The 144,179-nt window shown below is 41.1% G+C and overlaps 1 protein-coding gene and 1 long non-coding RNA gene across 2 annotated transcripts; both read left to right on the plus strand.

The window, feature by feature from the left end:
* Positions 1-26,932: 26,932 nt before the first annotated feature.
* Positions 26,933-91,023, plus strand: ajap1 (adherens junctions associated protein 1). Its single transcript, XM_074644650.1, has 6 exons — positions 26,933-27,412; positions 59,144-59,910; positions 83,645-83,732; positions 83,862-84,104; positions 87,330-87,463; positions 88,334-91,023. The coding sequence occupies exons 1-5, from the start codon at positions 27,384-27,386 to the stop codon at positions 87,400-87,402; spliced, it is 1,200 nt and encodes a 399-aa protein (XP_074500751.1). The 5' UTR covers positions 26,933-27,383; the 3' UTR covers positions 87,403-87,463; positions 88,334-91,023.
* A 15,255-nt stretch (positions 91,024-106,278) lies between these two features.
* Positions 106,279-111,366, plus strand: LOC141772095 (uncharacterized). The gene is made up of 3 exons (XR_012594850.1): positions 106,279-106,335; positions 106,579-106,741; positions 110,999-111,366. It is a non-coding gene; the product is annotated as an uncharacterized LOC141772095 (long non-coding RNA).
* The last annotated feature ends 32,813 nt before the right edge of the window (positions 111,367-144,179 follow it).

A 144,179-nucleotide genomic window follows, 5' to 3' on the forward strand; every position in this document is an offset into this window, starting at 1 on the left:
ACTAAGCAAGCAACAATTTCTCTTTTGGTAATCTTCTTAGATCGATCACCAACACACCAAGACAGAATAACACACCCGACTACTCCCTATATAAAACCATAGACTATAGAACATAAAAATAGACGTAGTCACGGTGATGTCACCCATTGGTTTGTGGACTGCCGTTTTGAAGCCTCGAGTTCGGCATTTTGGCCATCGCCATCTTGGTTTCTTGCAACCAGAAGTGACACAAGTGGGTGGAGCTAAGAACTTCCTAAATCAGGCATTTTTAAGCAACCAAAAACATTACAATTAACTTTCATGAACTGAAAAGGGAAAGGGTTAAAGTTGTTAGACAAAAACATGGACAACTCTCAGACTGGACAACGCCGTGGTAGCGACCTGTCAATCACAAGATAGCCATGCACTAAAGCATACCCTGCTTTATGGTCTATTTGACTCTAAATGGGACCATAATTTACTAAATGAACATCATGCTGTATTGAAGAAGACTTGAAACTAGCGATTGAGACCATAAACTCATGTTTACAATGTTTACTGAGGTAATAAATCAAGTGAGAAGTAGGATCTTTTTCTTATAGACGTCTATACAATCTGACTTCTTTTTGCAACCAGAGGAGTCGCCCCCTGCTGGCTGTTAGAAAGAATGCAAGTTTAAAGCACTTCAGCATTGGCTTCACTTTTCAGACCCCAGAGCTTCCCACTGTATAAAGGAGACAAACAGTTTATTGAGCAGCAAATTGAGATTTCAGACACACCATCACTGACAGGAGTCGCACAACGGTAATTTTCTCATAGTATAAAATGTGAGGCATTGCATTTTGGGATTGTTAGCAGAATGTAGTTTCTATGCCATGGACACTATTTTTTGTTGCATTGTGGGAATTTTTGAGGGCACTATATAGAGCAGAAATGTCCTACTCCGAATTCCGACACTCAAGGTAATGGTGAAGCGCTCACATTTTTCTTATGCAATTATTAATTTATCAGTGACCTTTTAGGTGCCCTCATTTCCAAATAAAGTGGTTTAAATAATCTGGTTTCCAGACTGCATTGTATTAATGTTGCTCTTCACATCTCAGCAATTACTTTGTCGAGTACAATATTATCATAATGATGCCCAAAACTACAAAAATTAAGGCTAAAGTTATACAATAATCTGGACACGTCCTTTAGTATTGCATACGTTTACTGTCCTCATTAATGTTGTGTAATTAAGTCATGACAATGACCTAGGTTATACAAATGTAAAGTCAGGTTTAAGCAGGTGTGCATACTATTAGTCAATAGAGCTGTATCAGAAACATATATAGTGTAATTTATTGCAGTAAATATTTTAGAAATACAGCCTCACACTGTACCAACACAGATGTGCATTGCATTCACTTAAGAAAAGAAATCGTCATCGCATAATTATGAGATCTGTATGAAATCAGCAATCAATTAAATTGCAAGATTAGGATGTCATGATTATGATATCTGTTGTGATTCATTGTTTTGGATTTATTCACGAGATGATAAAATAACATTAAGCTACGGAAAAAGATAAGGAAGCCAGAATTATGAGATAAGGTCCCTAATTTGATCTTGGTCCAGTTTGCAGAAGTTAGTGTGCTTCTATATGTGTATTTATGAGGTAACAGTATTGAGCCTAAAGTCAATACATCATTGACGCACAGAGTTATAAACAAGCACCTGTGGTGCTTTTTTGTTAATTGGGCCTTAAATCAAAGGCGTTACAGTGAATAAAGCTACATATCTAGAGGGTGGAGAAGTAGAATGATTCAACAGCCGACAATAAATAGACGCCATAAAAGTGGCAGAAAAGCGCGAGGCTCGAGCCAATTTGAATGATGGGAGCAACATGAGAACAGGGACTCTTGGAGCGAGCCGTGACAGTTCACACTTATTTTGCTTCAGAGTGTTGTATTTCAAGATAATTTCCACCTCTCTCCCTCCAGCTCATCAGCACATTTGCATATCCTATTGCAAAAGTTTGGCAGCCACTGACAGCCTTCTAATTCTGCTGTGAAACATCTCTGTCTGAATCAAATGTGTGTTTTCTTCATGCTGAGCGCTGGCACAGCGCGCAGTAAGTGGGAGACTCTTATATCACCAAATAACACTGCCATTGACTCATATGAAGAATGATCAATACCAGTCAAGCAATTCTGAAGATTAAAACAGAACAACACTGTATTGAGTACAGTGTCTTGTAGGAAGCCGGCAGCGTGCAGGTGGTCAATATGAGCTTGTCGTCATTAACAGAACAGATTAGAATAAAGAGGCTTCGTTTTCAGCTCTGACACACAAAAGATTGATCCAATAAATTCAGTACAATTATTAAAGGTGCAATTAGTAATATTTTACTGGCTCTTTGCACAAAATGGACATCATTTATCGGTGGCTTTTAATGCAAGTGCTGCCAGGGAAGAGTTTCTGATTACCTCAATTGCTGTTACGATTTCAATTTTTCCAAGGGGGCTGGCCTGGCCTGGCTTGGCTCTGTTTATTCTGGTCCACACTCTCAGGCCCTCTGAGCTATCCATCCTGTTGGTCTCAGGTGCACAAGCAGCTGGGTATTGCTTAAGCCTTTGAAAAATGGAGGGAGCTTCAGGCTCTTGTGATGTGGAGTGGGTTTTATAGTATATCGGCTGCACAGGTAACCAAACAATATAAGAAATCATTCACATAAGCTGGTTTGCTAAAGTTTCCTGTTGATATTGCAAACACCAGTTTGCCACAGAATTGTATTTACAAAGATTTTACAAACACCCAGTGGTACTCTTGTGTTTTATCCTGCTATGTATGTATGTATGTACAGAAATTGAAGATGAAACGTTCTACGCTAGCATTTTAACTTCAGCTTTGATTCCTAGCTCAAACAACGTGGCACCTCCTCACTTTGTACTCGGTGGAGTTGTGGATACTTGGCACTGCAAGCTCGTAATTTGTAGCCAAGGTGACAACTTAATTGAGAAACCTGGATAAATGAGTAGAGAGACCAAGAGGACACTGAGTGGTTTGATGACTATGAAAATGATGTGAATCATATGCTACAGTGGAGCCTTCGCAGTCATCTCTACACTTCCCGAGAGAGCTTAATGCACTGAAACTTAAAGGTTCCATATTTTAGAAAGGGAGATTTCCATGTCTGTCTTTGATTATAAAGCAGGTCTATTCAGTATGAATACTGTGAAAGTATCAAAACACTCAATCCACAGAGAAAAGCACACAGCTCGCATTCAGAAACTGTGCCTTTAAACAAGCTGACCGGACTTCTGTAACGTTGTGATGTCATAACGATAGAGTCACTGGTAGAAGTGCCGCTAAACTCTGTGCAGTTGACGCACACAGTGAGCTACAGTGACGCCGTGCAGACAGCAACATTTTTCGAGATGGGTTCTTAAAGAGACAGGCGCTAAAACGGAGTGTTTCAGACAGAGCGTGAATACAGGTACTGTATATTCAGACAGACAGTATGAGAAAAATAATGTGATTTTTGATCATTAAAGCATGTATATTTGTTTTAGTAGAAACCAAAAATACAAGTATGAACCTGAAAATGAGCATGATATTTCTACTTCAAATCCTATACAATGAAAAATATGAGATAGAAAATTACAAAGATAAAGATACGTGTACAATGTGTAACTATAATTATAATCTAAGGAGTTATTGTTGTAGACCATAATTGTGATTGATTGTCCCATAGAGGAACCATATCATTCACAGCAGGTGGCGTGTTTATCGTTGCTTTGTTTCAGAGTGAGTCCGCAGATTCACAACTCATTCATAAAGTACGTGTCTGTGCCGAGTCAGTTGACTCTAAATTTAGGTCCAATGCAGCCGTGTAATTTAAACAAATGGTACAAGGCGCCATCAATTGAGCATCATGGGAGCTTGAAAAGTCATGTATTTACTCCAATATTTCACTTTTCTACTGCACTCAATCAACCCGCTCCCAGCGCTGTGGGAGAACGAGTGAGTGAGGAAATTGAAGGCAAAGGCTGTTATATGTTAGAATCCCCACACCACACTTCCTGATTTATTTTGTTTGCTCTCCCTCGACTCTTTTCCCTCGCTTACCTCTCCTTTCCCGCTCACTCATTCTCCCTCTCTCAATGTCTTTCTCGCTCTCCCTTCACAATTATCTCTTATAGCCTGTGAGGTGATTAATGGGTTTCATTTGACGTCCTCTCCTACCCTTCGCCGAGCACCAACAAATAAAACCAGGGCCCAACACACAAATTGTCCCTCAGAAGAGCCGTAAAACTGGGGGAAATACGGGGGCTGCAAAGACAATGAAGCAGAGAGATCTGGCCTTTGGAAAGAAAAACATTTGCTGAGGAACGGCCTGGAACGATTTCCTCCGTAGCCTCTCTCCCCAGAGAAATCCCCCTACTGCTAATCTACAGTTATTGCTACTGCCGACGGCAGTCTCCAAATTAAAGAAGGGAGGGGGATAAAAAACACTTAGACCTTATCGTCCCTCCACTAGTCGATGTTATAAACACTTTTCTTTTTCTGAGTTACAGAGAGGCGTTATTTGTCTTGTCATTGGCTTAAAATTTCTGAATGAGAAAAAAGTAGCGTTTATTGACTCAGAGTCATAGACTAGATGGACGACACGTCTCCACTGCCTCCCACTGTACAAAAGTGAAACCATCTTGAGATTGTGATATCATTTGGAGCCAGAGTCTGCGCAGTAGTTATCGGGGGACTGGAGCCACGGTATCGAGGTCCCGCCCACACACTCACCCGAACCAATCAGCAGACAAGCTTGCTAGCCACCTAACTGCTATGTTAGCACCACGTTAGCTGTTTGGCTAGAAAGAGACAATAACAGCATAAAAATCTCTATAAATACATTTATAATCAAAGTGACACATGTTCTATAACACAGACAAAATAACACAGTTAAAGTTACATCTCCTCTCTTGTACATTTCCCAAGTCTCAACTCCATGACAACTTCACTCAAAGCAGCTGTCAATCATGACGTCTCATCCCCTTTTCTAGCATCAAATAACTCATTAAAACCAAACTTATCAGAAAAATTAACACTTGAACATACATCAGTGTGATAAGAACTTCTTGAAATGACAGAAACCATCTTTGGGAAAAATGTATTTGACGTGTACTTTGACTTTTAGTTTGGCCCATGTCCCATCCACTAACATGGAGGGGGGTGGATTAATGACCTATACTGCAGCCAGCCACCAGGGGGGGATCAAGATGTTTTGGCTTCACTTTTGAGGAGCTGTCATGTCATCCATCTAGTTTATGCTCAGAGTCAATTATTTTTTGGATCATTGGTAAATGGTTGCTGAAGGAGCATTTTAAAGCTTGGCCGCCACCTCGGCCAGTTACTGGGGCCATAAAAATCCAAATATGGGCAAAGAGAAGTTCTGAATTGTTGCGCACTTGAAGGTCAATTTGGGAAATACTTTCTGAGGCTGACTCCTGGCGCATGGACAAGACATGGATACAGTTTCCATTCAGAGACAACGCACCAGATGGTGCGAGCTTGACGGTAACGGAGGAGGATCAGCTCATCGAACTATCCACTGACAGTAGCCTTCATACAGAAACATGTTTGAAACTAGACCACTCATCCGGCTCTGGATCTCTTGCCAGAAAGACTTCCCACAATTGACAGCAAAAGCCTTTTGATGAGCCTTTTGCCTTTTGCAACAGCATCTCTTTGCAAAGGTGGATTTTCCTCCCTCACCTACCTGAAAAGTAAATACAGGTTAAGACTGCAGCCTGAGGCTGATATGGCCCTCGGCCTGACAACCTCCATCCGCCCTAAGACAGACAGGTTGTTGTGCCACTCACAGGATCACCAAGGTAGCCATCCACAGATACAGTTAAGCTTAAAGATTCACTGTGCCTAAATATATGAATCTATCAATAAGGATTATTTTAATAGCTTAATATCGTATGCACCATAAAAAGGTATGTTTATATATGGCACTTTAGGCCGCCCTACACGTTATTGTAGGTCTAGTCTAATGCAACTCAATTTTATACAATAATTGTAGTAGAGGGTCTCTGCTCCATTTGTCTTTCAGCTAAGGGGTCCTCCAGGCACTATCACTGGGTCAAATTTTAATTCGGCCAATACTTTGGTTTATAACTAAATACTTACAAACTGATGACTTTTCCATCAGCTGTACTTTGTGTTTAGTGCTAATTAACAAATGTTAGCGTGCTAACACACTAAACCAGTAGTTCTAGGTGGGGCACGGATGAACGGGTGGAAAATGTAATGCAGAATTAATGTAAACAAATCTGCAATAGCAATAGCGTTCATTCAGACAGACTGTAGGTTTACAGAATGGACAGATCTCTGATGGGGACAAAAAGAAAAACAGACGATGCTTCCGAGATGAACAAGATAACGTGCTCAGCTGACGGTAATCGAAAGAAAATATGACAAAGTAGCGCTGTACCCAATAGTCCAAAGCTTCATTCATATCGTAGACATTCAAATTATTATTATTAATAAATAATTACAGAAACATTACCTTCCACCTTCTCTTCCCCTCTCTCTTACAAACACACTTACACAATCCATATTTGTTGGTGTTTAGCCTTTCAAAACAACACTTTCACTGTGGTCAAAAACTGTTTACTCTCCCGCACGCAACGGGGCTATCCATAGCAGCAGTCTAACAGCACCATAAATTACATTTATATAACCACAATAACCCCAAAATATATTTTTCCCTTTTCTTACAGCCATATAGTTATGAATTATGGGTGACCTTCCTGATAAATTGTGCAGAATTCTGAGTCCAGAAATTTGGCAGGAAGTTTGCATGTGGCCACCTATGGACTTTATGACTTGTGGATTTGGACGGCCTCCGGTACTCTGGACATCACAGATGTGCACCCCTCAAGTCCATGAATCTGCAAGTGAAGGACAAGTCGGTACATTTTGAAGCCCCTGTGAATTTGGGGGTAGCAACAACCACCCCGGCTGACTTTGATGATATAACAAACCTACTCCGAAACATACTTCCATTCCATATGTACATCACATACAGCCATCGACCACACTTCATTTATAGTCACACTGAATAGAATTTTTTTTACAGCCATTCTTCTCCAACATATCAAACAGTGTTATTCCAAAGTTGTTCTATAGAAATGCAGGATCAGTGTGTAATGTAACTGATATAAATATCTGATCATAAAGTATTTCTTTCCCTGTACATTGTAAGACTGAGGTGGGCCTTTCATTCTTGCTCTAGGCCATTTTCAGCTGTCTTATCCATGAGGCATGGTGGGAAATGCCAGCCAATGACATTCAGCTCAGTAAAGGGTACATCAGTCCATCTGCTATGCAGTTCGCAGCTGCCTGACCACTTACCAAACCCTGTCTGGGCATCATTACCGTATGTTCAGCGTCCTTCCGACAACTGGACCCTATGTGAGACAAATGCAAAGGGAGCCCCGAGGTCATCCAGGAGTGGAAGCACCGGAGAGGGAAAGGACAAAACTAATGTTACTGTGTGCCTCGCCTCACTCACTGCTACCGCACTGCTGCGATGATGTAAGTGTCCTAGCACGCCATATCATCATCATCAGTACATACATACAGCATGACATTTAAACCATAACCAAAGGCTTTCATAATGTCTTTTTATCCCTGCACGGATGATCAAATGCCATTGTCATGCAAACGGGACACACGCAGCCTCCTTAAAGTTTGCAGATATTCAGTTGCCAATTAGCAAATGGTAAAATATAACCCACACACCCGGCCACAGCAAAGGTATTCAGCAGAAGTGGATCTCCAATCAGCAAAGTGCCTGGGTACACCACAGTGTTTTGCATTAACAAGGAAACCAAAGCAATGTGTAAGTAAGGGAAGGTATAAATCATTCAAATCACCTGTCTTGAAAGAAGGAATTTATCGCAGAGTGTGGAATGGGAAGGTGGTGGCGGCTACGGCGGCGTGGGGGTGTCTGAGTGAGCTTTACAAGCCTCTCAATAAACATATGAATAATTTTGGGAGAGTCGTTAGAAACCGCCCTCACTCTTGATCCTAAATCGATGCATTGAGGATAAATGAAATGCCACGGAGAGGGGAATGAGTTAGCGGAGAAAGAAGGGAGCTGAACTGAGGCAATATTACAAGGTGATTAAAACTGTGTCTCTGTGAATTGCTACACTGGGAGGCTGGCGAACAATGAGGAACAGGGGTGTTAAAGAAAAAGGCAGGAGGCTATCTTTTAGCCCTGATTTGTTGAGGAAGCTCTTATTTTTCCAGAATGTGCCAATTTCAGCTTTTACATTTTAGTATTTGTAAAGCGTCTGGTAAAAAAAAAATTGTTCTACATGCTGGTGGACTCATGCGTCAGCACAATCCTGACTCTAACTGGTTCCTTTGAACATAATACTCAAACTCTTTTTAGGCGTTTATCCAAATTTCCCAGCCCCTTAGTACACAAAGCTTAGTGATGTACGAAGTGAGTATTAATGCTAAACGGAGCCATACAAACAGGCCATATATATAGCTTCTATGCTTGCATACTGTATATGCTCCGGCTTAATCATAAGTTGCTATTAAGTGCTGTCATTGTTCTGTCAGGATTGTGACGCTCCATATTGAGAGGAAGTGTGTTTGGCTCCTGCTTTACACTGGATTAAACTAATCTGATTTGAGCCTGTGATGAATCTTATTGGATTTGTGCAGCAACGCCATAACCCGCTGAGGCAGGGGAGTACTAAAGAGGAAAATAGGTGTGGAGATGAGGGGCAAGACGAGATCAAAAAAATAACACAACCTTAAATGCCCCCCTGTTGAAACCCAGAATGACTGTATGTGCGTTAAATCTGCATTTACTCATGAGACAGAACCAGGGCATTGGGACAGAAAAAGGCAAATTATTATGTTCGTACAGAAAATTCCTTTGAATTGCAGATGAAAGCAAGTAAAACCTATTAGCTGCCTCATAATACGCTGGTGGCACACAAGCTCTTATCAAAACACACTATAATTCAGCCCCCGGCAGACAATAGTAGTGGTATGGTATGGCCGGATATGTTCCAGGGTTGATTGCTGCTTTTGCTTCAAGGGTCCTCTACCTTCCAAATGTCATATTTGCGTATAGCTTGAGACGAGAAAAGAAAAGTTCATAGCCAGAGTGTCTTTAATCCATTGGCTGGCATTTTTTTTCTTGCTCAGCAGCGGAGTGATTCACACAATCCCGGTAGTACAGCCTGAGGAGTAATACCATCAATTTGAACTGATTCAGTTTCAGTGACAAACCTCTCACACTGGGTAAACCCATTCCCTCTGATCACCTCACTGCTTAAGTGACCAGCAGTTGAGAGATTGTGGGTTTGTAGCACACAGAGTGTCCCAAAGTGGCATCATGACAACAAAATACGACAATACTTGATACCATGGAGGCTCCAATAGATGTCAAGAACTATGAAATGTTGTAATTTGATGTCAGTGAAATGAATTTGGTCCAAGTTGACTTTAATAACTGAAAATAGAAGTTCATTCTTGACCTCAGAAACAGCAGCTAAAACCTCCAAGCTATCAAGGATGGCTTAATACCCGAGCGGAAACAGCATCTTACGAACGCCTCATTTATAAGATAAACAATAAATTGTCTAGCTTGACATATCTTTGTGTCAAAAACATAAAGTCACAGTCTATTGGTTCTGACGGGTGGTATCTGTTCGGGTTAAAGGGGTGGGAGTAAATTACCAATATTGTCTGTGAATTATATTCACATTACTTATTTATTTTCATATTCTGCTATATTAACTCTTTTGTAAACCAGCCTTAAACACAAAGTATGTATTCTGTATCCATCCCATGTGGGTGAATTAACGTGGGGGCGAGACCACAGGGATAAAAGTAGGTGTTGGGAATCGTGTGTGTGAATTTAGTTTATTCATTCATTTATTTATATTCATGTATTTATATTTATTTATAAATTATTATTTGTTCAATTATTTATTTTTATTAACTCTATATTTTATTTTATTATCTTATATTATATTGTTATTTATTTATTTAGTTTTATTTTTCTATTTTATTATTATTACTATTTATAAAAAATTTCAATTTACAGCTGCTATCTGTTATTATACGTATATATTATTCTATTTGTAAATGGTTTAGGTTGTTGTCATTTTTCATAAGGAAACAATAAAAAAGAAAATATATATATTAAAAAAAAAAAAAAACAGCAGCTGACAAAGCAAACACCTCACAAGGTCAATTAAGTGGCTGTTCTGGAGCGTTCGATCATATCACATGATCCTTATCAGCGGTTCGATGAGAAGACCTTAAAATTAGTGCTTCAAAAGACATTTCCAGTTCCATGACAACTGGACAAACTTCTGACAGCTGATGAAGATCATATGATATGAAAGAAAGCTCTGGAACAGCTACTAAATGGACCTTGTGGTGAGATTGTTATCTCCAGTTTAGAACATTTTAACCTGGTTTAAGATATGTTTCGATTAATCAAAACGTCAGTGCTGGGTGAGCCAGTGGCTATCTAAGACCCACTTAGAGAAATAGGAGGCTGACATGTGATTGTCCTCCGCCTCCAACCAGCTATGATGCTGTTACAATGTGACTTGTTTGCCTACAAGTATGCCCAAGTACCTTTTTACATATAAATTGTTCCCTGTGCAGCTTTAAAGATCCATTTCTAAGATATGCAAAAACTTCTTAAAGCTTTAGTAGCTACAAATGTATTTTCTTTAATGTTGGTAATATCTCTCTATAGTCTGGAGTGCTTTCTGGAAGTTAAAGCCAGTCCTTTATCGGCTTTCCTCCCAGAATGCCAACTACTATGGTACTCTGTGGTCTGTCCACTCCTGCTCCCTCCCTCCCTCTCTATAGATATCTCATCTTAATAACAAAGCCAACCATGTGTGATATTGGCTGTGCTGGCTTTCCAATGGCCACGATCCATCCACTTGCACTCCAGCAGTATTTTTGCTTCACCAATAGTGAGGAAACTGTGGTTATTCTGGCTCAAATTTTCTTACAAGAGGACAGCATTTTTTCCCCAGGTCACAGAAGTGACTGGAAATAAATCAAATTGCCCCGTTGGTCATGCTGGTCATCGTCTCTGTCTCTCCAGATGGAGGTGAAGAGCTCGTCTTTCTGCCTCGCCAAATTCTCTAGAATAAAAATCAAGATGATTGTGGAACCTGCTGGACTTTATTAAAGAGGACCTATTGTGCTTATTAGCAGGTGAATATTTGTATTTTGTGTTTCTACTAAAACATGTTTACATGCTTTAATGTTCCAAAAATGCTTTATTTTTTCATATGGCTGTGCTGCAGCACCTCTTTTCACCCTCTGTTCAAGCTCCTGCCCCGCCCCTCTCGAAAAGCCCAGTCTATCCTGATTGGTCAGCTGGCCCACTGTTGTGATTGGGCAACCGAACCGAACTTTTCAGACTCTGCTTTTGCTCCGCTCTAACTAGCTTTGTTTGACGGGGTGCCAAACTAGCGGCTAGGCAGGTGTTATGCAATTATGTTACTTGGTGACATCACCATGTTACGGAAGAAAAGGCGGGACTTCAAGCGAGGTGTTTCAGGCAGTTCAGGAACAGTGTTTCTGTGGGGGAGAGTGACTCCCTTTGGCGTGGACTTTGGGCTTTGTAACTTTGCAGATCTTTTGGTAACACTTCATTTTACAGGTCCACACATTTCATGGTAATTAGGTGATAATTAGCAAGTAACCTATTTAAAATTTCTTTGGAATTACTGCCAAATTACCCCAATATTTACCTCAAAATTTTATCGAAAATTACTTCATTATAAACATTTATTATATTACGCTATTTCCCAATTGCTGTTAATTTATTTAATACATTTCCAGGAAAAGAATACAAAATTAATTGATATGCTTTATTTCCATGTCTGCTGGTAAATAGATGATAATTAGAAAATAACTTCTTTGATATTTCTAAAAAAAACTCCCTGAATCATGACATTAGCTACCAGGTTACATTGGTATAGATAATAAGTCACACAATGGTGCGATTTTTGCCTGATCAGAAGTGTCTTCTATTAGTTTTGGTTTTCCACCTCCGATGAAGAGCAGCGCACAGCCACTTCTCAAGCCTACGGGCACTATTTTAACAATTATATGCAATTTTAGCACATAATTATTAAATAATGTTTAAAAAAAACTAATTTTGGACAAATTTTTAGATAAATATTGGGGTAATTTGGCAGCAATTCCAAAGAAATCTCAATTAGGTTTACTTGCTAATTATCACCTAATTACCATGAAATTTGCGTACCTGTAAAATTAAGTGTTACCGATCTTTTACATGCACAAAAAACTATATAACACACTAAAAGAAAGAAAAAGCACAAAAGCATAATAGGTCCTCTTTAAAGAAGAAATACGTCTTTCACATATTTGGTTAGTCTAACTCAAGCTCCCGATGAAGGCTGACGTTATAAGCTTAGAAGTGTTTCATACTCCTCCAGGTAACATAACCGGGCCAATTAAATGAGAGACCCTACTGTCTGAGCTGAATTAGCTCTGGGCATCCAGACTCCAGCTTGCAGCTACATGTACTGTGCAGACATCATCCTCCCTCCAGGCTTTCATCCATTGTCTCTGTACAGCAGTGTTGCCATTTGTTACAACAACTTTTTTTCCACCTGTACATGGGGAAAAAATGCACTGCACACGTGTGACCTGAGAAAAAGGAACAAAGTATTTCTCTGCCATTCCGTCAGCGCCATCGACCAATCAATTAGAGAATTCTTTCCTCCGCGGCGCAGTTTCTGCTTTTAAAATATGCCCTGTGTGTGCCTCCTTTCTCTCGGTGTTATGCTTGTTTCCATAGCAATGACTCCCGTGCTCCCACACTCTCTACTTCCAGGTAGGCACTGCCGGGGTGACAATGCTTCACTGAAGAATTTCTCATCATTACAGCTCCTCTGCTAGACTAAAGAGAGATATTCTAGCAGTAAGTCAATTGTCCTTGAGTGTGCTCCAATAAATTCTCATTGATATCTCGTTGGAAGGCTCAGGCGTTAACATTCGACATGCCAGAGTGGCTTTATACTTCTGTTTCTGTGTGTTAAGCTGAATAAAAAGGGTTGAATAAGAGGAAACAGACTGGGGAAGATTCTTTTACTCTACACATGAGAAATATCAAGGAGAAATGAGAAAGATCGAATGCACTGTGATTTTTAGATTGTAGCGGGCTCAGTTTTAAAGCTAGAGTGAAGGCATCAAACTAGAAAAATAAAAGAATCCATCGCTACCAACCATGTCATACTAGCTTGTAGGAAAGGAGGCTAAATAACACTCCAAACTGTTTTTGGCGAGGAAAAACTGTCATGGCCATTTTTAAAGGGGTCCCTTGACCTCTGACTTCAAGTTATGTGAATGAAAATGGGTTCTATGGGTACCCACGAGTCGCCCCTTTACAGACATGCCCACTTTATGATAATAACATGAAGTTTGGGGTAAGTCATAGTCAAGTCAGCACACTGACACACTGGCAGCTGTTGTTGCCTGTTGGACTTGAGTTTGCCATGTTATGATTTGAGCATCTTTTAATGCTAAATGCAGTACCTGTGAGGGTTTCTGGACAATATTTGTCATTGTTTCGTGTTGTTAATTGATTTCCAATGATAAATATACACATACATTTGCATAAAGCAGCATATTTGTCCAAGAGTATTAAATACTTGACAAATCTCCCTTTAAGGTACATTTTCAACAGATAGAAAATGTGCGATTAATCGTGATTAAATATGATATTAATGGATTGACAGCCCTAGTTTCTATAAATAGTAATGCTTTCGTGTCATGATCATGCCATTTCAAACGCTTTCATTCTTATGTCACAGATTTTAACATTATGCTTAACCACTGGATCTTTTGGCATCCTCTGAATTTAGCCCCCACCTCTAACTCAAATTGAGCATTTCTTCAAGGTCAGCTCACCCACATTTCACATCACTGCACCCTCCCCTCCTTCCACCGACTCTGCTGACATTGCTCAAATTCTAACTGATTTATCTGCCTGCCTTTGTATGATTCAACAAAATGACAACATATAAGAGGCAGCGCAGAGCCGCAGCAGGGGAGACGTGCTGCTACATATAACAGCCTCCAAAGCCTGCATTACAACAATAAGCTCTTGATAGGGTTTTTGGCAATGTGCCTCATTTTTTTTTTGGACAATAAGTTCATGGGAAATGCTTGCAGTCAGAATTCACAGGGATAAGGGTCTTGCAGAAAGTCAATTAGCAAATCGAGCTTGATTTAATGTTCCCTCCACCATCTAATCATGCAAAACACTCAAGCGCTGTGGTGATTTATCGCGTGCCAATCTTTCCCACTTCCAGAGAGGACCGCACAGTGTGTGAAATGGATCGAGTCACTTTGTTGTTTCGTTTCTTCGCTTATTCCAGGCATATGTTTGTGGCCATCCATAGATGCCAAATGAAAGAACCCCAGTCTGTTTTCTTTGGAGAGCATATGCTAGTGGCGCAAAGACAAAAAAAATGTACATCACTGTGTTTACTCAATCTCAACTTTTCCCTTTCCCATGTTTGCCTTTTTTTTTCACTCATTATAATTAGCTTAATTCCATCTGAGGAGCCACCCTGCTAAAAATTTCGCCCGCATCATCAAATTTGCGACTCAAGGGTGTCAGTCGGAACGTGTTTGCCTCTCCGGCTTACGTGTGAAAAATGTGTGCAATTTCACCGCAGCTGTGTGAAAGCACACGAGAGAGTTGGAAGTAGTGTATCAAGCTGACAGTAGTTGTTACAGACAGACGGAGCAGGTGAACAGGTACATTTTGTTAGTGTGCAATTCCTCCCCTCCTCCTTCAACATTCATCTTTAAGCTATCTGTCAAGACATAAACTGCCAGTTCTCTTTGAGGCGTCTCCTCCTGCTCTCTTGTGCAGCACCATAAAAATACACTTTGTTTTCCTTTCCGCGCCAAACACTACATGTAAACTGAGGTGAATGGGAGCTGAGAATCTGATACGTGTCTTTGAATTGAGAAGATGTGACATTTCCCTGAAAATAGTTGAGCGGCGCTGGCCAGCGGCCCAGTGGGCTGACAGGGAGTCTTTGTGTGTGTGTGTGTGTGTGTGTGTGTGTGTGTTTAATAAGAGACAGAATAAGTGCATGTCCAGCTTGTTGGGGAGTGTCGAGTATCACAGCTCTGGATGGCAGGAGATCAATGGAGGTGGCTCATCCACACACCCTAACGGCTCCGCTCACACTTTGTTCATCCTTTTATCTCCTCACTCGCAGACCCTGTGAGCAAATAATGCAGCGTATCCTCATACAACGGTTCCTATGATCTTATGTAAAGTTATTTTTCATTTTCCATGCGTTCTCCTACGTAGCAACACCAGCGATCAGTCCACCTGCACAAGCCCCTGTAGTGCAGAACTTGTTTAGTCCAACAACACAGGGCTTTCATCCAAGACACCACTGTTTGTGTCCCATACATTAAGTTTCACTTTCACTTTACAATCAGCTGATCGTTCATATACTGTGGTCACAATGTCAAGTCACACTTTCACTGTACAAATGCGGGTAATTTTAAGCCCAACCATGTTGTTTTTTCCTAAACCTAACTGAGTGGTTTTGTTGCCTAAACAAGTGTTTTTTTTTTTATTCACAACATTAAACACATGTTTACTGCGACCGAAAAGTGAAGCTGAGTATATGACGCGTTGGGATGAGAACGTGTTAAAATAATGGTCAAAATCAATGCATCAGTGGCCGAGATATCCTGACTTTTGGGTTAAGCTCCAAAAACACTGGCTCATACACTTCCCATAATGCAACTTTAATTCAAGATCCCAGGAACTTGGACTGTGAGGCGCTTTTGATGTAGTGGCCACCGACAGTATTGTGTGACACATGACGCACACACATCACAAAATCCTCCAAATTACTCTATGTAAAATCAGATTTGATCTATCAGTCCAATCTAAATTTAAAATTCTTGCAGAGCCGTATCAGTGAATTATTATGTGTGCCGAGAGCAGCAGGAATTAAACTCCCTCAGCTAGAGAAAGAATCTCGTAAGCATGCTGTAACATGGAAAAACCGAGAAAGCCTAAAAAAACTTTTTTTAGTGATTGCACCCAGTGAGCATTTTTGAAACACAGCACCAGTTCTCTTAATACATCCATGCATTTGTTATCCCCTTTGTGCCTGGTAAAAGCCCACATCCTTCAAACGCCACGGCCCAGTTTGTAACACAAGCTCTCCAATTTTCTCCAAAACTGACAAAACTCCTCCAGAGCCACTGTAGACATTTCCTATTCAAAGGCTGAGTAGAACTCCTCATCACTAGTGAATGGATCTTCACATATAATCATCAACTTTTCATGATGAATCTCTATCTTCTCAGCAGAATCTCCTTCTCTCCTCTCCTCCTCTGTGTGTTTTAATGTGTTTCCCGGACCCGGCTGGACCACACCTGTCCACTACAGATTCACCTGACTGCACAGACGACTCCCTGCACAGCTGTTCCTTGTTTGCTCATTAGCTCCTCAGTAGATCCAGAGACCGTCTCCCTCATCAGCCGGTTGTGTAACTAATGCAGCGCTTGAGCTGTTCCTGTTTATCATATCAGACTCACTGACGGCCGGTTCCTGCACCTTGTTTGATCCATTGACTCCCCATTATAACCCATGTAAGGCCAGCGACACACAACAAATCCTTATAGAAATTTAAAATTATCCCAGGTCTATTGAACATAACTTTTAATATTTCTATGACTTTACTGTTTGTGCACCTCTTTTGCGTGTCATTTTTACGCCACGCAACAAAACTTACGGTAACGGACGCAGTTATGTTCAGGCAACAAAACCACTTAGTTAGATTTCGGAAAAGCATCATGGTCGGCCTTAAAATAAGTAGGTAAAATATGTACAGAAACAATATAACAGAAGTACGGAAAACACGTCACAAACATTACTTTAAAATAACTCAACAACACCGGTCTCCTAGTTGAAAGTCCTGTGTTTGTTGGACCCATCCACATCCTCTCCTGCCCACCATAAGTAGTCTTTCTCACTTTATATTCTACTTCACTATCTCCCATAGCATATTTATGTGTTTACATTGCTGTCAGTAAATACTACATAGCATACAAATGACACGTCAAAAACAAGAATGGGATTCCAATTACACCCAAAATTACTTGTGAATTACGTTGTCATTCAAACTCCATTTAATGCGACCGGGCTGGCAGAAGACAGTTGTAGTTTTTGGTGTATTTGATTTGATGGTGTTAACCGAGAGGGAGCTGCCTCTCGAATTGTTCTCTGACGGGACTGTAGAAGTAAATGGAAATATACGGGTGAATAGGAGCCAAGAGGCATTGCTTAGAGGGAGCAGTAGAAGTAAAATATTCAACATGAAGCCGTCTCCCTGACTAGACTGTCAGTAAGCTCCATTACAGAACAGTGAGTGGGCAGTAGACGATGCAGGTAATTCCTCCTGTCAGTGGATGTAAAGGTAGCAGTCTCATGTTTCAGCACTTGAAAGCTGCTTTCATATTAACTATCCTTATTTACTAATTAGCTGTTATGTTAACAGACAACTCAGTGGATGATAAAGTGGAGTAGACAGAGTCAGATCTGCTCAGTCGTGGCTAAGAGCCAACTCTGATTCCCAAAATTGCACAAGCTCTCCACTCTGTAGGGCTCAACTCCACATCATTAATAACCGAGAGATGAAGACCATCTACCTGATCCATACAGTAACAGCCCAATGATAAAGATTTAACATATGTAGCAACTCATCTCAACAATTATCTTCAGAGTTTCTTCCATTGTTTCTTACTGAAACATGGATTTTCTGTACAAATGTCATGTGTTGGAAAGAAAAGAAAAAAAAACACATGATCCCTTGAAAGTTGCTGTTCATCGCAGCTGCCACTGAAATGCTCATCCAAATGATGTTGCCATAGTAACACATCAGCTATCTCAGTCACATGCTCCACATTTTTTTTGGTGCTTGAGATATGGTGATTGTCAGATTTCCATGACACGCTGTATGGTTGCCATGGTAAATATCAAGAGTGTAGCAGCAGGTATCACCCGTCTATCAGTCCAAGTTAAGGACTCTTTTACCTGAACAGCCCTCTGCTTATCCTCCCCCCTTTAAACATGATGGTGTGCTACTCAACACAAATCAATAAGAGGCCATTATTCAGTGTGACACCTCCTACAAAATAATACAGTAAATCAAATTAAATGGGACCCTAGAAAGGTCATCTGTTACACTAGCACCAACTCTCCTTCTTTATGTATTTGTTTTCATCAGCGCTTTGGAGAAATCGAGTGGTAAGCATAAATTTCTCAGGAATTATACAAGCCAGCCTCCACCAGAGACATAATAATACACAATAGACCCACAACAAACTTTTAAGATCACCTGTTTCTACAAATACACAGTGGCTGTAAAATACATCCTCACAGAGTACATTATTCTCAGTCTGAATTTGAACTCACACCTACAAAAGGGACCTGTGCATTACCAAACAAAACAATGGTCAAATTAAGGCCCTATGTAACTTTTGTAACACTCTTCTGTAACCAAACGCACCCCTCCTCAGTACTCTCATGGGTTTTGCTGCCACATGCAGCCTCACTGGCTTATTGTGGTTAATGTTAGCTAACTTAATATCATAATGTAACTGATATTACAGAGTCATTTTTCTGAATTGACCTATGACCACAGACTGTATATAAGAAGTGGACGTAGTCACCGTGACGTCACCCATCGGTTTGTGGGTTGCCGTGAGTTCTGCATTTTAGCCGTTGCCATCTTGTTTTTTTGCAACCAGAAGTGATGCAAGAGGGTGAAGTTAAGTACAACCGAATGCTGAATATGGCATTTTAGGCGACCAAAAAAGTCTGAATTAACCTCCATGAACTGAAAACATAATGTGAAAATGTTAAAGTTCTAAGACGAAAACACGGACAACTCCCAGACCAGACAACACCGTGGTAGCGACCTGTCAATCACAAGATAGCCCCACCCTAAAGTATACCCTGCTTTATGGTTTATTTGATTCTAAATGGGACCATAATTTACTAAATGAACATCATGCTGTATCGAAGAAGACTTGAAACTAGTGATTGAGACCATAAACACATATTTATAATGTTTATTGAGGTAATAAATCAAGTGAGAAGTAGGCTCATTTTCTCATAGACTTCTATACAATCAGACTTCTTTTTGCAACCAGAGGAGTCGCCCCCTGCTGGCTATTAGACTGAATGCAGGTTTAACACATGCATTGGCTTCACTTTTCAGACCCGGAGGTTGCCAGCTGACTATGGCTGTTATCTATTAGTATTCTTCCCATCATTGACAACTGTTGGCATTGTGGTCTATAAGGCTAAATAAAACGTCAATGTTGTAAATGTCCTACATTTGATCTTATTTTCACTCCACAATACAACTTTGGCTTTAGAAACTTTTGAGGAAAGTAAATCTATCTGAATAAGATGTCTTTCAACCCCTGGTCTTACACTACCATTTTGAGATTTATAAAGAAAAAGTTGCTTCTAAAAACACAGCGACTCCCATGATAGTAAATATTTTGCTCGCATTGTTTTTGGGCTCCAGGGACATATGTCCGCCAGCCTATTCTGATTGGTGCCACTTTACCCACAAGTAGCATGAAGCTGACACTAACAAATTCCCATATTGCTGCCTTTGCAATATATATTTTGTCTGTGCTTGTGATTTCAGTTTGAAATTCCCACAAGCAATGACTTTGAAATCTGGGAACCTGAGAATAAATTCTGCTTCATAACTTTTGGCAAGAGACCCATCACGGGGGGTAGACTCATTTCGGTGTGCTGCGAGAGGATTTGTGGGATACGCTGCATGTAGTTATTTCATGCATATTTGTCTCTTGTTCTTTAAAAATACAGTTTGAATTATACGGGCCATCTGGCTTTGAGAAAAATGTTCAGAAATACAGGCTAACCCGTCCATAAGAAGAAGTGGATGTCCCCTTTAAAGCATGAGCACTGTACAGAGTGCTCTTATAAATGTGTAACTAAACCGTGTATTAATAGCCGGTTAAATGGGTCTCTGCATACACAAACAGAGTCGATAGCTCCTGTGTAATCAAGCAAAGGCAAAACTTGAAAAGCTGCCAAAACACCGGATTAAGTGATTTTGATAATGGAAGCATATGGGCAGACCTGTTATAGTGCTATCACTTGACAAGAATGAACTCAATTACAATAAAATTTTATATTCTCAGTATACGTATGCTCAATTAGCCCAGTGATGTAACAGCAGACTGCATAGTTTAGCATGACATTGGAAAAGCTCCCTGCTTATCAACAATCATTGTTAAAACAATCAGTAATTTCCAAAATATGCACAGTTTAAACCTAATATACCTATAAAAACCAGCCCGTTCGCATGAAAAGGTATATAAATGCCATAATAATGCGCAAGGCGTTTAGCGTGCAATAAGTTCCCCCATTTTTGATTTCTGCGTCTTTTGTATGCCATGTGTTGATTGCAATGTAAGCACATCCACGTATAAAGACTAAGGTAAGAGTTAATGATGTAGTATAAAAAGCGAGAAAGACCACTTATGGCGAGCGGGTGGGGAGTTGGATACGCCCATAAACACTGGATATTTAACCAGGATTTTTTTGTTGATGTTTGTGACGTGTTTTCCGTAGCTGTTTTCCTACGTATTTTACTTAGTTTACTTACTTATTTTAAACCCAACCATGACGTTTTTCTCTTACCTTAACTAAGTGGTTTTCTTGCCTAAACCTAACTGCGGACGTTTGCGCGGCGTTCAAATGACACTATACTTATGACACGCGGAATGTCTGTCGTGGTATTTATACGCCTTCCAGTGAGACCGGGTTGGTAAAAACGTACCCAGTATCAACACATTAACATTTATTGTGTTGAATGCACTCTACATGTTTTAGTCACATCAACGCAGTGTGGCCATTTGGACCAAAACCAAATATGTTGAAAACATAACATTACACAGTATAACAGTGCTGCAGCGGCTCTGTAACTGGAGATTAGAAAAACTAGCACTGCTCTGTGAGTGTAATTGCATTTTAAACATTTAAACATCTCCTAATGTATCTGTTAATTATGGAGCCATTTGGTATAGATGCTCTGTACTGTGTGTGTCTATAGATAATGGTAAACACTGTCTCCATTTAGGAAGTTGTATTGATTATTTGTTTGGTAGTCTGCAAGAGAACACCTGCTTCAGCTCACGTATCTCTACAGTTCTTCTTCTTCTTCTTCTTCTTCTTCTTCTTCTTCTTCTTCTTCTTCCTTTGTATACATTAAATGTACTGGTATAAACCGTTATTAATGAATAAATAATGAAGTAAATTAATAGCAGGTTGTCTTGTTTTCTCCCCCCTGACTGTGTGCTAACCAGTGCTATCCTATAACTGGAAGGACAGTCCCTGATCCTTAAAGCTGCACTGATCAATATGGATTAAATGACTATGCGTAATGTGAGAGATGTCAATCATAGTGGCAAACCCAAAAACAATTTTCACCTGACTGAGATTCCCCTCAATTCTACAGAGCTTTTATAGCCCCTTTTTGCTTATTGTTATCACCAGAGCAGCGGGTGAAGTGCGGCCTGCAGTGAGCTGCCATGCAATGTTTATGGAAAGCTGCGGCGGCCACTCTGAGTCCAGCGAGCTGCAGCCGTTTGATTGTGTGGCGAAGTTCAGAAAAAAAAAGATGCAGCTTTAAAACACCAGTGAAGCCCTAGTAACCACACTCTGACCCCTGGGTTAAAACAAGCACACTAAAAATACATTTAGAAATTGTATATCAACCTGACAATGGATGGACATTACTATTAATAAATAAATAAATAATAAATGTTATTATATGTATGAATCAATGTATTATACTGTTTGAAAGTATAGAAAGTTTGCTCGAAGTGGTGGGCGGTGCTTGGTTTTGGCTCGACAAACTCTCTCACGCTAGGAGGAGGCAGAGGAACATGATTTTTTTCACTGATTATTTGTTTCGTGCACTACTGTTATATATAGCTATAGTGACCGTTTTATAAAAATAACTTTTTATCATATTTGCTCAAAGTTACCAACTGCAGCTTTAAAGTCTCAGACAGCTGCATCTCCAACGGTAGAAAAAAGGTAAGAAAAATGGGTTTTAAAAGACAGGCCAGAAGAATAGTTTCATGATAACCTGGAAATAACTGAACTGCTGCCCAGTGAGAACCATGTAAAGTCACAAAATCCACTGTCTGTAACCCCAGCAAGACCACAGCCACAAACACCCAACACTTAAAACTGTACCTATAACTGCTGTTGAGAATGACTCAATCCAGCTTAGCATACACAGCAATACTCAAATCCCCCTTCCTTTTAATTCGCACTCTCGTGGTGGGGTGTTAATGGCTTACACAACAGATGTTTAGTATGCTGCGTTTAGGTCCGTGTGAGCTGAAGCCACCCACAGTCTTAGACATGCATAACAACCTGCGACTCTGTCTCTGAGGGAAAAAAATAAGCATGTTCACACTGTATCACACTTATGTTGCTCGCATGATCCAACAGAAACAAACGTGCGTGAGTACGAGTACACCCACATACGCGCAACACGGGGAGACATTGACAACATGCAAAACAGTGAGTGTGGGAGAGAGAGAGAGAGAGTGTGAATACGAGGGGGATAGATGGAGGAAGTGACAGAGGGATAGAGAGCGACGACAGCTTCCATCTGCTGGGGAGCGACTGATGGTTTCCTCAGACAGAGGTATCCACTTGGATCACTATGTATGTATACTCACTAATGCAGTAATGAGGGTATTTGACAGAAGTGTGCTTTATAGTGACAATTAGTAGGGGAGGAAAGTTGCCTCATCATGTGTGGAGCAGTCAATTTTATAAACAGCTGCAATTCATCTGATTGGGAGGAGGGCGTCTGTGTTCATTACCACAGTATACGCTGATCAAGGCGGTCCTGAAGACTGTGAGCTACAGAACCACACCTGAGGCAAAGGGAAGCTCATTTTCACAGCTTCAAAATCTCTCTAGTTGAGAATTTGTGCAAAGTCCAAACACAACAAGCATGAAAAATTCAGTCCTGTATTTTATTTTTATTTTTCCAGGAAAGGCTAGAGCAGTCGCAAAGGCTAACACAGGTGTGATGTGTTCATTGGTTTGACACTTTGACCCTCAGGTGTGCACGAAAGGCTGCCACATTCTCTATTTTTCTCACGCAAGAGTTGATCTTGTCATAGGTAATATTTTCACCTATCTCGCCGTGCGGTCACATCAGCACATTGATTCTAATGTAATGGGATTTTGCCTACCGCTGACATCTTGTAGTACATGTGTGTAAAAAGCCTCCAGGATGACAGCTTAATGCTGTATTCATCTCATATGGGAACGACGGTAGAAAAGCACCTTTCATTTCAGCATTCAGCTCGTAAATATTACGAGAAAACACAGTTAACCTCAGCTTAGGGAGTTACCGTGTCACTACTCTGAAGCTCAGGGTGATGCGATGGATCCTGACGTCCGAGACTTCCTGGATTCTGACGTCACTGCCCATCCATCTAAAGTATCAATAATGTATTTATACACCGCATACAGTATTATCTTTTTCCATCCCACAGTAAATTTTATGTTCACGACTCTTGGCAGGGCATGACTTTTTGGATAAAGAGCAGCTAAAAATATTGAGTAAAGATCTTTGAAGCATCTTCAAGACTTCAGGAAATAAAAATCTGTATTCTGCAAACATTTTGAAATATGTTTTTTAATCCCCATCATCATGGCTCTAGGGATGATAATGTTGGAGATTTAGTGCAAAAGTTCATGTTCCCCAGATGAATCCTAATGAGTTTGGTGATCTCCTGATTTTCCCTCTAATGTCACCGTGAGGTTGACATTTTTGTTTTAGAGTGAAATGTCTCGACAACTAGTCAGTAGTCAAGTCAATTTCATTTATATAGCACAATATTACAAATCTGCCTCAAAGGGCTTTACAGTCTGTACAGCATACGACACTCTTTGTCAACATTTTTGTCTCTTTTGTTATTTTTCTTCTACCATGGCCTTCTGATTTTAGTTATGCCACATACAAACGGTTGGGACTGTATTTCTTTATAGTTCCTACTTTGTTACAAAAAACAGACAAAGACAAGACAAAGGCTTTTCCTAAATTGAATAAGGCACAATGTGAAGTCAGTTAATGTTTACTCAGTTAGCAGCAAGTCAGGAACCTTTTTTTTTTTGCCAAATTCCATATCTCTGTCATATATGAAAATATTAGGGCTGTCAATCGATTAAAATATTTAATTGTGATTAATTACATGGTTGTCCATAGTTAATCACATTTTTTATCTGATCAAAATGTAGCTTAAAAGGAGATTTGTCAAGTATTTAATACTCTTATCAACATGGGAGTGGACAAATATGCTTGCTTTATGCAAATGTATGTATATATTTATTATTCGAAATCAATTAACAACACAAAACAATGACAAATATTGTCCAGAAACCCTCACAGGTACTGCATTTAGCATAAAAAATATGCTCAAATCATAACATGGTAAATTCAAGCCCAACAGGCAACAACAGCTGTCAGTGTGTCAGTGTGCTGACTTGACTATGACTTGCCCCAAACTGCATGTGATTATCATAAAGTGGGCATGTCTGTAAAGGGGAGACTTGTGGGTACCCATAGAACCCATTTTCAATTACATATCTGGAGGTCAGAGGTCAAGGGACCGTTTTGAAAATGGCCACGACAGTTTTTCCTCGACAAAATTTAGTGTAAGTTTGGAGCGTTATATAGCCTCCTTCACGACAAGCTAGCATGACATGGTTGGTACCAATGGATTCCTTAGTTTCATATGATAGCAGCTTCACTCTATGGCTTTAAAACTGAGCCCGCTATAACCTAAAACGAATTTGCTTTAACACCTTATTATCGAGTTAACTTTGTCAGCTCTAGAAAATATAACAATTTTACAAATGTTTTCTTTTTCTCAAAGAAATGTATAAAAAAAGTGACATTGTAAATATAAGGTGTTTTTTTTTTATTAAAATTATATATTTTTTAGCCCAGAACAAAGTGCCCCAACTGTCCTGGGGTGGCAGAATTTGGGGAAAAAGCACTGCTTGTCCATTTAACAAAATTGTGTGTTTCTCATTTGTGTTTGGCCCCAAAACTTAATAAATTGTTAGCAGACACTTGTATCTGTTCAGGGATCAAATTATTTGTATTACTGTTCAAATAGTCCGTGAGTAATAGAAGGTTATTTGGTGTCTATACAAAAGTAGGGATGCACCGATACCGGACCGGATATCGGGGTGATACTGACTCAAATAGCTGGATCGGGTATCGGTGACAATGGGGCGGATCTATTCAATACAATTTTACGTTCATATACTATATCCATTGTTTACTATGATTTTAATGATCCTGTTTGTAACTTCTTACATGTATAAATCACCCGGGTCGGTGTCCCATGCGTGCGCGCTCGCGTGCGGCTACGCTGTTCATACAAGACTCCAACACAAACTACATGGAAGCACCAAAACCGCAAAGTTATTCAGAACAGTGTTGGCCACGGTCAAGGACGCGGGGGAGACCGTAGCTTTGGTCTCCAGGGCCGGAGTCTCTGCTGTACTCTGCTCCTCTGCTCCTCTGCTCCTCTGCCTGCTTGCCTTCACTCAGCTCGCTCCACCTCACATGCATGCGCACACGCTACACACTGCAGAAGACTTCATAGCTCTGAGAATGAAGGTGAAATATAGAGTGATATTGTCATTTTAGCTGACGTGTGTCGCCTCACTGTTGTGAGGGATGCTCGTTCATGTCTATTTAGAGCGAGCAAGCGCGAGCACGACGCTGACTTTCGTTGACTTAACGGCCACAGGTGTCGCTGTTAACAAGCATTTCTGATTCTAACCAAAAGTCCCCTTTAAGTTTTGACAATTTTTTTGCTGCATTAAAAATGTACACACTTGAATTGTAATTCCTATTAATTTTGATTAAGATTTTTTTTACCTAATTGCTGGTGGATGATTTATAATTCTAATAATACAGAACAATTAAATAATGTTTTATATATATGTAGTTATTGGTAACATTTTGTTTATGAAGGTATAGGAAAGCAATGTGTAAATCAACCCAAACCCCAGGTATTGCTATCGGAACTGAAAAAGTCGGATCGGTGCATCCTTAAACAAAAGTGTCACCACTGACCCCGCTCTCCCCTACTGTACTGGACAGTGCTGAAACCTATAATAATCTGCCTCACTCTACTCGTGAGTGTGTGATTGACGTGAGACACTCCACCCCATGTGACGTGACGGTGAGAGAACACTCCAGCACATGACATATTTGGCTTTAAAATGACGTCACGGCAGCGTGGCGCTCAGCGGGCAGGTCGTTCGTCAGTCTGAGAGAAGAAGAAGAAGAAGAAGAAGAGAAGCAGCAGCAGCAGCAGCAGCAGGAGACGGAGACGGAGCAGCCTCCTCCTCCTCCTCCTCCTCATCCTCCTCTCTAACGACCAACTCTCTCATTCCCCCTCTCTCTCTCCAACTCCTCGGAAACAACTCTCTCCACAACCTCTCCAGGATTCTCCTCCATCGTTTCCCCTCTTCTCTTCCTTTTTTTCAGTTGTGCACCTCTTTCTTTTTTTATTATATTTTGTTACTTTGTCTATAATAACCCCCTCCGCTCTGCTCGACACCTCCCAGAGATGTGAGCAGATAATGAGGACCCCCTGCAGGCGGTGACTTCAGTCTCCTCCAGAGCTCCACATCATCACCACCACCACCGAGCATCTTCTTCTTCTTCCAGCTCCCAAATTTTTTTTCGGACGTTTATCCGCCTTTCAACAATGTAGGAGAAGATGCGCTGTCATTCCACAGCGACGAGGAACTACAAGCCTTGTGTTTTTTTTTGCTCTCCTGCACCTTTTACATCTGTCTCCAGGGTGGGAGGATATGAAAGATTTCCGTGAAGGCAAAGTTTGAGGCTACCTCTAGTCGGTTTCCCGCTCCTCACCTGTCCGCCTGCACGCGCAGAACACCTCTCACCGTTATAGAACAATAGACAACTTAAAAGACACCTGCCTGTTGTTGTTGTTGTGGTGGGATTTTGGAGGAATTTTGATGTGCGCAACGTTGAATATGTTGGATATGGCTTAAATAATGGTTGCGTTCATGACAGCCGGAGTAAGGTCCGTCACTTGAGTGTTTTTTAAACCAGCTATTGTCGACTTTGGTGGAGGAAAACCCATCTAAATGGGAGGATACCTGGAGGACTGAGTCGGATTCAGGCAGTCGAGACAAAATGTGGATAAAACGGAGTGTTGCGCGCAGGTAAGACATTTTTTATTCCACGTTATATTAAATCACACTGGAATTTTTGCAAAAGGCTTGTGGGAAACCGAAATATGTAGGTGTTGTGGTGATGTTCGACATAGTTTTTTTTTAATCTACGCCACTGCAAGTTATCAGAGTCTGCAGGAATTGATGAGATGTGCCAATATATATAAAAAACAACATGTCTTGCACCAAACTTCTTTAAATAAACCGACTATTTTCCTGCTGTAGTGTTGCCACTGTATATGGATGGATGTGTTTTGTGATGTTTTAAAGGGAGAATATGATCGAAAAATTGCACATCCTGTACACTGGGGGTCGCCAACAGTACGGCGCATGCAACAAACACACACACACACACACATACACAGACACCACACGCGCGCGCTTAAAAAACACACGTGTACAGCAGACGCACGCGCATGCACAGCTTCAAGGTTAGGTCCCTCTTCACCTGTGAGAACACACACACACACACACACATGCATGAGCTCTTATAGAGACACAAAATTAAGAAATGAAGGTAATTAGTAGGTGAAAAGATGCATTATGGGATACATTTTGGTTTTGATAAATATGGAAGCATAGTGGGTGTATGTATGAGAGGATGACATGTAGACTGCCTGAATGGGGGTTTACCTCATTCATCCATACATTTTGCTTCATGTCTCCTTCTGTTCTTATATTATACAATGACATATCTTCTAGTCATAATAACTTTGTTTTTATGGTGAATAGAAGTATATCGTCCAAACTGAAGCAGTGTACAGATCAGTTCTATACTCACTCAGTCTGGAAGTCTGCAAACAAAAGCCAAAATTGAGCTCATTCATTTGCCGTAAAATAGGTTTAGAGGTAATGACACGCTGTGAAATGAGCCCCAACCTGCCAGCGGTGGGATTCTCTTGCCACCTGCTGGATCTCATTCCCACCGGTGGCTCTAATTCCTGCCCATTTTCAGCCGCTCGTTCATTTATTATGCATGACACACACACTCACATACACACACACACACTGTACATCTTATAGGGCTGACCTCGCAGGGTAATTGCAGTAAACGCCGTAAACAGAACAGTTGTATAAGATGAGATGAAATGCATTCATGTTCCATATCTTTAGATGGATCGGTCAGAGGCACAGAGAAAACCAATTTACATCCTCAGAAATTTCCCTGTCGTTCGCTGACATGATGTGGAATGTCAAACTGGGATGTGGGATGAACTGCTGGAATTTGTAGTAATTTACCATGTTCCAGTTGTTTGTTATCACAGGCTAAACATTGTATTGTCTGTGATTGTCATTTATTATCAGATAGTGATGGAAATGTGCGGGATAAAGCCTTCCTTACTGCTCTCCAGTATGCGTTGTGTTTAACATTATTAGTTTGGTTTGATAACCACAAAGAGAAATGGGCAGTGAGCATGTGCAGAGAACGCTTCTGTGTACCTGTTGGAACAGACAAAGAACAGACCACCTACAGAAACTTGATATGTGGGCGTACAGTAAATGCAACCGCACTGACTTTAGCAAACCTAGAGAGAAGGATGGATGGATTGATTCCTCAGTAGATTAAAGCCAAGGATTTTGAAGGCTTACTGTAGTTACTCTTTATGTAATCTGGGCAGACACCTTGTGGATTTGGGCTAGCTGATAATTCAGTATCATCGTTCATAGACTTTCAGTGTTAATGGTATGATGATGGTATCATGTTATCATTTCACAAAAGTGTGTCATTTTAAACTAATCACTCCAAGCAAATTTTAATAAAAAATAAGTTTAAAAATGTGCAGTTTAATTGAAGATCAACTTGTTTATTTTATGAGTGATTTCTTCATATATTTACCATAAAGTGATATTTACAGTATATACTGATTAGGGCTGTCAATCGATTAAAATATTTAATCGCGATTAATCTCATGATTGTCCATAGTTAATCGTGATTAATCGCAAATTAATCACACATTTTTTATCTGTTCAAAATGTTCCTTAAAGGGAGATTTGTCAAGTATTTAATACTCTTATCAACATGTGAGTGGACAAATATGCTTGCTTTCTGCAAATTGTATATATATATTTATTATTGGAAAATCAATTAACAACACAAAACAATGACAAATATTGTCTAGAACCCCTCACAGGTACTGCATTTAGCATTAAAAGATGCTCAAATCATAACATGGCAAACTGCAGCCCAACAGGCAACAACAGCTGTCAGTGTGTCAATGTGCTGACTTGACTATGACTTGCCCCAAACTGCATGTGATTATCATAAAGTGGGCATGTCTGTAAAGGGGAGGCTGGTGGGTACCCATAGAACCCATTTTCATTCACATATCTTGAGGTCAGAGGTCAAGGGAGCCCTTTGGACCAATGGATTTCTTAGGTTTTTTTCTAGTTTCATATAATGTCAGTATCTTCACTCTAGCTTTAAAACTGAGACCGGTAGAACCTCTGGAAGATCGATTGCGTTAAAGAAATTAATGACGTTAAAACAAATTTGCATTAACGCGTTACTATCGAGTTAACTTTGACAGCCCTAATTGATATAGAAATATATTCCATAGTGTGATGACTATTTTATTTTATTTAATGCCCAGCCCACCTGTAGAGTAACTGTAGCCACTTATGCTGTAGCTAATGGAGTTTCTAAAAACATATTTTAAAAATACTAAAAAATTCCCATCATAACTTGGCACTTCAAAGTTGACGTCTTCAACTTGTTTCTTTTTTTCCAACTGTCCAAAGATATTCACTTTGCAATGAAAAGGTGCAAATCCTCATATTTGTGAAGCAGGAATTGTGTCTCACTATTGCTGAAATTACTTTAATCAGTGGTCAAAATTGTGGTTGACTCATTTTCTGTCAATTGACTCAACTTATGGTTTCAGCACTTGAAATACATTAGTTGTGTTACTGTGGAGCATCAACAACTAAGTAAAAATCGAGTTATTGAATCATTAGTATCATTGGAAAGTGCTTTATCCTAATTAAAACACACCACTGAAACTTTGGCAATGGAGGTTTTTTAATTGGCTTGAATAGTGTGAAGTTAAATTCTCCCTATAGCATTAACTACCAAAGCATAAAACTATTACTCAGGGTGCTAATGGAAAGGAGAACAAAGTGCCAGTAGGAAGATGCACTACACCAACAGGTCCTATTAGCCTGAATAAAAGCACATGCATTGCCACATAAATGTGACACTTTTCAGTCAAAGTAATGGATTTTTCAAGGTTCACATATTTATATGTATGTAGAGTATCTCAAAGAAGATACATTTAGTTCCTGTAATGGTACAGGATTATAACAAGCTCAAACCAGAGAGTGTCTCTCTTGAGGGTTAACCAGCAGGGACTCATCTCTCCAGACTCGGCATCTCTGGGCTCAATCTTTCATGAACGTCACACAGTTTTTAGGTTCCCCATGGCGAGCTCTCATACCGCTGAGGCACTGGAGATGCAATCAGGGCTCGGCACATTGCAGCTGCAAAATATTACTGGTGGAGACACCAGTTGCCTTTAAGGAGGGCTTCACTTCCAGTCTCCACTTGTCTACGATAAGATATGTTAGCCTACTGTAAGTACAGGTGACTGTGTTACACATGTCTAGCTTTTTCTGGCCTGCATATATTCTTGTAATTAATGGGGATAGAGTAACTGTGATTAGAGACTGTATATAAGAAGTGGACGCAGTCCCATTGGTTTGTGGACTGCCGTTTTGAAGCCTTGAGTTCCACATTTTGGCCATCGCCATTTTGGTTTTTGCAACCAGAAATGACACATGACCGCGCGTCTGAATTCAATACTGATTTGTCTGTGTGTAAGTCAATCAGTCATCTTATTAAAAAATTCTAAGATGAGCATTTCACATTCACACACATATTAAGTGCTGAAATAATTGTCCCCCGTCATGATAAAAACACTTATGGTGCATGCATAAGCACATACATGTGCATGTGCATGAACGTGCGGTACACTTATTGTCAACCCCCCCCTATCGGGGGGGGTTGACAATATGGTCACCCTATGCAGAAGGCTAAACTATTACAGAGATGGAGAGAAAATGCTGCTTATAGTTTAGTCTTCTGCTAATCGTAGCAGCAGCCGTGAGCTGGTTCACTATTACCAACATTTTCTCTCCATCTGTGAAACGCTTTGCCGATATTGTAAGACTCCTGTTGATAAGTCCATCTTAACACTAACACTTGCGGTCCTTGAGAGTCAGTGACTATACATATTGAGAAAAACTCATGTTTTCTTCAGCTATTGTTAAAAAAAACAAGCCAACAAAACTTGCCGGGCAGCGTTAGCCTACATGTTCAGAGAATTATTCTGCCTCCACCTACACTCCACCCACAGAAATACATCATCATATTTACTAACAGAAAAAGGGTCTATACAGTAAGAAAAAGAGAGAAGGCGGCTTTAATGAATCGTGAGCTGTAAGAGCTCCGAGATTATGCGTGGATTTATGTGTATTGATATTCCTGGTGATCATGTATTTAGTATTCTGTGTATTCTCCCTGATCAAAAAAAGAAAAACTACTTTTTATCTGAGTAATAGTCTAATTGTGATTAATATCACTGGCTTAATGAAACAGGGTTCCTAATGTATTATCCTCTACACTGAGATGTTTGCTGCAGTGAGAAACAATTGCTCTTGCACAACACCATTAGTCTAAAGCCACTTAGGTTGTATGACCAGTCGTCGTCCTCTAGCTCCACCGAGAACTCCAGGGCTAAGCGTGGCATTACTGTGGAAGAGGCCATCAGATATTCAGATGTTCCCGTGATTTAGGTGCCATCTTAATAGCCTCTATGAGGGTTATTAACTGGGCCTCTCTGGAGCGTGATTAACCTAATTTGCAGTGAAATAGGCTGTGTTGCATCTCTGAGATCCTATCCTCTGGAGATGTGTGTGCGTCTCTGTGTGTGTGAGTGTGTGTCGTAAACACCCTGTGCTCAGCAGTCTGTTAAATCCAGAAGGACCAGAACAGGTGAAATAGTGTAAGAGACAAAATAGACGTGGATGCTGGTTGGAAATATGACCAAGAGAGAAGGAAGAGAAAAACTTGCTGTTGCTAAGGAGGACGGGGGTGAACCATAAATGTTTCATCATAGACTGGTGTAGCAATTAGTAAGGAGACAGGATTGGACCACACAGACCATTGTAAAGTACATTTTCCTATGGCACATAAATGCATCGTGGATGCTTAAAGGGTGAGTCCATTATTTTAGATTTTTTTTTCATTCTGTTGCTTCCCAGTGGTGTTCCTACGTATTCAAATTCTAACATTCAAATTTTGGTCAAAGTATGTTTTAGTCTGTTTTAGTCTGTATGTTTTAGTTTTAATCACCAGTGAAAATATCCGTAAACTGCAGCCCTACTTGCTGTATTTAGCTCAGTTTACTTTCAAACTCATGTATTTTCTATGAGCTATTTAGGCCAACAATGACACTGCTTTCTTCTTAAACGTTCAGATCTCATGAAATTCCCGTCCAACTTCCCAACACAGTGCCGGCAGCCTTCAGCTTTATTGGCTTTAATGACCAGCTTGTCCAGTTTGGGCAACATGAGAAAGAGTGTTTCTATTGCACCGAAGCACATCCATCCCACTGAGTGAGGGAACTAACAGCACAGAGCTCATACTTGATCCATGTAGTGAGCTTTTGCTGGATCAATACTGCCTCTACAAAGCATCAGATTTATCTGTCATGGCCCTTCCCACTAACTGGCCTCCTCCAGGGTGGGGGGGCGCCTCTCAGCGGGCCACTTTCCACTAAAATACTTCATAAATGAACAAAAGAATCCCCCCAACACACACATTTTATTTTGTCCCCAGCGACTCAGTGGAAAATTATGTGGTTTGAGAAATAGGCCGAAATAAAAACTTTAACAGTGAGGAGCGGAGTTGATTGGGGATATTGTCCTGTTTTTCTTTTCCTTTTTCACCCTATTCCCATGCTCTTTACAGCCCTGCTTATCTGTCTGAGCATGTGGGTCATGTACACTGCTGTGGAGGACGTTGTGCAGCAGGAGTAATTAATGGGATGATGCAACACCCCTGGTTGTTGCATCTCAGACCCCTTCAAACCAGACACACACACACACACACACACACACACATATAGGCTGTTTTTAGAATTGCATACTCACGTTCTATTAATACTAAATATGACGTAAAGTTGAATATATTATGCGTTCCAACTGCATAGTGGATTTTGTGTACAGGAGAAATGCCCAGACGTATACTAGATTAGCAAGATTATCTGAGTATGCGGCATGAGTTTACTGGACATACTTAACTGCCCAACAATGCATTACATTTCTTCAGACTGAGCCAGGCCAAAAGCTGTTAAAATGTCACATTATTAAGATTTAATACGTTTTCAGGCGAGAAATTAATTGGTCAGTTTATCAAAATAACGTCAGTTTGGAAATTTGCTGCAATGTTTTCGGACATGTGACAGAGCCGCTGGCTGGGTCAGACTGGGTCAGTCTGCAGGCTATATATAGATGGACGACATGACAGCGCCGCAAAAGTGAAACCAAAACATCTCGATCGCCCCCGTGTGGCTGGCTGCAGCCCCTTCCATGTTAGTGGATGGGACATGGGCCAAACGAAAAAGTCAAAGTAGACGTCAAATGCATTTTTCCCAAAGATGGTTTCTGTCATTTTCGGTAGTTCTTACTGATATATGTTCAAGTGTTAATTTTTCTGATAAGTTTAATTTAAATCAGTTATTTGATGCTATAAAAAGGAGGTGAAACGTCATGATTGACAGCTGCTCTGAGTGAAGTAGTCACAGCGAGGAGATGTAACTTTAACTTTCCATAACTATCACAAGTCTATGTAATAGAACATGTGTCAGTTTAATCATAAATATAGTTATAGAGATATTATGGTGAGTTGTTGTGTCTTTTTTAGCCAAACAGCTACCATGGTGCTAACGTAGCAGCTAGGTGGCTCACGCTAACAAGCTGGGACCTTGGTCGGCTTGTGATTGGCTCAGGTGGGTGTGTGGGCGGGGCTTTGATACCTCGGCTCCAGCCCCCCACGATCACTACTGCGCAAACTCTGGTTCCAAGATGGCAGCTCCCGAAATCGGGATATTTTGGCTTCACTTTTGTACAGTGGGAGGAAGTAGAGATGTGTTGTCTATTTATATATACAGTCTATAGTTCAGACAGGCCATCAGTCATGTCATGTGATACAGTCATGTGACTGCATCACACAGTGCATACTTCAGTGTGAACTGCTGGTAATGGCATACTTAATCTTTCATTTAGTAGGCAGAATGCAGTAGTACATACTAATCAAGTATGTAGGAGGCAATACGTTATGCAATTTTGAACACAGCCTTACACAGTCCGCCCACCCCACCCATTTTATGTTTTTTGTTTGTTTTCCACTATGAATGATGTTCCAAACTCAGCAAAGCAAAAACGTCTCTTATACTACAACCATAGTCGCAGCTGCCGCAGCTCAGCCTCACAGGCATGGCTGGGGTCTGCTGTGTGTGTGTGTGTGTGTGTGTGTGTGTGTGTCTGTCTGTGTGTGTGTTTTGCACAGTACCAAAACATTTGGAAGATTTCATAGAATATTTGCCTCCCAGAGGCCTGCTGCACAGAAGCAATCCATAAATCTCTGGAACTCTTTGGAGAGCCAACTGTGGTATTTATCTCCCTAATACAGGATATCTACCGAGGAGAGCTTAACTCCTACACCTCAGAGCCGGTATTTTTCAAAGCTAGACAACCACATGCAGCTGATATTCTGAAAAACACAACCAACGCATAGAGATAATTCCAAACAGTGCCTTTTTATTTAAAAGATGTGACAAGGTGAAATGTATTACAGAAGTCCTGTGGAAGACAGATAGATAACTGCACTGCAGCTCACTGGCATTCTCCAACATAAAAGGTCAAAACAGAAGATTGTCTATCTACAAAGATGATTCTCAGCGTTCCTCCACCAATGTTTTTGACCTCTGGAGAAGTCACTTAGTTTGTTTACACATTCAAAGTATCCTGGATAATACTCATGTCCTAATAAAGGTTATACATGTTGCTTATGGATAGCTAGGCACTCTAAATCCTGAATGTTAAATTCTGATTTCCCAGAGTCAAAATAAGAGTTTAAATGGGTCATTGTAAAGGGGATCATGTTTGTTAGGGATGTTCCTAATGACAAGTTTCCCTGACGTTTAAATGGCCGTTTAAACTTAGACTAGTCGACTAGCCTAAAAGTAAGAAATCACATTTTTCAATAACCACATCATATTTTAAATGCTGCTGAAATCCATGTCCCCAGTGTCCGCTCCGGTCACCTGGTTAGGAATGCGCCTCAAGAACCCGGTGTGTGGTGTAAAATTTGACAAATGCCAGCGGGGAATGTGGTCTAAGAGGAGTCATGGTTTGGCATCGCTTATATCATTAGTATCTTAGCGAGAAAGTTTGATTCATTGAGCTAGCTGGCATTACGCCGGAATTCACACCAAAGCAGCTGCGAAGTACAGCCTGCGGCGAGCTGCCATGCAATGTCTATGAAAAGCTGCTGCGACCACTCCCAAGCTCAGCAAGCTGTCGCAATTTGATTCTGTGGTGGAGTGCAGCCAAATTAAAGTCTGTTAAAGCGGTGAAGTGCGGCCAGAGAGGACCCAGAGCCAATCAGTAAACAGATCCTGTGACTCCTGTGACATGTTGACCTGTGTTACAAAAAATTTCATCCCACCTGAAACACATGAACACGCCTCCTGGCTGCAGAAAAATGTAATTGTTGTGGTGAGTCGCACTTTGCCGCTGACTGGTGTGAATTCGGCGTTAGCCCATTTCATTGATTCATAGCACGCTAGGTCGCTAGCTTTAGTCTGTAGCACAGGTGCTACAAACTTAGTTTCAGTGTGCTGCTGGCCAATACAGTCAATCAGGAGAGAACCAGACTGACTGCTGAACCCAGTCGCTATTTGGGAGAGGAGGTGGTGGCAGGCGGGGGCCGGGAGAACGCGACGGGGTGGAAGTGAGTCAGGAGCGACTGATGAGTTCAGATCAGAACGGAGAGCCACCGCTGCTGCAGGAGGAGTGGCGGCTCTCCACAGCAACAGCAATGACCGCGTATTATGTCAATATGTAATTTAAATGTGTACATTAATATAATAATACGTTTAACCGACTGGTATTTCTGGTGCCTACTAGCGAGGATAGCAACGTTTAACTGACTAGTCGCGCTCATCTCTGATGTTTAAATCAGAGTGGACGTGTGTGTCTCTCTTGTGTTTTGTTGTTGATTGGTGGGAGATGAGAGCAGCGCTCATGAACACCTGGCCAGTCTCAAAGCTTATCACACTCAGCAGCATATCACTTAGCTGGAGCAGGATCTACTGTAGGAGGATTAAGCCACCGTAATCAACAAATTAGAAACCCAACATAGTGGGAATAAGCGATTTGATTCCTGTGTATCTTGACAATAGAGTTTGCCTCCACAGAGCCATTTGCGTGTGTGTGTATGTGAGTGAGTGAGTGTGTGCGTGCGTGTGTGTATATACATGCTGGGTTGTATTTGCCGTGTCGCGTAGACTGAGAGCTTGAGCACACAGCCCTCCTCAGCTCAGCTCCAACAAAGGCAATGCATATTCAACAGGCTGCAGATAGAGGTATCACAGCTGGTGCATGCATGTCAGTGGGAAACGATCAGAAAATAGGTAGCACTTAAATGTTGGTCATGAAGCCATAAATCAACATAAAACATTATAATTACAGGGTTATGAATTATAGTGACGCTGTTGAAGTATTTGGTATTTATTCTTGCAGACCCTGTCCATATGACATTTAAAAGTCTTATGAGCTATGGAATTCAGACTAAGTCCTTACAAGTGATGCATGAGCTCAGTAAATATAGTCAAATGGCTCATAATCACCCTTTTAACTGTGTTGTACTGGCTGCGTAATATGACATTCTCCTACCTCTTGTCAACAATGAACAATTATGAATGAATAATATGTTTTAATTTGAACTGGTCGTAATGTATTTGTGCAGACTAATAGACTTATAGCATATGCGATGTATTTCTCTCTATCAGCAAAAAAGGTATGACATGACAAAATTTGAATAATGTAAACAGAAATGACTACAAACAGTGAATTTGTCCATTAGTACATGGTGTTTTGTAAGTGTTGTCCCTGAGCTTGGTACTCATGAGACGACTGAACACATCTTGTTTGAAGCATTGAGTATTTGATGTAAAGTTTTATCAGCCTATTTTATCTGTTGTTTGGGATTTATCCTATAATTATTGTTACTGTCAATTTGTATTGTATCTTATTTTCTTTTCCCTCCCTTTTACAATTTATTTTTTCTTTATCCTTTTTGCATCGGCAATGGGTTAGGGTTGGGTGGGAGGTGAACATACCCAAATATGGAGGGACAATCATTTACATTTGTGCTTCATTTGTACGTTTCTGTATACCCGATGTTACTTTTAATACAATATTACAAAACATTTTTTAAAAACCAATGAACAAATACTGTATCCTCATAATAAATAACTGAAGAACATATTAATGAATAGATTTTACTAACAAGTATGTCTGTGTAGTCAAAGCCTGATATATCTTATTCCTGCCACTTAGCCATATTTGTGCTATTTTTGTCTAAAAACTATTGCACCAGATTGACATCTTCCTTCATTACTATGAACATAAAGGTACTGTACTTTATTCTTTAGTCAGTCCTACATATACAGCATCCTGCTGCCGTTAGTACTCACAATGTTTTCACAGCGTCATTTGATACATTATTATTGTAAAACATATTGATTATAGCAGCTTCAAGTAATTATGAGTGTGATGGGATTTTATATAACACATTTTTATCCATGTCTGAATTGCTGCCAAAGTAACATCTGGTTATGAAAAATATTCATATGAAAAAGCACAAGGTTTATCAGCCGTGAGCTTTCAGATATCAGGACCTAAACCTCCAGAATCTGCCACCCACACTCAGAAATAAAAAGGCTGTTGAAGCCTCATCCCTGAAAAGTGCTCTGCACAATGGGAGAAGAGAGAGTGGGAAAAAAAAGTGCCAAGCAAAGAGAAAAAAATTAGCAGAACTGGATTAAAATAACAATAGAGCATTTTGCTAATGGTCCATTTTGAGCTGCTGCCACAATATGATACTGTCTGTGAGAATTATGGTGGATAAGAAAGGTGCTGATGTCTCCAGAGGAGTCCTAATGCTTTGCATGCCGTACCGTGTGAGAACGTTATTTGATAGCAGAAGTATTCTGACATTCAGTCATTCTTCCTCTCAAACACGTTAACCTTATTAACACGCATTAAAGCCTGCAGACAATTGTGATGAATTAGGCTCAGTGCTTTCCTTTAGTGAAGAATTTACCTTCGAGTCTGACAATTTGTGAAGCACTCGTTCAACAATGTGCTAAAGTTGGCCTTCAGTGTCATAACAGATCCTATTGTGTCCAGGACTGTGGGTGCCAGTTAAAATGAGTTTTAAATGGAACAATGGTGTCAGCCTTATAGCCTCATAATTCATAAAGATCCAATATGCAGCACCATTCATCAAGGTTGAATTCCTTTCAGCATTTTGTATACCTTGTGACATTTTCAATTTGCTTTATCATTAACAGTTTATTGAGTTTACTGGACTGCAATGGCAGCTCTGCCGTATTTTTCATATGAATAACACATTACTCGGAGAAGTTCAGCCGCTGTATATTTCCCTAAATGACAGTTGGGTGTTTCTTTCAAACTGAACGCACGGTTGCACTCTCTTGTGTGGATTTACTCACTCGTCTGGATTTTATTTCATCGTGCAAGTGGAGATGATTCCAGTCAATTTAGGTGTTGCCTCTCAAGAGACTCATAGATTACATTGTACTGTAGCTCTGATCCTCCTGTCAGGTTTCAGTGATCAATGCGTTACAGTGTGGAAGGGTAATGAGGTGAGATCAGGATAACAGAATCAGTAAACACCTCGGTCAACCGTGAATAACATCACTTGTAGAGTTTTAACGTGGATATTCATCTGATCCGTGCACTTTTTGTGTGAGACAAATATTAGCATCAAGAGGTTATGAATGACAAAATAAGAGCATATTATCTCTCCATTGCATTTGTTTTATGTTGTACAAAGATGTCATTCAAATTACGAACCTTAAAGTGCTGTTCACCTTATCACCTTAGTGGCCGCTCCAAAGCTTTGGAATAGCCCTCCACTTTTTATCAAATGTTCACCTTCAAACTTCAAGACATACTTATTTTCAATGGAATTTCGTTGCTCTTAGTGTATTTAATGCTTTAAAGGGACTATTTGTAACTTTCAGAAATGCTTGCCGTGAAATCAACAAAAGTCAGCGTCGGGCTCGCGCTTGCTCGCTCTAAATATACCTGAACGAGCATCGCTCAAAACAGTGAGGCGACACACGTCAGCTAAAACCACAATATCACTCTATATTTCATCTGCTTGGCAGTAATGTTAGCTGACTAGATGAAGGTCTCTCCATGAACATGATTTAGATCTGATCCTAGTGTTGGCTTTTCCTGCCTCAGCGCAGGCTGAGACAGCGGGGCTCCTGTTGAGTCCTGTGTTTGTTTGACCCATCAACCACCCTGAACTCCTCCCTACGTGGACTTCCGTAAACTGTCATTAAAAACGTATTTGTTATACGTCAAAAACAAACATAATCCGCGACAATATACGTTTCCCTCGAAACGTGATTCGCAATGTACTGTAGTTAATGGGAATGTAAATCTTAGGAAACAGGGCTGAATAGTGCTGGATGAAAGGTTAGACAATAACCAAAGTTAACAGAATTTATCCTCTGGGCACCTTTAATGTCTCTACCAAGTTACATGACAATCCATCCAATAGTTGAGCAGATGTTTAAGTCTGGACTGACCTAACCAACAGACGCTAGTGTGGCCAAAAAGCTTTGCTTGGTGAAATGTCAGATACAAATTCAGATGCAGTGATCAGGTTTTTTACAAATACTGTAGAAGTCAAGTCCCCAGGTAAACAGATAAGAGAATGACAGTCATGAAACTTGCAAATAGCTGGTAAAAAAAAGTCATATCAATATTGTTTTTATGCTATAAATAATCCATCAACACCTCCAAGTGTGATTCTTTAAATAATGCAGAGCTTTTTCTGTCTACATTCATGTGTTTGTTGTCTCCAGTGTGTAAAAGGAGGAGAACCGCCTGAGAGACAGGTGTATTAAGAGGAGTTGAATGGTCAGGGAGTGTCTGTGTGTGTGCGTGTGTGTGTGTGTGTGTGTGTGTGTGTGTGTGAGTAAGTGTGTTTCTGGAGCTTGTAGAATTGAAGCTCTCACATACTCCCTCGCTCCCCCCCGAGAGTTTTGCTCGGTGCAAGCACGGAGCAATATAAGAGGCTCGCTTTTGCTCTATAATCTAAATGTCCCAAAAGTCCCCAGCCCCATCGTCTGCTTTACCCTACACACACATACACACTAAAGATAAAGCAGCAGTGCAAAATTAAAACCGCAATATGGGAATAAATTCAGTTTGTGACAAGGAAGGTATTGTCACGCACATTAAAAGGTCTCCAGTGTATTTCCAAATGATGAAAAACTGATGCCCTATGGGTTAGGTCACATGTTCACAATACACACAATAAACAAGTACACATGAAAACAATAATAGATATTGTTTTGATTTTATGTTGCCGTATTTTAACCCCTCCGATACAGCTCAAATTTCTGTTGCATGCTATAAGTTTAGGTATAATTTGCATCATATTTATGATTATCAGATCATTGTAAAGTTGTGTTAATAGTGCCTGTTCAGTTGCAGTGATCTCGCTGTCTTTATGATGTGCTGAAGTTCGTAGCAGTCCTTGACATTCTGGCTCATAAAAAAGGACACCATGATCCTTATTAAACTGGTTTAACTGTTGCAAGAAATTCATTCACTGCTGCAGTTTTTTGGCTTTAGAGGCTGTACCATCGGTAAATGTAAGATAGTTGGCAATCTCAATCCCAAGATATTTAAAGGCCGAAACTCTTTTTACCTCGTCCCCCATCAATCTCAGTCAGTGGCAAAATGTTTTTGTTATATTTGTTGAAATTCTCATTACATCCTGACAGCAATCAATAAATCAAATGCTCTGACAAAAAAAGAACAAAATGCAGTATCTGTGTCCGTCGCAGGACTGTAATAAGCTCGTCCAATCATTTCATTTGGCCCAAATGAAATGATTGAACGGCCTACCTGCTTACCTGCGTGCACTCTGCCTCTGCACTCATTGAGTGTCATCAGAGTCTTCCACAAGCTGCTAGCTTGACAGCTGTGAGTACTAACAATAGCCATGTTCATTGTTTACATTCATAATGATAATTTGGGGGGAGTGGCTTTGGAGGGAGGCCTGAAGGAATGGACTGTCAGTGTTTCCGACTTGGCGACTTTCTTGATAGAGTTAGGGAGTCTTGGAGCTAGTGCTGCCAGCTACTTTCATTGGAAAAGAGTTGGCAACACTGGATTGAGTTTTTTGGTTGGATAATTTTTCAAATCTAGCGTACTCTTGCTTGTTTGTCAACATTACCGACCCTAGCTTTAAAGTCAGTCACCGTGTCCTGAGACAGTTTGTGATTCACTGACGGCTCAAAACATGGTACAAGAAGGTAAGGTGTGACACCCATGACATTCATACCACGCCCACCTGGAAAACATTTGATGGTTGGGGTTAACATTTGGGATATGGCTATGAACTGGGGTAGGCAGTCCAACTCAGCACCCTTCACCTGAACTGCAGGTTGTAGCCGTACCTGTTTCTGTTGAGGTGAATGCACGACAACTGTAATGGCGGGTTTAGACTGGGCGGGGAAAAGTCGTGATTTTTGGAGAAGTGCTGCCCGTGTCCTGTCGGCAGCCACCTAAATCCATCAGGCTGTTAACACAGGATGCGACGCGCCATGGAGCTCCGCGGCTGGCTCGCTATCTTCAGTGATACTTTGAGCATCTGATTCATTTTCTATGTGTGCCACGATAATTTACTATAAACAATATAAATGATATATGGTATTTCTGATGAATGATAAAATATGCATCCCACGCACGCTTTTGACTTCCCTCCCCTCTCTCCCTCTTGTTCTCTCGGAGGGTCACTGCAGTTTGTGACTGTATTTTTTAAATTACGTACTTCTTCCACATATTTGTCAGTTGTGTCTAAACAGAGAGCAGGAGGACGAGCAGACACAGACACACGCACACACACATCTTCTGAACAGCCAGGCTTCTGCTCACGCGATGATTGACATAGCGCAGCGCTTTGCGGTGCTTCCATGTCCAGTGTGACTCTGGCGTAACATAGCACCCTTCTCACCCTCAGTACAACTCAGTCCTTCTGATTCCTGCTCAGAATCTGTCAGTCGCTCTCTCAAAACTCTAAAGAAGCAAGAGGTCTGGAAGAGAAGCCTGTCTCAGACAGAGCATGTATGCTACGTGTTCACTCTTCAGCAAGGGTTTCTGTTCCCACTTCAAACCTATGTAATATATCACCACTAACCTTAGTATAGTATCTTTGCTTGTACTTGTACTGTGTCTCTTTTACAAAGAGAACAGTAATTAGTTTGCTTGTTTAGAGCTCGCCTACTTGAGGCTGTCTCAGCTTTACAGTACATCTCTGCTGACCTCCTCTTGAAAACAGTGATTATTCTGGGTCAGACTCTCTTAAAGCTACATGCTGGAATTAATGGAACTGGGAAGGGCAGAGAAGGACTGTTATCATGCCCTCTTTCTCAATATGCTGGAGCAAAAAAAAAACTGTTCCTTCACTAATCCCAGAGGGGTCAGAGTCATTTCCATAAGATGTACATTTATATTTTCTATAGGACTGCAAGGCAATTACCAGTATATTAGAGCCATTTCCAATAAGTGAGCGTGATGCAATTATTTGCTGTGCGTCAGCGTTGTGCTTCATGTTTTTTTAGAGGTCAGTTTAGTCTTTGGGGAGATTAAGTGGCATTTTCAGCTCCCTAAGGCTTCATGCACTTGTGACTTTACAGTGATGCTAATATGGCATGAACCCGCCTCTGTTGCTGAAAGCTGTTATCACAGTGTGACAGTGCGGGATGTCATTTATGTACCGTATATTCATCAGTCTCAGCTGACCAAGCAGGGATCTGTGGAGCAGAAGACGGATGTGTTCCCTGGACAGCCGAGAGGTGCTCTTACTGTAGACATGGACAGCTCACTTGGATATTTTCTGGGCTCAACAATGATATCATGTCAGGTTGTAAAACCACCATAGCAGCATCCCCTTGTCATAGCCACATGTAGAGAGTGTGGGCCAGAATACAATGACATAGTGACATGCTGTACACAAGTAGAAATATAGGGCTTGAAAATAATTAAATGTTTATCTTTTGGTGGAATCATATTGTGATGATGATATGAAAACTTTATGGTTCCAAGCTAAGATTAATTAAAATCATACTAAATTTGTTTTTAAGGCTTTTGTTTTGGATGTCTGAAGAGTTTTTTTCTGTTGCAATGCATAACAGTGGAACACAGGACATCATTTAGCATCCAGTTGATTACAGCGAGAGCCGGAGTAAAATCAGAACTTAAGTTTTGTGTTTCCAAAAGTAAGGCAACCTCATTCAAAATCACATTCACATTTGTAATAACTCAGAATACTAAATTAATCCTGTCCTGGAACATAGTACTACAAAACACTATGTTGTGCAATATATTCAGTTTGTCTAGACAGGTGTGGTAGTTTTTTAAAAACGACTTCATTTTGTTTTGAAAAATGCAATGTCATGTTGGCTAAAATGTCTTCAGTAAACAAACATGCATGTAAACACAACGGGCAATATCGAGGTCAGCAAAAATGGTCATGGTCACGTCCATATATCGTACGCTAAATTGATAACGTAAAAATGATTGAGGTCATGTCCATTGACCGTACGATAAGTTGATAATGTAATTATCGTGAATAGGGGTGTCACAAGTAGTGATATTTCGGTACCAAGTTGATGCCAGAATTCTGAAAACGTGATGGTACTCGTTTTTCTACAGTACTGCATGTACCGTCAGGGCTGGAGACTAACGTTGTCCCGGGGATGATAGAATATGTGTTTGGGATGCAGTAAACTCACTATCGACGTGCAGGAAGAGAGCTAGCTAATGTTAGCTGATGGCTCGGTGCAGCTAACAGCTAAAGTTAACTAGCTCTTGTCCTGCCAATTTCAACACGGGAAGTGCCATTGATTTACATTATGATACATTCAAGCTCTATTCAGAAAAATTAGTTTTGGGTGAAAGTAAATTCTAACGCTATCGTGATGTTTTAAAATGTAATCTTGTGAGCAATATAAAATAGATAATAGAGAGGGAATTATGACCATTTTAACTTCCCAACAAAAAACAGTATGCAAACGATAATAAAGGAGTGTATGTTGAGGTACATTGGGTTTATTGTTTTACTTTTGTTTTTTACTGTGGTAACAAATTAGTATTGAGAATCGTGGACTTTCACTGGTATTGGTATCGACTACTTTATTTCTGGTATCATCACATCCCTCATCGTGACAGGCCTAGCACTAAGATATTGAAGCTAGTGGAACGGCGGCTGGCCCACAGGTGACCCCTACTATTATATATGCATACATATGACATCAGAAAAATATTAATATATATTTTATATACTGTATATACCCCTCTGTCTCTCTCTCTCTCTTTCTCTTTCTCTGACATACTGGAGGGGCCATTGTTGTAATTTGATGAAGCAGTCAAATGCAGCTTGCTTTGCCAGTGGGGTCCAATCTGCACTCCTGTGTGCGCTGCCCTCACAGTGAGTCATCTGAAAGGAGAAGTGTCCTTGTTCTATGGCCTGGATGTTATCAGAGAGTTTTTACCCCCCAGAGGGGTAAGACTGCCACACAGCTCCTTCGCTCTTCTGTCTTTTCTTCCTCCATCTCTGTCCCTCTCTTAAGGTAATGCAAATGCATACACCATACCCCCCCCCCCCCATCTCTATTTTAAGAGTCTTCTCCCCAGTGTGAACGGGTGGCGCTCGGGGCTGGCAGAATCAGGGAAGGTGGAATGAATGGAGACACATTGTGTGAGCTCTTACCAGCATGCCGTTGTCTTCAGTGTATTCTCAATCCATAATCCTTTAACATTGTTCAGTGTAGCAACACAGCTACTGGAGCTGCTAAATAGGATGCTTCAAAGTGTATGATTTTAAAGGAAGACAACCCACACATCCCTTGGAGGCTTTTGAGGAAAGTCATGGCAGTGTCATGTGTTTAGACAACTTGGCTATAAATAACGTCTTAATACAATGATCCACACAGGCACTGAATGCCAGAATCAATTCCAGCTGGAAACACATCTGATTGTGCCGACACTTTCAAAGAAAAGATGAACATCACATTCTCTCAGATTGTCCCCCATACAGTGTGGTGTTAATCATCATAAGAGGGTTAGGATAACCTGCGTAGGATCACGACTAAGAAGCCTGTTTTGTCTGATATAAAACAGATTACCATGGCATGGAAACATGTTACTGTTTTCTGATTTTCATCGTGTTTTGCCCTTTTAAAATAAATTACAACTGTTTAGTATAGAGAGCAGGAATCTAATGTAAAAAGAAAACTCAACCACATCTAAACTTTTAATAAGACTATTAGCAATGTAAACATAACCACTGTGAGATGCTGACTATGTAACCCTTATTGTGCTGAGACCAGCAGAAGAATGTGTTTGGTTAAGGCCAGAGTTTTTAGAAAGTGGTTATGATACAACAGCTCAACACAAAAGCATGAATCACAGGTGGAGAAGTTCCTTCAGGCTGTAGCTTGTTCTTGAAAGGGTTTTCTCGAAATGCGGTTATCAGGAAATCCTCCCCTTTCCTCAAAGAAAATATTTAACATGACCAGTGGCAACTTACCAACATGCATGTCCTCGCATTTTTATAAAGTATATCTAGACTGACAGCTGCAACTAAATACAGTACAACTGCAGAATTCTTGTCTCTATCAGTGTCCGTATCAGTGGCAGTGATCTGCAGCTAGGTTTGGGCCGATGAACGATGCCATCGTCCTTCACCGATGGCTGACAGTCATCGACCACTGAGACCAACATCGTGATTTAAAAGCTCCCCCACCGTCCGTCAACTTCGCAGGATTTGCAGTGGCGCTTAAAAAGTCACAATTCTGATTTATCAACACTGCGCGGATTGATTTTTGGAATGCAACTGATGGCGGATAGTTACCATAATTTACTTGTTACAACTGTGTTTGTGTTCAGTCTGTTTTACTGTAACTAATTGTCTCAAGTCCAACAGGCAACAACAGCTGTCAGTGTGACAGCTGACTTGACTATGACTTGCCCCAAAAGTGCATGCGATTATCATAAAGTGGGCATGTCTGTAAAGGGGAGACTCGTGGGTACCCATGGCACCCATTTTCATTCACATATCTTGAGGTCAGAGGTCAAGGGACACCTTTGAAAATGGCCATGGCAATTGGCAAAATGGCTTTTCCAAAATTTAGCGTAAGTTTGCAATGGATTCTTTAGGTTTTTTAGTTTCATATGATACCAGTATCTTCACTCTATCTTTAAAACTGAGCCCTCTACAACCTAAAAATCACAAGCTGCGTTAATGCATTAAAGAAATTAATGGAATTAAAACAAATTTACGTTAACGCGTTATCATCATTAAGCTTTGACAGCCCTAGTTTGGATTCAAAATTGTTATTAACTAATTAATATTCATTACTGTATTTGTTCTTCCTCAGGACATTCATTCCACCTTTGTGGGGATTTTCAATGGCTGGACATCGGCTGAATTTTTATACAAAACCTGTTTCTTTTCATTTATTTTGAACAGACAGTGGTGCAAGTATCGAAGACAGACAAAATCCTCTTGGGGACTGAGGTAGCATTTTACCCTCTGGCAACTTCTGTAACACTTCTCTATTACACTGGACGAACACTGAGCTCTTTCCCAAAAGCCTCTCTTATGCTCTGAAATTGATAATACAAAATAAATGGAATAATAAAAAATAACACATGTTCATCAGGAGTGTTTCCATTAGGATCCTGCAGGCAGGTCTTCCAGCTCTGGCGTTTCATTTCCGCATGCCATTGTGTGACTGATTTCCATGCTGACTAAAAGTTTGCGGGTGGATCTAACGCTTCTGAACTTTGGTTCCGCATTGCGTGCATCAATATACATACCCTGTATTATGCATGCGGCTGCATGCACCGAACTGAGACCTCCGTACCGCGACGGTTCGGCACAAATACAAGAACCATTACAGCTCTAAGGCCATCATTTACTTTACCTTTTACAAAGAGAGTAGTGATCTCTCAGCAGAGAGAACGTACACTGACTTTACTGAAACATGTCAGTGCTCTCGTCAATCTCATGCTGCAGCTAGACAGGAATATTCATTTTCCTTTGCATATATTCTTACCTGAATGAGGTAAAGGACGTTTTTGGGGGAATCAGAGGATTCATCATAACATACTGACAGGTATTTTCTTTTCTGAGATATATTATGTGACTTTCAAAGATGCCTGTTGAGATCAAATGAAATAATGGATTAGTATTTAATGCATGTGTCTGTTGATAACCTTGTATCTATTGAAAAATAAATAAGATTGTTTAATGCAGCTAAAGAGTACCTCAACTACGACAGTGTTCAGTCTGTCTCTGACAAAAATCAGTGTCTGTAAAAGTGTAAAATTGGTTGTGATGAAACAAAAGAAACAGGTCAGCTGTAGTGAGGCAAAATATAAGATACTAGTCTTAGAGATTATCATCATTTAATATTTATTCTATATCCGTTATTACAATAATTCTTCCTGAAGTCTTCCCGGAGTCCACACAACACCAAAGAAACGAAATGGCAAAAAGGAAACAAGTTAGTTGTTGAGATGCAGTCCTGCTGTGTATTATATGCTCAGTATAAGTCTCATTTTAACCTCTTGCTGTGTCTCTTTGGACCCACCAGAGAAAACCACCCACTGCAGCTTCAAACTTCATGAACTGTAGCTGATGAACCTTTCCCCCTGTGGATCTTTTTTTTTTCCTTTCCAAGTGCCGTTTTTAGAAGTGTGTGGGAGAGACATGGGTACCATAGTTCAGCGTGTAAATGCTCTATCAATTGCTAGTGCTACCCTGAATAAAAACGCTGGTTATTTTTTGTGCTCTGAAATTGTTGACACAAGGCTGAATAGAGGCGCTTTTCCTGGGGCAGGAAAAACCCCACTGAGAGGTTAACAAAAAAAGAAGCAAACCACCGATTGAGACTAAATCCTGCCTGGAAGATAGCGCCTGCCATCACACCCAGCTTTTCATCCGAGGTGGAGTCACCTTCAAGGCGGCACCTTTCAATGGCTGTGTTGGCTGGAAAATGATGTGTAGTCCACGGCAGGGCTGTCGAGACCACGCTGATACAATTTCTATTGATGGCAGCCTGGGGACGCAGGGCGAGGGGACGGAGGAAGGCATGCCTTTCTCACCTCCCTCAGGTGGGAAGCCCATCTGCTGCTGAGGCCTCACTCCTCCAAACTCCCAAGAAGTTCTAATTAAGACCTACTTTGCACAAGTGATCACAGTGTGATGGAGACATAAGAAGTGGGCCAGAGAGATACAGTGCAGAACACAATAATGAGGTGCAATATCTGATTAGCTGCAGAGATAATAGTTTTGTTTTACTGGGTCTAACATGACGCAAAGGATGAGTTCAAAGAGTCAGATAATCCTTCATTAGCCGCTTGTACTCTCATGACAATCATTTATATACACCATAAGGAAGGCTCTAAATTTAGACATTTTAATAGCCCCTATGTGCAGCGCTACTTTAATGTATTCTGTACTGTTTTGCCACTTTTTGTTAAGCTTGACTTCTTATGATTACTAAAACATCGAGGCTCTGTGAAGCAGCATTTTAAAAAGACTTCAGAAGAGCCTTTAAAGTTGGCCTCATTCACAGAGACGATATCCTGCCCTTTGTTTCTTTGCTTATCTATGCCCCACTGGCACATGGTTTGCAGAATCGCTGCGCATAATAGCCTACACAGCACTCAACTACTTTGATCTTTTCTGGGGGAAGAGCAGAATCATCAAGCACTGGGCATCGCTCGCCTTTTTCAAGATGCTTGACATGTTTCGAGCCTTAAGTATGTGATGAGCTTCCTCTTCTTGGAGATAAAATGGAGACTGTCACTGGATGAAATATGTCATATACTGTCTGATGAGACTACACCAGGGCTGCTCAATTGTGGCAAAAATAATTATTTTGGTCAATATTGAGATCACGATTATTTAACACGATTACTCCTCTTTCCAAGCCCTACACTACATTTAAATAATGCTGATTTGATCTGTATTTACGACTGCAAATCAATATTGTACTCTGGTTTCTCTATTCACTGACAATGTTTTAACCAAAATATATTAAGAATATTAATAACATAAGCTGGAAAATATGTGACAAAATATTCCTCTGAGCTCCCCTTATTAACTTTTTTGGAGCAATGCTCTTTGAACACCAGCCCAGAAATGGTCACAACCGGTGTTCATTTTGGCATCCTTATCCTTCATAGTTTTAGTCCAGCTTTAGTTGCCAAAAAGTCATTACATTTCAGTCAATCAAGTCTAGCCAAAATCAATTTTGTCATTTTAGTCAAACTTATTTCACATTAAATGTCATCTTATTATCATCATCTGATGAAAAACAAAGGTTGAATGATTAAGAATGCAGCTTTGCAGTTACTCTGAGTCCATTAATGATGTGCGGTTCAGTCGCACCCACCGGTCCGTTGTGAGAGCCAATCCGCCCACACAGCAGAAATATGCGTTAATCAACCGAACAGTGGCACGATTGTCAGGACTGAAGTGTGAGATGTACTGAGCGCCGCTGCCGCCGCAGCGTGTGAGACAGAGAGAGGGGAAGAGAAGGTGGAAGGTGACGGAAATATAGAGATTTTGGTAAACTTTCAATTTTTTAAAGTACATTTCCATCTTTTTTTGTCAACAATATTGCATATTTGATATCATCACCGTTAGTGTTTAATGACGTTGGTGCCGTCTCGTCATCGTATTTTCTTAGTCATCGGATAAAAAGGTTGTTGACGAACATATTTTCGTCAAAGGTTTGATGTTTGCATACCTACGGTGAATACATTGGTGTTCATCATTTAGTTTGTGTGCATGCATGCATGGTCAACTGTCTATATAGTAAATGCCTCTACATGTATGACTCTGCTTAAATTAGCCCTTGCACACATAAAGGTCGGCCAACTTTGCATCATATCAATGCTGACTTACATAGGCCTACACATGATATGAGTCATGCATGTGATACAGTTGCTGACTGAACTAGGAGTGAACTATGAGTAAGATGATGTATAAGGCTTGGGTCGTCATTCATAGCAGCTAGTTTGTATTCAGCATTGGTGATGCAGGGTATCTGTATTGTATCTCACAAATCTAACACAGTATAGACAGCCTGTTGCTGCCACAGAGGTACATTCACATCAGTTTCAACTTCTCCATATGAGACCCCTTGAGCTGGTGCTACATGTGAAGCAGAGGGCAGAAAATGTAATTACTTCATCTGGAGTGCCGTAGTCATTGTGCTGCTGAGTATGAGAACCCTCAAATGTGCTGTGGCTGAATTCACACATCATGAAAGAGTGAAAAACAATAGGCCTCCTTCACATGGTGCTTGAAGTTCTTTTTTAGTGAAACCTCTATACTGTTTTGGTCAATGGAGTCTGGTGGCTTTGAAGAGAAGATAGATATGTTTTACTTTTCAGTTCAGTTCCCCATCAGAAAGGGATGTCTGATGGCAAGATAAAGTGTTTAGAAATATTCTAAATATAGCGTACACTTAAACTGATAATGAGTTTTTTTAGGTGAGTCTTTCTTTTAGGTGGCTAAAATACATTTGCTGCCGGCCCCGTCCACAGCAGCACATTGCTTTGCTTCCATGCAGTAACTCCTGTCTGTTTCTCCAAGCTGGGGGTGTGCCGACCGTCATCTACTGTAGGTAATACACTGACTATGGATAAGTAACTCATACAACCCCACTTCAATATACCCAAACTATCCCTTTAACTGCTTTGGTCTTAGGTTGGTTCGGACATAAAAAACAGAATGCCTCTTGGGTTCAGACAGAAATTTGCGACCCTAGCCGCACTCTACTTCCCATGTCAACAATCCGACGTGTGACGTCGACAACATCCTCTTATGCAAAGCAACCTGTATCTTCAAGGCCTAGCAGTGTGTGTGTGTGAACGGCCTTTTTCATTAACCGCGCTCACCCTTTGCTCAAGCATTTGATTCAGGATTATGCTGTGAATCTTTTTCACAGACTTCAAAGGCTGCTCTTCATTCATTTTGGTCTTTTGATGGCATTATGTTGGTTATGTGAGGTTTCCAGTTTCAAGGGCAGGTAAATTGTATTAAGTGCTGTGTGCAATGGATTACTCAGTCTAATGTTTGCACAGCAGTGTAGTGTGGGTTTTGAAGAGGAAAGTGACAGGAAATCTTAAAAAAATGTCCACTTTGGTTCCAGCATTAGAGAGACAGACGCTGTGTGCTTCAACTCTGCTGCCAAAGTCCCACTTTGTAAACCTTATTTTCAGTTTTTTCATGTGCAACTCTGCACTTTTTGGACATCCTTTTTGGCCATAGGCATGTTGTAAACACAATTGCAGAATGTTATTTATTCATGACTAATTTTAAAATGCAATTTAACTGTAGAAATCAGAGCTTGAGTCGTCGTACGCCAATGATATTTTAATAAAACTGGAAACCCTAATTATGTGCTGCAGACTGAAGCATGAAGATCATGTGTTTCATTTGGAGCGCCTGTCATGGCCTAATCCTAACCCCCGTGACAGTGGCATTTGTAGGAAGCTGCCGAATAAGTTGGAAGTAGATTTACTGAATATAGTACAGCTTAAACTGGCACCGAGGAGAGAGAGAAGTGACGCTTGGTGAACCCTCCTCCAGCGCTTTTTTTCTATTTGGCCTGAGAAGCATAATCCAAATATATTGCTCCGAAATATCACATCTCACATACACTGTTACATCACTCGCTTTCTGTTGAAATTCTACATCGCTTGAGGTTGATGAAGGACAGCAGAGGTTGGCATCACACACAGACACACACACATACACACACCCACATATTCCCCTCAGCTCTGGCTATGATTGCAATATATATAGTTGAACATCTGGCAGGCATCATAGTCCCTCCCTGGATCGATAGGTACAACAAACAATAGGAGATAACAGCAAACATGGCATATACAAAATATTGTGTTAGCGTCTGTGTGTATTTTGATGGCAGAGGCTCCAGGAGTGTGTGTACGTGCGATGCACAGAGATTTTGTTTTGCCTGGCGTGTCTGTGAGCAGACGCCCGGACTGCCTCTTTGATCTGCTGTCTGTCATGTCCTGGTTAAAATCATCATTCCAGCAAGTCTTTTGCTGACCTTCAAACCCGAGTCCTCCAGGCCAGCAGACAGGCTAATTAGCGCTTCTCTCCATAACTTCACAAAGTAATTTCATTCCCTGTTTGTCTGGCTCTAGAATGGACTTGGCATACTGAGATCCAGGACTTGAAGGTAGCCTGTTGGGTCATTGAATCCTGCCCAAATAATGCATATAAAGTAGCTTACGGTCAACTTTAACTTCCCCCAGTATTCTAATAAACATGTGCATAGGAATGTGCCCTCCTCCACCAACATACCCATTTTTCAATTTCGCAGCTAAATGTGGTTCTTCCATGAAAATCCATCTGCCTGTGTGCCCCGCAGCGACTGCCTGTACAATCACAATGCTTTGTGATGATAAAAATGTGAGGCGGGGACAGTACGAGCTCAGAATCAGGAGATGTCACAATCTGCACTAAAGGGATTTCCTGCCATATTGTTGAGGCTTAACTATATTCTGAAGTTAGTAATGACGCCATGATGGAGCATGTGCTTGTAAAATAGGACACCAGGCACACATTCCCACCAGAAAGCAATTTGGCACGTTCACGCTGTGAATGCTGCACTTTATCTGCCATCTGTGCAGTATACTTCCAAATTATATTTTCATTATGTGGGATGTCAAAGGATATTAGTTGCTCTTAAACTATGACTACAGGTTTGCTAATTTTTATCTGCAGCATGTGCTGTTCTTTCTGGAATTATATGAACTTTGAACATGTAAGTACCAAGACTTACCATGTAGACTGGACAATACAAGTGGAAATATGCTACTGAATAACTAGCACTAGCTGAGTTAAAGTTAGCTGTGCTAAGTTTGTAAATAACTGAAAGGGTAATTAGACATTTTTTAAGTAGGGTTGTATGTATACTTACGTGTTCTGCGAGGTAAAATTATGTTTTTGTGAATGTACTTTGGTGGCTTTGAAGAGAGCGATATAACGGCTTCAGTTCCCTGTCGGATACAGCGAGGTGAAACGGCTGTGGAAGTTAGCAGCAGGAAAACGTACAGTACATTTAATTTATAAACTGTACGCAATATTTAGAATATAATATTTTCACCGCTTTACCTCGACATCAGACAGCCCTTTCCAAAGGGGAAATGAAACCGTTATATCGCTGTCTTCAAAGCCACCACACTCCATTCATTTTACCTCGAACACAGGAGTTGCTGGTCTACAGCTGCATCGATCGGTCAGTTTGTTTGTGTTCTTGTGTTCTTTCTGATCCGAACTTATGTGACATCCACAGTACATTGCTTTGCTCCCATAACGGTACACCTGTCTGCTTCTCCAAACTGGGAGCGTGCCGACCGCCATCTAAGTTACTGTATGTAACATTAATACACTGACTATCTAAGGGGACATATCATGAAAAACTCACTTTGCATGCACAGTGTTTCAGACAAAGGGTGAATACAGGTATATTCAGACAGACAGTATGAGAAATATAATGTGTTTTTTGAACATTAAAGCATGGAAACATGTTCTAGTAGAAACCCAAAATACAAGTATGAACCTGGAAAGGAGCATGATGTGTCCCATTTAATAAATGAAAGGATTCGTAAGTAAATGCTACTAGACTTTTAAAAACAGTTTAATCTGTGTATACATTCATAAATATATGCATCACTTAAAGACACAATGTTGAAATGGAATTATTACTTGAAATATTTAAATGACAATTACACCATGTGGTTTATTAAGAGCTGTCCTAATTGTATAATGTGATATTTACAGTAATGTATCTAATGTATAATGTTAAGTGTCATGTTAATTAATCACCTCAAACTGGGTTTATGCTCATTAATTAACAAATAATTTAACACAAAGCAAGTCAATTAGGGGGCGAACAACAGTGACTATATAACAAATTAGAATATAAAAAAACAGATAAAAAGAGATTATGTAGATTAGAGGTTAACTGAAGAATGGGAAAGCTCATACACCATTTACTCTGTATACATATTGAACAGAAAATTGATTGATCGGGTTTTATAAAACTGATGAAGTTTCGCCTAAAGACAGAACCAGCTGTCGTTGTATTAGCAAATAGATTAAGTGGTTCTGTTCTGGTCAGCAGTTTTAGTTTTTGGACACATTTTTGGACACATTATTCATCTTTTAATGATGGCTTAGGACAGTGGGCCTTGATTGATTGTGGTACTAAAGATGATGTTGGCACAGCTGTAAAAACTACCATAATTAACATTTTATGTCACTGCTTACTGCTGAGGAAAGACATGAAGATTTGCGTTTTTATTTTGAAGTTTTTAGCATCAAAGTTGTGCAAGCGACACTGAATGTTCTGTTGAGAATGAGTTAGGCCAGTGCAGTGTGACACCTAATGTATTCAGTATTCATGTTAACTATTTCTTATGAGAAAATGCCCCCTTTTTCTAAAAAAGCAGGACTCAGCTTCTCTTCAATGTCAGCGATCTGTGGTCTTCATTCAGCTGTTCGCTACTCATTCATGAGTAAAGCAGCTCCACTTCTATTGATACCAGAGGTGTGGACTCGAGTCACATGACCTGGACTCGAGTCACAAATTTGATGACTTGACAAAATAAAAAAAGACTTGCAACTCAATTTGGATTTTAACACAAGTGACCTCCAAATCGCATACAATGCACTACATACCCAATATGTGTACTATCGTTCAACATACTTTTCTGTGAATAAACAGCAGTATGTATCTTCTTCGGACGCACTGAACTGTGCGAGCCTCCTTGCCAGTTGGAGACTCGTTACCATGGTAACCCGTGCCAACCTCATGAGGCCAAACAATGATTTGTGAGAATCATGAAGTCTAAAACAATTAAAAAAATATATTACGCCTATAGCAAAGTGAAATCTTATACTTACACTTAAATTGAAGCATTATTGACATTACAGAGCTGTCCGTCAATGTCCGTTATGAACGTTGATGTAACTACCGCATGTCCAGCGTTGCATACTGTAATATTTCACCGGAAATAGTATGCAATTCAAGTACTATTGGTTTCATACTAAGGTTTCGGACGTACTAAAAATCTCACGTACTGTTAGAGCGTACTACATAGCATGTTAGTGTGGAATTTAGGATGCAACAAATGAATGGGAGAAAATGTACCAATATACTCAGAACCCTCCCCTGGATGCTCTCAGTGTCATCTATAACAACTTCACAAGTTTTAGTTTTGGCAGTTTTGAGTTGTTTTAGACCATAGGAATAACACGTATGAACTCTGAAAATGGGTGTAGTTCCCCTTTAAAGCAAGGTGCTTAACAAACACGGCCATTAAACACTTTACAGCTCTTCTTTTCATCCTGCTCCAGATCACATAATTTATGATGAGTAACGCCGCTCTCCTCATCAGATATTGCATTACTGTGGCCTGGAGAGTTAAACTTGAGTCACCTGGAGTGTGTTGACTGGGGAAGTGCCAGGATCTCAGTCTGAGGTCACAGCCAAAACACTCACACGACAAGTTATTGCCCATATTTTTGACTGTCAATAATACGCTGACCTTGTCTCTGCTCTTTAATGACCACATCAGTCACCATTTATGGCTCAATTAAAATGCCATTCTAAATTATTTATCAGTTAGTGGTTTGCTGGTCCCTCCCAAGTCAAATGAAAGGTGGGGTGAATAATCAAAACATGGTTCAGAATCACTCCTAGTCAGTGCAAGCGTCTATAAAAATGTTGACTGAACATCACTTGAAAAGTCTAAAGTCCTATTGTTCTTTTACTAGTAGGCTGAATTATGCCTAAATTTAAATTTAGCCGCATGTCAATGATTGATGAGAACACAATTCAACATGTTTTATCTTGTCATAACTTCAAACAGCATTTTGTAATTACTCACTACACCATAAAACTCAGTGCTGTGACAGTGACATAAAAATATTTGGTGCAGAAAAATATGCCTTGAATGATAACTAACACATAATTTGTTTGAATTAACTCAAATGCACCCCACGAATCATAATCATAATCTATGTTGTTGAACCAGAGCCTGCCACTTTACTTAAGTGACAAGCTAATGTTACTGTCAGGCACTTACATTTTTACAAACACTTCAAACTGCCCAACGTGTCCTCATATAATGGTTCGTATGATCTCTTACAAAATGTTATTCCTCATTTTTTTCACTCTTTAACTTGCATTCTTTCTAAAAAAAAGAAAGTCTGCAAAAAGAAGTCTGATTGTATAGAAGTCTATGAGAAAATGAGCCTACTTCTCACTTGATGTATTACCTCAGTAAACATTATAAACATGAGTTTATGGTCTCAATCGCTAGTTTCAAGTCTTCTTCAATACAGCATGATGTTCATTTAGTAAATTATGGTCCCATTTAGAGTCAAATAGACCATAAAGCAGGGGATGCTTTAGGGCGGGGCTACCTTGTGATTGAGAGGTTGCTACCACGGCGTTGTCCAGTCTGGGAGTTGTCCTTGTTTTCGTCTTACAACTTTAATCCTTACACAGTGTGTTTTCAGTATTATTCAGCATTCGGTTGTACTTAGCTCCACCCTCTCATGTCACTTCTGGTTGCAAAAAAAACCAAGATGGGCACGGCCAAAATGCCGAACTCGAGGCTCAAAACGGCAGTCTACAAACCAATGGGTGACATCACGATGACTACGTCCACATCTTATAGACAGTCTATAGGTTAAACTAACTCCAGATGTGGCATTACTTAAGTACGGAAGTTATGTGACAAATAAATCAACGTCGACTTCTGGTTTCACACGGGAACCCACCCATCCGACCCGACCTCCTCCCTATGCAGCGTTTATCGCTCTTTATACTTCCTGGTTTAAGATTACGTGGATTACATACAAATTGATTTTGTGGGATATACGCAAATTACTGTGCATTACTTTCGTAGGTATAGCTACGAATGGTGTATGACAACAGCATGAACAGCCTTACCTTTATCCTTGTTTATACATCGTGCAAGCAAAGAGAACAAGAACAAAGCCTAGTTCACTGACAGGATAACAGGGCATGCAAGGGATCGGACAGATTGAATTTTGTCCGATTTCTGACATCCAACAATATTTTAAATGTATATCAGAGCAGTTATAATCCATCTAATCCCTTGGTGTGAACTTTCACTGGGTTTAGTGCAATCTCTACTGTCTTTGTCCCACTTGCTGAACATTTACATTTGAACACAATAATGTAGATTTGCATGTGAGAAGAATCACTTATGACTTGTATCGTAATCGTAACTCACCCACATTTCCAACAGAGGCCCAGTTTGTCTTGTCAAATGTCACAACTACAGTATAGCTGAATGATAGTCAGAGACATAACTTGGTGATTATTTGAACGACGGACATCTTCGTGTCGCCTCGGACAGTCGATGAACCCATTCACACTTTTCCATCTATCACCGCCTCTGTGATGCTCCCAAAATGAGTCCTCCGTGTGGGCTTAAATTGGCCAAGGACGGCAGAGATGAAAGATAGCCCATAATTAGGTTTCTCCCTTAGGAATCAATGTGTAGCTTTGTCCCACGGGCCACTGAAGGTTGTCTGTAAAATCAGTCAACTGCAGGGTCCTGGCCTGAACAGCCAGCCTATCTATCACCTTGCCATCTTGTTGATGAACAGAAGGTTTACACAATAGCAGAGGACATTTTTGGACATAACTTTGCTTTTGAATACATTAATGCAGTGAAGGCTTCTGGGATATGCTTGTCATGCTGTGTCTTCTGCTGGCATTGCGTGTTACCTCCGTGATCATTGCGCTGCATAATCAAATTGCCCTTTGGGAATCAGATGACTTTGTGTCTGAGGCAGATAATGCAGAATATGATGATCAGCTAAACCAGGCCTGACCTTGTGTGTCGGTGTAATCATCCCCTGGATTGATATGAATCTGTAACATCAAGGATAATTCCTCGCTGCTTTTGACAGCTGAGAGCGAAGAGTGCAAATCCATAATCTTTCACATGTTGTACAACATTTACTTTGTGTCTGACCTTTACACTGCAATTCAAGAGGTGCTCTGCGAAGCTAATTATTATCGAAGCCTAATTGAGTAAGAGTGGAAGAAGTTGGGGAGTAGAACTTTGCCAGGAGTATAAATGGAGGGTGAATACAGATGTGAATCTTTACAACTCGCCATTAACTTGACGGGAGGGGAACCTGATCTGTATGGTTTGAACATTTAGCGAACATATACTGAATCTAAAGCGTTTTCTCTCATTTACTTTCTCCCTTTTCTGCAGTCCGTCTGCTTTAAGGCCAGGCAGCTGTGTGGGGCACCGGGTGTGGATCCTGCTGGCCATGACCCACCTCACCCTGGACTTCTCTGTGTGCAGCCCCCTCAGTCAGGGTCTGGGGGTCAAACTCACGCCTAAGTCGGTGCCTCGCTCTCGACCTCGCTGGCAGCCGCTCTGGGACACGCCCAACAAGCTTCACTGGAGAACAGTGAGCCCGTTGATCCGCCGGCTCCTAAACCCTATCCCTCCACCCCAAGACAACAGGGCAGGGATAGGGCTAAAGGTCAAGGGTCAGAAGCATCGAAAGCCAGCACATAAAGGACAAGCAGTGTGTAAGGAGTGCCGGTTGAGATACTCTCAAATGGAGACAGGTGATCCTTTGGCTGTAATAGCGGGAGCTCCGGCAGCTTTATCCAGCGGGAGCAGAGGAGACACAGTGAGGTTGTTACTCAGAGCCAGGAGGGAGCTCAAATATGAGGCCACTGACTATGAGTCTCAGGAGGGCCAGACTACCACAGTGGCTGGATTTATCGACTGGGCAACAGATGGCACAGATACAGATAGCATAGATGACGACGGCAAATCGGAGCTCAATGTAACGCTGTCCACCAAGGTCTCAGCTCCCACAGTGGCCACAACCACTAGCACTACAACCTCCCAAAGGACGTTCACTGTGCTGACCACACCAGAGCCCAATAGGCTAAGCACCACCAAGGCCACTGTCGGCTTAGGGGAGACTGTCAAACCACCAAAGCCATATGGGGACACACCAGGTAAGAAAAATAAAACATCTAGTGTGAATTCTTTGGGTTAGTATGAGTAAGTAAGCTTAAGAAATCATTGTTTGAGTTGCCTTTTGTTTCACACTTACTGCAGACTCACACCATGTCTTCAATACCTGTGCCTTTGTTTTTGTTCTGCATGTTGTCATTTTAACAGAGACAATTAACAAATTAATTAAATCAGTACTGAAAACAAATAAGAAACCTGCATGGCACAGCAATGAACACCATGGATTTAGAGTAGCGTCTCAAGTCAACCTGAACTAATGCTCTGCAAAGAATTCAGTCATGTGATGAGGTATCTAAGAGCCACGTTGACACTTGAAAAGTCTGTTATTATACCTAAAATGTGTACCAAATTCAGAAATGGGCCTTTATCAATGTATGCCAATGTACACACAGTATGACGAGCTCAAATGACCGAATCAGAAATGTTTAGAGCATCAAAAATGTTGCGCCATTGTGGAGGTTGGACAGACAAATAATGTCATTCTAAAATTCTGAAAAGTCGTTATGTAAGAGGAAACTTGAAAAACCTAATAGGAGTTCAAAGGGCACACTGATTGCCTGTAGTGGAACCTTTAGCTTGGTTGTGCGTACCAACAAACACAGCTGGTGTGTGTTCTCATGTGGGAAGCCAGTGTGGGATCACATTCCTACCATTGTATCATAGACTTATGTATAGATTTATACTTTGTGGTTAGGGGTGCCTTCATGTGGGTGGGATCTTTGGGGGATAGTGTGAAAACATAGAAATAGAATAGGAGTAGAACGGACATTCCCATTCAAATCAACGTAGCACAATGGACAGAGCGGTGGCCATTTTTATGTGTACCGTAGTGGGATAACTTCCGTATAAACTAAACCATCTTAAAGCTTATTATGGAATTTGCTTACTGAAGCTTTAAGTCGCATACTCACTGAGATGAGGTTTTGCAGTAATGACTAAAACGAGCAGCGGAGTAGTAAGTAAGGATAGAGATTAAATGAGTCAAATTTAACAACTTAATGCTTCATCCACACATTCTTGTCACAGCGTAGGAAAGCACATTGCTATCGCCAGATAAGTGACAACTTTGAACAGCGGGCTGGTGGCCAGCGGCAGCGCTGGGTCTAACGGTCCCTCCGCCTCACTCCTGCGACCACACACTTTACGGCCCCATTGACGTGTGTTGTCACCATAATAACAACAATCGGATTTTTCTTTTGCACTTGTCAAATGACCACGAAAAACAGTTCAGTGTCCTTTCTACTCCTATTCTATTTCTATGGTTAAAAATCACTTTCTGGAAGGTAAAAAGCATCAACAGGGTCAAAGACAGTGATATATCGGGAAATCCAAATATGTGGGAAAATGGGGGTACATTGCCAAGAATGAATCAATATAAAAGAAACAATAATGTTAATAAGTTTTCTCCTACCTGATTTCTCTAATGCAATTGCAATCTATTTTTACCTTTTCACTGTAGCACATGATTAATGATCCAGAGTAATGATCTACTTTTCATTGATGTAATAGTGCAGCTTTGGAGAAATAGCACCTGAATCACGGACTATGTCCTTGACCATAGTGTGGCCCTCGTTCCTGAAGTACTGTACATGAGCATATGTGGTTTTTATGGACAGTCCCTCTGTGCTGTGAACACACAACCCTCCCAGCCAGACATATTGGATTTACCATTTCATTAAGTCCATGAGGAACACGACTTTTTAAATGGACCATACAGGTAGTAATAAAGCATAAGTCATGTTTAACAACTTGTGAAGCAAGCACTATGCTAATTGAAGCTTTCCCATTTGGTGCATTAATATAAATGTCATAAAATTAGGCAGCTAACAGTAAGGGTGATCACGAGTCCTTGGCCACCTCCTACTCAATTACAATGAAAAATGTCTTAAAACTCAGAGGAATGTGAAAATGCACGTACAGCAGAAGTCCTGCTGATAGAAAATAGCCTTCACTGTGAAAAATAACAAAATATCTATTTTAGCTCAATTATACAGTCAAAATAAATTCACAAGATAATGCATCTGTGCTGTCTTAGCACTTTCATGTTTTCAATTATGTCGCTCCAAACACTTGACTCATGCTGTTTGGAGAAATGTGGTGAATATTTTGGGGGGTTTTGTGAAGCTGTCTAAGATGACCTTATCAACCTCTATAGTTTTGAGTGAAGCTAAGTTGCATCCAGCTGTCGTGGTCCTACATGCATACATTTGAACTTGGAACTAGGGGTGTTAATAATTATATATATATATACATGTATATACATGTGTATATATATATATATATACATATATATACATGTATATGTATATATAGATATATACATATAAATACACATATATATATAAATACACATATATATATGTGTATATATACATATATATATATATATATATGTATATGTATATATACATATACATATGTATATGTATATATATATATATATATACACATATATATACACATATATATACATATATATATATATATATGTATATATATATATATATATATATCATTTGTCAATTAAAGGAGAATAGCTGGTACACCTTAAAAGGTCAGCCCACCTTAAGTAAGCCTGGGCCGCAGTTGTCGCTAACTTCGGGGCTAACCTCCTTCACTTTAATAAGCAGGTAGTAAGAAAGATACAGGAACTTGGCTTAGGTTTTTGAGGAGTTGTAGCATTTATTCACCGACAAACTGTACACACACTGCACTGCTACGTTCACAGCTATAATATTACTGCTAACTTCATACTCACCATCACACACACACGGCAGGCTGCGGGGCTTGCATTACACTGATGGAAACCCTGACAGAGTAGACCAGGCAGACACAGCTCCCTGATTGGTGAACTGGGGACTTAAGCATACACTGGGGTTGGCGATAAATAATGGATTCAACATGTTTATGCATCGGGTTATCGTTACAGCTGGGCGGCTTGTTAGGCACTTACACCATATCACCCCTGCATGCAAGACACTAATCTTGTCGGTTAAACAGGGATCAGCTATCGGTCAGAAAAAAAAAATCTACGGTAATAATTTCCTTAGTAACTGTGTTATCCCATAATTATAGTATTCAGATAATAAATATAAACAGCACCAGGTCCTGAACTGGGACCACAAGCGAAACCGGATCTCACAGCTGATATAACTGTAGCCGCTCAGTGCTGCTCATGTTAAAGAGGATAAACACTCAGCTCTTATGCGGACCAAAAATAACCATAAAAGTAGGTTTTAATGTCAGTGGTATAAATAAGGACTGTCAATCGATTAAAATATGTAATCACAATTAATCGCATGATTGTCCATGATTGATCGCAAATTAATTACACATTTTTTATCTGTTCAAAATGTACCATAAAGGCAGATTTGTCAAGTATCTAATACTCTCATCAACATGGGAGTGGGCAAATATGCTGCTTTATGCAAATGTATGTATATATTTATTATTGGAAATCAATTAACAACACAAAACAATGACAAATATTGTCCAGAAACCCTCACAGGTACTGCATTTAGCATAAAAATATGCTCAAATCATAACATGGCAAACTGCAGCCCAACAGGCAACAACAGCTGTCAGTGTGTCAGTGTGCTGACTTGACTACGACTTGCCCCAAAACTGCATGTGATTATCATAAAGTGGGCATGTCTGTAAAGGGGAGACTCATGGGTACCCATAGAACCCATTTTCATTCACATATCTTAAGGTCAGAGGTCAAGGGACCCCTTTGAAAATGGCAAAATTTAGCATAAGATGGGAGCGTTATATAGCCTCCTTCGCGACAACTTAGAAATGGCAAGTTGCATTAATGCGTTAAAGAAATTATTGGCGTTAAAACTAATTTGCGTTAACACATTATTGCATAAACTTTGACAGCCCTAGTATAAATATATGTATACTGAGGTGTGTACAGTGAGTGTGAAAGGAACTGGCAGTATGTAATCATCTCGTCAGTGACGTTGTGATCTCTCATTTTCTCTTGATTGGGAGGTGAGTTTGAGACCACCTTGTTATTCAAGATGATGGCTTGATACTGTATCCAGGAGGAAATCAGTCACCACTGTTAACTTGAAAGCTGATGAGAATGAAAAAATAGGTCTGATTTTCAGACTGGGTGCACATTACTGTATCAATAAGCAGACTGTGTCTCATCAGAGCAGATGAATAAAATCCCTTTTCAAAGCGAAGCTCGGGTGCTTAAGTGCTGCAGAAAACTTTCCTTTTGCCTTCACAACACATTAACCCGTGTCTGCCTCATATTGGCCCCAAGGCAAGACATAATTACCACACCGACAGCACGGCGCTGGATTGCTGATGAAATGAAACTATTACCGAAGGAGAGGTGCCTCACTTTGTCTCTGTCTCTTATCTTTCCTGCTTTGTCTTTGGAGATGTTTATGGAAACATTACATTCAATCTAACAAACTTAGATAGGAAAAACTCACGTCGGGTGATAATCAGAGCTTACATAACAACTTAACTCACCTACATTTCTGCTCGTGTCTTCTGATTTATTACAGCATGGATTCAGTTCAATTCTAAAATACTTGGTCCCTTATGGAATCAATTAAGGGAAGTGGTTTCGCAAACAACTGAGGAAAGAGGACACACTGTACACAGCTCATACTTATTATATAATATACAATGTTTTTTTAACTAATGCAAAGAAAGATAGCTTTAGACAAAGCTTTAGATATGAAAGGGGCTTATAGAAGTCAGGCTAGGGCTTTTCTTTGGAACAGGGTAACAGATTTATAGTGTGTTTATAGTTATAAAATGTGTGTATTTGACACCCAGCTCTTTGGTGGCTACTGAATGTGGCTTTCTTTCCATTGTTGTATGTTGTTATCATTCAGGCTTCCATTCACTGTTCCAACTTAACCATGACAACCATCTCAGGTGGATGATGTAAGATCTACTTATGTAGCTGGCAATAATTATACATTCGTGTTCAAATACAAGCGGGACAGGGTGCAAAACATGCAACTCCATGAACCCCAGGTGATCTGCGCCATCAAAATTGCAGATCTTGATTCAAAATCATGCTCTTTAAATACTGTTGTAATTCCTCACTATTTGATGAGTCCCAGTAATCAGAGTATCAGTGTGCATGTAAGCGGCTCTGTGTCTGTCTCATCCAGCGTCTCAAACAGAAACACCTCAGCTCAGAGTAAACCTCTGGGACGAACGCACCCAGCCACCCTGACATCAGAGCTAATTGTAATCTAAAGGCACTGACGTAGAAATGACAGGTGGCTCCTAACATGTTTGTATTATGTGCAGAACTTTGACCAACAATTACTATGTTTATAGACATTATTATATAAAGAGTTTTTATATTGTATCGTATTTATTATTATTATTTGGTATTATATTTATTATTTTTATATGTTTATAATTATAAATTATTATTATTTTAATCATATTATATTTTATTATATTATTTATTGTATTATATATTATATCATATTTTATCATCAACATATTTTTAATAATATTTTTATTTTTTTACATATATTTTTTATTATTATTTAGTTTATATTAATGTATTGTATTTGTATTTATATTTATAAAAAGAGTCAAAACTGCTTACTCTGGACAGGCAGTCCAGAAATTTACAAATTCTTTGTATCTACTTATCTTCCTGTTCAGAATAGTGAGGATGGAGCCCACCCCATATTACCATACAAAATTACCTGGACATGACCTATTTCTTTTTCCTTATACAATTAAATCAGAGTATACTTTTTTGGAAAGAATAATGAACACAATTAATTTCACATAACTGCTTCAGACACTGCAGCTCAGAAACTGTATATATCATTGCTAGTCAGGCTCTCGGGACTGTGAGATTACAGCATGCACATTCAACCCCCAATAAACGGTCTGCATGAACTAAATCACCATGACTCATGAATACTGTAGGCAACCAGCACACAAACTCAAGCCATTAGTGTACTTTGTCTCAGCCAGGCATGTGTGTATCATGACCGTAATCATCTCATGCTGTGTGTGTGTGTGTCTGGGGGTGTGTGCACATCACTGTCAAACATGGAGGCAAGTGGTTGTTTGTAGAAGGAGGTGGAGAGCAGAGGAGGGAAGGAGTCCACAGTGCTGTATACGTAGTGAACAGCAGTCTGAATCTTCCAGTTTTAGCTCCACCGTGGTCCAATGTAATCATGAATACATCAAGTGATGATGATGCATCTCTGACAGCCTGTTGCATCTGGTTCACCATGAAGATAGTAAAGAAACACGGCAAGCATCAGAGCCCACTGGAGAAGTTTCCTGCCTCCTAAAATGAAATGTCTCCTCACATTAAGTCACATGTTCCACAGTAAACACATACACACTTTGGACTAACAGGCTGAATCTGATCATTCTGAGTCTCCTCATTAGATTACCAGTTTTTACAGAACTTGCAGAGCAATTTCGCCACGGCCAGATGGACCTTTTTACAACCGACGTCATGATTACGTCACGTTAGCTGGAGGTAAAATAAAGGGAAGACTCGAGGCAAACACGAATCACCTCAGGATAGTAGGCTTAAGTTACACATAGAAAATGTCATCTAACTGTGTTGTTGGGTACCAGAATTGAAAGAGTATAGCTCCAATTTGAAATTATATCGCATACCTTTGAGATGATAAACTGATTCGAGAGAGAGGGAAAACTTGCTGGCCAGCGTTAGCTAACGTGTTCGGACAATTATTCTGCCTCCAAATACGCTCCGCCCACAAAAATACGTTGTGTTGTGCTATGATGTTGATGTTACAGGGACTGTGATAAATGCAAATGCAGATCCAACTGTTCTGATTGCATAAAAAAAGTCACCTTATTTTACTCTTGTATCCATATGGTGGTGTGTTCTTCATACTACGACAGTTTTCCAAAAATTAAATAAAAAAACCCCGCAATATATCGCCTTGCTTACAGTATCCCAATAAATCACAATATATTGAATCGTAACCCCTGTATCATGATACGTATCGCATCGCTAGATTCATGCCAATACACAGCCCTAATGTTTTCCAACAGAGAAGGGGTCTATACTCACTCAAGTGTGTTGTAGTTTTGTTGGTACCTGTCAGGCATTTGTATCAATATTGCTGTGATTTAATGCTTTTTATGCCTTTAGAGTTGGACATTTATTTGCTTTTCCAGTGCAGATAATATCATTTTCTCTGGTAAAATGATGACAGATAATTTAGAAGGAACTCTGACTTGACTGTAAAGTATTCTGACTGTTTTGTGTGTATCAGTAAGTGTGAATAAGGTCAGCCAGTGTGTTTTGTTTTGGGGATGTAGGCAACATTAGAAGAAAACCTGGCATCATTGCACATTAAATATTTTATCGCGATAGCAACATGTTATAGAAAACTGTATTTCCCTATAATGCCTGATGAAGGTTCAGCTAGGATTGATTTAAACTAATGTGTGGAGTGGTCAGTCAGTGAGCAGAAATGAGGACTTTACATCCACATGGACGAGCTCTGTGCTCGTTTCATTAGCTTTTCTTGTGTGACATTTTGCCAACCAGTTTGGTTTGGCTGGAAACCAACTAGGCCTACGTAATGACACAGAAAGTACATGACAGCTCACCACAGCTTGTCTGTGTTGCACTTATTGACTGCGGGCTATGTGTCTTTACTCCCACTCACTGTTGGCATTGATAGAGCAGGACAACAAAAGGGACCACTCTTTCTGTTACTGCGGAGAATCCAACAAGTTCACACCCTTTCCCAGGACAAAGATGTTAATGTTGCTTATAATCAGTAAAAAAGGCCTTTAGCAAATAGCTTTAGTCCGCTTTCTGGCTAATTTAACTAGTTGGATTTCCTTTTTGCACTATTTTCATGCACAGTTTCCCAATTATCAGTGTCAGCTGTCAGCACATACTGTAGGTCTTAGTGGAAGTGTAATGCAGCCTTACTGTAGGTGGCTGTAATTCTGTAATCAGACACTGACCCATGTTAAAATAACACAGCAGGCCGCTGGTCATAGTAGTAAGTAGCTATAGACAACCACCTTGGTGGTTAATAACTTAAATATAATGATTGTGCATATCTCAGTCAGTTTGGTTAAGAGTTTGTCTGGATGCCTCCTGTTGATCATGCTCTCACAGCACTCTGGCCATCCTACAGGAGGTGGGAGGAGGCGGAGGAGGAGGAGGAGGAGGAGGAGGAGGAGGTGGTGGGTGGGGGTTATAGCTGTGGTGCCTCCAGATGCTCACTGATTGTTCCCGGTGATTGTGCTGCTAGTAACTGCGACCCCCTTCCACTCTACGCAGATGGAGCTGTCAGCTCCATTATGGATACGAGATGATTAAAACTGCAGTCAGTAAAGCCACTGCTGATAACTTAGGTCTTGTTAGACGGTCTGAGAGTTGCGAGGTTAAATGTTACGGGCTTGTGTAGAGTGAGCAAAAGGTACCATGTGTTCCTGATAGATACTGTAGAGCAGCGCTGTTAAATTACAAATTCAATTGGGCCAGAATTTAAAACCAGGAAATGTCGATGGGCCAGACATTTTCAGCAGCATATTTAAAGGTGCTCCATATGATAGATTAATATACATTAATATTCTGTAGCAGCAAACAACTATTGTATATGTAAAAATATAGATGAGTAATGTCTGCCTGTGTGTTGTAATCAGAGCTTCTCTGTGCTTTGTTAACATAGCCGGGCCGGCCATGCATGCTTTTAGTGCATGTGAGCATGCCCCACTGGCTTGCTCACAGCCGCTGCTCTGTACAGCGCTCAGACGGAGGTTACAGCTCATAAAGCCGTTGTCGTGGAAGCGTAGCGCCCACCCTCCGGTTCCCTCAGGTAAACACAGTTAGCTCTGTCAGCACTGATGCCGTTGTTGGCACTGTTCGTGCTGTTAGCCCCGTTAGCTGCTGGCTCAGCTGTCGCCATGTTGAGAGTCGTGTGGAGGCAGAAGATAAAACAAAAAATGCATATTGCCAAGAAATGAAAGTCAGTTGTCCGTTCAATTGCAACGTCAGCGCCCAGCAGCAGAGCTACGCTTCCGCCATTTTGGACTGAAAGCGACTACCGGACGCCAGTAAAACGTCCACCTAAAAAGTGCCACACAAAACAAAATTATTTCTATTCTATAGTCATATTCTACAGAAATGGCCTGTGTTGAACAATAAAATATTATAAATATAATAAGCATTTTCAGTCCAAAATGGCGGCAGCAGCTGTCGTCAAAAAAAGTTTCATCTCTTTGCTTCTATACTCTTTGGATATGCTCAGATTTTCTAATTTGGCACCTTTAACCCCTTTTTTTCCCCCGTTAGCTTTTTGTTATGACAAATTTTAAACAAATGCAAATGAATGTAGTAAAAAATTGAAAGGTTTATCATTTCACTTTTGAAATAAAAGTGAAAAAAACCAACTATATTTTTGGTCACATCGGACCAGGCACATCACGATGTGCAGAAACAATAAGAAACAGCTATCAATGCACAGCACCATAACACAAAAAAATTTACATTTCAGGGTTGACGGACATATTTTCAATGGAGCACTTCCCTATTTATGACTGTGACATTTTGAAAAGCTGCTAAGGGTGGTCGGAACTGCGTCACATGAGGAAATGTTGATTTGTGAAAGACATGATTGACGTTGTCGCTACGTGATCTGCAGGCTACATCTGGCCCGATCAGTGCTGTGCATGTGCAACTGTCAACAGAGATGAGAAAGAAGCGAGATGGCTCACTCGTTAGCTACTTCCATACACTATATCTGTAGTTTACATATTTCATATCAGATTGTGTGCTAGGCCACTCTGAGGTTGCTTCTAGGCCGGATGTGCCAATTGAACAGGCCCGCTGTAGAGCCCTACAGTTCTGCCCTGTGGCTTCCTGAAACAGACTCGATCAGTGGATGTTTAAAGTAAAGATGATATCCAGTGTAAGAGACAGCAAGTATTTAAAATAAATAGATCCATCCGGCAACAATTCACATCACGATGTCAAGTTTGTGAAGGGGGTGGAGGGTTAAATGAATGGAGTAAATAAGTTAAGTCTCCATCCACTGCAGAGCAAAGTGAGCACATGTAAAATGTATGTTAAGTGTCTCTGGGATCTATTTTTAAAGAAGCGAGCTCCGCGAACATTGTAATGCAGCATTTTGACCCGTGGTAGACCTGTAGAGGCGTACAATACAGCCTCTTCAACACTCAGAGACGCACAGAGAGACACAGAGAGAAACCACTTTCCCCAACCGTTGCCATGGCAATCCAATAAATTTGCCATTACTCTCTGTATTGACTCCCAATAAAGTGGGTAAAAATGAATCTCCTTTTCTCGAGCGTTAAATCTGGACTTAAATGCTGATGCCTGGTGACAGGCGTGAGGAGTCAAACCCGCCTTCCCCTGATTTACAGAAAAGTGAGCCAAGAGGGGATGAAGGGGGCCAGACTGAGCAGATGCTGTTTCACTCTCTCTTTCTCCGCTGCTCAGCTCTTTCTTCATGGCTTGACACATCTGCCTTAAGGAAGAGAAGTGCAGATGTTGACTGAGACACTGTTTTGGATACAGGAGATTGTTTGCGTCAATCAGAAGGGATAGGGCAGAATTTTAATATGACCCGTTATTTTTAACTAATTTGAGTTTATTATGTGCCTAAGTGCGTTATTATCACGTTAACTTTGACAGCCCTAGATGAAATATATGAACTACAAATAGTATTTTCACTCTAGCTTTAAAACTGAGCCCGCTACCTCAACATCCGAAAGATTGATTGCATTAATGCTTTATAGAAATCAGTGGCGTTAAAACGAATTTGCGTAACTTTGACAAGCCTAATTTATTTATTCTAGCTTCAGAGAGATTTTCAGTTTTGTTGAAAAAAAGGTAATGCTGTTGCTTGACAGGAATGAAAGAGAGGACGATTGAGTATGCAGAAGATTTGCCAAAACAGTGCAGTTGCATGGCATGTTTCCCACTCCATTCACCTGCTAAACAATTCAGCTAAGCTTCGTTTGCTAAAAAATACCTCCTGTCTCCGACATGACAGTTCAGGATGGTTGATTGAAGCTGCCTCGGTAGCGATGCCATTTTACACCCACCTGAAAATTGCAGTCATTTCCACTCGTCTGTTGTTAACAGGATGAGGTACTGTGTGTTCCTAACACGGGCAGGCACACAAGACAAGTGTATCCTCCTGTAAGGGAAGCCATCATCCAAGCAATATACTTCACCGACCCCTTTTTTTGGGGCCGTTCTAGCATTTGCCATCCAGCCTGACTGAATTATGCAGCGATGCCTTTGACACTGAGAGAAAAGGCATGTAAGAGTAATTGTTTCGGATCTCTCCCTGTTCAACTTTCCCCTCGTCTCTCTCTCTCTCTGTCCCACTCTCTTTTCTCTCTCTCTCTCAGCTCCCTCTTCTTCTTCAATAAGTGTTTTAGATTGCTTGGTGACTCAGTGGAAATCAGCCCAGATTGACACTTTGACACCGACGTTAATTGGCAATTCCTAACTATCAGCACGCCGCCTTTGACGGAGGTCTTCGCCCAACCTGTCCTGCTCAGGTGTCTGGTTGTAGGACAGGCGATCTTATGGACGGGTCGTGCAGCGTATTAGCGTGTATTGAATATGCTTGTACAAATGTGCTTTGTGTTGTGTGGGAGTGAGGTGGCTCAACCTTTGTAAGCCGCAGCTATGTGTTTTACAAATGAGGGGCCTTTCCCACATTTTTCAGGAGCTTTTAAGCCAGCGCTGCGTGGGTGTATGCACCATTAGCCCTAAATGGCTCTTTGCAATGGATGCCTGATCGGGCTTACCGCTGCATACAGACGGTCCGGCGTACAAACACATTACTAAAACCTGACAATAACTCATACATACATGCATAGTAATTAAATAGAAATTCTCCTCATGATTTGTCCAGTATTTCCGTGTGGTGCCATTGTTACTCAGAGGACAAACCGCCTGCTGTTTAGATGCTGTCACATAATTCACCGTGTAAATTGCAGGCAGGCAAGTGAGGAATGCAGCAAGGTCAAAAACCGGCATATAAATGGTTGCACGCCAAGACTGAATTGTCTTTGGTTAATAGATGTTATGGGTGGCTGTAACATTATGTTCTCGTTTTTTTTCTTTTTTAACATCGAACATATGTTCACAAGTACATTATTTTCATATTCAATATGTTAATTTTTTATTGCAGGATGCTGACTGTCATGACAACTTGGCATGTCGCAGTAGTAAAAAAAAATCACAGGTGTAAATCATAATTTAATGATGGCTGAGTTCCATTTAGCTGCTTCACTTTCAGGGTCCTGGTATTGTGTATACCCGCTCACTGTCACACTGTCATGACTGAAGGCCTTTACACACCGGGGTGTAACAAATACATGGCACAAAAATGTTAAATTCTCACCTGCAAATATTTTGCATCAAAACCATTTATACCGGCAGGGACAAACATTTGCGACGGTTGCAGCATTTTTTCAATAAAAGGTTTGTATAGACTCATGCAGGCAGAGGCCAAAACCGAGATCCTATTGACCCAGAGCAGTTTCGGCAGTTGGTCTGAGGTACATTTTTATATAGCCGAAGCTACTGTAAGCTATTTTATTGTGTTTACTTTTAGCAATATGCTCTGAGTGAATTTGCCCCTGGTATACCGTTACGCAGTGTATGTGTCTAGGGCTTTTATTCGTGAAAGGTAGGAACGGAAGGAGTTTACCGTCTTAGTTCAGACTACAGAGCATCCGTCTTATTGTACGTTTTGAATATGTCCATTCCTCACAATGTGGTTGGACGATGCCTTTATTCGCGGTGTCAAAGCTCAGACAAATCGACCTCGTTCAGAAAAAAAAACAACATCGCTTTTTCGTCAGGTAATATTCACATTCTGTGTGAAAGTACTCATGACAAAAACAACAGTTTGAAATGATATATTGTTCCTCCATGGCTTATTTTGGACTTGCAGTTGTGACAAATTGCAGCTTTTTGTCTTCTTCACTCACGCTGTAGAACTTCTACACCAAGGACATGTTGTGTGTGTGTGACGTTACTGACTGTGCCACTGTGTGCCGACGTAAAACCATCATGTGGCGTCAGCACGTGTGTGTCTGACCGTCAAAAAATTGGATGTATGAGGCTGCTGCTGAAAACCAGGCGGCCTTGATCGGCTGCTGTTTGACGGTTCATCTCTAGCTGTTGGTTTAGGAAGCGCTTGATTTATGCAGCAGAGTTTTCTATGAGCGGAGCATGTACTATAAATGTCAATATCGCAATCGATCATGCTCATTTAATTGTCAGAAGCCAAAATCGTGATTGAGATTAATATTCGATTAATTGTGTAGCCCTAAGTCAAGGTTGAGCCCGATCTTGAGACCAAGACCGATCTAAAACACTAGTTGAGGGTGTTAAAACTAAAACGATTAGCTGGAAAGCTAAAGTAGAGCTGAGGGGAACTGCAGAGTCTGGTTTTAATTTTCTGGGTCTGTCACTATAAACGACACCTCTTCCATTACACATTTGATATTTTAAAGATTAGAAAAAGATTAATACACACATCTTTGCTCTCAGCCTGAAAATACTGAGCTAATGTGATGTGACAATGACAAAAAACATACTGAAGAGTTTTCAAAGGTGCTACAACCCAGACATTACCCGCTAGTCACATTTATTCACCCCACACTGAGCATTTGTGTCTAAGCTGGGATTCTTTTATTAAAAACAGGTAGCAAGGAGCGATTTCATTTAACCGCCATGATTTTCTTTGACGGGTTCATCAAACTGTCATGGCAACGAAGGCAAATAAAAATCTAATTTATTTCTTGCTGGGAGCATCGATGGGGGGCTCAAATCCTGCTGCCACAGAGGTCACAAGCTAGCCGTCCTCTCCTCTCTGTCCCTTCCTCTCTCCATCCATCTCCCTCTCAGCCTCTCTTTGTTTGGCTGTAATTTGACCAAACAAAACCTAACCGGGTATCTCTAAAGCAAGGTGACTGCCAAAGGTGATATTTCAACCTGACTGCCAGGGCACAATGACTTTCAGATGGCCAGGCCAAATTTCCTTCCCTCTAACAGTCCTGGATGAAAATAGAACTGGCCTCTGCACTCAGATTTGTCAGCCATATCATTATATGCTCTATTATCCCCGCACCCTTAAACGAACTGCCCTGAAAATGAGGTTATAATGGATTTAATGTTGATGTTTGTGTTGCTGGACCTCATGTTCTCAGGTTCATTTGTTTCTTTAAAGAGCTGTACTAGGAAAGTGTACATATTTAGGCTTCAAATGGCAGCCTGAAGGAACTCTTAATGAGCTATTTAGACTTAAATACCCTGAGAGCGTGTAACATAGCATCAGCAAACTACACACAGCATGCTCGTGTTTACCAGGATTCCTCTGGTGTAAAATCACAGACTGGCGTGGCTGCTAAACATGTGCAGTGTTGTGTTCACTGACGTAACATTCACGAATTTATTGTTGCATGCACGTTACGACAGCTTGTATTATACTCACAAGTTTCCCTTTCATGGGCAGAGGAGTGTCCATTAGAAGTGGGGATAGAGCACGACTTAATGCACTGCCATTATGTGATTTAATCAGTCCTGGTTTTACAGGACAAATTCGCCAAGTGCAGCTTTTAATTTGAAATTTCCTGACTGGGAAGTGCTCCCTTTCAGTCTGACATCGATGTAAAATGAAACAATTCTCAGCGGAGACCTCAGCTATTGATCAAGGTCAGGGGCGAGCTCTATTATGCCTGAACTCGGACAGATGTTAATTTATACCCCAACGCTTTCAACTTAACAGCCTTGACGTCAGCCGGAGATGGGCAGAGGGGGAGACGAGGGAGGATGGGGAGGGGATATGAGAGAAATGCAAATGACTCGCCAGATAAGTTAATGCACCTTTGCTGTGGCGAGGGACTGTGATTGCGCTGGGAAGGTAAGGCTTCCCAGAGCCAGCCAGAGATATCATTAATCCAAGGTTGACCTGGCCTGCCTTTTGTACGGCCCTGCCCGCGGAAGTTTATTATCCAAGACGAGGCTGTCCGGGCAGCAGGCGGGCAGAGGAGAGGCCGCGTGTTTTTCCAAAATGACCGTGCTGCACTTCCTTTTGAGCCTTCCCGAAGACAAATTGGCTTGGATCAGCAGCCAGGCAGCTGGCTGATGGAGAGGTGAGATGTATAATGCCCACGTGGGTATTTTCATCATGACGGCTTTTCTTTTTTTTTTTTTTTATTCCCCCCTCCTGCAGCATGTCACCTGCTGCTGTCATTGTGTCCCAGTCGCTCTCATGCTCTATCACTCACCCACACACACACGTACACAACACGCTAACCACACAGTACAGTTGAATAGGCTCACACTAATCCTCACTTTAGACATGTAGCGCACAGTTTTGTTTGTGGATTACTGTCCTCTGGCAAAAGTGAGAGATCAGCGCACACAGGAGTCTTAAAAATGTAAATAAGAACAATGCTTTTGTACTGTAGTCACACAGAACAAAGGGAGCAAGCAGAGAACCTTTGGTCTGCTTTCATATCTGCAGGCTGGTTAAGATGCAACAGGATGCGTAGTGTAAAGAATAGCCATAATTGTATGGCTTTGCACTGTCCAAACAGCTTAGCAAAACAAGGCTGTAAACCAGATACCTCTCACAAAAGTGTGTGGAATTACGATGGCGTGGTTTTCATTCCTCTGGTTTGACTTGTGTTTGTAGAGGTTGGTGGGTTTATAATCCCTCTTGAATCAAACAGCAGTGGAAGTCACCAATCCTTTCAAGAGTTTATTCTCTATTGACCACTCAGTGTTTGTAAAATATAGAGGATCCAGTCCGTACAAGTCGTCATTTTCTCAACCAGTGTCTCTGCTGTCCTTTTGATCGCCCTGTAATTGGGTTTTAATTTGTCCAATAATGATTTTCTATAACGGGGCAGACAAGTGCAAGTGGATCTTAAACAGCCCGGGCGTTATGAATATTAAGCTGATGACCTGTAGAGAAGTCCTGGCTGGAGTTACTTTTTCCCATATTATTGAAATATTGAAATCAATTAGCTTTCCAATGAGGGTGACTATAGTTCCACTATTCAATATTTTTATATTTACAGTGGACATACTTGCCAACCTTGAGACCTTAAAAAAATGATTTATAAATCAAGGTAAGGGGTCTGTTGGTCCTCCCCCAGAAAAAACAGTTTTTTTGTTTCCTGCATTCTGGTGACTTTTAACGAATCAAATTAGCATCAGTACTCTGCAACAGCATCTTTTTCTTAAATATTTTTAATTTTCCGTTTAATTATCAGGAAAGAATACAGAATAATTCACCCCTCTGGCATGAACTTGTGTGAATCTCTGGCATAAACTAATATTCATCAGTTTCCATCCATCCATTAATTTTTTTTGCCCCTGCTTGAGTATTTCTTTCTCTCTCCGTCTCCGTCTGAAACCCATTATTTCTATTTCATCCTTACTGACCGCCAGAGGCAGTGCTTCAACACTGAATATCTTCGTCTCGCGCATGCGCAGGTCGAGTATTAATATCAACAAAGTCACGTGTGACCTCGGATGACCCTGGTAAGGTATAAGTTCCGGTGTCATCCACGAGATCAGTCCTATTTCATCTTCTCGCTTGCGCAGTTTAACTACTGTGGTAGCATTAGCTAAAAGCTAAATTACCTACAACTAAACCTAATTGAGCTCGTCGCCGGTAGCCTTGTGACCACCGGTCGGAGTTGCGGAGTTTCGCCCTCCAAAGGCTGCGACGAGCCGCCCATCAAACTGTGTTTGTCCGCCGTTCGGTCCTCCGACGGAGGAGACGGCGGACGCACCTATCCTGGTCATCACCAGCGTGATAAGGACATCTTCCTATGTGAACATCACCCGGTGAGATCGATTTACATTGTTTTCTACAACGAGAACGTTACTGTGCACAGTTAGCAGAGCGTTAGCTCATGCTGGACTAGTGGGGTACTAACAAGAGCGTGTCCGCTCAGTGTTTACCGTTTGACAACGTGCTGTCAGTGAGGAAGCGTCCAGCTCTCCTCTCTGCTCTGTGTAGCACTATAACGAACATTGCTTACTATAGCTTCTGTGTTTACGGTTAGCAGCGCGTCCTCGCTCAGGCTAACTCGGCGCGACACCAGCAACAGCTAAGTATATTGGTAACATTACTATACGCATCGTTTACTATAAACTTTACTGCCTTATTAATTAGCAGAGTGCTCTCGCTCAGGCTAATTTCGGCATTGTTTTCACAACGTTACCGCCTTCACAGTTAGCAGAGTGCTCTCGCTCAGGCTAATCGGGTAGACTCAGACATTGACAGTTACTGTGCTAGTGAAGACAGTGTGCTCGCTCTCCTCTCACTACACAGACTGTTTGCTGCACGTTCTCTTCAGTCAGCGCTCAGACTGACTTCAGCAGCAACTGACAGGGCAGAGTTTCTCCATTGTTGTCACTATGCTCAACTCTCCAGGCTGCGACACCTGTATGGCTCCTCTTCAACCTGAGGATGGCCATGACCTTTGCCCCTCTTGTCTTGGCCTCGAACATCTGAGGGAGGGCCTCTTGGAGGACCCGTGCATGAACTGCAGCATCATGCCTCGTGCAGTGAGGGCCGCTAGGCTGGCTGAGGTAGAACTCCTGATGGGTTACGCTGGCCTCCCCTCAGGGCAGCTGGCCCCAGCCCAAACTACCCGTTCCAAGCGGCGGGCCACAGAGGCTGCGGGTGCGCCATCCATGAAGCAGGCTAAGTCTGGCAAGCTGTCTTCTAAGGTGGATCTGCTTACGGCTGAGCTGGCCCAGATGAAGTCGCTCCTCCTGGCCCTCCACTCCAGTGCGGGTACGGAGGACGCAGGTACACCAACTCCGCCCATGGCTGAGTCATATTCGGAGGAAGATGCCGTCTCGATGGCGGCTTCAGCCACCCTCTTTAATGAATACAACGTGGAGGAGCCCTCCCATTCCTCTGGGCGCGGCTCCCGTTCCTCGGCCCATAGTTCTTCCAATGGGATGGGAGACAGTTCCATGGGAGCCATCATTCGCATGGCCTTAGCTCGCCTGCAGCTGGATATACGGCAGCCAGAATCGGCGCCTGCTAGCGCTTTCTTTAGGCGCGCGCCGGCCTCCACCACCTTTACTGTCCCTCCCTCCGAAGAGTATCTTAGGGAGTTACAGGCATGCTGGAGGGATACTAGGGCTTTCTCCCGTCTCCCGTCTGATGGCCGAACCCTGGCAGCCATGCAGGATGCGGCGAAATTTGGCCTTGACCACATGCCAGCTATTGAGCCTGCCATTGCTTCTCTCATAGTCTCCCCTGACGAGGCTCTGAGACCAGAGGCAAGGTGCCCTCGACCCCAATGTCGGGTCACAGACGACCTCCTCTCTAAAGCTTATGATACAGCGGCTCGCATGGGCCGCATGGGCAACTCCCTCTCACACCTCATGCTTGCCCTCTCAGCCTCTCTGCAGGAGGCTGCTCCCGACGTTTCCTCCACCAGCCTCAGTGACGCGTCATTGCAGGCGTTTGCCCTGATGTCGAGGGAACTTGGACGGCTGATGTCCATGCTGGTTCAGACTCGTCGCCAGGTTTGGCTGGCGCAGTCGCCCCTGTCTGAGACATGTCGGAGGACCCTCCGTACTGTTCCAGTAGAACCAGGGCACCTGTTCGGGACAGCTGCCCTACAGGTACTTGAGCGGACTGTCCAAGCTGACCAGACCAGGCAGCAGTTCTCTGGTCTTCGAAGGGGCATGCCCCCCCCCCCGCCAGACCTAGGGGCTCCATGTCTGCCCCCCGAGGCCGCTCCCGGCCACCGGCTCAGCCTAGTGGCCACCACGGACCTCAGCGCTCCACCGAGAGGCAGGTCCGCTACCGTGACAACCCCGCCCACTTGCCCTCCAGGCAACCCTGGGCCGTGGAGCCTAACCGCCGCCCCCCCAGAGCCTTCAGAGGCCGGGGGACCCGCTACTGAGACCCTAGGGCCGGCTGTCGGTTATTTCTCCCAGCAGCAGCTCAACTGCTGGGCAGCTCACACTTCAGACCCCTGGGTGGTGTCCACCCTAACCCGGGGGTACAAACTTCAATTCCGGCGCCGGCCCCCATCCTCCAGCCGGGTCATAATGACCATCATCAAAGACCCGGCAAAAGTCCTAGCCCTGAACCAGGAGCTATCCACACTTCTGGCCAAGGGCGCAATCGAGCCTGTGGACCCCCTGTCACAACCCGGGGGGTTCTACTCAACTTATTTTCTCGTCAAGAAGAAGGGCGGTGGACTTCGCCCAGTCCTAGACTTGAGGGGACTCAACAAGTTCCTGAAAGTCTTGCCATTCCATATGCTGAGCACAGCGGACACTCTTCGTGCTGTCACCAGGTGGGAATGGTTCACATCTGTCGACTTGAAGGATGCTTACTTCCATGTTCCCATTGTACCTCACCACAGGAGGTTTCTTCGTTTTGTTTTCCAAAACCGTCATTTTCAGTTCAGGGTGCTTCCATTTGGACTCTCCCTGTCCCCACGAGTATTCACCAGGTGCGTTGCGGCGGCCCTCTCGCCCCTGCAGTCACGCGGCATGAAGATCCTGCCGTATCTAGACGATTGGCTGATCTGTGCGCCATCCCCGCTTCAGGCGGCCCGGGACACGGCCCTCCTTCTCTCCCACATGGCCCAGCTGGGTCTCAGGGTGAACTTGGAGAAGAGCTCTCTGAACCCCTCCCAGAGCATAACCTTTATTGGTATGGCTCTGGACACAGTCACTATGAGGGCTTGTCCGTCACTTCAGCGTGTGGACGACATCCTCCACCACCTTCACATCTTCCAAGGGGGCAGGTCGTTGCCCCACATTCTGTTTCTTCGCCTGCTGGGCAAACTGGCAGCTGCCTCAGCTGTCGTTCCCTTGGGCTTGCTTTCACTGCGCCCTCTGCAGAGATGGTTGAACGGCCTCCACTTGGACGCCAAGCGGCACAGGCACAAGAAGATAATGGTGTCTCAACAGTGCCTTCTCGCTCTATCCCCATGGAGGGAGAGAGCGTACTTGGAAAGGGGCGTGCCCATGGGCTCTGTTCCATCCCGCAGAGAGACCGTCACAACAGATGCCTGCCTCTCTGGGTGGGGTGCAGTGTGGCAGAACAAGACTGCTCGGGGACAGTGGTCTGCTCTGGACCGCACAGAGCATGTCAATGTGCTGGAGCTACGCACAGTGCACCTAGCGCTCAAAAACTTCCTGCCATACCTGAGAGGGAAACATGTGCTCGTCCGGTCGGACAACACCTCGACCGTCTTTTATATAAACCACCAAGGGGGCACCAAATCTGCGAGGTTGCTGCAGACATCCCAGGCTCTCCTGACATGGGCAGCCTCTCGCCTGACCAGCCTACGGGCAATGTATTTACCAGGGGAACGGAACCTTGTTGCAGATTTCCTCTCCCGTCACAAACCCCCACCGGGGGAGTGGCGCCTTCACCCACAGGTGGTGCACAAAATATGGAGTCTCTTTGGCAGAGCAGAGGTGGATCTCTTTGCCTCAGAGATGTCAACCCACTGCCCCCTCTGGTTCTCCTTGAGGGAGAAGACCAGCCCTCTAGGTCAAGATGCTCTGGCTCACACGTGGCCAGAGAGTCTCCTCTATGCCTTCCCACCGTTCCCTCTGATCCTACCAACGCTTCTCAGAGTGTTTCGGCAGGGCCACAGACTTCTCCTGGTGGCCCCCTTCTGGCCAGCAAGGACATGGTTCTCACTGCTGCACAGGCTCTGCTGCGGGACGCCATGGCGCCTCCCCAGCAGGACAGACCTCTTATCTCAGCTGGGGGGTCAGATCTGGCACCCCGACCCCTGCCGCCTTCAGCTGTGGGTTTGGCCGCTGGAGGGCCCGACCCAATGCTGACTGATTGCATAGAGCCCGTCCGAAAAACTATTCTGAATGCCAGAGCACCATCTACCCGCCTGCAGTACGAGAACAGGTGGAAGTTGTTCTCTGAATGGTGTACAGTTCAGAAAGAGGACCCAGTACATTGCTCGGTGCCTACAATTCTGAAGTTTCTGCAGTCCCTCCTGGAAGGTGGCCGGTCTCCATCTACACTGAGGGTGTATGTGGCTGCTATTTCATCGCAGCACGATAGGGTCGATAATAACACTGTGGGGAGCAACAGGCTTGTGTCTCTCTTCTTAAAAGGGGCTCTGCGGCTGCGTCCCCCGAACACTCCGAGGGCTCCCACATGGGACCTGCCCCTGGTGCTGGACGCTCCATGCTTGCCTCCCTTTGAACCCTTAGTACAGGCAGAGCTGAGGTGGCTGTCGGCCAAAACTTCATTTCTCCTTGCCATCACTTCGGCAAAGCGTGTAGGCGAGCTACATGCCTTGTCAGTGAACAATTCATGTCTGAGGTGGAACTCAGATGGCTCAGGTGTCACTTTGTGGCCAAATACAGCGTTCCTCCCTAAGGTGCTGTCACGCTCACATCACAATCAGCCTATTCGGCTTGCCCAGTTTCAACCCCCTAAAGGAGATGGGGAGGAGAGGGCAAGGCTGTTATGCCCAGTGCGGGCCCTTAGAGCCTATGTAGAAGCCACCGCATGCATACGGCAGTCAGAGCAACTCTTTATCTGTTACGGCGGTCCCAAGAAGGGCTGTGCTCTCTCAAAGCAGCGCCTGTCCCACTGGATCGTGGAAGTCATTGCCCACGCATACAGGGTGAATGACCGTTCTCCTCCATCTGCAGTAAGGTGCCACTCTACCAGGAGTGTTTCCACATCATGGGCAACCCTGAGAGGGGTCCCCTTGGAGGACATATGTGCCGCGGCCTCATGGACGTCACCGAGCACATTCTCCAAATACTATAGAGTCAATGTGGCCACCCCCCATCCATTGGGCGTGGTCCTTCAGCCGAGTTCCTCTGCTTCATCTTTATGAGGTATGTACTCAGGGATTCCTCGTGACTCTGTTGTTATAAGTCATCCAGTGTTGAAGCACTGCCTCTGGCGGTCAGTAAGGATGAAATAGAACGAAAGTTACGAATGTAACTACGGTTCTATGAATCCTGGATGACCGCCAGAGTTCTTAGTCACTCAGAATCTCGTGATCCCGCGAGAAGATTCTGTAGGACTGATCTCGTGGATGACACCGGAACTTATACCTTACCAGGGTCATCCGAGGTCACACGTGACTTTGTTGATATTAATACTCGACCTGCGCATGCGCGAGACGAAGATATTCAGTGTTGAAGCACTGCCTCTGGCGGTCATCCAGGATTCATAGAACCGTAGTTACATTCGTAACTTTCGTTCTAATGGCTTGCGCCACGCCACTAATGGCTCTTCGCTGAGTCCCGTGGCGAGGGGAGCTCAAACCGAGTTGTGTCACGAGCAGCTCTCTTCTGCCAGGAAACGACATTTGGTGTAGCTGTATTGTTTCCTGGGTAGAAACAGTAGGGCTCTACAGTGCCAGAAACAGGTTGTGATAACGAAAAGGAAAAAAAAGGTGTAATAAAATTCATCATAAATTGGGAGAAATCGGGAGAATTGTGACCCCGGGAGGCAACCAGGAGAGGGCAATGAAAAACGTGAGTCTCCCACGAAAATGGATCACATGAATATGTAATGTGAAAAGGGTTACAGAGAACTATCTCCACCGTATCAGTTCCCCTCATCTCTACGGAGTATTTTAGCTTCTTTTAGCTCACTAGACCAAAACAGAGCTAAAAAGAGAGTGAATATTGGGTTCAGTCCAAAACTAGAGACCAGAGACACAACTCCAAATAAATATGTTTCTCTGTGGCTGGACGTGTGACGTATGTTCGGCGGGACATTTCGCCATTTTTAAGGTGTCAGATGTTGTGTTTTGAGTCTGTTCCACTGCTCCCAAGTGTCCAATAAACGCAATTAATGCAGCCTTAAGAAGCCTGAAAAAAAAAAAAAATGTACAAGACAAATTCTGTTTTGACAAGATGTGAGTTGCGCTAGCAGTGCTGTTGCATTTATTTTCTTATCTACAATTTTGCACTTCAACTTAGCCACATTAAGTTTGATTTACATAAACAATGATTTATGATTGTCTTATTGCTCATGTATAATTTTCAGCAAATATGTGTTTCTTTTTTTTTGGTATTAAAACAGTTTTAAATTTCAATGTATAATAAACACTAACAGCGTCTTAAATGTGTCTCTTTGAAGCTCTTAAGAACAGCATGAACACCTAATTTATCGCTCTGTCAAACCAGCTGTAATGCTTGTGAATGTGTGTATCGTCATCCCTCTACCCTGCATTAACATGCCTTCCTTTTCAAAGCCCTCGGACTACACCAGGACCACCTTTTGATCAAATATTTTATTTGATATAGCATATCAAACAATTTGCTCTCACTCAATGTTTAAATAAAAAGCCTTAGGGCAAAGAGAGTGTGGGTCTGCCGTTGGAAGAAAATAAATATGAATCCGGGAATAATGACATAAGAATAATAAGTTTTATAAGTACTTAGAGGAAACTTGGACTTGGTTATCCATTACAGTTGGCTGCACTGTAATGGAATAATTCATTTTACTCTTAAATTATGAATAGCAGTGGATGACGGTGTCATCAATACTTACTGAAGAACAAAATGTCATCCTCTACTTTTCAACTGAGCTGCCCTTGATACATTGAGGGGTTTGTACAGTACAGAAAACACAAGAGCAGTGAAGTGCAAAACAATTTCCTCCACAAAAGTAATTTCTCTTGTGTTTATTTTCTTTCTTTCAGGTTTGGCAGTTCACCAGATAATCACAATCACTGTGTCTCTCATCATGGTTATCGCAGCCTTGATCACAACACTCGTCCTTAAAAACTGGTAGGAAAGATTCCTTTACTTTTTAAAGACATTGAAGCTCACACCTGTCAGAAATCCTTGCAGATGATTGAGGAGGGTATAAGGTATGATTTTATGTTTGTTTCCTGTCTTTGGTGCGTGTTTTTGTAGCTGTGCGCAGTCTGGAAATGGCCGCCACAATAGCCATCAGCGCAAGATCCACCAGCAGGAAGAAAGCTGCCAAAACCTGACAGACTTCACCCCGGCCCGGGTGCCCAGCAAGGTGGACATATTCACTGCCTACAATGACAGCCTGCAGTGCTCACATGAGTGCGTTCGGACTGCCGTTCCCATCTACACTGATGAGATGATCCAGCAGACGCCTGTCTACAAGACTGCTTACAACGGAAACAGGTACGCCAGCCCGGGGCTGTTTATAGCACGACGTGGATGCACACTGGAACATTTGTTCAGTCAGCCAGCGCTGGAAATCCACAACCACTTTATGCTCTTCAACGTGATGTCTGAGTCCACTACAGTTATTATCATTCATGTTATTAGAGTATAATGGCTGAAATTATGAAGCCCCATGCTGAATGGCAGAGTCAAACTGATTTAAATTGGGTTAAGGGATCAGTCTGTTTCCTAATAATAATGGTTTTATGAGCAGATAAATGTTCTAATAACTTGCACATGAAATTACAAAGCATTAAGAAATGATGAGCGAGAGTACATTGAAAGCTCTTCATGAAATGCTTGGATTCCTCACACTCTTCTCCTTGCGTGTGATGTTACTCTGAACCACAATCAGCTTCAGTCAGAGTTAGAGTTGCACATTCAACCAAAAATTCATCGAAATGGCAATATGGCTCACTGCAATTTTCAAATCGCAGGATGCGCGATATTTGTTAAAAGACCAGTGTGTAACAATTAGCGGGATATATTGGCAGAAATGGAATTTAATATTAATAAATATGTTTTCATTAGTGTATAATCACCTGAAAATAAGAATCGTTGTGTTTTCGTTAGCTTAGAATGAGCCGTTTATATCGACATACGGAGCGGGTCCTCTCTCCATGGAGTCCACCATGTTGCACCGCCATGTTTCTACAGTAGCCCAGAACGGACAAATCAACTCTGTTAACTTTTCCTGTTTGAGCCAGAGTCAATAACGTTGCTTCCGCTCTCTCTCTTGCTTCACCACTCACTTCCCACGTACACACACACTCTACTCTTACAACAAATTACTCTCGAAAGGGGTCATTCGCGTTTTCAGGGCGGCCACCGTAGTTTTTCTACACACTTGGCACACGAGAGAGGCTTCGGGTAGTTGCAATCTGCAAACTCACCGCTAGATACCGCCAGATCCTACACACTGCTCATTTAAAGGCAAAATGTGTGTCAAAATCATGGCCAAAATACCATTTTAAATGAAATATTGTCACGCTGCAGAGATGTCCTGGTCTACACATCGTATTCTACACACTTAAGAAAACACCTTTGTTATGGAGCCCCGCAAAAACCTCACCATAATCATTTTAATATGTTTTTCACAGCCTTGTCTCCCAAATATTATGTTCCCATACACTGAGGGAAACATATTTTGTCATGGATAATATTTGTTTTTGACGTATTTTAAAAATCTTTCTAATCATAGTCCACGTAGGGAGGTGGTCGGGGTGGTAGATGGGTCAAACAAGCACAGGACTTCCACCCAGGAGACCGTTGTTAGTGTCCCGTGTGAATCCAAAAGTCAACGTTCAGTTATGTAATTTATGTCTGTAGCTTAAATAACGTAACAAACAAAGTCATTTTAAGCCAAACCATGATGTTTTTTAATAAACCAAGTAGATTTCTTGCAGTTTTTGTTTTGTTTCAATTTACAAAGTTAACAACGTGTTTAATCTGTTTAAAACTGTGACCGTAATCCTGGAGAACATATTGTACAGCTCTAGTCAGAGGCTTGTTTCTCAGCAAAGCCACATATAAATTGGTTGCATTTAATGCTGTCGTCCATCGCCTCATTCCTCGTCCATCTGCCCGACACCTGGCTGAGCGGCGAGCTCAAGCTGCACACAAAAAAAACTAAACCTACCAGTGATTTTTGTTGTTATGTAATGAGTCAATTTATAGATGTACTGTAGGCAACGGGATGTGAAGTTTATATATACACTTTGAAAACTGAACTTCAATACCCAGAAGTCATGTAATGTGATCCCAGCAAACTGCACACAACACATCCATGTTTACCAACCCAGCTAATATGAGCAGCTTTATACCAAAAGGGGAGGCAAGAGATGCAACACTGGTGAGTCATCGGTGTGTTTGCATTTCACTCTGAGTCTAAATCGCTTCTCTCTGCGGGTGAAGACGTGTCTCTCTTTGTGATATAAACTGGCAAGGCAAGTGTGTTTTACATAGAAATATGATAATATTATACCTTAGACTTTTATTTGAATGTAGTGTGACAATAAGCTTGGTAGAGTTTGGACAGTGTTTACTGTCTGAGTGCATAACAGTAAGAGTCATCTAAGCTGCAGGGCCAGCAAAGATGGTCACACTTACTCTGTGTATCCAAACCCTGTAACAGATTCATTATGCTGGCAGTGAGGGAAGGATCGTTCATCTGGTGTAAATAGTCCAGAGTGTCTGGATTGATTTATTTAAAGTCACTGGAGGATGGCTACATTTTTAGCAACAGCATTGCTGATTAATCTAGGATTTTACCAGTATGCTATTATCTTTGTCGTGTTTGTGTGTGACCAATGGTACAGCGTCGACAGCGGCATTAAAGGTTTGATTATTAAAGTAGGTCTTATGCCCGGGACACACTGCCGGCCTGAACAGAACGTGTGCATCGTGGAAGCTTTTTATTTCGGCGCCCATGTTAACATGTTATGTTACATGTCCACAGGATCTATCCTTTCCACGCTTGCCATTCATTGCCTATGTAAGTAGCGGAGCAAAGCATTCTATTAACGTGGCGGCATGTTTCGAGAGACGGACCATCGCGTTGGCCGCTCCTTATTTGCCTGAAGTTGAGGTCTAGGCTACTTTATACAAATCCGGGTCGTATGACAGGACTCGCCACCTCTGGAAACTCACTAGAAACTTTTAAACTAAGCGTTGTCGATCTAAAATAAAGACAGATTTAACAACTGCATGGTTTATTTCTCGCATAAAATCCGTATGAAAGCTGTGCAGAGTGGCGGCCATGAGCTAGCATGTGGGGCACGCTCACATGCACAAACATGTACATGCACACAGAGGGAGAGCGACTTCATTCTCTGCTCAGGTAGACATTACTCCTCTATATCTTTACATAGCAAATGTTTTTTTTTCTGCTATATTAATGCTCTGGATATCGTATAGAGTACCTTTAAATGAAATGGTCATTATGAGGCAAACTCTACGTAGAAAGAAAGGGGTGACAGTAGCAGCCCAGCAGCAGCAGAAACGCTGTCTTTGTGGACAGAACACCACACGTGTGCGAGCCGCAGCAGTTCAGAGAGGCAGCCACCACGTGCCTCTGAGGAAAGCTATCAACATGCCTGCTCAGGTGTCACTTCAGAATATAAAAATTTAACCAATCAAACTGCCATCCGTCAGTATTAACGCTCTCCCCTCTTTATCCTGCAGGCCCTCCCCCACTGAAAGACAACTGATTCCTGTGGCCTTTGTGTCAGAGAAATGGTTCGAGATCTCCTGTTGACGAGCTGAAGGCCTTGTTCACAACCTGTGGGTGGAAGAAGACTTCCTCAATTCACGCTCTGGTGGGTATAATGCGCCACTATGTCCTCTCTCAAATCATCATCTGAGCCTCGGCCACCTCAACCCCCGTGGTGATGCTGCCCCACTTTGGGAACAGAAGGGAACTTGGCATATGCTTGTTAGTTGTGTGACATGATTACGCTCCTTTCCGTCTTCTGTGCTGTGATGAAAAAAGGGTTGAGAAATCCAGTTCATTGCAGAATCAGAGGTCTTTAGTTGAGATAATTATCAGTATTAATAAGCTATATGCTCACAATTTATGATTTCATCCCTCATATCTGAAACACATTCATATTTATGTCGCCACTCTCATTCTTACACCAATAGCATATTGTTCTGAACAGGAGTGAAGGAGCACTTTCACTAGACTTGTGACATATTTTTATGCATGGATAATATATGCCTTGCATTTGAAATTCAAAGCGTGAAAGTTAAACACATGCTCCGGCCCCACAGTGTTGCTGGAAGCCCGGGGGGAGGTGTAACGTCTGCTATTGACCCAGATTTTAAAAAGGAATAGATTGCCTGCAGGTAGCGTAGTGAGAGGACAGCGCCTCGCCGTTGTCTGGACACACATTAGTCTCCACACAGCATGTCCCCGATGCTGCAGCCTTAAAAGGCACAAGATCAGTTATTATTATACCGCAGACACTAATGCATTTCTTAGCCTTACAGTAGAGATTTCAAATACAGCAGCATTGCCATTTCATGTGGTTTTTCAGGTCAGAGCTGGATACCAATTCCCCCTAACGTATAATTAGGAAGCAGGCCTGTTCTGAATTTCCTTTCTGTGTAACCGTGTTTGTTTGTTTGTTTATTTGTTTTTATGCTGGGCTACGAAGGATATATAATTGTGATTTTGTTCTCCACAGGCTCCAGTTGGAAACACACAAAACAGCTTCTTTTGTAAAATAGTGTGATCACTCTTTGGACACTGGTGAAGATATTTATTTTTCTAGAGATGACAAGCAGAGCAGCCACAACGCTGCCACTCCATATTTCCAGGAACGTACAGTCATTTAGATATAGATTATATATAGGTATATTTACAGGAAGCGTGGGACGAGACTGTGGACGTCACAGATGTCTCAAGGAAAAACATTTGACATTTGAAATAAAAAGGAGCTGCTGTGGGTGGAAGATGAACTGTATTTCTGAACAATGTGCCAATAATGCCACTATGTGCCACAACCTGGATAGAAGGAAGTTTCAACAACAACTGATGGACTAAACAAAGAGCGCTATATTAACCCTGTATCGACTCCAACTAGATTGTTTTTTTGTTTTGTTTTTGTTTTTTAAAGAAATGTGAAAGATAAAAAATGTTACAAATGTATTTGTTTTGAAAATAGTTTTAAGAAATGTGTTGCAAAAGAGTCTAAAAAGATATTTATATGAAGCACTATTCTATTAGTTTGGGGAAGAGAGAAGATGGAGAAAAAAAAAACTAAGGAAACGGTATATGCTTTAGTTAAAACATGGTTTCTATAGGTCCCATTTTAAAAACAGAATAGTTATGTCTATTTTTTTACACAGTAGAGTCTGCCACAGCCCCGACGGTGGAGGTCCCAAGCACTTGGGATTCAGCGCTGTTAATTAAATCCTCCCACCCGAGCTGAGATTATAACAAAGAAAACCATCTGAATACACCTGGTGCAAGCCAGTCCAACGCCCGCTCCGATTGCTATTATGTAAGATTAGTACCTGATTTGGCTTTATGGAAACACAAAGGTTTGTGTGGTGCAGGATTACTGCTGCAACGAATCCCATAGCAGCGAATTCACAAATGGATTGAGTAAGGATGACAGACTGCATGGAGCTGGACAGGACACTCATACTGCCTCAGGTCTGTCTAGCTCTCTTGCACACTTTATGTTGGTCTCAGTTTCAGCAGCTGTTTGGGGTAAATTCTAATGATTGGTTAGGATTTAGGTCTGAGCTGCAAACGCAAAAAAAATCAATTTGAATTCAAATCATTCATGGGATAATTTGCATAAATGGGAAAGAGATTGAAAAATTAATCCCTCCACAGACAGTAAATGAATATCCCCACGCAACTCCCAGATTCACTTTTGATAAATTATTAAAACCCCCCAAAAAAACTCTGAATTATAGTCTGAAAGTCGAGAAGAACATGAAGCAATTTGTTGAAGATGGAACATGAAATTATCCTCAACTAAGAATGAAGCTGTGAAAGAGGCCCTCAGGATCAGAACGATCTGCATCGTGTGTTTTAAATGCAAGCCGAATGTGTGGCAGCCGGAGTTAGTCGGCTCTCTCCAGAGCCAGATCCACTCAATACTTGAGGACAATATTTCTAGCATATCAGAATTTCAGCTATCACAGCCAGGAAGTCGGGGGGGTTGTGCACAAATAGATTGTTTTAATTCGTGTCGATGGAAGCAGAGAGAAAATACAGATTTATGAGAAAGAAGAGGTTCATTTTGTTCTTTCAAAGACCCCAAAAACACTCCCGTCAGTGTATTGTTGAAGTGAGGGGATTATGACAAGCCAATCAGCCGCTGCCAAATTGCTTTAAACTATCTCTCATGTCAAGGTGAGGGAACTCCGTGGTCAGGAGGGACGGTAAAGCCCCAGTAATTTTATTATCAATCTCGAGCTCTGAAAGACGGATTATTGTGCTGCGAAGCTTTTGAGAAAGAAGCCGCCTATGAATCTACCTTTTATTGTGCTGTGGGTTTGTTCAAAGCACAAATACAATTCTGTAATTGTAAACGTTTTTTGGCTGCAGACAGCAATATGTACAGATTTAGACGGTTGGTTTTATTGCGTGTCGACGGTGGATCTCCAGTAATTCTCTTAGGTCGCTTTCAGGCTTGTACTCGCTTCCTTTAAAAGGATTCAAGACAGCAGGTTGTCCCGGTGAGATCAGTACGTGTAAATGTGAGCCATTCAGGAAGACGGTCTGGGATAAACACTGTGGTGCAAAAACTCCCGCTTTTGCCCATTCACAACATGGAAACCACTCTCATGAATGACCCATACCAGTTCAGCCTCACGTGTGTGTGTCAGGCTGCGGAGTTGCTTCTTTGACATAACATATATTTTTTTGAATGAAGAGTGTTATCTTAATAGTCAGAGGGTTACGAAAACTTACTGTATATTATACACGTGTAAATGTATTTTCTATATATTTGCTTCTATTTGTGTACAGGTGTGTTCTATTTTTCAGGACCCGTCCCGTTTTCGGGAGGGTCTCAGCTAGGTCGGGGATAGTGTCTTTGTTTACATGTGTAACTACGGTATTTCTTTTAAAACACAAAACTAACCTTGTGCCAAGCTTCCTACCTGCACTTTCAAGCAGTACCTGTATTATATCTTTAGCTAACCAGTATAATACTTCAGTAGACGCTGCAATAGTTCAGAGGCCGGGGGAGTGATTTCCAGGTGGAATGTCTGAAAGTACTGAGTGGTTCGAAGAGGTGTTGTGATCATGTCTTGGGTTCTGCTGTGTTCATGGTTGGCTGGGAAACCAATGACTTTCTGTTCTTCAACATTTATGTTCTTCTACATGAATCCTAATATTGAGTGTTTCATCACAGGAATTAAAAAAAAAAATAGTGTAAATCCAACAGTAGCTGCCAAGAAACCAACTAAACTTGATCTAGACTGGGTTGCATTCATTTGTCATATTTTGTATTTGTACATAGCCTACATATTGCTACAACTGCCCCATAAAATGTACGATTTGCCACATACTCATTGTAATGACTGCGGGAATTAAAGACTATTAGCATTTATGAGCGTATGAAATAATCAGGGAAAGACGTCTATAGGACAGGAAGATGGTGTGTTAAGTATTTATTGATGCAACTGCTAAATTGACCTGCTTAAAAATTGCCAAAAGTTACGCACAATGATGTGAAAAGCCACTAATTCTGGTTTATTTCAACTTTGGTCTTATTTGTAGTCTTTATAGCTGTTGGTCAGTCAGACTGAAATATATCTATTTAATGGATTGCAATGAAATTTGGTAGAGATATCAAACAGGATTTATCCGAATAATATAATATTTATATAGAACCTTTCAAGAACAAAGTTACAAAGTGATTTCAATTAAAAACATGATAAGAAATGATTAACAATAATAATAATAATTTAAATAGTAACAACAACATACAGTTGTTTATGACTTAGGTGATCTCTTGATTAGCATGCTAAAACACTAAACAAGGATGGTTTAACATTAAACAGAGTATACGTGCTAAACGTCAGCCTGTTACCATTGTCATTGTGAGCATTTAGCCTCTTAGGAATTTTGGCCAAAGCGACAACCAGACTATCAGTTATGACATTTTACACACAAAGTAGATTGCAGGGATCTGGGAACACGGCAACATCGCTAAAATTAAGTTTTAAAAGGGTAAAACAGAAGCACAAAACCCTGTGCGCATACTACATAACTACGGCAAGTACAGTCCGTTTACCTTTATTTGCTCTTCCAAATACGTTTGCATAATCTGATGTCGCTGTGTTCCAATGTTATTATTACTGACAGGAATGATGGCCAAAAAGAGGTAGGCCTAAGGAAATAAGACCCAAGTTTTACTGAACCTGAATTATCCTTTAAGCTTAAAGAGCCAGTGTGTAGGATTTAGCTGGATTTATTGGCAGGAATGGTATATAATATTCATAACTATGTTTTCATTAGTGTATAATCACCTAAAACTAAGATTTGTTGTGTTTTTGTTAGCTTAGAATGAGCCGTTTACATCTACATAAGGAGCGGGTCCTCTTCACAGAGTCTACCATGTTGCTCCACCATGTTTCTACGGTAGCCCAGAACGGACAAACCAAACACTGGCTCTAGAGAGAGAGCCTTTTTCAGTTACCTGAAGGCCACCGTAGTTTGCTGACACGCTTGGGAAGGGAGGGGTGAGCAGTGGAATATTCAGTTGGTTGCAGTCTGCAGCCTCACCACTAGATGTCACTGAATCCTACACACTGCTCCTTTAAACACCGAAGATTGTGATGGATCTGTGCTGAAGTATCATGAAGTATTTCCCTATTACACCCACCACTTTTAGAAATCAGGGCTGATTTGCTGCGAACTGTTTCATCAAAGAAGGTACTTGTGGTTTCCAAGTTTCTGTACCAACACTGTACCTGATAATTGTAAAATGTCAATGTGACCTGACTGAAAACGGTTGAAATTTTATACCAAGCTAATAATAATGATTGTGTGCGACTGATTTCTCAACCTACAAAACCTGATTATTGAATTAAGGGAAACTTTTGGACATTTGGAATTTCTTTCTGTGTGGAGAGGGTGCATGGTTTACATCAGTTGGCCTTGGAAAAGCTTGTTTGCATTGGTAGCATCCCTCATTAAAACACCAGGGAGCTGCCAGCTAAAAGCAATTCACTTTGCATTCCTGAAGGACTTTTAGGCCAGGAAAAATGTAACTCGCAGCGATATGATATACATATATTTGAAACCGGATATCTGGAGACATCAGCATACATCACCCTTGCTCCTTTTTGCCTCTGTCTGAAATCAAACTGATCTGTAAGGAAGTGCCTTACTGCTTTCTTGCCTTTTCAGTTTATATTTCAGGATGGCTGATGAGCGCGGTGTATTATAGCTAAGATGGAGGAAAATGATTCCACTCCGCTGGTCAGATTTGATTCAGGAAACATTATTTGAGAGCAGCGCAGGCGAAGGCAGAGGGAACAGGGTGGAGGGGAGGGGAGGTGAGGGAGGGGAGCTTGTAGAAAAGTCTTAAACAGACACCAAAGACTTGACATGCCTTTTTTCACAGCGAATGAATATTTTGCGGCTCCCGTTTTCTGTCTCTTCAGCAGCCCACGAAACCTATGCTCCCCTCAGCACAAACAAGCTATCAATCAGCGGAGGTTTCCCTGTCAAGATGAAGGATGTGCTGCACGCTCATTTGCAGGGACTGTGATTCCTGTTTGCATGTCAGACAGGCAGAGTGGAACCTATTGACATATGTGTTTGAATTAAAACATCTCCTCCAAGGCCGAGGTGCGTTTGTTTCCGCATCACCGGAAGCGTTCACGAGAGGAGAGGAATCGATGTATCGACTCTGTCTAATCACGGCCTTCGGGTGTCTGACTATAGCGTAGAAACATGTTTCACAGCCGGCACTGAAGGTGACGTGGTGGTTGATTGTCATTTAAAATAAAAGTTGCTCAAACGGCAATGTGAGACTCAGCAGGAAGAAGAAAATAGTTGGGTAACACTTTATTTTACAGGATGGCAAATTTCATGGTAATTAGGTGATAATTAGCAAGTAACCTATTTGAAATTTCTTTGGAATTACTGCCAAATTACCTCAATATTTACCTCAAAATGTATCCAAAATTACTTTATTATAAACATTATTTAATAATTATATGCTAAAATAGCATATAATCATTAAAATAGGGCCCTTAGGCTTGAGAAGCGGCTGTGCGCTGCTCTTCATCGGATTGTCTACACTAATGTAACCTGGTAGCTAATGTAATGATTCAGGGAGTTTTTTAAGAAATTTCTGAGAAGTTATTTGCTAATAAATTAAATGTATTATTATATTATTAAATGTATTAAATTGATTATTAAATAATGTTTATAATAAAGTAATTTTCGATACATTTTGAGGTAAATATTGGGGTAATTTGGCAGTAATTCCGAAGAAATTTCAAATAAGTTGCTTGCTAATTATCACCTAATTACCATGAAATTTGTGAAATTAATATTTGATCTAAAAACGAAAAGTTAAACATCGAGGAAAGCACGACGTTTCTCTTTAGAGACTGATATACTGAATCCATTTTTTAGCCGTCAGAAAACTGTAGCTCCTCACTCCGCTTCTCCTCATCGTTCCAGAAAATCACGTACTGTGCGCTTACTGTAAAGCGGAGGGCTCCGACTCTCCTCTCGGGTCATGTTTTTACTTTTCTATTCACAAGAGCTAAGGCACTGTCACCGCCAGTGCGTATCAATACAGTCAAAGACTTGAAAAAAAAGACAAAAAGAAAAACAACACTTTGTTTGCGACATCTCAATTCTCCCATAATCCCCCTGCTAGGCGGAGACTAGCTGCGTGACCCAAATCTGCCGTTGCGGCATTTGATTTGCATTGAGGGACTTTAGACGCTGCCAGGAAATCTGGAAAATAAACATCCATTACTTGTTCAAAAAAAGAAAAAAAAAAGAAAGATAAACATCATACGAACAGTTTCAATTAGGGGCGAGGAAGTTGTATAGGATTTCTTTCTTCTTTTTTGGGGGTGGAGGGTGGGGCGGGTCTTTTCACACGTGGGCACACGGTGGTCTGTTCATCGAAGCTGACTTACAATCACAATCCATACCTACCATGAAGGAAGCTGACTCGAGTTGTGTTGTCGCCATAAAAATGAAGAGTTTGTACTTTGTGACTCTTAAACTTTTTATATTTGTGTTTAATATATCAATGAGTACCTCTGTTAACTTTTGTATAAGACCTATGACTATAGTATATACAAACACACATACACACACACACACACACACACATACGACACACCTCCACAAAAGGGACTCCAGTCTGTCTCTGTGACGGCTAAATGTTGTATAACTTTTATTTTGTGTCTTATGAACCACATCTCTTCCTTTTGTAGTTATTGGTAAACGTTTCGATTTCCAGGTGACTTTGATTTGGTTACTCTTGTACTACTAAGCTCTGTATTTGCAAGCACTGTAAATGCGATTCTCATTGGATTCGTCCTCTGTACATTTAGTACTCTGATGTTGCTATTAATAAAATGTAAAACAACACGGGCCTGTGCTACAGGGAGTTTCTTGGAGCGAGTCCGAGGAGGGGAAGGCAGCGATCATGCAGGGCAAAACAGCACAAAATAAAAGATTTGAATATGAATTCACGCTGGGTTCTGTATGCGTCTGTTAAATCAAATGACATGCTAATTTTAAGGTTGCCATGCTTAGTTAGCATTTTAATCAGTAAATAATTATCTTGTTCAATTTGATACACTCTTATTGCTGCCAACAAGCACCATGGTGCAGCGGCCTTTACACTGTGTGACACTGGATCAGGGTTCTTCCAACATCAAGAGAGTGGAAAGGCAATGAAAGAGGAATATTTAGTGTATTTAATATAAACAAGTAACCATGGGCAAAATAAATACAACTTAACAATTTAACTTTAATATTAAACTATATTTCAAACTCGAGATATGAAAAAGTTGTTTATGTCTCCTTTGATGGAGTCCTGTTGTTCTCAGCATGGAGAAAAAGGAGGTGAGAACAAAGAGTGCCGGATAAATAGCAAGTAGACCTAGTATCACAGTTCTGATAATCATTTATTATGTATGAGTTATCAAATAATAAAGTCGGTATCATAAGAAAATTACAGCCCTAAAAAATAAACATGGGCCTCTTACAATATTATCAATATCTAAGTAAGAGATAATGTACAGGGCGTCTATCTCTTTCAGAGAGGACGGAGGGACCACCTCTGTGACGCTTTGCATCGGGGCCTTGCATCGCCCTGAAGGGGTTTATTTCACAACAATGACCTGCTAGCTGTACATTATCCCGCTTATTACACAGCTACTTAATCAAGAAATCAATGATTTGATACAAAAATGGTCCTCAAGAGTCCCAGATCAGCCCTATTCCCAGTGGGCTACTTCTGGGTCTGAAAAGTGAAGCCAATGCTGAAGTGCCTTAAACTTGCATTCTCTCTCATAGCCAGCAGGAGGCGACTCCTCTGGTTGCAAAAAGAAGTCTGATTGTATAGAAGTCTATGAGAAAATGACCCTACTTCTCACTTGATTTATTACCTCAGTAAACATTATAAACATGAGTTTATGGTCTCAATCGCTAGTTTCAAGTCTTTTCTTCAATATAGCATGATGTTCATTTAGTAAATTATGGTCCCATTTAGAGTCAAATAGACCATAAAGCAGGGTATGCTTTAGGGCGTGGCTACCTTGTGATTGACAGGTCGTTACCACGGCGTTCTCGTGTCACTTCTGGTTGCAAAAAAACAAGATGGTGACGGCCAAAGTGCCAAACTTGAAGCTTCAAAACAGCAGTGCACAAACCAATGGGTGACGTCCACTTCTTACATATAGTATCTGTTTGATCTCGTTGAGCAGAATGTTACCATAATCGACAGAAACGGTGGCCAAAACTATGAAACTATACACATGAGACTTTTGGTTTGGTAGTAGCAGTGCCCTCTAAGTAATGGTTATGATGGGCATGGTTCAATTGATACAGCAGCTTTAAAAAGAACTGGAAGAATTGTCTTTATATTTACAATTTTATACATGTGTTTGTAAGCACGTGTGTACAACGTGTCTTATAAAACACAAGACTACCCCAGGATATTAATCATATTATTATTATTATTAAATAAATATCATCAAGGGTATAAGCTGCTGTGCTTCTCTGCAAAGGTTCTCTGTTGTGGTCATTATGATGTAGGTATTGGCTCCAATGCACTATTTATTTCTTAACTGACAAAAATAACTCTGGCACCATGGTCCGTCTGAATAAACAGCTCCAAAATGAGCAGTGACATGTTGGTAGGGAGGACCATAAGTGCTGCCATAGCTATTTTTCTACCTGATTAAGGTGTGAAATGTCTTCTCAGCTGGCTCTTCTTCCTATCTAGAGCTTTAATAATAGCATTGATTAAAGCTTTGTGTGCACAGCCCCTCCCTTTGTTTAGTATTCGCTTCACAGTGGTTTTTCGCAGACTGGGTGGAGAATCCTGTTTAACATTCGCTCAAAGTTACATCCTGATCCCACCAGCTCACATTGAAAAGGCCACTGGCATCTCTAGTGCCGACTATATTTCTTTCATGTTGAGTTTCATTACTTTGTTTTTTTCTCATGGATCTATGGCAATGTTGGTCTGTCGGCTCACCACTTTTATCAAGACTGACATATCTCAGGAACTACTAGACGGATGACCGTTCATTCTTTGTACAGACATTCATGGTCCCCAGAGGAGGAATCCTACAGACTTTGGTGATCCTTTCACTTTTCCCCAGGCACCACCATAACGTTGACATTTATGGCTTTGCATGATATGTCTTGCCATGATTGCCATGAACAGATTGCCATGGAATTTGGTACAGATATTCATTATCCCCAGAGAATGATCTGTAATGACCGTGGAGATTCCCTGAAATTTCATCTTGCACAGTCATCTGGTCAAAATGTTAATTTGTCCAATACTTTGGTTTATGACTAAATACCAGCAAAACTAATGAATTTCCCATCAACCTCAGCTTGACTTTGTGTATAGTGCTAAATGTTAGCATGTTTAGCACATTTAGCTCAAGGAAACTGTATGAAATGTATATCCTAATGTAGTCTCATGTCCTAAAGCGTGTTTTACCTCAGTTTCCTGTTTTATACTATGTCCGAATGCATCTTTGCACAACTGCTAATGACTCATTGAAGCTATCATTTGTTTATGGTTAACATTTATGTATCAACTTTTGTTTTGCGTGGTAATATCTGGAAGGATAATTGCGGTTTATTACAACTTTAATCATATTTTTGTAGATTTGGGTTTCATTACTATCGGTAATAATAACATTGTATTCACTAAAGTAATTGCTGAGATGTGGGAGCACGGCACATTGCTAAAAAGAAGTCGGACGGGCAAGTAACTCCAGGAGTTAGATGATCTGAAGATCCGAATCTACGAAAACAAGATCCAACCACGATAACTAGAGACAATCTTGCGATGGGATCACACCAGCCGATGCACACCAAATTGGGCCAGTGGCGTATAGTGGGGGTGCCAATAGCCACTTCCACACTCTCCCTACATCCTTCGCCCTTGCACAGACCACACCCATCGTCTAACTTGGCCTTCATTTTGATCTCAACTACACACCTGAAAGTTCTGTGACTGCATCTTGCATAGTTGTGGTGACAAGCTCTGTCCACAGACAGACAGACATATAAACACCTGGAAAAGTACTCAAAACCACTTTTGTTAGTTCCTGCTGCAGTAGGTGTCTCCAGGACCACAGTTTGCCATGATGACTCATACACTGATTCACAAGGTGAAAACAATACCAGCATCACTGTCGCGGCAGGTAATTATTATCCCCACCTGACGTACGCATGGGAGGAGATTATGTGTTTATGCGTGCATCTGTCTGTCTGTCTGTCTGTCCACGGCTAATCTCACCTGCTACTGGACCCATCAGCCAAATACTTTTTGTGCTCATTTATGACTGTATGCTGAAGGACCTCTCGTGGTTGCGGTGAGTCACACTGTTTGAAAAACCTATTTAATGAACTGTTTTATACCGCCATAGACTGCTGACTCCTCACCACTCTGAACCGGCTGGTAGGGGCAACAATGGCTTCAGTTTGGAATCTTGTTTCTGCTAGGGATTAGGAATTGTTCCTGGCCGGATTTGCATGCCTTGGTAAGCCACACACGTCGGTCCAGTAGTATTCCTGATCTATTTTTTTCCATCAACACTGATGCATATAATCGCAGCTCAACGGGGCAGAGCTTAGTGTGTGTGGTTGAGCAAGAGAGTGAGAGACGGGGGCTGCACTCCGGGCAGACAGGTGTTGGCGATCGGAGCAGGGGGAACGGTTAGCAGTGAAGTTGTCTAGAGGCAGTAAATTTATAGTGTAGGGTACAGTTTGCCTGTGAATAAACACTGCAGCTCCTCAATACCCAAGAAGTTCCTGTGTCTTGCTTCCCAGCTGCTGTGCAAAAGTGCAGGAAGAGTCTGTGGGATTACAAATCCGTCTCTGGACAGAGCCGGAGAGCGGCACACTCGGCTCCGCCTAGGTTGCAAAACGTATATGAATCTGTTGCGTAAGATGTGCAAGTGAAAAACATGTCTGATACACTTGCGGTCTAGATCGGGGGTTGGACAAATGTGGTTTATATTTATTCATTCAAACATTACAGCAGTGGTCGTTACACCCGGCGGAGCTCTTCCCCCTACTTAGTGCACTTTTCTAGTAGTGTTGTATAACTCACTTTAATGTGACATATTATATGCTATGGACTAGCTTTGCTAGGGAATCGCTAACACAGCAAATGGGTGTTCTGGCAAATACAAGTATTTTTGACCCAAGCGATGTGTTGTAAGTGGGAGTCAAAACTAACAAGAACTGTATAATTCATGCACTTTCAGCTGGTGTTTTTATGTGAAAGTATCATGTAAAAGAGGTGGAGTGGTTTCCCAGTAGACTTCCTCGGTGCTTTGGAGGATTAATATTTAATTTCAACTCAACAATAATTCTTATTCTGCATGAATGATGCAGTTTCACTTTGTTTTACTTGTTTTTACCTGGAAATATAACAGCACACTTTTTCTACACTTACTACTAATTCCCATAATTTTGAAATGCTGGAACATTGACGTTGATACAGTTTCCCCAGGTTTTAGCAAAATGCTATAAAAACAAACAAATGGACGGAGACAGTTCCTAACTGCTTACACACACACACACACACACACGCACTCAGCTGATTCCATCGATGAGACAATAAATGTTAATTTCCCCAAGCAGCCAGTTAGTGTTTTTCCATTTAACAACCTATCTTCTGATCGGAGGCATCTCTCTCGCTCTCTCGTGCCTTTCCTCTCTGTCTCTGGGTTGTCGTATTCTTTCTGTCTCGCCCTCGCTTTCGCTCATGCTGTCTGGGTGTTTTTGGGATCACCTGGAGATAGGCTACAGTTCTCCTCTCCTGTTTGACGAATCGGCATGGGCAGAATGAGTCCTCCTCCGTGCTCCCTAAAGCCAGGCTGTGTCCTCAGGGAGACCTGGCAGGCCGCATTAGCATGAGGCCAGTTGGATCGGTCCGCACCGACTGTGACAGGCCTGGAGCCCCCCTTGCTCCTCATACATTAAATAGAATTATGCAGCCCAACCTGCACAGACGGGCCGATCAATGAGGTGGACGACACACGCCAACAGCTGCCAGGGAGATACTTTAGTGCGGTGAGATTAATCCCTGATGCAAACCTGCACCCGTCAAAGACTCTGCCACCACCAAGTTCAGACAGTGCAGTCAAAGTTGATTAGCTCCTTGGTTGTCTGGTGTGGAGTGGAGGGACCACTTCAGACCGCCAGCTGAAACAGGTGTGGGCAGGGCTGAGAGGACGACCAGACCAGCCCGGTCTCAACAAATGGCGTATGAATGACACAGCAATTTATAAGTCATTTCATGTGCAATGACAACGCCTTTGTTGCTTTTGGCGTTGTTGTCATGTGAGCGCCATGTAGTCTGTACTGACTGCAATGAAAACGCATCCGCATGTATATGCTACGCCCAGAGTTAATGACATAAAATAAAAAGTGCGAAAAACTGGTTATGGTGGGCGGGATACGAGGTGGATGGGTCCAACAAACACAGGACTTTACAGCCCGTTTTCATTCCCAGGGCGTCAAATACGGCCGCCAGCGTTTGATACCGATGCACAAGGCACCCTTGAGCTTTGGTATGAGACGCACCAAGCCTTCCATTAACTACAATTTAATCCCATCCTCGTTAATATTAAATGCACAGGGAAAGTGCTGTGGTGACGTAGTTTAAAGAGCAAAAGAGACACACAGGGCGGGCGGGAGGAGAAGTGGATCGGTCCAACAAACACAAGGCTTACATCCAGGAGACCGCCGTTTGTGTCCCGTGCGTTAAGTTTCAATTTCACGTTACAATCCGCTGTTTGCTCGTGTCCCCTGTTCACAACGTTCATTTTCATTTTCACTGTACAAACGTAGAGGGCTAGTTTTAAGCCCAACCATGTTGTTTTTTCCTAATCCTAACTATAGTGGATTTGTTGCCTAAACCTAAGCAAGTGTTTGTTTAATTCACCACGTTAAGCACGTGTTTACTGCGACCAAAAAGTGACGCCGAGGGGTCTGACAAGTGTCAGTATGTGACGAGTTGGGATGAGAATGCATTGGACGTTCGGTGTTCATGTCCCCAAGTGTTGTTGAGTTATTTTGAAGTTACGTTAGTGACGTTTGTGACGTGCTTTTCGTACTTACGTTACGTTGTTTACATACGTGATTTACGTACTTACTTTAAGACCAACCATGATGTTTTTCCTAAACCTAACTAAGTGGTTTTGTTGCCTAAACCTAACTGCAGCCATTTCACTGTAAGGACATGGGGTTAAATGACACGTAAAAAACGCGGACTATATTTAAAATGTTGTTCTTTAAACTTATCTTTTTACATCTGATGATTGCATTCACGCCTCAAAAAAGTTTCATAAGCTTCATAAAAGTGGTTTTCATTTGTGAAGATTATCTTGTTGAACAAAATGTGTAAGTATCATAAACATATGTATATATGTTTGCCACAGAGTTTATTTTCTGCAATAATCCAAAAACTAATGGAAAAATCCCATTGGCTTTTTGTTGAGGGAACCAGTGTGATGCTAACTTAACCGGGTTGGCCTACAAGAATATCTACATGTGTCAGCCCTATGATAGTTTGTACCCTGACTCTTGCTCAGTGTGAGCTGTAGACACAGCCCTGACCTTAAATGTTTTGATCTGTTGTGTGTGTGGAAGCTGAAATCATATTTTCTGCTTTGCTATCAATAAATAAAAAATGACTAGAGCATCAATAACTAGCTACTCTGCTAAGGTGAGCAAGAACTGATTAGTGTGGCATCAGCATCAAAGATGCACCTCTTCCCTTCCTCCCGTTTACAGATTTCACACCACAACAGATGTGTAATGGGGCTGAAGGTTATTGGGTATGGTATGTGGCACATTGATTAACACCTTCACAGGTATAACTACTAGCAAATCTGCCTTAAAGCCGTAAAGCTCATAGGCTCTCTTTCAAAATATATGTGGTATAAGAGCTTTCCCATGCAGTGAGGGCAAGGAGACACAGAGTTTAAACCAGAGGTTCTTGAGCTCATGGTAATCAACCCTGCCTCCAGTTAAATACATTTATACTCTACTAATTTGTTTTGCCAAATTCAATTTGGAGGAAACATTAATTGCCGCCAGGATAATGTTCACTGGCAACATTATTTCCAAAATACAACACAAATAATACAGGAGGGGAGCCTCGAATGCCGAACAGTGAGAAAAATCGAATATGCTAAATAGAGACTGTCCACTCAAGAAAAACAAGAGCATCAGTCGTTTCAGCAAGAATTACATTTGTTCAAGCTCAAGTAACAAAGCCCTCTAGTAGCCAAAGTAATTATGGCTCAGAGAGACACAATGTCCGCAGAGGCTGGATGGATGGGACAATAAAACTCCAGACTTTAACACGGGAGACCACTCATTTCAAAAATTCTAAACTTTAAAAAGCCAGTTAGGGACAAACTGTTATTGATACGTGATAAACATAAAAATGAGAGATAAAAAATCATTATTTACTACCAAAACTAAAAATGGAATTCATTACAATAACTCTCTCAAGAATAGTACGGCAGTCGGATTGCTGATTGCAATATTTTAAGATTCAAATGTGTCGCACTATTGTATCGTCAGGAGGTTTGTAGAGTATTGGTGTTGTATGTGAGCACATGTAGTTTTTTTTTAATGTGGACTCTGGGAAGTTTAGCCAATGAGCTAAAAGAGATCCAAATAAAAATCAAATCAAATGCGGGAGACCACTGTTCGTCTCCTGTTACCTACCGACAGGCAACGTTGATTTCTTTTAACCACCACGGCAACCTAACCTTAACCAAGTTGTTATTAGCTTAACCATGACAACACAAGTCGCCTACCATGCTACCCGTAATCATGCCGTTATGTTAACCCAAACCAAGATCTTTCTCTAAAACTAACTAAGATGTTATTGTGCCTAAACCAAACCAAACCTTAGCAAAAGAGGTGTCGATCTTAGACCAACGATGTATTTTGTAGTTTAATTTTGAGGACTTTACTCAATCATAGATTTGCTCTGAATTTCGAATTTAGCACCTTTAAGATTCGGGAAGGACTTCTGTTTTTGGGTAAATGTTAGTCATATAATAAGTGATACAATGTAAGTCATTGCGTTCCATCTTGGATGTGCCGGTAACAGTTAAGTGCTGTGCTATTTAGACCATAGACTCATAAACAACTGATCAGCTAATTAAAGGGGACTTATCATGCTTTTGTAATTTTTCCCTTTTCCTTTAGTGTGTCATATCGGTAAAGACCACGTTAAAGGTAGTTACTCTCCCCCACAGAAACACTGCTCCTGAACTGCCTGAAATGCCTTGATTGAAGTCCTGACTTTTCTTCCGTAACGTGATGATGTCACCAAGTAACACATTTGCATAACGGCTAGTTTGGCATGCCCTCAAACAAAGCTAGTTAGAGCGGAGCTGGAGCAGAGTCCAAAGAGTTTGATTCGGTTGACCAATCACAATAGTTGGCCAGCTGACCAATCAGAGCAGACTGGGCTTTTGTATCTGAAAATAAGCACAATAGGTCCTCTTTAATATTGTATAGTATTCACTGCCTGCAAAGCAATGCTATGATTGATATCTCAATCCTTCAGAGTCAGCTGGGTGTCATCCAGGCTCCTCTTTTTGACCAGTTTTGGATTTTCTGGCTTCATGAAAAGCAGAGACGGTGGCAAACTAGTAAACCCAAATCCTAGCTTCAAAATGCTCCTTGAAAAAACCTAGAGGTGACATCACAGGCGTTACTTCCATCTTTTCTGTAAAATCTGTGATTAGACCTTAATCCTCCAACTGAGACCAAAAAGATATTTTATAGCCCTGATAATGAGCTAAAAAAGGACAAGGAGCACTCGAATATTACACAGCGCTTATGGTCAAATGCCATGCAGTAAAAACACACTCATCCTTAGTGCCTCCAGTAATGCATTGTTAAGTCTGCAAATGGCGAAACATTTTCGGGTGACAGACTAACTTAATATGTCACTTAGAGAAGCTGTGAGATGCCAAAGGGTTAGAGCAACCAAACAGAGAGAGACAGCCTTGCACAGATTTGGGAGTTAGGACCATTCCTTCAATAAACTCGAAACCCCAGGCTTCCCCGGGAAAGCGTAAACATGACAATTTAAATCTTCTTGCAACTGGAAGAAACTCTCCAAAAACAGGTTAAAACTCAGAGCCTGGAGTCGCCAGAGGTGATTTGTGGTGATGTCATCCAGCTAAAATAGCTCCTCATTAGCACCTCTGAAGCAGGTTGTATGATTAATCGTCACCAAAGATTTACAATCCAATTAGAGAGTGTCTGGGTTCGGAACAGATGACTCACCTTTGAGGGAAACACATCAATGAAAAGACCCAAATGGGCTTTTTTGGGGCAATTTTTGTGCCTCGGGCTGATTGATGTTAAAGTGGATGGGCGATGTCTCTGTGATGATGTTTGTCAGATCCAGAGGCGATCACTCACCATTCTGGGTGGCTTGTCATCGAAACATGACAAGTCAGTAGATTTAAAGTTTATTCTTGACATCAAACACTTTGTTGAAGTGATTTCACATTATATTCTGTCAGCAGAGACCAGCAACAAAAAAAATTGGGTCTCAGTCGGAGCCTGTTTGTGAGCGTGCGTGCGCACCATGTGCCTGCGAAAGCATTTCTGTGGGAATGACTAATTTAGCAGCAAGCGCATCTCCGCTCTCCAGCCTTGCCTGAAGTTTTAATCCCCACATTTGCATGGCTAAACATAGATCAGCCTCCACACATACACACTGGATATCGACTCGAGGAATATAAATGCTTGTTTTGACTGCACGTTGAAAATGTTGATTAAACATGCATGAGGTTGCTCATTCTCTGTCTCCGAGGCGGCTTCTTAAACACTACCTGTGCTGTGAATGATACAGCGAGACTCTATATATGCACAAGTTCCAAACTGAAGTGAAACAACTTCAGATTTTCCTTTTTTTTTAATCCTCGTTGAGGCCAGGCCACACTGTGTTCCAAAAGAGTGATTCAATTCCTTGCAAATGGGCTTCTCCAAGAGCTTCTTTGCTGAGTTTAAGGAGAGCGCTCACAGATGCGGAACGGATGCAATAACCGCCGACTCGCTGGCTGATAGAATAGCTTTATCGCACACTACTTGCACTGTTGAGCTGCGGTATTCTATCTTGCTGGTATTTTTCACACACACAGAAATGTACAAACACGCATAAAGGCGCTAAATAAGAGATGGCGATATACATGACGATGCAAATGCTGTTAGTTTTGTTGCAAAATATATTGATTTCCATTGCAATTAAGCAGGAATAAAGTTGTGTGTGTGCGCATGTTATGTGGTTGGTAATAGTAGCTGACACTAAACACATTGGAGCAGCTGCCCGGTCCTCCTGTTTGGCAGAGCTTCTTAATCTGAAGGTGCCTCAGTTTTTGGCTGACTGTCCGACGCTGCCGGAGAAATAACCAGAGTCACTTGTCAAATAAATGGACGCATGGATCAATAAATGTTCAATCAATGCATTTTTTTCTCATGAGAGGAAAATATGGAGTCAGAATAGTCAATGTCAATGACTACACACAGAAGAATTCACAAATGTATTTCGGGATTTATAAAGAAATGACTCTCTCCACAAAACAATTTTTCAATGCACACAAAAATATCTACTGTTGTGTATAGATACAAAAAAAAACACAAATATATTTCTGATGCACACACATATTTCTTGTTTAAAATAAATGTAATAGAAATCCACAAATATAAGTATTGAAAGTATTTGCAATTTTCATCAAAAACTCTTTTATTTTTTTGTTTGGGTAAATGGTCACAACAATATTCCCACTTAGTGGTGACCTCTGTAGGCAATAGAGAACTATAGGACTACAAATCCCACAATGCTCCACTCAATTAACGCTAGTGGAGACAGGTATAGGCAATTGGTGGCTGAAGACACCGACCAGAGACTTTTCTCAACCTTTACCGTTTAACGTAAAGACAATCTTAAGTTTGCTTATTATTTTATTAGAGTTTTGCCTCTTTGATATGATATGGTTTTGAGTGTTGTAAATGCCTATTTTTCTTTGTTGAATGTGTTTTGGAACGACCTGTATTTTCCGTTAACCGCACGAGTTACACAAGCTAACGTTACGCTTTCTGCTGAGCCAAGTAACGGTATCATCTTGAAGTGAAGTTAACACTACTGAAAAATTAAATGACTGTTTTGTTTGACAGGGTCTGTTGTCTCAAGCCCGAGGTAGTAGCACTACTAGGGCTTTTGTGCATTTATTAGCCAGGGAGCTGCTGTCCTCGTCCTCGGCCCACAATGCACCGCTAGTGAGCCGAGCAGAGAGCGCATCAGTAAGGCCAGCAGGCGGCGCAGAGAGACCACGTGAAGGTAATGCATTTAATTTACTATTTCTACATTTTGGCAGTACAAGATCAAACTATGGTTTAGTCCCGGCCTTAGATGTGTGAATATCTGATATATGAGCTCGGCCCCGGTTTCACAAAGTTAAGTTAATGTTAGGTGAAGGGTTTTTCAAAATGATTCGATTCTGTACGCTCATCTCTGCAGACCCCGGTTGGTGTACTATATGTCATTATCTCAGAGGTGCTTTATTCTATCATTCCAATTTTTCATGACTTTGTCTATCCATTTGTTCCCTAATGGCTTCATATCATTGTTTTCTGTTTCTGTTTTTAATTAGTGTTTTTTAAAAGCTAGATAGATGAATGTTTTTCCATGGGTCCTAATTTAAAGCATCTCACACTATCAGGGCGGGGGGGCTAGGAGCACTCTGTCAGTCATTTTGAAGGAGACAGAAACAGATTTCCTCTTATTCTGTCTAATTTCCTTTTACACAATATGCTAATTAACTGTAGCTTTCTTAAAAAAAAATAATAATCAGGTTTTTGTTTTCTTTAGATGACATTAATTGCATAAATAATAATGTTTTGAGAAGAAAAAAGTTAACATTTTGCTTTTTGGTTAATCTGCTATTCAAACGCTAAATAAACCTACGACGTTTCATACAGCCGTTCCGTACATCAATGTTTCAGAAAAGATTAATAACTGTCAGTCCAACAAAGATTTTGGGTATCTAAATAAAGCTTAGTATCATGTATTGTCTATTAAGTTACACATCTTCACTTTACTAACAGTGATTCTGAAGCATTGCATATTAGTGTCTGGAACATCACGAGCACGGTGGCTGTAACGTTACCAAACAGAGTGAGTGTATTTTATACTTTTATTTAGCTATTTATAGCCTAATTGGTATTATTGAAAACAATGTAAACAAAATCATCTAAAGCCATACATTTTCATAATTCATCAATCTTGCACTGGATTTAATAGATCAGTGGTTCCCAAACTTTTTCCACGTCAAGGACCCCTATACTGACACAAATCAGATCACGGTCTGCCATTTGATACGATTTTGTCCCAGAGTCCCCCATCTGATAGGATTTCTGCTTTTAGATGTTTTATTACAGAAAATATATGAAACCCAAAACCAAAATAATCATAAGATAAGATAAGATAGAATCTTATTGATGCCGAAGGAAATTCTTTTTCCAGAGATAACTCAAAAATTACAACACAAGAATAAAAAAACACAACAGAGTGACACATATAAAGTGAATAAGAAGTAATATTAACACCAGTGCGTAATAGAATAACAATAACCGTAAAATAGATTTAGACAAATAAGTAAACTAAAATAGATAGAAAAGTAATATTGTGCATTATATTGAGAGAGTAATATTGGCATTGATATTGAAAAGGTAATAAATAGCAATATTGCACATGATATTGAAAGTAATATTGCACATGATATTGAAAGTAATATTGCACATAACATACTGTCATCGTGTTGCTTATGGATGGAATTATTGTGAAAATAAATTATTGGCAAATGTGGCCCAAATCCGATTTTTTTTTATGGCTTGCAATATTGCGATATTACAATATTTAGGTTATTGCGACAACCCTAGTTTAAACTGCCAAATGCAGGAAAAACAGCTGGCAAAAAACGTATTAGTACTTTTATGTATGCTGTGGGTGATTATAAAACATGAAAGTAAGCCGCTTACCGCTTTGAATTATGTTCTTATATTCTATTTGCTCCCAAGTCTGTTTCACACCGCTGGGGTCTTGCTGAAAGAAGGCTAAACGTGACATACATGACACAATTTCCCTAAGGGGAATAATGAAGTACAGTCCTCTATTCTGTTCCATAAGCAACATATTCATTTAACAAGAATACACAAAGCAATTACAGTCAGATCTACTCGTGCTCTAGATGGGGCAGTGATATTATAGTCTGTTAATTTACGCATTTACTCATCGGCAGTTTCGGAATCTAGTTCAAAGTTCCGAGACTGACGGATCTGTTAAATTGAGCAATATGTTAACAGAGTCTGGCAGTCACTGTGCTCGAACAACTCCAGTGTGTATTTTCGGACCACTGGGCTGTCCCCCATGAGTGTGATGTTATTGGTTGCATGTGAGGCGTTTCAAGGAAGAGATCCGTTCTCACTGATGTCAGATATGGGTCACTTCAAACATCAATGTGAACGAATGTCTAGGCAGAAAGATCGGATCTCGGTAAAAAAATCGGAATTGAGCATTAAGCCCTGTAATGTGAATGTAGCCTTAGAGTATCATTATGTGCTGTTAATGGTCTTTTTCCTGTTTTGTGTTTAATATGCTGTAATGTTACGACTCTAGCGGCTGCATCGGAGCATGTGCTGCACCTTTGTAATCAAATTAGAAAACACAACAGAGCTAAATACTTTTGAGGGTTCTGATTTTACCCGACTTTTATATGATGAAAACTATATGCAGGAAGAAGTATGTGAAAAATAATCACCACTCATGATTTGTCTCTCTTTCCCATTACAGTAACTTTTTTTTTTTTGTCTATCCTTAGAATGAAATTGCTCACCACAGCGAAGCAGCCAGTCTGACAAGGAGAGAGGAATTGCCAGGATCTTCAGTTCCTCAATTGTCAAGACCATTTTCAGCAGGTAATTTATTCAGAACAATTACTGCTATGGTGTAGTTGAATCTGGACCATTTTTTGGCTGTAAATGGTTTTAGAAAGTGACTACTCACCAACACTGTGACAAAATAATGAAATGTTGCTACAAGAACTTTGACACAGTAATGTGAAAAGGAACATTGATTTCAAGTACCTACCCATAATATATTACTTTAACCTTTTCCACTCCACCCCTCTTTTTCATAGACCCGTTTTTGTCTTTTTTAGGGGGGTACAGGGAGTCTTTATGGGGTGATAGCAGGTTAACAGTAGATGTTATATAGAAGTGGTGTACGTCATCTGAAAGCTGGGAACCTGAAGACTAATTTGAGATGCAGCTCTACTGACAGGTAAACACTCAACTTAATTTAAATAAGCCACTTGTTGCAGCTTAATCTAAATAAACCTTCAAAGACTGAGTTTTGGTTCAACTGTGATCATGCATGTTTTTAAACTGATTGCTCAAGACATGGTGTCTAATACAGTTACTCCTTTTTTTATTAAGTCTCTGCTGCTCTTACATCAGGTTCCTTCTGCAGCTGCTGTGCTTTGGGAAAACAGCCCGTTTGAGATGGCAGTCAGAACCTTTCCTGCTTGGTGGTTTCAGTTTCTCAGGACTCAGTTAGCCTGCGGTGACTCTGTTGACTGGTGGGTGCACAGACACTGCAGCATCAGCTCTGACCCTGCAGGACTCTCCTGATATTGACCATTGTGAGTAACGTAGTTAAAAGTTGGCATGTCCTACACCAATGCACCACAATGCACCACAATGCTATATGTGCTTGTCATCAAATTGATTCAGTTCAAGGGTCAGTGCTGTGATGTTTGGCAAGATGTGATTTCCAAAGCTTTGTGTCCCTGTGAACTCCAGATGTTGACTATTTATATTGAACCTTTTGCATTTTTTGTGGATTGCCCGGAGACAACTTTGCATGTAATTAAAACATTCTTTCCTCTGTTTTTGACTGTGTATCTGCTGTAGCTCAAGAATGATGAACTTGCAGCAGAAGAAACCACCAGTGTGGCTGATCTTTGGCTGTCCTGAGATCTCCCTGTTCTAACCTCCTCTTAATCACGACCGGCTGTTCCAGGAACATGCTTTCACGTGCAGTAATCGTTTTATACATTACCTTATTGAAACAATATAATGGTAACATGACAGTCTAACCAATTATGATATATATTGGAGGTTGGCATCTGTACCGGTGGTGTCTTTCCATTAAAGTAGTGCCTCAGTGTAAATGTTGCCTTCTGTCCTGTCAGTTCTGTTTGCAGATACTTCCCCGAGTTAGGCAGCCTAATAAACAGATCCGGAAAGGCCTTAAAGAAAGGAAATCTGGCCGCTTCTTCCAAATAGGCCAGATGTCCACCCCAAGGGAGTCGAATGAGGAGCTTAACCCAAAGGTAAGCTGCCTTGCGTCTTTATTGGATTTATGTTATTGTTGGTATTTGTGTGCAAAGACTTTCATGTCATTTCATTTGTTAGGTCTGTTACTGGTGTGTGTGTAGATCTAAGAACAATGCTGTACAATTTTAAGATCATTCTGCAGCATCTAACAAGAGTTTAAATCTTAGCATGAAACAAGTTTGTGTTTGATCCCCTGTAGACCGTGATCCAGAACATTCACTGGCCTCAACCTAAATCTGACAGCGATGAGGACGACCCTGTTATGTTGGAGAAAGTCGGTCTCGTCACTGGGATTTGAAGAAATTCATAGAGGAAGGCAATGCTCTTCTTATTTCCTCTTGTATTACATTTCTCATCTTAAATTTGCACTTAGTTATTTGGGTGCTAGGACTGCTAAGAATGGACAAAAGTGTAGCGCAGCTGAAGAGATGGCAGTTCTGATGCTAAGTAATATGCACACAATTAGGGGTACAGATTTAAATCTGTGCATGGTGTATGCAATATTTTGGCAAGTTTTATGTGCTCAAATTTCAAGTTTTGATGAAATGCATTAGAGGTGTCGCATGCATTACAATGTTCTCTTCCATAGTGTCACCAAAGGTTCTGTGTGACCTCATGAGGGTCTGGGTTGGGTGTGAGCTGCCAACAAGACATCTCATCGTTGAAGTTGTAACCTCAACTCACCCGGTGGCCACTACCTGACCTACAAGATGATGTCCAGGCGGACCTGGATGTGTGGCAGGAAAACGTAGTGGCAGCAGTATATTTGCAGGATGTTGCTGAGGTCGAGCAGGTGTTTGTCCTCATGAAAGTGCAGGGTGCTGTAATACACACCTGTAACACTCATGAACACATCACAACAGAGGTGTTCAATTCTGTGTTTGAAAAAAAAAAAGAGAAAAATTTCACAACATGTACTTTGAGGTGGTTCCCAACCTTTTTCTTTAAGAGACCCCTTTTCTATTATTGAGTAAACTTACGACCCCTGACAAAGTGACATATTTGATGGATATTTCATATTATATTCAAAGCAAAACAATAACAGTACAGAACAACTCATAAACTGTACAATTAACCCAAACTGCAGGAAAATTGTGTAAAATGAGTGATTTGGATGAAGTTTGAGCAGATTATCTGAATATTGCATCAGAGATAAGTTTTCCTCTTATTTTAGAACTTTTAATACAATTCTGTCTGTCAAAAATTTAAAGAAATATATTATACAGTCATACATAGTTAATAGGCTTCTCTTTTGACAAATTCAGTGCTTGGCCATTGTTCTATTAGCTCTTTGGTTGTTTTAACTGCATACTTTTCTAATGCAGGACGAAGCTGTTTAGTAGAGAGGGAAGGCTCTGTGAATATACTGTATCTTGTGTTCAGGTCTTCACTGTGCCCTTAAATTTATATCTTAAATAATAATCCAATCTTTAAGAATTATTTAGTTTTCTTCACAGAAATTAATGAAATGCTGAGATATAAGCCTAGTGTATTTTTTTTTAAAAGTATACTGACTAAACAGTAATACTGACATAAGAGTGAGTAAACAACATCATGAAGTGAGTTTTAAAAGTCAATTTTTGCTTTAAAATGTGCTTGATCATGGTCAGTAAATTTCTGTGCAAATTCTCATTTTCTTCTTTGTGAAGAAACTGTTTGTTCTTAGTAATTGCTTATGGAGACTGTTAAAGGAAATCTATATTATATAAATAAATATTATATTAAATCTTCCAAGGTTTAACTCACCGATGATTGTGAACGTTTTACTCTACAATAAAGCTGTTAATGTCGGTTCCACAAATTGAGAACATTAACTCTGCTACTCCAGCATTTTCTCCGCCATGATCTCTTCTCGCTCTGAAAAATAAAACATGAATTGTATGCCTCATCAAGGAAATAATTATGCAGAAATGAAATCTATGTAGCTCAAGAATCATAAACACGCGAGGGCCTCCATTCCAAAATGATCTAAATCCATTTGCAACAGTTTTAGGTAGAGTGCCAACAAATAGTAAGTGAACCCCTTGGATTTTGCACCATTTTTGTATAATTTTGTCATAAAATATGGTCTGATATTCTTCAAAGGCACGATAATGGACAAGCTACATCTACCTGAAATATTAACACAAAAACTATTGCATTTTTTAATTTATTAACTTGAATTCAAAGTCAGGTTACAAAAAGAAAGCAAACCTTTGGTTAAACATTTCTTTACAGCAGCGGTTAACTCAACCAAATGTTTCCTGCATGAATTAATCACATTTGGTGAGGAGGAAGAATTTTAGACAAATTTCCACATAGAAAACAGTTTCATTATATTGATATTTCAGAAATACATTTGAGAAACTTTTTTTTATAAGTTTCATCATGTTTTTGTGGAGAGAGTCATTTATATACAGTGGTATTAGAAGACGTATTAAGATTTGTTACTTACTGTAAGTAAAAGTAGCAATACTACAGTCTAAAAATACTTTGTTGCAAGTAAAATTCCTGCGTTCAAAGTCTTACATAAGTAAAATAAAAAATGATTAGCATCAAAATATACTTAAAGTATCAAAAGTAAATATACTCATTTTGCAGAATGGCCCATTTCAGAATAATATATATTATATTATTGAATTATAATTAGTGATGCATGTGTACATCACTTTAATGTTGTAGCTGGTAAAGGTAGAGCTAATTTCAAGTACTTTATAGACTACAGTATACTACAATTATTTATACATCATAATGTATTAGTATTTGTTCTATTAATAATCTGAATATGCGAAGTAACTAGTTACTAAAGCTGTCAAATAAATGTAGTGGCGTAAAAAGTACAATCTTTGCTTTAAAAATGGAGTGAAGTATAAAGTAACATAAAATGTAAATACAGTACAGTACTTGAGTAAATGTATTTTGTTACATTCCCCCACTGTTTGTATAAAAAAATCCCAAAATACATTTGTGAATCCTCCTGTGTTCATTCATTAATATAGAGACTGATCTGAGTCCATAGGAAAATACCCAGTTGAACATGCAGGGTGTGGTTCAACAAAATAAAAGCAACTCCAACCGAGAAATGACTGGTAATCATACGGAGCAGCTAAATCCAGCAAAGTGGTAAATGCAGCTGAGTTCAGACAGACGGAAACCAAACAGGGTCCTTCATCATCTGTTAAGGTGATTCATTCGCTAAATGAATGACTCAGGCGCCACCAATTTTTCCTTTTTACAGTTTACTGAGCAAATCTTCTACAGTAGGACTGATTTTATTGGGTAATCAGCTAACTCAGCCAGTTAGGAGCTACTTTTAGCCCTAGGATGTTTTGTGAATACAGCCAAGACCTCTAAGCCTTGACTCTGCTCTGAAGGTCCACTTAGAAGTGGTCTAAACAGCATATCTAAAACTGCGCCTGCCCACTGACGTTCAATACTACTCTGAAAATGTTGACCCTGCTCTGAGCGTCTATTGAGATTTAGAAGTAGCCTGGCAGGTTAGGTTCACCAACACTCAAAAGAGGTCTTATAAAGATGACTGTTGAACCTTGTTCTGAATGACTGTAAACAATCAGGAAAGTACTGGCTGGACCTCCACATATTAAACCTGAACTAAAGCAGGCCTGTTTCATCCATGTGATGTGAGACTCAACAAAAAAAGAAGAGCACCTCCAGTTTTGGATTTTGACAGCTAAAAACATCTTTATTTTCAAAAACTGCCGATATGCTATTATTCATTTACACTAAAATGAAAAACCTCTCTTTAACAAACCCGCTGTTTCCACATCTGATCATCCAAAAAGATAAATCTTTGTTTACTGCACTGAGGAAGAGCTGCAGCTTGACTCAAAACGGCTCTGACTACTGGATCGTCACTGACAACCCCCCCCACTGAGCCTGTTGTCCCACCTCAGTCAGGTTTAGTCACGTTCATGGTGAGTCACCAAAATACCAAAAGAGCACAGGCATGGTGCACTTGACAAGAATGCCACATGTTATCCCACTTTACAGGCACAAGACCCCAGTATGCATCATACTTTACTTACAGCCTATAGATCAAACATGTTGGCTATTTACAGATAAAATGATTGTGTCTGAATGTCTCGATAAGCAACATCCAGCCACTGTGTTGGATGGGGGAAGACTGAAAGGTCATGACTGCGTTCAACCTTCATTTATTAAGGGATCTCAGTTGCTTTCTCAGTCGTAAACGTAAACATTCCAAATGTGTCCCAGTTTATTTCCCATTGTAGTGTACATGACATCAGCTGACAGGAAGTAACCATGGACCCAAGCTGTTGCCTAGCAACGCAATTCAGTTTAAACGATCTATAGAGATATCATGTGAACACAAGACATCATTATCCTCAAGCCCCCTCATTAGTGGAACAGAACAGAAATGGACTCTGTCTAGTTCATCATGGTGGGAGGTTTAACGACGCAATCAGCTGTTTTTAGCTGTTGTTGCCCAAGGCAACGTCCAATATGGCTGCCAGAGGCCACCTGCATGAACAGTAATAACAATAATAATACATTTTATTTAACGGAGCCTTTCCTGGGACTCAATGTCACCTTACTTCACACTAGATCAGCAACAAAACATACAATAAGCAACAAAGCACCAATAGTGTTGTCATAAATATCCAAGTATCGATACATATCGATACTGACTATTTGAAACGGTTTCAATACTCATTTTCCACAGAATCGATACACAGGTACCAGCTGCGCTTTCTGCTCTCTCTTCTCTCCGACAGTGAGGTGACACATTTACACTGATATTTATCTTTTATTAAAAATCTAATATTTTATGCCCTCAAAGTTGTGTAAATTTTTCACCGTGGTATCGAATGTCGATATTTTTCACGGAATTGTATCACATTTCTAAATGCGATACAATGCTGCAACAATAAAACATAAAATAAGCAACAGAGCAGCAATGAGAAAAAATCGGTATAGAATAAGATGCAGTTGTTGCAGTTAAAGTGAGTAAGCTAGTTTAAAAAGATGGGTTTTAAGAGCAGTTTTTTCCAGAAAGCATAAACGTGACAGTCCAGCATACAGCAGAGTTTCTCTTTCTTTAGCACACAGAAGGCAGATTAGTTTGAATTTGCCAGAACAAATGTGTACGTTATGTAATTATGGAGACATTTCCTTTGTCAAGCCAACATTCCCTCACTGCTACCTGTTCACTCTAACATGTTCTTAGCTGGTAGCAGCTACTCATGGGAATACAGGGAAGTCACCACTTGAGGGTATTGATTTTTCTCCCTGTGAATGTTAAATGTTTATTAAAAGAGTTGAACAGCGGCAGGATAGGCGAGGTGCCCCGAGGCGATATCGTCTCCTCTCACTGAGTACGCTCCCCCACTCTCTCCCCACCCCACCCCCCCTACAAACCACTTCATTCGCTCCCTCTGAGCGAACACAGATTGACTCCAGGACAGCCCACATCCGCCTTTTCCCATCTCTCTCCGGGACGCGGCCCTGATGTCCCTCTCTTCTCGTCCACACACAACTTTGATTACCTTTTCTCAGCCCAGTGGCTCTGAAAGGCCGGACCGGTAGGTCAGGAGTCCAACTAACAATAAGGGGAGTGGGGAAGAATGGGGCCGACTGAGAGAGCTCCTGCTAGATTCACTGTTCGCCATCTGCGACTTGTTTTCTCTCAGCTGATGGAAGATGACTTATTTCTCTTTGGCTGAGTTCTCTTTCAACCAGGCAGGAGAAGATCAAAGAGGCAGAGAAGTGACAGCGAGAGTCAAACTCATTTTTGGATTTGATTTAAAAGAGTTACAGCACCTACTTTCTATGTGTTTCTATGTTTATTTTCACTGTCATTATTTAAGCAGACAGGTTAGGACAATATATTTGGCATCTATCTAATTGTGTTACTTCTTTTCTTTACATTAATCCACAAATTTAAATTAGACCTTTAAGCATGCATCACGGCAGATGCATGAATATACTGTATATCAGATATTTAAAATTTCCTTACAGAACAATAAATGTGCTCTCACATCTATCGACTTGGGAAATAAACAAAGCCTACTCCTTTTCTAACAAACTCTGCTGTCATTTATTTTTTTAAAAACTACATATTTGACCCCAGTTTCAACTTCAAGGGTTAAACGAGATCAAAGCTGGTTTTGATGTTAATATTTTAGAGAGCTGGGAAGAGAAATTGCACTTTGCTATGAGCCGAAAGCTTTCCTGCCGGTTTTGTTCATTGTAACGTTTGCTCTTGATCCCTGGGGATGATAGAATTAAGCAAACTGAACTTGCACACTTTGATGCAACAAATCCTTCACATTGCGTGTGTGTGTAAGCATTGAAAGAAAATGGAAGGCCTTAAGTGGATGAGTGGAGTGAAGAGGATTCACGTAAAGATGCAAAATATGTAAGTGTCTTCAGATCAAATTAAACATTACAGTTCCTTTTAGAGGGTTTTTATCACCAATAATGCTGATGTTCTTATACAGCTTTACATGGAAGAGTGTATATAACATGCAGTAAACAGACAAAACAAGATGCACAATTTCCTCTGTCAGTCTACTGCACGTCTCTGAGTGGAACAATTCCACCATGTATCATGTCCCATTATGAAATTAATTTGCTCCGTCTGACATATTCCCATCCAGATGCTAATTGCCTGCAGGCAACAGATGAGCTGGCACACTGTGATTATAATCACAGATAAGTTGGAGATTTTCATATTTTGCAGACAGCGTCCCGCCAGCTTGACCTTTCAGCTTTTTTTCACGGGACTGCCCTGTTTATGATCGATACGGCAGCTGCCCCGCTGAGGATTGGGCCCAGTGCTCAGAATCCTCTTTTTCTTTCACGGCCTCCTAGTTCAGCTGTCATTACAGCATCATCATCATCATCATCATCATCATCATCATCATCGTCATCATCGTCGTCATCGTCGTCGTCGTCGTGAGACTGAGCATACAGTCAGGTGTGGTGTGTGTTAGAAGTCTCTGTGTTTTTGGTATCAAACTGTCAGATCATTACTTCTAATGCGTATTTCATGTTATATGAGAGCTATTGTTTTGCCTGAGCATGCACACACACATACTGTTCTGTGAATGCAGTAATTGGCTGGATACCAACTGAGATCAGCCAATCATTAGAAGAAGACCTGATCGTGGCACATTTGTGAAAAAAATATCTCTCACACAGTGTTTTCACTGCCCGATTCAACACGGTTGCTTGATCTCCACAACCCAGCTGCCTGGTCTGAGCCAGTTTGTGTTCCTGTCTGGCTGTCTGGCTGGCCGGGCTGTATCGAAATGTCTCAATCCCATTATTGTGGTCACAGTAACGTGTATTACAATGATATTCATCCTGTTACTGAAATACTATTAAATCAGCTCGGTTGCGCTAAATAGCATATGAATGGTACAGTAATTGCAAGTCATTTAGCGTGCAATAAGAACGCAGTTCTTGCTTTTTGTGTGTCATTTGTACGCCATGTAGTGTGTATTAACTGCACTGTAAATGCATTTGCCGTTTATGGCGGGTGGGTGGGGAGGTAGATGGATCCAACAAACACAGGGCTTTCAACCAGGAGACTGGTGTTTGTGTCCCTGTGTGTGTGTGTGTGTTCTAGCTCGCGCTAGCTGGTAACTTAGCATTTGTTATGCTAACACGGTACCCGGCCCCGCCCAGCCTCGCTCCTCCCCAGCTCCACCCTCTCGTCCAAATATGGTCACTTCTGGCTCCAAAAAACAAAGATGCGACGGCCAAAATGACAAACTTAAGGTTTCAAAATGATAGTCCACAAACCAATGGGTGACGTCACGGTCACTACATCCACTTCTTTACAGTACAGTCTAAACAGTCTATGGCAGGGGTGCACACACTTTTTCAGCATGCGAGCTACTTATAAAATGACCAAGTCAAAATGATCTACCTACTATAAAAATGCAAAACATATATTTATTTATAAATATATTGAGTATTCTTTATATATACAATATATGTTGGTGTACCTTGCATAACTGCATGAACCCATATTGTACAATATAACTCTGTACATTTTTTGTCATTACCTTACTCTGATGACTTGCACTGAATGGAATCAGCCAGGGATGCATAGTCCGGACAGTAGCTGCTGATAGCCAGCCTCAAGCACACTTCCAAATGATCATCAGTCAAGGTGGAACGGTATTTGGACTTAATAATCTTCATGTGGGAAAAGGCTGACTCGCATAAATAAGTGGAGCCGAATAATGCAGTCAAGGAGGTAGCACATTTCCTCATGTTGAGGTACTTTTCCTCAGTGAGTAAGTTCCAGAACTGTCCATGAGCCCTGGACTTAAGCTGAATGTCAGCTTGTAGTGTCAAAATCTCATCCTCCACTCCAGATGAGTTCAGGTGAAACAGTGTTGCAATTTTTGATGCAAGTGAATCAGCCTCAGCATCTTCCCGAAAAGGGTAGCACATGAATGTAGCGACTGGCTCCAGTAAAACAAAGTCTTGAAAGCGTCTGTCAAACTCTGACAGACAGTTCTCAATCTGTTCTGATAGGCTGACGTCTATTTTTTAATTTTATTTTTTATTTTTTTTTAATGCCATGCGATCTACCCACACTACCTTTGCGATCGACCGGTAGATCGCGATCGACGTATTGGGCACCCCTGGTCTATGGTCTGATACTACAGTCACAGTAGCCTACCTACCAAATCTAAAAACTTTTTATGACATATGCCAAGGGTTATGTTGGTATAGTCTGTTTCCCTGATTGAAGGAACAGTTGACCAATTAGAGCTTTGTAGGCAGATTAAAAATGTCAATGTCATCTCCCCACATAGCTTGCTGGCTACCTACAGCCATGAGATATAGAAACAGAAAAAAGGTCACAAAAATAGCAACACGTACGGATGTTGCTACCTGGACAGGTTGTTTTCTAGAAGTGTGCTGGGCCTGATTTCTCCCAACAACCTGGTTCATTGTGTCCATATCAACACAAGGAGTGTAAACCTCTAAAGTCTTAAAATCTGATTTTGAGCCGCCACTTTTTACCAAATAGCGACTCATACAGTTCACAACTACAAAAAAAAAACAGAGAGCCCAATAGGATTCAAGAAGCAACAAGTGGGAGTTTTAAGTTTGTCAGTAAAAGGATATCATTTTTAGGTTTTAAGGCTGTGATAAAAAATAAGAATATAAGACTCACTATTCTCAAGAAAATACAAATATCATTTTTTAATGAGAAGTAAAGAAGAATAAACACTTTTAATTGGTGCAGTGAGAAAAGAACATGAGGAACACTTGACATGACACAATGTCACTTTGCAGGCTCTTGTTATGGAGGAACTCTCTGTACAAATGAGGAAGAATAAGGAACCAATCAGTGATCTGTTTCTTATAATGATGACGTTAATGATGGGAGCATCATTAACACATACAGAACAGAACAGTACCATCCGTGTACTGGAAATACTCAGAGCTCCGGTGTCGGTGTTGTTGGAAAGTTTGAGCTTTCAAAGTCATTTCAGCAGGTTTCATCAGTAGCAGCTGGTGAGAACATTAATTGCCAATCAGTTGATCTTAGCAGTTTGCCGGGGTTAAGACCATCTCATCTACTCCACTGCCTCTCCCTCCTCGCATTGATCGAATGTTGTTTAATTACCAGCCAACTGTAGAGACTCAATGAACTATTAAATAACTTAATGATTTGGCACTCTCCCCCCAATAGTTCGCATCCAGTGAAGCGGCTCGCTGCACATATTACACAAATGACTACCGGCGGAGGTGTATCAGCTCCTGTACTCACACCAAACACATTGTAATTTAGTTGCTATGAACCACAGAGGATATGTAAGCACCTCCGAGATCATAAACACTACGGAGGAAATTGTTATCCTAGATTTGCTCTTTAAAGGGCTTTAAAAACACATACAAGTCATTTATTTCTGCAGCGTTGACTCCATCCCCGGAGCTTGTAACACTGATAACACTGAGCCTTTTAAATTCACCTGCATTAACCCCCCCCCCCCCCCCCCCCCCCACTCCCTCCCCCAGAGGTGCTGTATCACCACATTGAACAGGCTTTATGGATTGGTGATGAGATGACTGCCGTCGAGTCCGCCGTGACCCGCTGTGTCAACACTTACAGCGGGTCTCGCAGCTACTGTTTCATGCCGCCGCTACCTGCCTTTTTCTAACAGCTTAAGTGGAAAAGTGAAAGTTGTGGATTATTAAAGGCAGCTAAAAGCCAGCTGAAGTAAGTCGGTATACCACCGGAGGGATGTCAACCCAATCCACACGGTGGCCAGAGGCAGCTTTCATCTTATACTAAAGATTCTTTTTAGTGCTTATCAGCCTGGAACCTGGAGAGTTCACATGGTTCACATACAGCACACCCGCTATCCTGCCTGCCTGCATCACCACGGACAGTCACTCAATGCAAATGCATGAACATCCCATCATAAATCATTCAAGCATCTCTCTGATCTTACTCTGGACTGAAAGGGAATGCAGAATGTACACACTTATTAAAAGGACCATAATGGTGCTTTCCCATAATTCCCATTAAATGCAAATTGTGCTTTATAATATCACTGCTGACCACTTTCCAAAGCACACCGCTCTGGCATTTTACATAAACTAGAAGCTTTGTTTTTGTTTGTATCCTCTTCATAAAGGATATATTTGCCCGTTATTACTGCCTGAGCTGGATTTTCCAAGAGTCATTAAAAGCAACGTTTTGCTGAGTCACAAATCGGATGTGAGTGTTCCTGCACCAATTCAAAACAACAACCCTTCTGAGTGCCGATCATATGATTGTCCTCCTTCTTCGCCGTATGGCACACTGGCTATTTTAAACTAGTATTTTATCATACATAAATCAGATTTAAGACATTAAAACCACATTAAAATTTAAAATCCATGAGTTTATGAATTGATCTCACATAAATCAACTATAATTGATGAAAGAAATTGAACTAAAATCAATTCATTGCTTCCATATGCAATTTATATCAATAATGCAAGTCAATTTTAATGCAAGTCAGTTGAACATACATTGGTCCCATTGGTCTGTTTAACATACAGTCAGATACTTCTAGTTGTATTTATCTCTTGCTCATAGAATCCCAAACTGATCCTTATTTTAAAGTATAAATATGCTTATTTGCTTTCTTGCCAAGAGCTAGATAAGATGACTGATACCACTCTCATGTCTGTATAGTAAGCGATTAGGGATGGGTACCGTTAAGATTTTAATGGTACTACTACTCTTACCGATACTGCTTATCGATCCGGTACTTTAACAGAACTCTTAACGGTTCTTTTTGTTGTTGTTTTAAGAGAAAAAAAAAAACAAAACACAATTAACATTGCTTTATTTTGTCATATATACTGTATATAAATTAAAATTCAAGTAGCAACTACAACAGCATTGTTTGGAACAAATCACTCATAATTAAAATGTCAATAAAATAAAATAAAATAAAATAAAATAAACAATTATTTATAATATAAGAAGTTTGTGTTTTGAACAAATCACTTATGTCATAATTAAAATGTCAAATAAAATAAAATAAAATAAAATAAACAATTATTTATAGTATAAGAAGTTTGTGTTTTGAACAAATCAGTCATAAACTATAATGTGGTGATGGTGGATGGTGCAACGAGGGATAAACTACGAGCTAGTCTGTCGAAAACGGTGTATTCCCCTCCCCACCATCCTCGTCAAAGCCTGTCTGCCCTCCATCTCCCCCATGATCACAAGAATAATTAACTCCTCCCTCACCACTGGTACTGGACCCCCCACACTCAAAACTGCTGCAATTACACCAACCCTCAAAAAACCCAGTGCTGACCCAGCTGATCTGAACAACTACAGGCCCATCTCCAACCTCACCTTCATCTCCAAAACCCTTGAGAGAGTGGTCGCCGCCCAACTTCAGTCCCACCTCAACTCAAACAACCTCCATGAACCCTTCCAATCTGGTTTCCGTCCCAAACACAGTACTGAAACAGCCCTGGTCAAAATCACCAACGACCTCCTCCGTGCAGCTGACTCTGGATTGCTTACCATCCTCATCCTCCTCGATCTCACTGCTGCCTTTGACACCATCTCCCACCCACTACTCATCACACGTCTGACTGATATTGGTATCACTGGTGTTGTACTCACATGGTTCTCCTCATACCTCACCGACAGACAACAATTTGTAAAACTGGACAATCACAGATCAAGGTGTTCCGCTGTTTCACTGGGTGTCCCCCAGGGGTCAGTATTGGGTCCACTCCTGTTTATCATTTACCTCCTTCCTCTCGGCACTATCCTCCGTCATCACAATGTCCTATTCCACTGTTATGCCGACGACACACAGGTCTACATTTCAACTACACCCACTGCTGCCCTCCCACCCGCCTCCCTCACCGCCTGCCTACAACACATCAGGAGCTGGATGAGCAGGAACTTTTTAAAACTAAACAGCAATAAAACCGAGGCCCTGCTCATCGGCTCCAAAAACAACATCTCCAAATCTCAACCCACCACTGCTCAAAACCTCACCATTGATGGCTTTTCAGTACCATTCTCAAACCACGTCAAGAGCCTTGGGGTCACCCTGGACAGCACCCTCTCCTTTACATCCCACATAAAAAACGTCACCCGGACTGCCTTCTTCCACCTCCGCAACATCTCCAGACTCCGCCCATCCCTGACCCACTCCAGCACTGAAATCCTGGTTCACGCTTTCGTCACATCCCGAATCGACTATTGCAACGCTGTCCTCTCTGGCATTCCCATCAAACTACTCAACAGACTCCAAATCATTCAGAACTCTGCTGCCCGGATCATCACCCGCACCAAATCCTCCGACCACATCACCCCCATCCTCATCCAGCTGCACTGGCTCCCTGTTAAATCCCGGATTGACTACAAAAACCTCCTGCTCACCTACAAAGCCCTCCATAACCTCGCCCCCACCTACCTCACAGACCTCCTCCCGGAGTACGCCCCCACCCGTTCCCTCCGCTCATCATCAGCCGGACTTCTGACTACCCCCACCTCACGCCTCAGCACCATGGGAGCCAGGGCATTCAGCTGCTCTGCTCCCAGGCTCTGGAACTCACTCCCCCCACACATCCGGCAGTCTGAAAATATCACATCATTCAAATCCCTCCTCAAAACCCACCTGTTTAAACTGGCATACTCTCTCTAGCACTCATCATCACCCATCCTATGTGTCTGTACAAATATGTCTCTGTCATGTCCTGTTGTTTTTATATTGTTTTATCTGTCTATGTTTTAATTAATTCTTGTAAGGTGTCCTTGGGTGTCCAGAAAGGCGCCACCAAATAAAATGTATTATTATTTATTATTATTTCTCCACCTGTATCTGGTGCACTTTTGCTAATTTTTTTGACAGATTGCTTGTGTTTCTGCCCTTACAAGCAAAAAAACAACTTGGTTAAGTTTAGGCAACAAAACTACTTAGTTAGGTTTTGGAAAAGATTGTGGAATGGGTGGAAATGACTTCTGGTTGCACACAGGACACAAACACCAGTTTCCTTGGCGAAAATCTGTTTGTTTTTTTCTGCAACGTTCTACACAGTGCTTCTGTTACAGTATCTCACTGACTTCATCAAATTTGGTTTGCTTTGACTTCTTATACAAACAGGTAATGAGAAGAAGACAAACAAAGGACAGAACATCATTTTTTGAGATGACAGGCAACAGAGCGTAAAAAATGCACGTGGCTACGGGTTACGAAGCTTGGTTTAAAATAGTTATCACAGAGGTGCCAGTCTTTTGGGAGCTATCTAAATATGTTTGTCCTGTCTGTCCTAAAGCCCACGGAGACAGAAAAGGTGAGTCATCCATCCTCAGCCCTTTCCTTGATGCCGTGGCACAGTCTGACCATCCATCCGCTCTCTCTGCACCGAAGAAAAGCGATCCATTCATCCTCACTATGCTTCAGCATGACCATTCATCCATCTTCAGCAGGTTGCAACAAAACATTAGCATCAATGCACCATACATCTTTGTTGGGTTTAGAATACAAAGCAGCAGGTGGAGTTTGTTTAGAAGAATACCATCTCACTCATTCAATCAATTATATTTCAAGACCCAAATATGATCGATGATGATTAAGTTGCTCTGGGGAAAATTGTGGAAAGTATCTCTCCCAACTTTTAGAGCTCTTTAGTGGCAGAGATAGACGAGGTTTGGAAAATGTGAAGGAATTCATGCCCCCAGGCAGCGTTTCCTGGTGCCCCTCGCACTGCTGTTGATTTCAAATGTCAGGATTTAAGGTTTGATTCGTCACCTCCAGTGTGTCGAGAATATTTGCAACCTAATAATGCAAATCTACAGCGTCTAATCCAGTGGGAGCTGAATGTTCTGTTACAGCCTCACTTTATATGCACTCAGATGTGTGTGTTTACATAACGCTTGTATGTGCAGCGTACAGCGGCCAAGCTGCAGCTGTGTTGTCACATCCTCAGCTCTGTAATAACATAGTTTGCATCTGCAGGAGAGCAGATGTAGCTATTACACACTCACAGAATATTAAGCGTTTTATGTAAGCAAGATACTACTACTTAAGAGGAAGACAGTTAAATATTACCCTAAATGTTGGGTTTTCAGCAGTAACATTCCTTATTGATATTGCTAATTACTCCATAGTTGCCACAATATGTTACACAAGTTAGCAGACCTCTGATATTACTCTTCCGCGCTCCACAATAGCAGTTGCATCACTAAAAGCATTTACATCCAAACCTGCTCTATTTGAAAAATTAAGACTAAATGTTTATGAAAAAAATGGAGGGATGTATTAGGGGGGATTACGGCTGTTTTATCTGAAGTCTGACATTTACAAAGTGTGATGAGAAGCCGGTTGACTGGGAGGGTTGTAGCCCTGATCCAGGACCATGAAATGACAGCGATCACAGAATCGACATTGAAGTCACTCAGCCATTCATAAAATTAATTACAGGAAAAAATGTTGAAAAGATCTCACTAGATGATAAGATATATAAATGAAATATACACAAATTAGACTTTAATCAGGAGTGCTGGTGCATTATATCGTCAGGCCGCACATACACACATTCATCTTCCCGTCAGAATTAATTTTAATAGTCCTTTGACTTTTCCTCTAGTGCCATCATCACGTCAAAATTTAATTTGTCCAATACTCTGGTTTATGACCAAATACCTGCAAAACGAATGGCATTCCCATTAGCCTCAGCTGCACTCTGTGTTTAGTTCTAATTAGCAAATGTTAGCATGCTAACACGCTAAACTAAGTTGGTAAACATTTAACTATAAATCAAGGAGTCTCTGTCAGTATGTACATATGTGTGTGTGTCCTACGCATATCTCAAGAACCGTTCATCTGATCTACTTCACAATGGGAAGATGTATTGCTGGGGATCCAAGGATGTGCAGTGTCGAAGTTGGTGCAATTTGGATACGCGGCATGTTCAATATTAATAAACTTTGAGTAAACAAGCGACAGCGCTCTGTTCAGCAGCGGGGGCGGGGCTTTAGGGCTCTGCGGAAGGAATAAAGTATGTCGCCCACAACGAGCACATCTGCATGTTAGCATCTTCATTGTGAGCGTAGCATGCCGGTGTGAGCATTTAGCTCAATGCACAGCTCTGCCTAGTTTCACAATGGTGATAACATGGCAGACTCTTGAAATAAATTGTGTTGAGATATATGAAGAGTTCAACGAGGTCACCAGAATTTGGAAACCACCCTATACAGTAGATTTTAGAAGATCATGTCCACATTGAGTGAAAGTCGGCACAAAACGTCAAAGTTGATTGTTAAGGTTGAGGTATTGTTGTTTTCATGTGATTAATTTGCACGTCAATACATTTTCCGAACTGTTGTTATTGTCATGAATACTTTCACAAAGAACGTGAATATTACGCCGCAAAAAAACGATTAAATTTTTTCCGGAATGAGAAAGATTTTCAGAATAAAGGCATCAACCAATCATGTTGTGTGGAACCAGTTGAGTTGCGCCTATATTTATGAAACAACACGGAGGCTCCGAGTCCGAACCAAGAAAACTTTATTACTCCTTTCAACCTTGATAAAAAGCAGCGCAGAACAGATCCACTCCTTCCGTTATTACCTTTCACAATAAAAGCCTTAGACAATTTTTGTGTAGTGTATTCGTCAGGCCCCCGGTGTGTAAAAGCCTTTATTTCTGAAAGTGTAGTTCATGTTCAACAACAGTGTTGAAAAAAAAGCCTCCGCTTTTTGCTTGTTGAAGTGAAATATTTGAACTAGGTCAGTCATAGTGTGACGAGCGGGGGACGAAATGACTATGCAGCTTGAAATCGCTTGAAATCGCCCCAGAGGGAAGAACCATCAGGTGCATTTACTGGGCATTTCTCCTACGGTTTTGTTTACTGGCCTGTACACCAATAGGCAAAGAGCCAATAACACGCAGTCTTGTGCATCAACACAGTGAACAAATTGCTTGAAGGAAGAAAAGCGTTTTTGTCTTTGTCCTAGATTACTATAATGTGTCTCCTTTGCATAGCCTCATTCTCAGGTTTTATGTCATGTTCACTTCGAATGTGAAGTACTTTTGCAACCCAGGCTGCCAATTTGCTAGACAAGAACAGATGAGACCTTTTGCCTCTAAGTGGCACAAGCAGGTACAAGTAATTTGAAACTTGCATCAGGTACCTTGGCGCATAAAAGTTTGGGCTTACCAAAGCAGCATTTCCCCCCCGACATCATTCCCTGAAGATGTCCTGGTAGTACCTGCATACCCCCCTTATCCTCCTCCCCCTCTGACTCCCAGCCTTTTGCTATTGTAATGCAGGCAGGGAGAGTAGAAAGTATTGAAAGCCTTGTTTTCAGCAGCTGCTGTGTGTGTCTCTGTTGAGTTTTTCCTAATTACCTCCCAAAGGAGCCCTACTACTGTCAGACAGAAAGAGAGGAGGGTGCGAGGGAGCGAGATAGAAGAAGGGAGACAATGTAGGGGATAGGATGGGAAGAAAGACAGAACGTCGACGGGAACAGGAAGACGGCAATACACAGTGAAAACAGAGCGAGTGAAGGGAAATAATGTAGAAGCAAAAAGAAGAAACTTGCATGCGATCTTCCATTTGGCCTCAGTCTGCCATGTTGACTGTCACTTCAGCTCTGGAAAACAGGTAGAACGCCTCCATCTCCAGTAAGGGATTTTAAAAAATGCATGGGGCTGACGACATATCCACAGGACAAACGCTAAAAAGCTGTAGAAAAGGACTATATGAGGCCCTTATCTACACTTAGAGTGCTGCTTTCACATCTTATTTACTATACAGTCACTTAAAGCGACACTATGCAACATTTGCTCAACAGCTGCAGCTGTGGCCACAAGTGGCAACTACAGTTTAATGGCACATTGAATTTCATTCATTTCCCAAGATTCTCCTGAGTCCTGGGTGTCTTAGACTGTAGGCTATATAACAAGTGGACGTAGTAACTGTGACATCACCCATTGGTTTGTGGACCATGGTTTTGTCGCCATCTTAGGTTTTGGTTGTCATATTGTTTTTTTGCAAGCAGAAGAAATACGAGAAGATGGAGCTAAGTAAAACATTTTATAATTAACTTTCATGAACTGAACGACGAAAACATGGACAAAACCTCAGCCAGGACAACGGCGTAGTAGCGACCTATCAATCACAAGGTGGCCACGCCCTAAAGCATCCCCTGCTTTATGGTCTATTTGACTCTATATGGGACCATAATTTACTAAATGAACATCATGCTGTATTGAAGAAGACTTGAAACTAGCGATTGAGACCATAAACTTATGTTTACAATGTTTACTGAGGTAATAAATCAAGTGAGAAGTAGGCTCATTTTCTCATAGACTTCTATACAATCAGACTTACTTTTGCAACCAGAGGAGTCGCCCCCTGCTGGATATTAGAAAAAATGCAAGTTTAAGACACTTCAGCATTGGCTTCACTTTTGAGAACCGGGACCGCGCAATCTGTGTGTATTCACCCGAAACAGCCAATGTACCGACTATAAAGACGTTAGCTGTAAATTGGCTAGCAATGGCTAGCACCGACCGTGTGTTTTGGGGTAGATGCTTTAATAGAGTCACCAAACGAAACTGGCAAACTGCGCAGACGTCAACACTTAAATCTTCTACTACTGCTTTAATGTTATAAGGTGAGTCACGTGTTCATGAATAATTAATTATAGGGTAGATTTTTTGCTGCGTTTGGCCTTGTTATTCTCTACACCATCGTGTTGTAGCGGGGTTCAAATGACTAATAATAGTCTGTTGAATCGTGTTGAAGCTCAAATGTTGATGCCTGCGCAGGAAGAAAATTGTTATTGTTAATATTGATATTGTTATTTCTTCTTTCAAAAGTTACATATTTATGCTTTTAATAGACATATTACACATATACTTTAAGCTTTACCCTGCGACAATCTGTCACCAAAGTAATTGAAAGGGAAATTACAGAGACAGTTTAGTAATACAAGGATGTTGAACCTTATCAGATTATAACAAACTCTCAACAGAAGAACAAACAGGAAGCAAATCCCTGACAATCAGAATCTACATTTTCAAGCACAATTAACCTGTTTTTTGGCCACATTCATATCAAGCTTTTGAAGTTGACATGACCCTAACGTGAAGTCTTCTTTTACAATAAATATACAAAAGAAGTATTTTAACAGCATGGTTCTAATAAAGGAGGATGATCTAGTGTCCAATTGATTGTTTCATTTTCATTTGGTGCTCATAATATTCTGTGTTAGACAATAAAATCCAAACGCAAACACTGTCTCTGTGCCACAGAAGCAAATGTAATATGGAAGTAACCATGTTTCTCATGAAGATGACTTTACACAGGTTATTTTAACCCACTTGTTCTTCCATGCGTTCACACAAAAAAAACAGGTTACTGGAGTAACCGGGTCAAGAATGTAGTTCTCTGCGAAGGGAATTGAGGCCACTCAAGTAGAGACTCAACGCAGCAGACAAAGAGCTGCATTTTGGGTGATTTTATGGTAATGCAGATACATTTTTGCATTCCACTTCAATTCATTATCATCGGAGCAGCTCCAGGTTCACGGTTTTATTATTAACTCCCGTTTTCGCGAGTGGAAGCTAAAAACAACTCGCTAAAAATGACCACGAGTTCACATTGTTGCCTATTATATGCAGCTCTTCCTTCCTGAAAACAATACAGGATTTTGGCGCACACTGCAGACTCACACAAGATTAAAAATCACAAAGCCTCTCTCCGGTTATTACAAATCAGGGGATATCCAAGGTAACATCAGTCCTCTGTAAATTGGGCCTCAGAGGGCTATATTAAAACACATTTCCACTGTGATAGACTTAACATGGTGGCCGTGAAAGTGAAGTGCTATCACTGAAGGGAATAATATGTAAATTATATTTGAGGCTCAGGAGGGATTTCTTTGCACAAAATCAGATGTCATTTTTGCTTACTAGGAAAAAGAAATCCTTATCATCACTTGCAGGAGGTGTGGTATATTGCCAATGTAAAATAAAACTGTCTAAAGTTACTGTTTATTTCCCCAAACAAACTGCTGTTACTAGCTGTCTCAATGTAACTTTCCATTGTGCTGAAACAGTAAGCTAATTCAAGTGTCTGCCAGCCTACATAAAGAATAAAAACGTCACAATAGGAGCATCGTATCCGCTTAATTATCACACTGAGTACATGCTGAGAATATAGACTACAGTCAGAGCATCCGGCTTGCCGCCTTGAGTATATTACACAATCTTATTAAATCTAGCAGTGACGGTTCCCAGAGGAGACGTATTGTCAGTGAATGCAGGTGCTGTCCCTTTGTCATCAACTTAACAATCACATATACAGTTTCTGATGGGAGCCGGAAAGAAAATAAAGTGCATCCGCACTGCAGAACAAAGAAAGAAAAGGCAATGAAACAATTTATGTATGGATGCAATTTATGATTCATCTTTAAAAGAAAACCTCTTTCCTGTCTGGGTTTCTTTTCTTACCAGCAGAGGTAGAAAATCTGTCCTCAAGTACTGCTACATTACTGAAATATTTCTCAACTACAGCAAAACTATTGGTGTTAGAAATACTTAAGTAAAAGTAAAAAGTACTCTTCTCAAAAATTACTATTAATTAGTATTAGAGTATTAATTACTTTTTAACCATAGATATTTAATGTATTATCAATAGCAGGCATTCAATCGAAAGGGGAGATCCAAGTAGAAAATATCTACCTTCAACAAAATACATATGCATTCCTCTGCTCTGATAAATGATAAAACATATAAATGGATCAAACTAAGGCAATTTGTTTTCTAAACAAATACACAGATAAATCGGGGATTTTGTCTGTTAAAACAAAGAAAACTAAAACATGTTTTTGAATCTGCGTACAGCCCATGCAAAATTACTTCCAAGTCCAACAAAGAGCTGTTGTGGTGGTCTCCTCTCAGAACCTGTGACTGCTGCAGCAGGATATTTTTCTTCCGTATGTCATGGTATTCATTGGCCGTTTGTTTGCGATTGGATAGCTTTATTGGCTGCACAAAAATGCAGATCAATATTTTGATATAAATAGTTTAAATTGTAGGCCTACTCAGTAGCGAATTAGGGTTTTAAAAACATCAAAGTAGGTTACATGGTGCAATGCTTACCAGTGAGCAGTCAAACTGGCCTCAATAGAAGCTTTTCATGACAGACATTTTGACCTGTCATAGTAGGAGAAGCACAGGTGTTACCAACAATGTCTATTAAAGTGTCCCAGTAAGCTTTGACGGTGTGACAGCATGCACAATACCAGGACCCTGAAACTGAAGCAGCTAAATGGAATCCATCCATCATTCATTGTGTTATTTACACCTGTGCTTTTCCTACTGTGACATGTTATAATGTTTTCTGTGAAGAATGCCTACAGTATGGATGTTCATATACAGTTACTGTATCTGACAGGCTAAACACGTCACCCATAAAAACACCAGCAGAGATCAGCTGTCATTGAAGTACTTTACCGGATCCAGGTGTGAAACTGTAACATTTTGTACAAAAGCTATGATGTTTGGCTTTTTTTTTTTAAAAAACACTTTGGTAAAGAAAAAGGAATAATGGTAGACATTTTGTACAACCTGTTGTAGCTGTGACCTTAAAGCCCGGGTACACACTGCTGGCAGACATGAGCTGAAGACAAAATTTACCCTCAAGGCTCTACAAATGCTGAAAGTATAACTTGTGCTCTACTGCACATATATCTGTTGGAGTCTGTTAAAAGTATCTCTGCAGATGTATATTGGGGGTACTGCATATTTAGGTGTTATATAATATGTATATGAATATTTGGGGTTGCTGTTTGCTGCTGTTAAAGCGGATGAGAGGAGCTGATTTGATTGACAGTTATTGAAGTCCTGCCTCTATTTGCTGACATTCATCCTGCTTCAGCCTTTTTTGTAAAGTTTGCACCAAGACACCCCTGGGCCTGTATTTATCAAGCACCTCAATCACCCTTTGGAACTGCACTGAAAGGGAACTGTGGCCTAAAAAGACTCCTACCTTAGACTTGAGAGTGATTAATAAAGCTTACTTTCAGCCAGGAGAAAGATTACTCCTAGAAGAGAGTGTGATGTCGCAGTTTTAACGACCTCTCTGCAGCAAAGTAGACTGCAGCACAAATCCAAGTATCATAATGATATTTACCAAGAAGCCATGTTCATGGTAGGCTGGAAGTAAACAATGGCAAACCACTCATGTGGCTAAATCAATATATATGTATACAATCTAGAACAGTGATATGACACTACACTAACATGCACATACATAGCGTAAATATAGCAACCCTATGGATTGCATGGATGCAGATTGTTTTTCCATAACCTATAAGTTAATGAATCTGCACATTATCTGAGGAGCCTTACAAGCTAGGGATGTCACAATACCAGCAATTAAGTAGTCGATACCAATACCAGTGAAATTCCACGATTCTTGATACCAATTTGATACCACGGTAAAAAAACAAAACAAAACAATAAATCCCATCTACTTCAACATCCATTCATGTATAACTGTTTGCATACAGCTTTTTGCTGATTTATTATTAATTCCTGATGATCCGCCTCAAGTTTGTCGTTAAACACAACATTTCAACAGATTACATTTAAACGCATCATGATAATGTTACAATTTACCTTCGCCCAGGATTTCAGAAAAAGTGAGGGGTTCAATTGGTGCCACATGAGGTGAACGACACATCTGATCCGCGCTTCAGCTCGCTGTCCCGACACTCAATCACTGCTCATCCTAATATCGGCAGATCGATTAGAATAACAATGTCAATACTGTTCACAGTTTGCATCAGAAATAAATTAAAGCTCCTTACAATAGGCTATAGACAGACTGATTGAATAGCCAACCAATCAGAGTTAAGAGTTAAAAGAAATAAATGGACATCGATGTAAATTGTCCATTGATCCACTTATCCTGGTTTACATCCTGGATTCTTACTGGCAGCGTAAAGAGGGCGTATGTGACACATTAGTTTGTGCACAGCATACTTATATAAAGATATATATATGGGCATGTTTGACCACTGTCTCAAAGCAATAAATATGTCCTCATTCTCCTCATAGACATGAGACAAAACACACTCTAAGATTGGAACTAAATCCTTATTAATATCAGTTTTAACACCAAACATGTAGCCAAGGACTTGAATATGCGAATGTGTTTACAAGCAGCTAGTAGGGCTTCCCGCTGCAGTAAAAAACAGTTACTGTTTGGACGAATCCAAGGTGGATTTCTCCTTTGTGAATTTACTCATGGAAATGAAATGGGATCGGGCAGAGGTATTTATTTATTAATATATCCAGCGAGGGGCATTACCTCAGTGGCATATTATTTTCTCTTCTCCCAGTGCCCCCCTCCCCTGGAAAGGCGGCATTTGTAAATGTGTGCTGACAGCAGAGGTTACCTTGAGCAGGCCGGTGGACCTGGGGGCTGTATGTCTTCATTTACCCCAGTATCTGCAGATGCCAGGGAAAAGGGAAAGTTATTTTCTGTGTCTGGCCCGCGGGGAAAACTGAGGCTAACGATCTTGGCCATGTTGATTGTTACCTTGCTCTTAGAATAGCACTTTACTTTTAGGATCAAGCAGGAAGGATGAGAAGGGATGGTTGGGGCGTGTCTACGTGTGTGCGAGTATAGCAGCGCTAAAGGTGAGGGATGGGGGGTGAAGTTGTTCGGGCTACTGACTGTATACACACACACACAAACACACACACACACTCACAGGGGGGAGCTTTGAACCCTGGCACCCAGAAAGTCAGGTGTGTGGTGTGATTATACTGAACGTCCACCCATTAATCATCTGGATTATTTAGGTCAACCTTGTTGCAAACACCTTCCATGAAGTTACTATAGAATGCCCGGTAGTATGACTCCATAGTTCAGTATGTCATGGGTCTGACAAGTGTAAGCAAGTCTGATGATACCACTTAAAGGTACAGTATGCAGGATCTGGCAGCATCTGGTGGTGTGGTTGCAGATTGCAACCAAGTGAGTACCCCTCCGCTCACTCCTACCTTTCCAAGACTGCAGCTCACGTTACTGCAGTTTCACAAGTGTGCCTGAGAACTATGGTGGCCTTCAGGTAACGTAAAAAAACGTGAAAGGCTCTCTCTCGAACCAGTGTTTGGTTTGTCCGTTCTGGGCTACTGTTGAAACATGGTGGAGCAACATGGCGGACTCCATGAAGAGGAGCCGCTCCCTACGTATTTATGAATGGCTCATTCTAAGCTAACGAAAACACAACGATTCTTAGTTTCAGGTGATGAAACTAAGAATTATATAGATTATATTACAACTCTGCTAATAGATCCCCCGAAATGCTACACAATGTTCCTTTAAAGTAATATTCTTTCTGACACCAAAATCACAATTAAAAGTGCTAGCAGCTGCTCTAAAGTTCCTAATCCTAAAACAACATTTGAAAGATCCATCTTGACACAAACATAGTAGATATTCCACGTATTCCACATGCACCAAAGCGGTCAATCTCTAAGACACATGACAGATTCCCTCACAGAGATATTAACATTTTGTATTATTTGTATAGGATTCCATTACAGGAACATCATGAATGTAATTTAGCTCATCATTGAAAATGTCATTACATGTCGGTAAATGAACGCTGCTTGATCATACAACTGTGATCGGTGATGCAAGTTAATTCTGGAAAAAAGGACAGTTAAGAATGAATAAGTGGAAGAATGAATGACAGACAGCTAACACCCAGTGGGTGAGATGGGTCACACATAAAATAGCTTGTTTGTCAAATCACCTGTTTGAATTTTCAGATGAGTTTAACAGACTGTCTGATCAAAAGAAGAGAGAGAAGTGATGCCCGTGGTGATGAGGCAGCAATGTTTTGACAGGGGAGCAAAGCACATGTTTTTGGAGATACCAAATTTCTAAGTGGTTTTACATGTTTCCAAATACAATTTTATTGATTTTATCTCCCACGAGACAGAGCAGGTGGTGAAGTGGGGAAGCTCAGATGTGAGTGTAGGCCAGAATAGAGGAGGTGAAGGAGAAACAGGACAGGAGCGTAGAAGAGAGAGGAGCAAAGTGCAGCAGCAGCTGTTGCTGCTCTACTCTAAGGAGCAGAGAGAGCAGAGCCAATAAGAGCAAGACCGACTGCCACTACAGCATGCCCGAGTACTCATAGCAATCTGGTTTTTAGTCCGGGTTGGATGGAGAACCCAAGACTCAAGCCTTGGACCATGGTGAGTACATCTAACATATGAAGCAGTTTGAGGTTTGATCTCTCAGATGGTTTAACAATCACAGCCACCACTTCTTAGAAAAACAAAACCAAAAAAAACATCAAAAATCTCAACCCAGTGTCGCTTCTCCCGTCTCAAACAAGCACCAAAGCAGGAGATGCACTGTCCACACAACCATTTATTGAGGTTGGGTGCCCAGCTTTCACCGAAATAACTACCATGAAGACAGTGTGAAGGCACACTGATTAAAGGTAAATTCACTAATATACATATCATATTTTTAACTTGTTGTTCAGGAAACTCTCTCAGACTTAAATTCAATTTTTTTCCGACATTTGATTGAAAATCTATTGTTTTTTTCCCCAGCGCCGGTTGCCTTTGACCCTGTTGTCATTCTTGAACATGAGGCATTAATTGGTGGCTTCAAGTGCCTCTACCACCTCACAACAGACGAACAGGCTCATCACACAATTACGCTGACCTCCTGGAGATTGCTGAACTTCTTCTAGTTAAAAGGTAAATATTCATGCTTGCCTTTTTTTATCATTTTTCATCATCACAAAGTTTGTAATATTTGATCTAAGATAATTTGTTCTCTTTAAGATTGGGAAGACAACCAATTACACATCGCACATAATCGTGGGTGAGATGCTCCCGAGCGCTGTTGTTGAAGAACCAATCCTTGAAGACATCACTGCCTCTGTGGTAATCCGGCTGGAGGTGGACGAGACCATGGATGTGTCTGTTAAGACAGCTTGATGTTTAAATTAGATATAATTGTATTCCGAGAATGACAACAATAAATTTTGAACGACGTCTTTATTATGTTATGCCTCTTTGTTCATTAGATATATGGACAAAGTGGGGCGGCTTTCCAGCCAATTTCTGGACCTGGTGACAGACAGCGACAGCAGAGCTGACACCATCGACAAAGCAATAAGGGAGGTCCTCACAAAGAACATTCCCACACAGAAGATTTAAGGTCTGGGGACGGATAGAGCCGCTGTCATGACTGGTATGAACTACCAACAAACACAAGGTTGATATTAACTGCTTGGAAACTAAATCATGTAATAAAACATGTTTGTCCTGAAACAGAGAAAGTGGTTGGTGTTAGTTGCATGTGCAGCACACCGTCTCACCCCGTGCTGTAAGGACGCTTCATCAGGAGTGGCATATATGGACTCCGTCAGGGACCTTTTACAGCAACTACACCTATACTTCAGGAACAGTGCTAATCACACAGCTGTACTCAGCAGAGTGCTTGGGCCTGGATAACCTGAAAGTGAAGGTAATATAGAAAGGGGAAAAAATATCTACACACCTAATATCATATGACTTAATATGCTTTCATCTCATGGCTCTACATGTAAATATTTCTAGGAAGTGAAGGACACAATCTGGCAATCGCAAGCCATGGTCATTACCGACCTGCAGCGGAACCTGAGCGCCGTCCTGGTGGCCTTGGACGAGGACACTGAGCTCAAGAAACACCCCAACAGCCAAGGGGCTGTACGGCTTTCTGGCCACCAACCACTTTGTGTATCTGCAAGCAGATGTGCTGCCATATCTCAGCAGGTTGTCAAAGGTGTGAAGTTCCTGAATCTGAAAGTTCGGGTACTTTCCAATATTTTATTTTTGACATAAACTGCTTATATCAACCAGATACCTGCTGCTGCGTTCACACCTGTTCTGTCTCTTTGTTATTGGGTCCTTGTGACAACAGCCTGCCTCTGAACAATTAAGGATGCTGGAGACCATCAGCCACCTGGGTCTTTCCTGTCAAATCTCCACCCTGACCTGGACAACCCTGCAGGACTCGGGGCTTATAATATTGTCAATGAGGAGGAGAGGAACAAGAGAGGATTGACTCTGGACCCGGGTCAGAAGCCAGGTATGTTTGTTTTAGATGCCTGTTAAGTGGTTTGTATATGGACAAACACGATTCAGGTCAATTTATATTGATGACCTGCTGGAAAGTAGGCTCCAGAACCTGGACCTTTTAGGGGTCTTCCATGTGTTCAGCCTTCAGGCAGCGACTGGTGATGAGGCAGTTAACACGGCCAATTTGCAGCTCCTTGCCGGCAATTTCTACAGGGTAATGAAGGGCAGCAGAAATGGTCCTCTTTCAAGCAGCAGATGCTAGTTGGGGCATTCAGGGTATCATGGAATGAATCACAGTAGCTGTGTTTCCATTCCATTGTCAAAAAAATTTAAGTGAATTTTGGAAATGTTGCAAAAAAAGAAAAGCGAATTAGACGCGTTTCCATCAACTTTTTTGGAGCGAATAAACTCGGCTTGTTGGCTATAGCGTAGTTTGGTCAGGAGTTGGCGCTATAGGATACGCATGGCTGTAATCCGCCAGTAAACAGAGTAGAAAAAGCAGAGGTTGCGAATGCCAACTGGAAACAAAACAAGTCGGATTGGCTATGCATGCATCTAGCCATCTACAAGAGCAAAATGAAGGAAAGATGTTCCAGGAATTGGGCAAGTTATAATTGTTCTTTCATGTCAGATTGTATTAGCCATGTTTCATGTTGTCCAGAGACAAAGACAAACTTTATAATTGTATTTATATTAATAATATCTGAGAAGATGCCGACAGCGAAAATGTATTAATTAATTTTAATTCAGCAAAAGCGTTTCCCATAACACCTTTTTGCGCATTGACTATTTTTCGATAAAGGCAAAAAACACCTCAAACGAGCGTAAAAACATTTTTTGCAATTGAGGAAGTTTTGTCGAATTTTGCCATTTCTATACGGCTTTTCTAATGCGATACTTCAGAATCCGAATAAAAATATGTGAATGGAAACACGGCTAGTGAGTAATATTCCTTTTCAGGAGTTCTTTATCCTAGATTGATGTTGTGTTTTATGTGTTTCAGGACACGGATCAGCAGCACCTGATGCAGGGCCTGGCGTCAGAGGTGGGTGAATGGAGGCAACTCTCCTCTAGCAAGGTGGCTGCCACTGGTCTGACATCCCAGTTTCCAGTGTAAACTGTGAAAAGGGATTTCTCTACAACAAACAGGGTAGGATTCTTGAGCAAGTAATATAATCTTTATTCAAATCTCACACCCCATGGGCCCCACATCTACTGTTCATTATTATTTTTCTATCAACTGACCGGAGAAATCATTTAAAAGAGAAACAACTTGATACTTGTATGCGCTGAGCAACAATGGCCCCCCAACAAGAGAGTTCCCTTTGAGAGAGCCTTAGAGCTATTCTATAAGAGCCCTCAAAAGATCGAATGCTCTCAAGCAGGATGCCAACTGTGCCACCACTAAGGCTTTGATTTAAACCCACCTTGAACTTTGAGGGTTTGGGGACGACGGTAGGGAGCTTAAAGAAGTGGGAGGGAGGGAATGGAGGGGAGACAGTAGAAAGGTTGGGGAGGGGGTGGGAAGATGCATATTGGAGGCACAGACCTTTTGGATTGTTGTAGTATTTGTTATATGTTTGTCGTAGTATTTCTTATATTATGTGATTTTACTGTATATGGGTTGTTGATATATGTTTTCCTCAATAAATGTAAATAATTGTAACAAAGATTCTACTTGTATTATGTTCAATAAAAGTGTATATTCGAAATCTTGAGACACCTCATATATAAGCTAGACAGACATTTCCCCTGCTCATTGCTGTTCACACATGTACTCTTAGGCCTCAAGAGCCCTTCAGGTGCCGGCAGACACATAGAAATCTCCCGGCAGGGCATGCTTTACAAGAGCACAAAGAACATTACCTCTGCTGCTACAACTCCATCCTAGGGGAAACACTGTAAGTGTATGATTAAAATATAGTGAAGCAATATGATAAGATGTTTCAGTTGGAATAGCGTATTGCATCAACTACAGTATAGGGAGGAGGAGGGAAAAGGGAAGAGAGAGCGACAAGACAAAGCAACAGGTTAGTTTGTGGGTGTTCAGTGAGTTGGTCGACACGTTCACAGAGCTATATTATATTAATGATAATATACTGTATCTTAATACACAAGCCATTTTAGGACCTAGGTGAAAGAAGTGTTTAGGGAAAAATGCTTTTACTGTAATGCTGCCACACTAAACATTGTTGGTGTTACTTTTTAGATATTACAATACATTTGGCAATGACAGCACTGCTGTTGAACTTTGGCAGGGGCATATTTTGAGTTCTGGTATTTGGCTGTTTTTTGGACTGGGCTGGTTTTATTGGCCGTTGGGCTGGCTTCGTCACACAGACCTGGCAACCCTGAATGTAAGCTGCAATCATTAGCAACCAAACTGACAAACTAATACCCACTGTAAAGCTTCGATTATGCTTTCCGCAAGGACGGTCGAACGGACATGAGAGGATGTGGAATCGTGACGAGGAAACGTTTAGATCTTTTATACTCAGTGCGGGTTTCTCCTCGCGGCAAACCGACATTCTCAAAGCTCCTCAAAATTCATAATTAAAAAGGGCAAAATCGATCGGTCGCTTGCTAGAAATGAGAAGCCTGTTTTCATTCACCTCTGTCTGAAATCAAGGAGCCATTGTTTCAAAAGTTACAAATATCAAGTGGTAGCAAATGGGGCTCAAAAAATAGTCAGTTAGCTTACCATAAAGACTAAGAGCAGGTAGACACAATTTATTTTGTCACATTTTAATGTTGTTTTCTAAATTTCGGCCTTCAAAGCATTAACTATTAAACGTAGAAGCTATAAGGTCTTAACGTAAATATGATAGATAGATAGATAGATAGATAGATAGATAGATAGATAGATAGATAGATAGATAGATAGATACTGAAAGCATCAAGGTGTAAGCTCCTAATCAAATCCTTGACATTGTCCTTATCTGCTTTGAACAGAGCCGTGCCCTCTAGCCCTTTCTTTTTCATTATAATGGAATAGATTAAGAGTGTATATGGACGACAGGGAGCAGGAGTCTTAGCCACAGAGCTAAAATGAAGGGTTATTACAGTTAAATACAGGCTGACACTCTGTCGGCTAATCCTCGGGGCGGCCATTACGGGGGAAACTAATAGGCACATCAGTAATCACAGCCAAATTCATTGTCTTATCTCAGTCTGAAAAGCACCCTTAGATAGCACTATAACAATCACTGTAAGAGGATCTCTACCAATATTTAGGAAGAAGTAGACTTTATAATTAGTTCATGAGATTTCATGAAGTTAAAAAAAAAAAAATCAACCAATAACCTTGAAAAGAATAAGCAGTGGTTGTTAAGGTCAAAACCGTTTTGTTAAGATTGAACATTCCTTATGACTTTTCATTTGATTGATATGAGTTTATATCTTACTGAACAGACAGAGAATGATTCACTCTCACAGCTCTCATCAGTTTGTTTCAAGCCACATGAGGCATCTGTTCTGATAAACCCACCATACGCTACTGATCGAGCACTTAATGGTTGACAGACACATTTGGGAGCTAAAGAACTTGATTTTTTTTCCTTCAGGAGTTGGTGGAAGCCAAAACAGAGGTAAAAGAATCATGAATATTGCACTATTGTTATACAACATCTATTCCATGTTTGTAAGTCCTAGAAGACAGAGCAATCCTCTATTGCTCATCTTGAGGTTTCTTGCTTTTTACTATTTCACGAGGTCATAATATGTCAATCTTGTGTACCCAATTAATAAACAATACAAATAAACAAATACATTTTGGAGATTTGGTAAAAGGACAGACAGGATGGTTGCGGACATATTTTTTTAAATTACATGAATTATCTTTAGCCAGAAAAGATCATTGCTAACATTCCTTAGTTCTTATTATTCTCTCATTTTTTTCATGCTTGTACGACCTAGCAACAGTGACAAAGGGGGCGGGACTTAGGAAGGTTCAATTGGCCAAAAAAAAAATCAATTAATGCAGCTACAGGTACAAAAATAAAACCATTAACTATTATTGTGGCCTCTGTCAAAATGAGTCCAATCTTATATATCTTAGTTTGTTCATAACTGATCTGTTGAGCCTATAGAAACAATAATCAATATAAGTGGTAATATATTGATATTATACAGTATTTATTTGGTATTAAGTTATTTCATACCATAGGAGAAGGCCCTTTCTTGTTTCAACATATTTTCCCAGTTTGGTGTGTAACAACTTGACTGGCCTGCTCAGAGCCCTGACCTCAACTCCATCCATTCCACCTTTGGGGGAACTTGAACTGTGAGTCAGACCTCATCACCAGACATCAGTGCCAGACATCACTAATGCTTTGAAACAGAGCAAATTCCTGCAGCTAGCTACTAAAATCTTGTGGCAAGCCTTCCCGGAGGGGTGTCGGCTGTTAGAGCAGCATATTAATGCCACTGGTCTTGGAATGACATGTTCATCAATCAAATATACATGTAATGCTCAGGTTTCCACCTTTGGCCATGAAGTGTATATTAGAGAGTCAAACCAAAGTGAAATTATTGCAAAAACAGTCAGTGTCTTTGTCTGATAAAGCACCTATCTCAACATTTAACTCCTTTAGCCAAAGATATTGGTTGGTCATGAAAATGTAAGAGCTCTGAGCTAATTGTATTGACATCTGAAGAAAGCCTATAAAATGTCAAGCGGGTAAACACTAGGCATTTTCATTAAATGTCCAAAGGTGCATGAGTACACACAAATTTGGAAAGCATACATCATTCAAATCTACCCTGATGCACTGCTGTTAGCGCGCTCAATTTATTGAATTGGATTTAGATTTAATTTGCATCCTAATTTGACCCTGGCACCTCTGACTAAAACTCAGGGTGGTTTTATTGCTCTCCACTTTGTAATCAGTCAGTTATTCATGAGTACTCTGAATACCAATGGTCCTACTCCTCCAGCTGCTGAGAGGTGGGAACATTCAGACGTTGTTATTGTTCACAGCCTCAAAGTGTGTGGGTGTTGAAATTTGATACCGCACTTATATTTTTGTAAACCAGCAACAAAAACCAAAGATAAAACTCTGCAAGTTGTGCCACTTTGCTGACAGATGCACTGTCACCCTCTCAAGTGATTTGAAATACAAAATGTGCACCATACATTAAATACTGTTATGTGTGATATCTCAGTTCAGTGAGATTTTTTACTTTTTGTGTACTTTTTCTCAACTTTAACTGACCTACATTCCCCAGAATGCCCTTTGGCGAACCCCAGAGAGTGTGCTTGAATGAATAATTTGTATTGTAGGTAGAGGATGCAACAGTGCTGAGGGTGTTTTTCCAGTCGAAAAAGCAAGAGTCACCATTCCTAATCAATATGAGACTTGTCAGGATGCCCTATTGCATTCTGGTCTACTTTGGCTACTGTTGGTGAGGAAACAGGTAGAGTATATTTACATCTTCCATAATGTGTGAGCCTTAAACATCAGTGTGACCTTTGTTTTCAGCCACGCTTCAACATCTAAACAATTACTGCATGGACTGCCATGAATTTCGGTACTAATATTCACGGTTCCAAGAGGATGAATCCTACTGAATCCTATCGAAACCAGCAAGTCAACATTTTCACTTATCCAGTGAAATATTTTAACATCTGGGGGAAAAAAATGCAAAAATACAAAATTTTGTACAGACATTCATGGTTCTCACATGATGTATCCTAAGTGTTACCAGCGGGTTGCAACTTGTAATTTTAAGTGAAATGCCTTAACAACTATTGGATGGATTGCCATGGTATTTGGTATAAACATCCATGTTGAAATAAATAATGAATTGTAATAACCTTAATGACCCCATAATGTACCTTTTTCCTCAAGTGCCATCATCAAGTCAAAATTTCCATTTGCCGAATACTTTGGTTTATGACCAAATACCTGCAAAACTAATGACATTCCCTCAGCTTTTCTTTGTCTTTTGAGCTAATTAGCAATTGTTAGCATGCTAACATGCTTAACTAAGATAGTGAACATGGTAAACGTACCTGCATTTGGCTCAAAGCACTGCTGTGCTCAAGTACAGCCTAATGTGGCTGTAGAATTTTATTTGTGTGGACTCTGAGACAGAGACAGAGACACCAAATCTGACCTTTGCCATGCGTCAAAAGAAATGCACCACTTGTGTCTAATTTCGGCAACATTGGTCCAACTGTTAGTCCGTCCATCTGTCTTCTTGTCCAATAATGTGGTCCAGTGCAAGACATCTCGAATACACATGGCTGGGTTTCCATGAAATCTTCTGTCGATCTTCATGGCTGCCTCATCTCTATAAACAGATTTTGACATATAGAATCTGCAGGCAACGGCACAAGATTTTGGTAACGGGAGCATTCTGGTTTCTGTTTGTAGTCCGAGCAGTATTGACTTATCATTTTCAAGCAGACTTTGGTTGAATACAGGTAAACAGTCCATGTGGAGAGCAAAAGAGGTGGAACGCATTGGCCGAAATGCAATCTCGGAACCCAAATCGTCTGACGATAATTTAACTTTTTTTGTAAACTGGCTACTTGTGAAACAATCCTGTCGTAGACATCGTCTCTCAACTCCAACTCCAGTCTTGCGTCTGAAGTTACTGATCAGACTGTAAACAATGAGCAGCGCACGGAAAAGGAAGTGTTGTCCTGGCTACACCGGAACCCCGGAAATATAACCCCTTACCTCCTGAGGCTTATCCGTCGTCAGACCGGTAGCCGATGTGTTCCGAGATTGA

Source organism: Sebastes fasciatus, chromosome 8 (assembly GCF_043250625.1).
Source record: "Sebastes fasciatus isolate fSebFas1 chromosome 8, fSebFas1.pri, whole genome shotgun sequence".
Lineage (NCBI taxonomy): Eukaryota > Metazoa > Chordata > Actinopteri > Perciformes > Sebastidae > Sebastes > Sebastes fasciatus.

What these genes read in the sequence shown, in the direction of transcription:
- ajap1 (XM_074644650.1), top strand. Translation starts at nt 27,384, where the DNA reads ATGTGGATAAAACGGAGTGTTGCGCGCAG. An exon ending in AAACGGAGTGTTGCGCGCAG is followed by an intron (nt 27,413 to 59,143) that starts GTAAGACATTTT and finishes CCTTTTCTGCAG; the next exon opens with TCCGTCTGCTTTAAGGCCAG. An exon ending in GCCATATGGGGACACACCAG is followed by an intron (nt 59,911 to 83,644) that starts GTAAGAAAAATA and finishes TCTTTCTTTCAG; the next exon opens with GTTTGGCAGTTCACCAGATA.